The 104323-nt window shown below is 44.9% G+C and overlaps 4 protein-coding genes across 5 annotated transcripts in view; 3 read left to right on the forward strand and 1 right to left on the reverse strand.

The window, feature by feature from the left end:
* Window positions 1-9800, forward strand: part of LOC119374287 (uncharacterized) — a 59993-nt gene extending 50193 nt beyond the window's left edge. For both annotated transcript variants that reach the window (XM_049420206.1, XM_049420210.1), the window contains exon 5: window positions 8980-9800. In XM_049420206.1, the coding sequence (XP_049276163.1) occupies window positions 8980-9411 (432 nt within the window). In that variant the 3' untranslated portion in view covers window positions 9412-9800. The remainder of the gene's footprint in view (window positions 1-8979) is intronic.
* A 2854-nt stretch (window positions 9801-12654) lies between these two features.
* On the reverse strand, window positions 12655-88337 carry LOC119374298 (uncharacterized). The gene is made up of 16 exons (XM_049412561.1): window positions 88319-88337; window positions 86481-86980; window positions 84994-85445; window positions 79442-79715; window positions 75415-75787; window positions 71843-71960; window positions 69016-69184; window positions 62238-62357; window positions 53366-53521; window positions 50108-50263; window positions 46841-46996; window positions 43570-43725; window positions 40306-40461; window positions 31021-31173; window positions 27359-27431; window positions 12655-12769 (listed from the first exon to the last, which is right to left on the reverse strand). The coding sequence occupies exons 1-16, from the start codon at window positions 88335-88337 to the stop codon at window positions 12684-12686; spliced, it is 3117 nt and encodes a 1038-aa protein (XP_049268518.1). The 3' UTR covers window positions 12655-12683.
* Window positions 14584-18744, forward strand: LOC125760320 (uncharacterized). Its single transcript, XM_049420215.1, is given in 5 exon segments — window positions 14584-15053; window positions 15055-16833; window positions 16895-17041; window positions 17116-17556; window positions 17641-18744. Coding segments are annotated over 5 exon segments (3192 nt in total). The 5' UTR covers window positions 14584-14990; the 3' UTR covers window positions 18403-18744.
* Window positions 88338-91889: 3552 nt separating the features above from the next.
* On the forward strand, window positions 91890-93527 carry LOC119374317 (mannose-1-phosphate guanyltransferase alpha-A). Its single transcript, XM_037644398.2, has one exon. The coding sequence runs from the start codon at window positions 92237-92239 to the stop codon at window positions 93524-93526; it is 1290 nt and encodes a 429-aa protein (XP_037500326.1). The 5' UTR covers window positions 91890-92236; the 3' UTR covers window position 93527.
* Window positions 93528-104323: the final 10796 nt, after the last annotated feature.

A 104323-nucleotide genomic window follows, 5' to 3' on the forward strand; every position in this document is an offset into this window, starting at 1 on the left:
CAGTTGGGAAATAATTTGCTCAGCATGAAATTTTCCTGTTTGAGCGAGGAAGTGGTATAGTTGACAAAAGGAATTCCAGCTGCCCAAAGATTGATCTTCATACAAGTGACAGCAGATTAAATGTATAATGCAGACCGTGCATTTAGACATGACTTAGAACAGTGGTTCTCAAATAGGGGTCCTCGAGGTCATTATGGGGGTCTGCAAAACCCAAGTTTGCAAAAAAACATGGTTGATCCCTCCGTCATAGGAATCGGAATAACACGAAAGTAAAACGTGCCCTTATAGAAGTAACTGAATGTTTACTGTACATTGATATAAGAGAGTTTGCACAATGTATATTGGTGTCTGGCAGCTATAGCACAGTTTAACGTGGATGCACCCACTTTGATGCTTGGTGGTACATCTCCATACCTACGACTAACGTCCATGTTTAATGATTAAACAAACCCTTGTGGTAGCTGTAGTAGTTAGCGGTGAAAGCGTAATCAGAGAACGAGTTGTGATAGCCAGAAGAGCGTCGCATATTGGACGCAGAACTTGGTCGCCATCCTGCGGCATGTTAAAATGTGATTGAACACCACGGCCGCACTAGAGGGAAACGCAAAGCGCGTCGTGCCGCCCCGGTAGCCCGGCCTCGATTTTTCTCGGGGCGAGCGCATAGGCGGGGAACGCGATGTTACAGCCGGGTGCAGCAGGCGCACGTCGCAGAGCTATTTTTGGTTTGATTAGCGTGATGCTATGATCGAAGCCGACGCTTTTACGACGCTTGCGTTAAGGTCGCCACTTCGCGGTATGTTAAGGCGTTGACAAAATTGCACTTCTATTGAAAACGCGCCAAATGAGACGAACGTGTAACGCCTTGCAGGTACTAATCGCGGAAGCCACCGTAATGATGAATTACTTTGCTTTGCCGCTCCCAGAGGGCAACACCACCCCGCCGACCGGGATAGTGGTAGATATAAAAGGCGCGCTTGTAAAGACTCTAGAGTCTGTGACCGCGGCGCAGTGGATAGCGCGCCCGGCATCTGTTGTTGCGGACCCAGTGGTCGTGAGTTCGATGCCCGTTGTAGAAACTTTTTTCTTTGCCGCCTGATAGTGTACATTTTTCGACGTCATTTCCGTGACGGAAATACGTCACTGAAGTCTTCGTGGACCCCGGCATAAAACACTTTCGTGTTAAAAAAAAAAAAAAGTTTTTTGAGGGCACACCATGTCCCGTGGCAGCAGCCCCTTCTGGTTTTTGGTATGTTTCACCGCATAACACGTTTGCATTGCGACGTAGCTGACTTATGTTTCTTCCTCGTAAGGTGGCTGTAAAGTTTCTGTTGCAGTTTTCTGCGACATATGCGAGCATGATTTTTCCAGGCTTGCATGTTTGAAAAGCAAACATCGCGATGAAGAGGTTGAATGTGGCTGCAGGCTAAACAACTTAATGAAACATTCTTTGCCACGTAGAAATAAAAGGCACCTATTTCACACGCTGCATATTGCGTATAACCCCCCCCCCTCTCCCACTGACTCATTTTGCAACCGTGATCTTCTGCGCCCCGTACGGCTGGGTTGCAAAATAATTAAAAAATAAACTTTTATTTGACCTTTCCATTAGTCGTGCGCCCAGTCGACACTGCATTACAACCAGGTGCTCGTTCAGTTGCTCATTGAGCCGTTGCGCCAATAGCTAGTGTTTGAACAATACTAGTTACTTCCTTGTGAAAAGGAGTCTTATATTCAACATTCGCCATGGACTGTGACGATCGAATAGCAGTGAACTTTGCTAACTTGCTCTGTCCGACGCCGCGGCCATGAAAAACGCCGCACTGCCGCGATGTTTGTTGGCATCTCAGTAGCTCTATTCTCGTATCATTTCTCAGTGACTTATGACGTTAATGCTAAATAATAACCTACTCTGTATTATAAATACGGCATACAAAAATTGTGTTCCTTTTTTAAGGTTAATACCATTAAAGACAGCGGTCCAATAGACCGCATAAATTATTATGTCCCCGCAGTCAGCCACAGTTTCGAACAGCACATGGCGGCCAGTCGTGGTGATATCTGTACATGTGTGTGCTCGGTGTTCGCTAGTCTAGGGTGTTTCCTTGATGAATATCTGTGTGACAGTTACATGGAATAGTTATTTTTGGTCAGGTTTATCTCTGGAAAGTGTTACGAGTGATGACCAGCATGTTCGAGCGGTTTTTATTGCCGTACTGTGTGCGATGTCTTGCGGATACACCAGCGTTGATCAAGGGACAGCGATTTTCTCAGCTCTGATTGTTCCATTTGGAGGTAAGTTGCACTTATATATTTCAAGTGTAAGCGAACATTTGTCCCGAATGTTTATGGGCTTCGTTATCACGGTGTCATGTTACCTGGATGTGTGTAATGTTTAAAAATGCGCGAAGTACACTACAGGCCGGTTTGCGTAAGCAGCCTTTGTCTCCAATAGCCCTGTGCCGTGCAATGCTTGTACCTAATAGGCCTGACTGGCTGCCCAGGCGGCGCTGCGAAAACGGTGCTAAAAAGCGCCCCCTACGACAAGTTCTTTGGTTTCGAGTAGTCAGACAGGCGGCCGCATGCAGCACTAAGCTCAGATGCGCAATGGAGCCGCCGCTGTTGGTTGTGCTGCGCTTTGGATCTCGGCCAGTTTCTGGCGTGGCTGAGTTCTTCAGGCCAAGCAATCTGCGTAAACGCAAGAAGCTCGTCAACGTCAAGTATGTTTACGACGTGCAGGAGATTGAAGGAACCATTTCGGCGCGCTGCAACTCGCAAGTGCAGCGAATCTCATACGACGTTGAACTCGAGTTAAGTTTTACGAGGCATGCTCGCGCGATTAACGACAGTGCATAAACGAAAAGATTGCTGTTAAGAAAGCCGACATGATTTGCATTACACGACGACATTACACAGGTCCAGTGACGAAGGCTAGCCGTCGGCGGCCCGAATGAGCGCATTCGCGTCGTGTGCCGTTTTCTGCCGCATTCAGTCGCAAACACACTTTTTCCCCATGCACGGTCGTAATTTTCAACATTTGCTTCTAGGGAATTCGTCAAATTCTGTCAGCGTGCGGTCGCGGTCGAGAAGCGACGGCGCGCAATGTTTACAGCCGGCCGCTGGAAGCAGCCGGCTGTAAGCTGCCGGAAAAATCGTAGGCACATACGCAGGGTGACTCATGTCATCGTTTTTCTCGTTTCGCACGAAATGCCGGCTGCATATCCTCGTGATCGCCGTCGGCAGCCACGGCGTGCCGTCTGGACTGCACACAGGGAATTATATACATATATATAAACGCGTGCACGCGCGTACGAAAAGTAATCAGCACGTTACGTTGCAAACCACGTTTTGCTCGCGTACTCGCTTCACGCGTCGGACGGCACGTATCCAGCGGTTCCGTCGCTCCACTTCGTACGGCTTTCAGGGGAACCAGTAAAACCGCACATTAGGATCCTTACCCCCATGTTCGAGGCAATTAACCACGCAACAATAACGGCGGCGACCGCGCTTGGGGCCGCGCGCTGCTCAGAGCCGTCGCCCAGACCACTTGCTTTCGGCACGGTTTGTTGAAGCAGGGATCGCTCGTCAAACATGTCAGACTCTGCAGGCATAGCGGACAAGTTCTTGCGTACGTTTTAAGCACTTTTTGAGCCTGAAAACTAGGCGCAAAATTAAGTAAAACGCTTAAAGCAACTGAGAACTGCGTAACTCGCCGGTCGGCGTCCATTTTTGACTACCCAAGCAACTCCGGCGCACGCCACCAGGCTCCGCCACAGTACTCAAAACTCCAGCGCGTCAGCCCTATGGTGCGCATGCGTCTATGCAACAAACGCCAATAATTACATATGTTCGAATGAATTCATTGGACGTCTATTCGGAGTAGTTGAAGGTCGATATAAATAATCGTTACGTAGCACCTACAGTACAAACCGCAGTGCTCATTAGATCTTGTTCACCTTTGCTTTTTACACTGCATTGATTGTGTGTTGTAGTACTGTTTTTGAAAGCGGTATTGATGCTGTTCATGTGATTTGGTAAAACTATACTTTTGCTAGGATTGCGTTTTATGGGTCATTGTGGTTTTGATGTTCCTTCACTATGTATAAATATTCTTTTCAGGTGGTGTACAAGGACTCATTCCACATCTCGAGATATGTTCCAACACTTGCTACAAGCGTTTAAATAAATGCTGTTAAATTTCACCACCATGTTCTTTGACTGTGTGCAGTTCACTGGACGAACAGGTCCTGTAGGAACCATGCTAAGACGCATGCGATATAGCAGCGAGGTGAAATCTAGAAATTCTTCCATTTCCAGCTGGGAATGAAGAATTGCAACAGAAAATTTTGCCATTTCCTGCTGGGAAATATTTGCTGGAAATATTTACATTACCAACTGGAAATATTTCCATTCCCAGCTGGGTTATGGAACCTGGAAATTTTTCCAGCTAGATTATTTTCCAGCTGCAGCCTTTCCGCTTTCCAGCTAGATTATGGAACTGGAAATGTAATCCAGCTGGATTTTTTACCAGCTCCTTTCCCAGCTAGAAAAAGGTCCAGCTGGGCAAAATTTCCGGTTCCATAATCCAGCTGGAAGTAAAAACTTTTTCACGTGGGGAGTGTGTCATCCAGCCTTCCCTGAGCCTACACCCCTGTGTCTCTTCTCTAGTCTGAGCACGCGTATCGTATTCGCTCGCGTTCAGTTCTTAGCTTATCTTGATTGCGTTGCCTTTTGCGTGTATCATTTTTGCTGTAAGAGCCGATCAAGATGTTGTGGCGTCATGCTATTCATTGTGGGATAAGATGTACATACTTGGGTGACGATGTGGTGTTTTGATCTTTGCTGGTTGATAAATAGGCGTGGGTTCTGAGAATAAATTTTAGTTTGAAGTTAGCGCTCGCCTCGCGTTTATGTTCCTGGCTTGTGTCTACATATTTTTTGCGTTACCTGCTCTATGATCCACGAGAGTAGTCTGGTAATACTGGTCTCCTCCTCCGTTCGCCTCGTCCGTGTGAATGGGGGAAACTTGAGCTGACGTCACTCCGCCTAGTGACGTCAGTAGGCGGACTGACGTCACTAGGCGGAGTTAGTAGTGACATAACTACTAAGCTAGGCTCCCTTCGGCGGCCGCGTTTCCTAACGTGAGCTGCTAGCCTTTCTTCGTATAACATTCCAATTTGTTGCTGTCGCATTCATTGCTTCGCCCTCGCAGCAAAACTTTTGACTTTTTTCCCATCTATGAAGAAAGACAAGTGGAAAACAGCGTTCGGTGCAACCGAAAGCTAGGTCGGTGCACCGTCCGCGTTCGAGTAGATGCGATCTTCGACGATGTTTCATCTGTTGACCAATGAGCCAACTCATCATGAGTATGGTGTGTGCCGGTTAAAGCGGCACCAAAAGGCATATACCATGCAATGTTTGCTTTTCCGCAGCCACTATTACGTATTCGTGAGTCATACTATGCTGGCTTTTCTTGCAGTTTTGTTTTTACAGCGAAAGCTGTAATGAGATCACAACAGCCGAATTTGTGGCGTAGTTGTCCACTGTCGTCGCTTCCGCAGGTGCTTGAAGCTCCTTCGCAAAAAGACACTATACAGGCGTGATTCTTCCCAATCTAGGGCCCTGAAAACCTCCTGTAAACACGCGGTGAATAGCATTGGAGAGATCGTGTCTCCCTGTCGTACGCCCTTCTTTATTGGGATTCTGTCGCTTTCTTTATGAAGGACTATAGTGGCTGTGGATGCGCTGTAGATTTCTTCCATTATGTTTATATAGGCTTCGTCGATGCCCTGATTCCGCAGTGCTTGCATGACTGCTGATGTCTCCACCGAATCAAATGCCTTCTCGTAATCTATGAAGGCTATGTATAGGGGTTGGTTGTATTCCGCGCATTTCTCTATCACCTGATTGATAGTATGAATATGGTCTATTGTTGAGAAGCCTGTACGAAATCCTGCCTGGTCCCTTGGTTGATTAAACTCTATATGTCGTATTAATTCTGTTAGCAATTACTTTTGTGAATAGCTTGTAGACAACGGACAGTAAGCTGATGGGCCTGTAATTTTTCAGGTCCTTGACGTCCCCTTTCTTATGGATCAAGATGATGTTGGCATTCTTCCAAGATTCTGGTATCCTCCCTGTCGAGAGGCACTTCGTATACAGGGTGGCCAGTTTCTCTACCATAATCTCTCCACCGTATTTCAACAGGTCTGATGTTACCTGATCCTCACCAGGAGTACGTCTACTTAGGACAGGTAGTAACCGCGGAGCCGAACCATGAGAGTGAAATAACTAGAAGAATAAGGATGGGATGGGGCTCATTCGGCAAGCATTATCAAATCATGAATGGTAGTCTACCACTATCTCTCAAGAGGAAGGTATATAACAGCTGCATCTTACCGGTACTTACCTACGGAGCAGAAACCTGGAGACTTACAAAGAGGGTTCAACTTAAATTGAGGACGACGCAGCGAGCGATGGAAAGGAAAATGATAGGTGTAACCTTAAGAGACAGGAAGAGAGCAGAGTGGGTCAGGGAACAAACGGGGGTTAAGGATATCATAGTTGAAATCAAGAAGAAGAAATGGATATGGGCCGGGCACGTAGCACGTCGGCAGGATAACCGGTGGTCATTAAGGGTAACTGACTGGATTCCAAGAGAGGGCAAACGCGTAAGGGGAAGACAGAAAATTAGGTGGGTAGATGAGATTAAGAAGTTTGTAGGTATAACGTGGCAACAGAAAGCACAGGACCGGGTTGATTGGCGGAACATGGGAGAGGCCTTTGCCCTGCAGTGGGCGTAGACAGGCTGATGATGATGATGATGATGATGACAGGCGTGATGTCGGGGAAGGAAATCACGTTAACAGATGCAATATAGCGTGGTAGAAAAGTAAAATAGCACGAGTCACACAGTGCGAATTGCGTGACAGGTGGGACGTGGTTTAAAGCTTCCAATCCATTGCTAAGAGTTCAGCAATAAAACTTCATCGTCATCAGGAAAGTGCACATAATGCCTTACAGATGTGTAGTGGGTACCTCGATCGCTTCTCCGCAGAATGGTGAATAATGACATAGTAGGCACTTATACCCTACTTCGCAAAATTACGATGATTTATGGCGTAGTGGTGCAACTGTACTTGTAGTAGTCGCCCCAAGAGAGTTCACAGCGGGGTCTAAAATGGCCGCTCCACGAGCTTTCGCCGACTGTGCTGTATGTTCTGTGCAGGCCTGGCGTTTTTGTTTGTTTGTTTGTTTTCCTTTAGATTGACGGCCGGTTAATGGTTACTAAAATAGTGATATAGACTCAAGGTGTCTGGTGCACCGACCGTCTTCCATTTCACAACTATTGTTCCGATTGTGATCGGACATTAATTTATGACGCTGTCGTACAGGCAACAATGTTCATATTCATATGCCATATCTGCCACGGGCATGGCCACGGGCAATACTATTCTGACACCTTTTTGTTTTAGAGCACAGCTCTTAGGTGCCCGTTCCTGCGTTGAGCGGCGTCGTCATTGGCGTTATTGGCGTCGGCGTAACCGATAGAGCGAACGAGTATAAAAGAGAGCGAACGCGGAGTCTCGTCGTGTCGATATCACGAGCCACATGGCCTCTAACCTCGCTTTCTTCCTCCGTCACGCGCGCTGGCTCCTTAATCGGAGCTTGCGCGCATGCAGAGCTGGCACGTGAACTGCGGCTGGCTTCACTTGTCGTAAGGGGCTGTCGGCTTTTCGCTTGGTTCGCGACTCCTGCAATGCAGAGTGATGTGCGTAGCACTCGAGCGCTGGCAGTTTCTGTGGCAATATGCAACGAATGTTACATTGTTACAACTGCAGATAGCAAAAATTTCGCATTAGGGAGTATATCGTAATGGTCGGTTAATTTTTTGTGCAGCAAATTAAATAAATAAAAAGAAAAAAAATCGCATGTTACATATGTTGCACTTGCACCGACGAGAACAAATGTAAAATGTCTTAGCTTGTCATTTGCACGAGACTCAACGATCAACCTAATAGCTGAGGTGAACATTATAGTATCTCCATGATCCATCGTCGACCATGTTCACCGCAGCTTCACGGCACACCGCCCCCTTTTGTTGGACAAAATCGGTGATTAATCAACACGTCGTCATAATGTTCGAAGCGTTGCTCGACTATGTCAAATGTCGCCAAATGGACGCCGCAATAACCAGTATGACTTGAGTTCCTTTCTTCTTTTTCTACTTCAGCGTGCCTTCATGGCTCCTTCACAAATTGTACGCATACAGCCACAGCCCGCAAGACTTCGATGTCCTACAGGAAAGCTAATTTGGTACACCACACTGTGCAGTGCACGTTTCGCTTGAAATTGTAGGAAGAAAAAACTTTTGCACTTGCCGATGCCATGTTCTTGCTGTGAAAAATCACATTTTATTGTCCGGGTCGTTTAATGTAAAACTTGCAAGAAGAAAAACAAAATAAAACAGAATAACGTTTTTTTTTATGGGAAAAGTAACTGCCGCCAAGACGGCACGGCTCAGGTAGTATAAACTCGTGTCACCGCCTTTTCGGGAGGGCTGCCGCGTGTTCTAGTGGAGCGGCAACCCCCTCTGGAATACTTGCTTTCTGCAGCTGTCGGCAGAAAGCGACACAGTTTTTCCTTCCAGCGCACACACAGAGCGATTTTTCGGCATCTTCATAAGAAAACGAGGGGAGAAGATGGACTACAATTTTAAAAAGCAGTTCTAAGGTCAAAAGGAAGCGCATAAATTAAGAGCTGTTCTTTGGGTTGGCAGTAGTGTAATTGCTAAAATTACAGCGTCGTTCGAGATAAGCACGGTACAGTAGCGTTTCTTGCATTCCTGTCCCTAAATCTGAACTTGTGTCCTCGTGCTCAGCAGCAGAAATTTCCCATGTAGAGAGCTGGCGGCTGTGCAGCGTTTCCAATGCGGCGGTGCCGTCCTAGTAGAAACTAAATGATGAACGGTCTATGCCGCAGGTGGAGGTGTACCTAGAGTGCAACATCGAGATGTGTCGCCGCAAGTGCGCGGAGCCATGCACAAAGTCCAAGCGCAGCAGACGACAGCTGTCCAACGAGTCGTCATCGACTGTGCAGCACGTGGTGGAGCCGGCGCGCGTGGCTCGCGGCATTCGCGTCGTGGCGCCAGAAGACCTGGACCCACTGCAGCCGTCTTCCACTGCGCCCGGCTGGCCATCCCGGGCGCCCTCCACTGGGGACGTCTGCCTCTCGCTACCTGGATTCGTGACTGCCCTGTCGGCCGTGCTCGCCATCTTGCTTAGCGCGTGCGTCCTGTCAGCACTCCTCTACCTGCGCGTGCGCCAACTCACCTCGGACCACGCGCCAGGTGGTGGCAAATCCAAGAGCGTTCCGCCGCCGGAGTTTGTGCGCAAGGTGCGCCGTGTTCCTTAGTGAGCGACTTGCAGACCGAGATACCAGACAGCGCAGCATGCGCTCCACCAGCAAGCACGAGCCGCCATGTGCTGCCCGATTTGGTCCGCCAAGTCGCCGCAGGAACGTTCCTGATGCAGGCACAAGCTGATGTCACTTTTTTTTTTTTTCCTTCTCCGAGATGGGCATTTCCGAAGGACTCTGATGGAGGACCACCGAGCCGCCGACTCTGGACGACCGGTTCAGAATTAAGCTGAGCAGAGATCGCACTTCTTCCATGCGAAGACCGGTTTTTCGCAACGGTGGTGTTTGTGACACGCTGGTTCGTCCACACGACCGTTGTAATAAAAGCCAAAAAGTGAACAAAGCGTGCATACGGAATGAGTTTATCAATGCGAGTACATATAGTAATGTCACGTCATACTGTAACGGAAACCTGTAACTAGCAGTACAACAGAACGTCGGGCTGCAGTCCAATCACTGCCAATATGACCTCGTCTTTTTCGCAAGCTCATCCTCATCATCTTCTCAACAGCGGCACGTACAAGCCTGCCAGCAACAATACTAGCCGATCTTATACTTGTGGCGATATATAACCTGGTTGTTATCCTTTTTTTCCTAGAGAAAAACATTCCTGTTGGAAAGTACTTACATACGACCATGATGTAAGAACATTCAAAGATGCTTGCTATTTGCTACCTCGGGAAAGATCTTTAGACTTTAGATTAGCAGACTTTTTCTAGGTGCCTGCTAAGTGTTTAAATAGCTTTGCCAGAGTTAGAGACAGGCAATATATGCTGATGTGTTTTTGTTGAATGGCCACATAAGACGTAAAAATGATTTCTCTCGCTTAACTGTCTGGGTTGATGATAGGGGTATGCGAATAGTAAATTTTAGAACCGAATCGATAACAATAGTAATTGATGAGGTTTAACGTCCCAAAACCACAATATGATGAGAGACACCATAGTGGAGGGCTCCGGAAATTTGGACCACCTGGGGTTCTTTAACGTGCACCTAAATCTAAGTACACGAGCCTCAAGTATTTTTGCCTCCATCAGAAATGCGGCCGCCACAACCGGGATTCGATCCTGGAACCTTCGGGTCAGCAGTTGAGCAGAATCGAATAGTGGTGACAAAAAATCGAATATGAATACATATTGAATACTGTTCGAATAGTTTTCAAATAGCAAGGCAACCATTTTCGAAACAGCTCTAGAATTCAACAATATTTTATTTGAACAACAAATAGTCACATACATTAACAAAGGACCATAACAATTAACTTTAACTGACAAAAAAAATGCCACAGTTGTCTAAACTGAGATAAGCTTGTAAAGCAGCGACAGCCTATGGGATATTTTGTAACTGTACCTTGAAATACAGCGGTTACTTCAGAATTCAAGGTGGTACTCGGTCACCACCTTTTAAATAAAACTGAGGCATAAAAATTAAGCAATGTTTGTTGAATCGACATCATGAATATCATGATGATAATGAGAGGCCGCATTTCTAGGCATTAAAAAAGCGTTGTAGGTGCCATAAATAGGCAGGCGAAGCAACATTTTAGGCCTGCATTGTTGTAAATATAGGCACAATAAATGTTTACATAAATGCAAATAACTTCAAAGGAAGATGTGCGCGACCTCTATTTATGACAGGTAAACAAAAAATGTTATTGTTTAGGGTCGTATACAGGCACCAACACGTTGAACGTAGCCGTGCAATTGTACTTTGTCACGCACGCTTTGCAGAACATGGTCTCTCCGCTTACTCTGTAGCATGGCGAGTCGTGTCCACTGCCAGATCAACACACACCTCTGTGCATTTCTTTTCGGCACGACTGAGAAGGCTAGAGCAGGAGCAGACATGCACATCGCTAAAGGACTAGAAGGAAGAGATGCCTCCTATTGGCCGGGTCGAATCGTGTAGGACCAGTTTCTCACCTGGCGGTGAACACCTTAAAAAGTAAATGACAAACTAAACAAAAGCCACGTGCACATCAAATTTTTCTTTCTTCTTTTGCTCTTCACTCTCCCCTGACGGCTCTCCGCAATTTCACATCCGCGAACAGCTCGTGCCATGAAGAATCGCGTGAATAAAGAGATTTTAGTCTCAGTAAAGTTTAGCACGACGAGATTCTCCACTAATAGTGCTCAAATTTGCTTTAGATTTGAGTAATGCTTTGCCAGCCACACAAGATTGCTCCACTTCCAAGAGACACTCTCGGTCAGCCGCGCAAAAGGCTTAAAGGCCAACTCCGGCGATTTTTCGAGGTCGATGGATCTCAATGAAATTCGCTGGGTACGTTCCTTTGCACGTTTCCTTCATTTATGCCAAATTACAGGCTTGAGACATGCGCAGATTGTTTGCAAATTAATTTTAAAGATTGTCTGCAAACGCCCTCCTGGCTTCCCACAATTATTGGCAACATTGCGTCTGTGACGTCAGTATTGGTAAGGCGGCGGAAGTGACGCAGCCGAGGGCACCGCTAACTTCGGCCGCTACAGCGAGCGTCTGCTGTGCATAAGGCGACAGACAGCGTTGGTTTGGCCGGCGCTTCGCTGGTCGTCCCGACTGTCACAGTTTTCATACTCCGCGCCGGCGTGACCGGCATGCCTTGCACGACTTCCGGTTCGTTCGTAACAACGTCTACGTCATACGTAGACAGTACACTTGGTTGGGTTTCGGTTTCGGTGTTGCGCTTTTTTGCTTATTTAAAATTATTCTCCAATTTGCCGAGTATTTCTGCTATCGGGCCCGTAACAGGAGCGTCTCAGGAACATAAAAGCACCATTACTTTGACATGGCCAAAAAATCGCCGGAGCTGGCCTTTAATGAGAGTCCGCTCATGTTTGCTGCAGCCACATTGAGATAGTGCCACTACACATTCATTTCCACACTTAAAGGATATCGCAACGGCTAGCAATGGGTGAGCCAAGATGCGTCACACTTTTTGAGGCAAGACAAAAGTGAAATGAGGCTGTATGAACTCGATTTGTTAGTACTTGTGTGTTTTTACATCTAAAGGGTACCTTATGTAGTCTTTGCATTAGTGTTTCACTCTCTTCCACTGTACTAAAGGACTAGACTGTGCCACGCAGAAAAGTGCAAATTACACGAGCTGAGAGAGAGAGACATAATATCAGAGAAAGGCAGGGAATTACATGAGTAAATATAGTACACTGTTAGGTGCACAATAAATTTTCAGAATGTAAAAGTGTTTTTATTCAAACAAAAGATACACACTACAACTTCATCGTGTGCAGGCATTGATGCAGTTTATCGACTATCTAACGACGTCGTGGCCTGCTCACGTGCCCAGATGGCCCAGGCGCTGCCTTTTCCACTGAGCTTCTGTCAATGCTTTTGGCCCTGCCTTGAGAAAACGAGAAAAGATTTAAAAAGGATTAGTTACTTCTTTGTGAGTGTACAGCTTCACACTTTAATACCAACTACAATGTTCATAAAAAGAAAAATCAAACCAGGTTGATGCATACTGCAGTCTTTTTTTGCTATCTTTCCCTTTGAAATTGAGGTCATCGACAGCTACATACAAGCTTACTAAAGAAAGCCAGAAACAAATTTAGTCGCATAGACAGAAGAGCATCAAACCTTGCGTGGTAAAAAAATTTGGCAGATCCCACGCCTCGTGGGAATCGGTTTCATGCGAAGCAGTCAGCAAGTACTTTTATGCTGTATTTCATGGCTTTGAGCCAAGCGTTACGAGGTAGATCGGCGTGTTTTTGTAAGTGTAGTAGTTGTGTGCACATCGTGGGTTTACCAGGCACGTCGACAGCACTGGCATTTAAAGGGTAACTTATGGTATGATGTAACGACAGCACTCATGTTAGAGCACATACATCAAAACAAGTGCACTTTATGGTGCAATGATGTGAATATCGCACGTAACTTTCGTTAATGTATTTCTCCAGGGTCGAGCAACGCTTAAATATAGCTTGCTGAATCATAGGAATACAAATGTAATGTTTAATGATGATATCCGGTGTTTTATGGTGCAAGGGCCACCTGATGGCCAAAGAGCGCCAGGTCATAGGACAAGAGATGTGAACAATGATTGTGGTAAGTGGTTGTACATGGGCCTTAAAATTCCGTGTGCTGAAGGCGGGAAGTATCAAAATCATGAGGGTGACATGAAATGTGTGCAGTGAGAATCAATGGCAAAAGGTCGTGAAAGGTCGTCAGACCGAGCTGGACCTGCCGCTCACAGATTGCAAGATTATAAGACTTGAAACCTATCTGCGCATCATCAACATATGTAGAGTAGAACATGTTTCGCGGGGTGCACAGGTGCAAGGAATTTATTTTTACAATAAAAAAGAGTACAACTCAGCACACCACCCTATGGTACATCAGTTTCCTGAACAAATCGTCGAGACAAAACATTGCCCACTCGAACAGGGAATGTCCGATTGGACAAGTAACTTTCGATTATTGTTAACATCGCACATCGTATCGATAGTACTTACTATCGATAGCGCTATCGATAGTATTTTTTACCATCGATAGTTCGATAGTGACTCCGCTATCGATAGTACCATCGATAGTTCTGCATCACTACACGCTAGGCATGGTCCGGGCAACAGCCAGGGGCCATAGTGGTGCCACCCCTCATTGCACCACTTCAGCGAAAGATGTTTTCAGTGGGGAATGACGAAGAAATCAGTTGTCTAGCTTTATCTTTACAGTGAATATTTCTTTTTCTTTTATCCAGGCCGGGCAAGCTCTGGAGCATAGAGTTTCCTACAGTACTTACTAGAGGGAACTCTGGCACTAGTGTCTATGGGAGCTGCAACGCATGGCGCTTCAGCCAGCATGGGAATGATGGGTAGTACACGGATTTGTCTAAACTTCGTTCTTTCAGCTCCGTTTGGCTCCGCGTCGCCTGCATCCGATTTGTCGCAAAACGAAGTTCAGCAAAAGCTCAGCAGTTCCACTTCACCACTTTTTAGGCTCACCAATTTAAATCTAATCACGAAGTTCGCAACAATCCATTCTTTTATCCGAAAGAAAACCAAAACACAGCAATAAACAAAGCCACAAGTGCGTTTCAAGCCCGCGAGTACGAAGACTAGGCAAATCCGTGTACTACCCATCATTCCCATGGCTGCTGAACGATCGCAGCGCCAGAGTCCCCTCTAGTTGATTTTAGGAAACTTATGCTCTGGAGCAACGTTACTAGATACCTTTTTCAGTTTGCAAACTGGGGTGCCGCGGGTGTCACCCTTCCCTGTACCGCCGAGAGGCGGCGCACTCGTCGCTTTTTGACTGGTCTGACGGCCGGCGAAGCGTGCCTCTGGCCATTTGTTCCCGACGCTGCTGCTACAGCAGGTGTGAGTTGGGTGCTTCTTTGTTGCGTGCAAGTGTGTTCCGTAGCCATCGCTGTCCCTGTGAGTCCCAGCGAGATCCAAATCGACGCAGCTCGCTCAGTGTGTGCTCCCGTTGCAACTTACTACGGTTACCGTGCCCCACGTGGTGACCGGCTTGGCGCCGGCGCGTCAGCGCTGATGTGATCTTGTGCCGGGTGCGAGCTACATCTCCCATATGTGTCATGTGACGGTTGTTAAATGTGATAAAACATGCCTCGCTGCTTTGTGACTGGCTGCCGAAGCGGCTATGATTCAACGAGATCCGCGGACGAAAAAAAGACATTTTTTCAAGCCGCCCACTGACGACGTGCGCCTTCAAGAGTGGCAACGCGCAATACCCAGATTAGACAAGGAGCTGTCACGCTCTTGTGCTGTTTGTGACCTGCACTTTCAGGAGGACGATATTGTGAAGGACTACGTGCACAAAGTTCATGGTGACGTTGTTGTCATACCACGTGGTAAGTGGGCTCTTAAGGAAGATGCTGTGCCGCGCATTTTTCCCAATTGCCCCAAGTACTTGTCGAAGCCAGCGCGAAAACGCAAGGCCCCAACAGTGCGTACACCTACTCGGCCTAAGCGCAAAAAAGATAAAACGGACACTGACCAAGAAGCTGCGACACCGGACTTCGGCGTCCCTAACGATAGCAGTGCTGGCAGTGAAAACAGTGTTACGCTAGAGAACAACACACAGCTCTTCAGCGAGTTGTCTGACATAGCAGCAGCAGGCCAACGGATCCAGGGTTGGTCGCTCGAGGTTGTTGGCACTACAATCGTGTTGTACAAGCTGGCAATGCGAGAAGAAATTCCAGAGATCGACAGGGCTGTGGTAGTGTCGAAACGCCTGACCTTGTCTGTCAGTGCCAAGGGGCAACTTGTTACATCAGCTGTGTATAGTACTGGTGCGGGAATTGAATTGAAATCGTGCGATGATTTAAAGTGCCTACTTTCACGCATTGAAAGGCTGAACATTTGTGAAGGTTGCCCTGCTTATAATTACCCGCACGTCTTGTCATCATCTGTGGCCGTTAAAAATGGGGAAACATGGCATCGCAAATCGTGCACAGTTCTATGTCTGACAGCAGTATGTCAGGAATGCAGCAGTCTGTCCAAGTTGTTTTCACGGCGGCGCAAGACAAGCAACAGCTTGCAATCTAAGAGTACCAAAGTGAAGTCTCTGCGTCGAAGGGCAATACGAGCGACGATTCAGAGAGAAAAGTTGAAGAAAGAGATAGCCACCGTGAAAAAACAACTCAAGAATGTTACAGAGGAGAGGATGGAACGTGCACTTGACATTCTTCCAGCCAAACAGCAGCTGGCTTTCAAGAATGCTTTTCAGGTAGCAAAGGCAAAGGCAAAAAATGGGAAGCGATACACAGAAGAATGGCTGATGACATGCCTTCTGCTGCAGATTTCCAGTCCTAAAGCTTACAAGCTGTTATCTGATATGCAGGTTTTGCCTCTTCCTACAAGAGCACGCCTTCGTCAGATTATTAGTGGCATTCCCTGCAGATATGGCTTTAATGAGGTATCGCTGAAGAGCATCCAAGAGCATTTTCAGAAGAAGAGCCATCTTCAAAGGTGCGGTGTTCTGTTGCTTGATGAGGTAAAGCTCAAGCAATCTGTTGCTTTCAACAAAACATCATATAAGATGGATGGCTTCGTTGACTATGGCGATGTGACAAATGTCACCACTGACCAACTCGCTGACCACGCACTCGTGTTCATGTTTGTTCCACTATTTGAGAGCTGGGTTCAACCCATAGCGTCTTTTGCCACAAAAGGTGCTGCACCTGGACGGATCCTTGCACAGCTCCTTTTGAGTGCCGTGTTGCAGCTTCACAAACATAATGCTTCAGTGCTTGTGGTTGTAAGCGATGGAGCTGGTAATAACCGCTCAATGTGGACAAACCTGGGTATATCAGGAGACATGATGTCACCATGCAACAGCATCGAGCATCCTTGGGAACCCTCACAGAAGATCTTCTTTATCTGTGACGTCCCGCACATAGTCAAGTGCATCAGAAATCACCTGAAAAAGCACACCTATGGAATGGTAAGAGTAAATCTGTGCATTTAGTTGCAACCAAATACTAAAGACGTTCTGTTTTTTTCAGGCTGGGGATCATCAGATAAATTTCGCACATTATGTTGCCCTGTACGAAGCTGAGAAGAGCAAACATACAAGAGTCGTGCCAAAACTGACAAAAGCACATGTTGCCCCAGACAACCTTCAGAAGATGAGTGTCCGACTTGCTACACAGGTGGTACCTTTAAAGACAGCGTAGGCTTGTTTGAGTTATTTTTCAACTAACTTATCAATCCACTTTTTTTACAGCTGTTCAGCCGCGGAACGGCTATTGGCATCCGAATATACAGAGAAGCCGGTACTGAAGGCCTGAGGGGCTCTGAGGGAACCGAAGTATTCACCAGACTCCTGAATGACCTGTTCGATGCTTTGAACATAAAGCTACCCGAACGAGGCATCAAACGCCACTCAAAGGAAATACAGGCAAGTTCTGGTTCATCTTCATACGTGTTGATGCTTATAGTGTGCGGATATTTTACCTCATTCATTCAGGTCATCAAGGACTTCTTGGAAATGCTGAATTCCACAGAAAAGAACTCCGTGGAGCAAGGTCTCAAGCTCTTTGCATCGCAACAAACCACTCAATCTCTGCGTGTTACCTTGATGTCAACGCTTGAAGTCATCGAGTTCTTGCTGGATGAGGGCGCACACTATGTTTTGACAGCAAAATTGAACCAGGATCCCTTGGAGGTGAGCATGTGATTGGTGGTGCTTTGAGTGTTGTGCTATAAGTAATGAAGTTGGTTGTAGTTTAACAAACTTCCTGTTTTCCAGCGCCACTTCGGACTTGTTCGGTCATTCGGAGGAGATGAATCTCACCCTACCGTGGTCAACTTTACTCAGATCTTCCGCCTTCTCAGTTTGTACACACCTATAAAGACCGCAATGCGCGGCAGTGTGCAAGGTGTACCAGGGAATGTGCTTGCCAGCGTACAGGACACATTGCGGACAACAAGAGAAGTTCAGCGCACCAAACATGCTTGCTTGCGGGAATTTATAGAGAAAAAACTGCTAAGAATTGTATGTGAAACATCCGGAGAGTCTGGAGAGCAGATTGACGACCACTCGTACTTCAAAGGAGAAGTGGACGACGCTATTGTGTACTACATGAGTGGATATGTAGTGTACAAATTTCAAAAGCATACAGCATGCCTTCTGTGCTTAGAAGATATAAGCAGTGCAGAGCCCGTAGTTGGCTCTGATGCATATCTGACGACTTATAGAAGTTTCAAGGAAGGCTGCATGAAGCATCCAACAGCTAAAATGTTAAGTGTAATGAGAGTTGTGAATGATGTTGTTTCTTCAACATTAGATGAGGCTGGTGCTTGTGAAACCATCTTCTGGAAAGTGCTGGAAGAGCTTGAAAAGTGCAGCATTGCTCGTTTGGGCTGTTCAGAGCATGTAACAACATTCACTTGCCAAATATTGAACTTTGTCATTGTGACGAGAATGCATTTCTTCTCCAGGGATTTCAACCACAAGTTAGAAAGCAAGGAAAAGGTGGCTGTAGCGAACAAAAAAGCACGTCTCCTGTAACTCTGGCTCTTGCCCTTGAAAAAAAAAAAGTGGCTTTCAGTTTGTCGCAGCGTTCAATAAATTGTGTTTAATTTCACTTTTTCTGTTCTCGATATCTTTCGCATTTTATAGCCTTAAAAAAGGCAAGCTTTTATTCAAGTAGTTCGGTATCTATCTTTGGAAAAAATATTCGAATCGTAGGAATGAGTGATCTGGAAAGAACGAGTGGTTCTGGGCTTTACACTTCATCACCGGCGGCATCAGATCGCTGCGTTGTGTGGCTCATCGTATCAGAATATCTAAGGTTCTACGGGCCAAAACCACGATATGATTGTGAGGCACGTCGTAGTGAAAGGCTTCGGAAATTTCGTTCAACTGGGGTTGCCCTAACCTGCACCTGAATCGAAGTGCATAGCCCTCTAGCATTTAGCCTTAATGCTATGGCCCACTGTCAACAATTTTTTAACATATATAATAGAATTTAAAGAACAGGAACGCAATAGAGCTGAATGAACAGAAGTCCCGCAAGATTCAGGCACCGCACTCGCGTCTCTGCCGTGTGGCACCGGCTCAATTGCTGCTTTATTTGAGCTCTTGTAACTACCTTCGCTCACTATCTAGGAAAATAACTCCCCTTACAAAATATTAACTGCGTAAATACCGTTTAACACTGTGCGCAGGCTCTGTTACGATGCGGCGACCGGTCCAAAGGCGTCGGAAGCGCCATCTAGGGAGCGGGAAACGAAAGGGGCCGCGTTTCGCCGCCGCATTCCGGTGGAGTTTGCAAACTGAAAAAGGTATCTAGTAACGTTGCTCTGGAGTATGCGGGGTGACTGCCATCGCAGTTTGCACAATGGACCTCATCATTCCTGCAATCGTCAGTACTGTAGTCGGTGGTGCCACACTTAGTGAAAATAAGCTGCCCTCGGCAGCTCTGCGATCCATGACCAAATCTCTGGCACTTGAAGCAACGCCTCGGGTTCAGGATATACGGTCAGACTTGAAGTTTCACATAGCCAGATTCAAGAGTCTCGGGTAGTGTGGCTGAACTGAAAGTGATTATAAGATGCTTTGTTGCAATTTTGTTGTTCCGTCCGATTTTGATGCGCTGCACAAGAATTACACCTTGGTCCCTCCATCCGTCGAGGAGTTCATCTTCGTTCAATGTCATCAAGTCTTCGTCCGATACTACGCCTTTGACTGTGTTCATGGTTTGGTGTGGACTTACAGATACAGGGATGTTACCAAAAGCTACTAGGTGTGCGAGTTTGCTGAACTGTTCTTTGTCTTTTAGTTCGAGGAGCAGATCCCCACTTGCCATCTCTGTGGCCATTTAACCAGCTCCAATCATCCCTTTTAGGCACTTGGCCACTAGGAATGGTGAAATAGCTCTTGCTTTTGTTGGCGGTTGCTCGCAGTGAAGCACATAAAATTTCGGAAAAGTTTCTTTGGATTTAGGCCAGAAGAGTGAGGTTGCGTCGGTGCATACCCTTTTCGGGGCACGATCGGTTGAAGAAGGGTTGAAGGTTCCCATAAAAAAGTAATTTGTTCGGAAACGGCGCCTAACAAGGGGACGTGGCAGAACATGTGAACAAGTCTGTGCAACGGCAGTAGTGCGCCGTTACTATAACCGAATATGGTTTACCCTATGTAGGATAGCCACACAAGGTTAGCCCTTGCCTCCAGGAAAATTGGAAGTAAATGGAAGGGAGGAGAAGGAGAGTGAAAGACGAAGATGTAGGCAGAGAGAGACAGGAAAAGGTGACTGCCAATTTCCCCTGGGTGGGCCAGCCCAGGGGTGCCGTCTACGTGAAGCCGCGGCCAAAGGGGTGTGTTTCGTCTGCCGGGGAGCCTTAAAGGTCCAATCACCCGGTGTCGGCTCAACCCCCAGGGTCCCCTTTTCCCCAGATAAGGCGAAGCCACGCACGGCAAGGCGTGGGAGGGGTCGAAACCCCCCGTTAGCTCGGGTCCGTGGTGTCGCTACACACCAAACACCTGCTTGCGCAGACGCCCCTGTGGGGGTGATTGTAATGTTCATTAGACTGCTATAAAAGCGGAGCCAACACTGGAACCAGACGTTAACCTGATATGATGCCTGCATCGTAGGAGTACGTATGTAGTGTTCATTGTTTTCTTATAAAATCAGATAGCCAGCACCACAGCCACAACTGACGTTGTACCAACATTACGCCTACATAGGGTGCTTTTCCAAAGCAGTTTCTAGACCTGGCGTGGCGCTGTGGTAGTATAGCTGACTGCCACGCAGAATGTTTCGGTTCGATTACCGCTGAGATCCCAATTTTTATTCTTTGCATTTGTCGGGTCAACGCTGTCGATGTCCATTTTTCTTAACGTTCTCGCATCCATTTCGCCAATGTCTGTTGTCGCCGTTCCTAGGTAGATACTATAAACTGTCAATCACCTGTGGCACATACCCGTACACCGCGGCCCGTGGTAAATGGGTATGTGCCACACGTGCCTGGAGGAAAGGGTTTAACGACGTACGCGACAGAATTTTCACATTAATTATGTCATGACCTGACAGTCATATTTGTCAATCCTATTACCTTCCCATGCCAATTTTGGTCTACACCAAGTTAGGGAAACAATCACAAGAACACCCAGACGTAGGCGGGCGGGCGGGCGGGCGGGCGGGCGGGCGGATGGATGGATGGATGGATGGATGGATGGATGGATAGATAGATAGATAGATAGATAGATAGATAGATAGATAGATAGATAGATAGATAGATAGATAGATAGATAGATAGATAGATAGAAATGATCAAAGTGCCTAAGGTTCGCTAAGAAATGCTTCGTATTTAAAAACAGAAAGCTCTATAACATGCATTGACACAGGTCCAAGATTAGCGCTGCAGGTCTTCTGTCGAATTCCAATGGTGGATTTGGAGCAGTCGACCGACTCCGCAAGCAAGCGGTCAACTCTGACATAAAGCAACGCCTTCTATTCCACGAATGCAACCCACTGGAGCAAAGTTCCATCTTCCAGAATTAGAGTTACCCAGGATACCTTGCGTAACACCCTCAGGTAACACTCCCAAGTATACATAAATACCCTACAAAAAAGTCACAGTTTCGCCACAAGGGCGAAGCAATGAATGCGATAGCAAGAAAAGCGGCCCGTGATGGATGCGCTGCTACGCTGCATAAACATCTGCCCCCTGACAGCAACTATACTCGTGGACAACGTTTCTTGGCAATGAAGCGAAGGCTACAGAGCCACAATGCACTTATCCTACCGCTAATGAATGTAATCCCACAATTGCGTCCGTATTTTCTGCGTGAGATATATAAAATACTCCTTCATTTTCTACATGTAGCTTTTTGAGACGGAACACAGCGCACACAAGCGAGATATTTGTATTTCTTTTACTTAATACATTGTCACTTTACGTTTTAGCGTGCGTGAAAAAGTGGCGCCTTATACCCATACCTTAGACGCTAAGCAGCGTTTACGTCGAAATGCAACGCTAGCCATCACTTTCCACGGCGTTACGAGACGCGCGCCAAACCGGACTACTTTGCATAGCAGTACATGTGCAGACGCTCCACCCCCGTAGCTTTCCGTTCATTGCCAAGAAAAGTTGTCCACGAGTATACCGTGCGAGCAGACAGCGGAAAGGCAAGGTTCTCTCTGCGCAAATATTAGAAGTGAGCAAACTGGCCGACGACTTTTAAATGCGCCCGTTGCGCTCCTTGTGCCATCTCGCTGGTAATGAAGAAACACTTATAAGCGCCTGCCATCTCCGAGTCCTGCCAGCAGTAAAGGGTGTGTATATAACGCTCGCCATTAGCTACCTGAAGGATCTGCTCTTTGTGGCGTAATGGTTAGCGCCACGCGCTGCGGAGCGAGAGGTTGCTGGTTCGATTCCACGCTTCAGAAACATTTTTCTGAATTATTTTTCTTTGGGGCTTTTATATATATATACATACTTATACATATACGGTGCATGACGGCGGCGATGGGGATGGCAAAAACCAGCAGAGACTGTCCATATAATTGCTACCGCAATAAAAAGTCAACAGGGCATCACCCTCCGTTGTAGCTCGAATGGTAGAGCATTGAATGCGTAATTTGAAGGTTGTGGGTTCGGATCCCACATATGGAAAGGGTGATTTTTCGTCCACTTGAATTTCTTACAATTTAAGTGAGAATCATTACAATACAGTTAAGAAACCACAAATAATGTCCCGTATGCTTTCCTTGACTTAATTGCCTGTCCTGTCGGTTTCATTACCTTGTTGCATATGGGCATATAAAATGAAACTGATTTTAAACTCACTGATATAGCTATGATTTTTTTTTTTTGCACATTTAATGCTACTCCGAGACATTTTTTGTTAATATTCACCCTAGAGCAATGAAACTGGCTATTTATTGAGCTCTTTATGCTAATTTCAAGTATGTAATTACTTTTACACGCAGTTGCTTAAGTTTTGTTCTGTATCATGAGAATGTGTGGTATGTAGGCCTTTCTGGCCCCACTTTTTCTATAGCTAAACTTCCATATACAGGGTGTCCCAGCTAACTCTAGCCAGAGTTTTAGAATATGCCGATGCACTCTATGACAATAAGACCAAATGCATGTTACTGACTGTTGCATGAAGTAAGTCGGACTACTTCTTGTGTTCTGCTTAACTGTTCGATTAGGCAAGGTCAATTAACTTCTGAAGCAACCAAACTAGGCAAAAGATTCCAATGAGAAAGTTGTGGGCCAGTTTGCAAAACATTTGATTAGACAGTTTATAAGTTCATATCTATTAGGTATTAGCGTTTTTCTGCTTACCAAAGATGACCGTGAAATCCAAAAAAAGTACCATGTGACAAGCCCGTTCGCGCACCTATGCGCGCCGTGACTGCAGTGCTCCCTAATACTGCGCGTTTCATAGCATTTGGCCAGTTGTGCTGCCACTTAAAAGGTGACAGGGCTGCGACAATGGTGGTGGCTGTGCGATGACGCCCCTGTTGTTTGCAGCCGCACAAGCGATAACCACTGTGTCTGCTTATCGCTCTCATGAACCGCCGTGAGGAAGCATATCGTTTGTATGCAGAACGTTAGGGAGCACTGAAATCATGGCGCGCAAGCGGGCATGTAACGTGGTATATTTTTGTATTTCGCGGGCATTTTTAGTAAGCAGAAAAACACTAATACTTAATAGACAGGAACTTGGAAACTGTCTAATCGGATGTTTTACGAATTTATCTACAGCTTTCTCATTGGGATGCATCGTCCAGCTTCATTGCTTCAAAAGTTAGTTAATTCATATTGTCTAATTAAGCAGAACACAAAAAATAGTGTGACTTACTCCATGCAATAATGAGCAATGCGCACTTGGTTGAAGCGTCATACAGTGTGTCGGCATATTTTTAAACTCTGGCTAGAGATAGCAGGGGCACCCTGTACTATATAGGCCATTAATGGCTCATATTCTTCCCCATCAACTGTAGAATGCCAAAGGTTTACTAGAGGGTGCATATAAAATTTGTTAAGTGCAGAAATTTAGAACCTGGGAAGTCTTAAAATGTTCTGACCCCAGTAATCAGTTAAATGAAATTCATAACTATATAAGCTATATGAAAGTTAAAGAAGATAATGGAACTTATGGTAAAGAAAACTTGGGAAAAATTTCATGCAGGTCTGTGCATTAGAAGTACCAAAAAAAGAGGGGGGGGGGGGGCAAACTCAAGAAGGTGCTAAAAATTGCATCTTGAGGAAAGCACACTTCAAAGGTAAAATTGAAAGCTTGTCATGAGGGAAAAATATGCTTTTTATTATTGATTCCTTCATGGAAGCTTGGAAATAATGGATATTTTGAAAATGTAACTTAGGTCAACTCCTTTGTGAACAGCAATGGCAAGCAGCTGTTTGGTGTTAGCCAGGGGAAAATATGCAGTTTCAAGTTTTTAACAGCCAGCTTGTGCTCTTTAAGTGCGATTTTAATACATTTCCTGTTTAAATACGACCTTTATTTTTACTGTCACAAAAGTAGAGGAACTAAACTTCACAAAGCAAGCAAAAAACAGAAAATCTGTAATACTATTAAAAAAAAAAAATCTTGTGTTTTTCGAGTAGCATCTCCCCTTTAAACTTCTCAATCCATTTCAGAAGAAAGAATAAATTACAGCTTTTGGCAAAGTTCATGAAGACTCTATATATGTGTTTTATGTGGCGCCTAAAATGAAATTTAGGACTTTTCTTGGAGGGGGGGGGGTGAGGCTTCATGCACTCTTCAGAATCTAAATATACTGCCCCACATCATCAGAAACAGTAATGCATAACAGCGGTATGAAAACGGCTGCTAGAAGCAGAACATTTCCAATACATGCGCGCAACTGCAAAACTGCGCTTCAGAGGTTCTGCACCTCACCAGCCAAGACCAAATGGAAATAACCACGGTAGATTCACGAAACTTGCAATGGCAGTAAAAAGCTAGCAGGCAGATTCATGTTTTATTGGTTATGGCCAATGCTCCTGCCACTAGAAACAAACACCACTGATCGTTGCCACACTAATAATTTGCAGCTTTTGGTTGGTTTTGTCTATTTTATTTTATTTCATTTGCCAGAACTTCCAACAGCCATTTATGTAGCATTCTTGATAAGCTAGCCACACAATAGCCAGTTGTTCTGAGAAAACTTGTATGCAACCAGGAATAAAAAATATTGTGAGGCGATTCAAACAGTGTTTTAAATGCCGATTAGTGATCTTGTTTTTAAAAGTGATCTTTTTGTCCCTGGTATTTAGCTATCTTTTTTGCACTGACCAGTATATGCATGGTGCATAAATATACCAAATATATTCCTGCTCTAAATATATGAGTTTGCATCTGACCATTCAATACCCTATTCTATACCTTTCTATACTTATTTATTTGTATTGAACCTGAATTGGAAAATATTTGCCAACCTCTACATGAAAAAGAAAGGCAATTACGAACAGTCACCACAAGTTCTGCTTAGTGACTCACTGATTCTGTGAACTAAATTTTATTTGGAGCAACTTGGATACTGCCTGGGTAGTAAACTTTTAACAAGCTAAGAACTCCAACGAATATTTTTTACCAGCTCAGTAACATCAAACTAAGCAGCCAATCATATTACAGTGAACAGTTATCTTTCCCGCACTTGGCTCTTGCATTGCTCACTTTCTTTCAGTGCTTTAAAGGGGCCCTGCAACACTTTTTCAGCATGTTCAGAATACGCTGCCAATCGGTAGTCAAGGCTCCTGAGAACATGTGAGCCAAATATTATAACGCAGCATGCAGCCTGAAATTTACAATTAATAGCTCGCGATCACAGTGAAAGTAAGCCACGCATTTGAAGAAAAAAAAAAAGAAAAAGAAGAGAAAGCGTTCAAGGTCGTGGCGCGTGCTGACAAACGGACATAGCTTCTTGCCCCCTTGTCATCCCCCCCCCCTCCCCACACACACAAGAGAGCAGGAAAGTTGGAACCTTATGCGTTGTGTTTTATGTTTACTCTTGCGGGGGGAGGCAAGGGGGGGGGGTGCAGCTGCGACCCCTGCTGGCAGCCCCCCCCCCCCCCGCATAGCTTTCAGCGTGGTTGCTGGTATGAAAGGGGAGACAACGCACTTAAAGGGACACTAAAGGCAAATAACAATTTATGTCAGAGTGAAAGTCCAATGTATGACAACTTCTAAAGCGGAAATATTATCAACAGCAGTGCCCTACTTACCGAGAAATTAAGCTAAATGTATCACATGGTGAGCGCCACGAGTGGGACATTTTCGAAGTGATCCCGATGACGTATGGAAGTCGGCCTACAATAAATCACTAGTAATCAAACTAGCAGCAGTAAAAAAAGAACCTTCCGAGCATCAAAAGACGTAATAAAATGCTGTTTGTTCGTTTCCGCTTGATTCATGAAAAAAAAAAAAAAAACATCCGTGGCGTTGCCATGGGGAACGGCGCGCGTGGTTCAAAGGTTTCGTTTTCGCCGAACTGCGCCTCGCCCGTCTCAGTGGTAGTTTCGGGATCGCGTACTGCCCGCGTGTGTTTTGCGCGCTCGTGAAAGTCGCTTTGACAGAAAGTTCGACAAAATGCCGCATGAGCTTCGTCGCCCGACACCGCACTGCTGGTTTCCTCGCTGCTTTCGGGCTCGGGCTCGGGAGAGTCGCTGCCGAGGCTGCTATCGTAGTACGCAACGACGCCGGCACTACAAGCCCTCAGCCGCATACCGCGTTCATCGGGGCTCAAGTCGCTGAATTGGAGCCCAGCGTCGCGAGCCAATGTCTCGTCGTCAAGTTCTCCGTCCACATCCATTGCGGCGATTGCGGCAAGCTTCGATGGCCGTTGTTGCTGCTGTGGGTCCCGCAACTTCCGCTCTGCTGCTACTAGTGTCGGCGGCCGCGCAGTAAAAGCGGGCAACGTTGGGCACGGCAGCAGTGACGTATGAGAGTCGTATTTTCAGGCGGGAGATTTGAAGCGCGCTAACGCGATGCGGACCCCTAAAAACGTGATTTTATTTCAAAATAAGCACTTCCTTGGCACAAAAGCAGCACTACGAGGTTTCTGGACCGCTATTTCAACAATCAACGTCGACTTAATATTTGCCTTTAGTGTCCCTTTAAAGCGTGCGACAAATCTCTCTAACTCCGCTCGTACTTGACGGATTCTAAAATTTTGCGACAGTCAATTCCCAAGGCAATGAAGTCATTCAATGATTACTTGGATAAGTATTGCAGGGCCCTTTCAATACCCCACCTCACTTGCACATTGTGCAATGCCCTAACTTTTTTTTTGACGTCACTTACTCCAGGGACTGCAGGTAACTGCAGTATAGCCTTCACTCCTCGCTTAACTGCACCTCAGTGCATGTAGCAATCAAACCGTAAACAAAATGAACGTTAAGTGGTAGTGGCAGCTGTTGACTGTATGCAATGTGTAGCTGTCAAAAGTTGCACACATCTCCACAAAAGCTTTTGCCTATGTACTTACCTTGAATTGACCGTGGAGCGGGCCGAGCAATAAATTTTGTTTTGCGAAGCCTTTCCGCTTCTAGCCATTGCTTCTGTAAAATGGTAAAGAACAATTGAAGTTAGCACATAGTGAGGAAACGTTTCACAGAGCCAGTATTAGCACATCAGTCATTTAAAGAAATTAGTTTATATGAGACCTAATTGCTTCACACATAAACAGCATAGTTTCTAATGCCACTTGCGTCACATATTGAAACCCTGCTAAATGGTTCAGAAAACAGATCTTGGCAACACCTTTGGCAGGTTCACTGTATACTGAAGGCACCATGAAGTTTTAGAAACTTCCCTAAGTCTGATTTTAATCTCTTCACCATTTGTGTCCACGTTTGTGGACAAGGCTTCTTAAAGGGGTCATGAAGCACCCCTTGGGCTTGTTGAAAAAAAAAAAAAACATTCTGCGGAAAGCTGACACGACTATGAACTGCTCAGCCAAATATTGCAGTCGTGCGCGCCACGTAAAGGCTACAAGCGGAACGCGAAGTTGCTGTTTTCTCAGGCGCCCTCTTTTCAAACAGAGGCCGGTTCTCACTCTCGTCGGTGGGCGGGGCGTCTGCCGGTTGACGTCGCGATCTGCATCGCCGCGTCGCAAAAGACATAGCATCCTCATTGGCCGATATCCGACATAAATCGAGAGCGGAGTTCGAATCAGATGCGCTTCTTGCCACGGGGTGCCGCCACTTGCCGGCGCCGCGCACTCCTCAGTACACGGTAGCCGCACTCGCGCACGCGAATCACAGCGGGAGAGCGATTGCGTTTCAGGACGTGCGCTGACGTAACTTCTTTCTTCCGTGCCATCCCTCCCTGTGTAGCTTCCAGTGCGCTCATCGGCACGAGAAAAGAGAGAAAGTGCTGAGAGCGTGCGCCAAACCCCGTAACTCCGCTCATTCTTGACGGATTCGAGAAATTTTTGCGGCAATCGATTCGGGAGGCAGTAAACTCCGATACTGAGGTCATTAGATCATTACTTGAAAAAGTGGTTCATGACCCCTTTAAGCAAATTATACAACAGCAGACTGCTCAGTGTCATTGAAAACTCGTGCCTTCGTCACAAATAGTGGCCTTTACCCATACTCCAAGAGTGAGCAGCAGAAGTCAACTGTAGCAGCTGGTGTGCAAACAAAAGAAAACGGCAGCGAGCAGCGAGCACATCACGTGGCTGCTTAGGCCTAACTATGTAAAGTTTTGCAATTAATATTTTTTTTGCATACGATGTAATGCGAATAAAAGTTATGCTATTGGTCTTTGGAAATCAGTTTAGTAATATTTAGAGCCCTGAAAGCCAGAATTCGCATTAATCAGAGGTGTTTTTGCCATGTTTTCAACTAAGGTGCCAGTTCGTGGACACCCATTTTTACCCTCTGAAAATTAAATTTTTGTGGCAATGTTTTTCTTTGCACTTGTGGAATCATGTGAACTAAGGTTTTGCAAACAAGATTCCAGTAGCTCCTGCAACACCCCTTACAATATAAGTAGTGCTCAAAGGGAGCCTGTTGTTTCTGAAAGTCGGAGCATACCCTTCGGCACAAGGTGGGCGCAGATTTACCATATTTTGGATAAGTGTAGCAGGATGTAGCAGGGTTCGTGTTTTGGCGCGAATGGCGCAGCGGTAGCATCACTGAAAGCAAGATAACTTTTAGCTCGGCATTTAGCTGGTTTAACTTGTACCATGGAGAGCTTGTTTAACTTGTACTCACGGATCGAGAAACAAAAATTTAGGGCTAAGTAATGCACATACTTTCGTTTCGAGTGTCTACAGTTCGTGTCATATCAGCATAATTTTGACTTGCAGACTTGCATCACAGCCAACATTACCTTTAGTTGCCATATTTGCAGCGACATGACAGGGTTATCATGAGCAATTGCTCACAGCAGTCGTTATACTGAAAAAACGATGTTGCGTTTTGATCTGAGAGTACTTTACCCGTACAATGGATACCGCAGATGACCATCAACATGTTCAGCTAAGTGCGCATGTCTAACATCATGCATGCCCTCGAACAATAATTTCACTGTGTTTGTTCCTTGAGCTGTTAGAATAAACCTGAACGATATTACTACAAATGCATACTAAGTGACATGCAAGCACACACTTGGAGATTGATTGACATACTATTTAGGTTAAGCTTACACCTACACCACCGAGCTCACAAATGTACATCCACACAGTACATTCTGCAAAACATGCATAGCAGTTTTCTAGTAGCAACTGAAACATGTGCAATAAAGCTTGACACACACAATAACATAGGACAAAGCGCATTGTCGCCTGCTCTGGGGCAACAGGAATGTGACAAGCGGTGCCGACTTCAGTCGGGGCACCATGCCATGGCAAAGTTTCAGTGAAAACACCCTAATACTAGTCAGTCAAGAAAATTTGTCCGCTGGAAATGCTTTCGCAATATCGCCCAGCACACAAGCTTACCAGAATGTGTAGATGTACAGTGCTGTCTATGTTTACACAAGTTCAGGCTCAAAATTTCTTTTACAAGTATATTCCACCAACCGAAGAGAGTGATCCTTTTCTTGTGTTGCATGCACACCACTGTTTCAGATTATCATTATTTTTTGGCTCAGAATACAGCGGTAACTTCTTCCTTGCAAGACTTGTATGCTGTATTACAACAGTAGACAAAACAGTTTTTTGGTCAGTATTAGATTGGGCAAAATCATTTGCCATGATGGCTAAATGCTTTCATTTTTCCCACTTGTGCAATATACTAGAGGGGGAGCCCCAAATAAATGGTGCAAGCACAAAAATTTATAACTATTTGCAACAGCACTGTTTTTGGAGTAGCTGCGTGAAGTTTATACGTATTTCATATTCTTCCGCAATTGTATGTATAAGAGAAAAAGTGAACTTGTGCAGCGTAAGCAAACTGATTGATATTAATACTCAAGGAAATATGAAACATACGCCCTTTGGATCATCATCATAAAACATAACACACAATTACCATGACATGTTAAAGTGAATATTATGCATTCAAAAGAACTAAATTCAGGTTTTTTATGTGCTGATACGAAGATATGATTGTGAGGTACGCCATAGTGGGAAATTACAGATTAATTTGGCCTCCAGGCATTCATTAATATGGATCTAAACCTAAGTACCCTGCCAATTTTGCATTTTGCCCTAATTTAAAACATGGTCACTGAGGCCAGGAATTAAATCTTTCTCATGCTTAGCAGTGTAATGCCATAGCCACTAAGCTATCAAAGTGGGTATAATATGTATTATGATGAAATGCAGAGACAGGACAAGTCTTTGAACAAGTTATCTGTGTTGCTTACATGGTAAAAAGATCGAAATGACATATTTTACCCAAGTTCTTTCTTTCCTAAAAGCCCAATTATATTGACATTTGTATCGTCCACTTTGTGCCTGAAAAATTTGTATGACTGAATGTGTAAAGAAAGTGTAGTGCTGCAAAAGATGCGACAAAACTGTGCAGTTTTGATGAATACTGGATGTAGTGATGTTATTGTATTTAAATGTTTGAAAGCTATTTAAAAGGACTCCTCGGTTGCTCAGCCAAAGTGCCAGGGAACTTTGTCTGAAATTCCACCATTCGAACGCTATTTGAAGAGACCACTTGTTTGCTTAGCCAAAGTGCCACGTACCAGTTTATCAAACTGAAATACGAACTCCTGATGCCTTTCCACCGAGGCAAGCCTAAATGGCTTTGGCTTTGTCGGGGGCGCTGACGTGCTTCGCAGTCTGAACATACGGCTGCTGTCTGGTGCTGGCCGTGCTTTGAATCGAACAGGTGTACACTGTAAGAACAGATAAAAATGGATATGAACCGGGTAGTGGAAACAAAAGTTGACCATTGGTAAAACATGCCCAGTGTCAAATACGGCATAATATTCAGTGAAAAAAAAAAAAAAAATGGTTGATCCCTCTGTCATAGGAATCGGTATACAGTTGTACCCCTTTATAAGAGACATGCACCGGGCAGCAATTCTTGTCTTTTATACGAGGTGTCTCTTATAAACAGGGTACAATGTTTGCATGTTCTTACCAACCTCTATTTCAATCTAGACACACTGGTGTCTCTTATATCCAATTGTCTGTTACATCAGTCTCTCTTATAAAGGGGTTCAACTGTAACACGAAAGTGAAACGTGTCGTCACAGAAGTAGTTGATTGCTTTAGTGCATTGGTATATTAGAGCATGTATCATGTCTGTTGTTGTTTGGCAGATGTAGCACCACCTGATGTGGACGCACTCACGTTGACGCCTAGTGGCACATCTCCGTACCGACGACTAACGCCCATGATCATGATTTAACCCTTGCGATAGCTGAAGTTCTTAACATATATGTGGACACCACATATGGTGAATCCCGCGCAAATATGGCATCAACAAGCACATAATAAACACTGATACTTGATATGCACTCCTCCAAAGCGCCGTGAAATGCAAAGAGAAACGCTACGCGCGCTGTGTCTTCCCTCTAGCCTGGCAGTTAATTCTCACAGGGCGAGCGAGGAACGCAGTGCGACAGCCAGGCGAGCGTCGGAGAGCTATTTTTCGATATGGATGGATGCTATGAGCGAGGCTTGGGCTAAAGCCACCACCTTGCAGTGTGTTAAACGAAATTATACTTCTATTGGAAACGTGCCGGCAGCAACGGCACGTTTTTTTTTTTTTTTTTTTTCGAGCCTGGTGGCACACGTCACCACACCGTTATAAACGGCACACTCATAGCATCCATCCATCCATCCATGCAACAGCACTGTGAGAGGAAAGTGTGAAAGATGAAAGGCGCATTCATGTATCCTCCGTTAAGTGTTTGGCGGTAGCTCAGTGGGTTAAACACCCGCCAGCCATTGTCGCGGACCGAGAGGTCATGGGTTCGACTCCTGTCAATGGAACTTTTTCTTATAGTTTTTTTCTTTGCCATTTGATGGCGTTCATTTTGCTGACGTATTTCCGTGACAGAAATAAGTCATGAAAATCTTGGTGGACCCCGGCATAAAACACTTTCTTGTTAAAACATGATCAGCGCCCCTCAACAGCCTGACTATGCCCACTGCAGGGCAAAGGCCTCTCTCATGTTCCGCCAATCAACCCGGCCCTGTGCTTTCTGCTGCCACATTATAACTTCTCAATCTCGTCTGCCCACCTAAGTTTCTGTCTCTCCCTCACGCGTTTGCCTTCTCTTGGAATCCAGTCAGTTACTCTTATTGACTCCACCTCGGCGTAGAATTCGGTTGCGAAGACGACAGGGGTCCGCCTGTCACAGCACTTTTATAAAAAATATGTATTGTCTAAAAAACATTCTGTATATCGTACCAGTACTTGTGGAATTGTCAATATGCTAGTAAGCAGCAAGTATACAAGCTGCACACTAGCACACTAGGATGATAGTATACAGCTTGTTTTTGGTTTCGTTTAGGCTCGCTGGATGGTCACATGGTTGAAGTTTTCAGTTTCCAAGCACTATTTTGGAGCAGGTTCGGAGCAGTTACTGACAAAAATTAGTTTAGAGCAGCATGAAGCAGCATTTTTCTTTTGGAGCAGTTTGGAGCAGCACTTCCATCACTGATGTTGTCACTTAAATTATACACTTTTCATATTATAAAACAGATCAAAATTGGTGCTTTCCTGGTTTTATACCAGGATTGGATTGTGCCGCATGCTAAGTTCAAACACTAAAATACGAGCAACACAGGAGCAAATGAAAATAATAATAATTGTTGGGGTTTAACATCCCGAAACCACGATACGATTATGAGAGATGCAGTATTGAAGGGCTCCGTAAATTTCGACCACCTGTGGTTCTTTAACATGCACCGAAATCTAAGCACACGGGCCTCAAGCATTTTTGCTTCCATCGAAATGCGGATTCGATCCCGCGACCTGCGGGTCAGCAGTCAAGCACTATAACCACTAGACCACCGTGGCAAGTACGAATGAAAATGCTTATTTCAGGTTTGTACTAGCTCCTGCCTGCCAATTCACCAACCCATGACATAACAAAATGACTTCCATTTCTCTTTTCACTCTCTTCAGGCACAAGAGTATACAAAATACCACACAGTGGCATAAAAATGTAGCTGGAAAACTAACTACTGCATAGGCATTAAAAGGAAAAAAAATCACATGAAAAAAAAATAATAAAATAAATGTTTATCTCAATGAAACAAAGAGACAAGCCCATACAGTTTTTTTCTCACTTCCAGGTGAGGTCTGCTCACAATCCTTGTTTAGCAATGCCAGTGATGCTGCTGGCTTAGGCCACTTTGGAGCAGCTTTTGGAGCAGGCAAAATTGCGTTTTGGAGCAGCAAAACTAGCTTTTGGAGCAGGTGCTCTGCCTTCAACAATTCATTCTGAGCCGAAGAATTCTTAAAAAAGTAATCAACATCGACCACAGCAGCGTCGACATCCGAGCCAACAGCACTCAAGCCGCGGGCAAATGAGTTGTGCACTTTGTGCAAGCAGCACTCTCCTACATCTATGATGCCAGGGTATGCTTCCTACATCTTTTTTCTGAAGCTTTTCATTGCATTAGGGCCATCCGTAGAAAAGCAAATGACATTTTTCTGCGGCAGGTCCATCATTGCTCTCCGCACTTCACTAGCCAAAATTTCTGGGGGGGGGGGGAGTGATTAGTATAAAATTGGGATATGAAGATAAAAATGCACCCCGTCGCAGAGCCCAGCCGGAAAGACTGTAGGTGTTCCACTGCTCGCTGCATTTTGTTGGAGAAATTCCTAACTACAACATCAAGTTGTTGGCACCTCTGTTCAGGAAGAGGGGTCTCGTCAATGCTGACAGATAAAACCACACCCGGCTTGTTCACCTCGTCAAGCACAAGTTTCTTGAAATACGGCCCGAGGCCATCACTAACTATGTAGGATGCCTTGAACCTTTTACAACTAAACTGCGCTGTTTCGGAATCTCGAATAACTTGGTAAACAAGGCAGTTGCTGTGTCGGCCCACGAGTATGGGATGCCCTTGAGAGTCATGCCAAGCACAAACAGAGTTTCTGTGTTTGTCACGCGGTCACGCTGCAAAACGTTCCATGGACTGCCGAATTCCAAAGTCGGCTGGATCGTTTTCGGCCGCTGCAGCCCACCTGAAGCGTCTCAATGACGACTGGTAGCATCAATGTGCCGTTTCATGGCTGCATGTCGCTTGACTGCTGCTACGCCATGTTGCCTACAGTTGATGCTTTGATTACAAAAAAAAAAAAAAAACACAAAACGCAGTTCCTTCGTTCGCTTGACAACACCATATTGATACTATTTTGTCTCCATTTTCATCACTCTCATGGAGAACGTCCGCGTACGTCCGCGTACAGCGCGATGTCGCTCTCAGTGGGGGAACCTCATGTAGTTAGTTTCATTTCTGAAAGTCGGAGTACACCCCTTTGGCGCAGGCTTGGCGCAGAATCGCCAAATTTTGAGGAAATGTAGCAGGTTGTAGCAGCCAGGGCACTTTGGCGCAGTCTGGCGCAATTGGCGCAGCGGTAGCATCACTGCCAGTGAATGCATTGCTTCTTGGTCTACCATGCGATCGTCCTTTAGGGTGATACGGCGTGACGTTAAAAATGTTTTCTGAACGCTAAAAAAAAGAGATGCAAACAAATGTCCATTAAATAGTCCAACTGAAGCAGTTTACATGATTGCCACAAATAAAAGCAAACATATCAAACATCAGACGATATTGCCGAAGTTCTAACAGCTGAACTTTATCGTAATGAAACTGCATAAGACGAGAACATAGTACGTCACACCAGAGAGTACCATAAACGCACACACTGATGTTGGCTAAAAAAGTTAAAACAAAAATCATATGAAACGTAACTGTTAACGCAGTGCCTACAGGAGCCAGAAAACAGGAGGAGCCAAGAGCCGCCACATTGGTGAACCAATATCGCATATCAGGCGTGGCGATTCCGCTGCATATTCTGGCATGCACGCCAGCAGCGTTTAAATTGTGTCTCAGAGACATTAAAGTGCGCGGTAGTTCTGCTGTAAGTTCTTGCACACACACCAGCAGCATTCCCTGGCACTGAATATGATGCACCGACATCGTGCTAAAGCCACTAGGTTGGAACCCCAGTACAGTGGGATGCTGTGTGTCTGACGTCCCATGCAAGGCATATATAGAAGCAATTGCAAAACTATTACATAATGCAAACTGCAAATGAAGTGCTCACAATAGACAAATGATAAAGCATGATAAGGGGCATGGTGGTGACTGGCCTGGCCATTGGAGGGATGAGTTTCAGGGGCAGGATGCAGTGGTGTTCAAACACCCTTGAAATAAAATCCTGCGTATGCCTCAGATAGTGTTTAAGGATAACCTAAATGTAGATATTTACAATGCAGTGCTTTTTATTTGTTTGCTTACGGTACCCCTAAAGTCCCTTGTGCGAGGGTAGATGAAGGGGGCGGTGACATACACACACAAAAAAGAAATACACTAGCAATTGAAATACAACTACTAATAAATGTGCTTGAGCAAATCGGTGAAGAGTGCATTAACTAGTAGTCAAGCCTTCACTGTGAATTGATTGATGTCAGGGGAATCAGGTAGTTCGTAGTCGACATATGGCCATCAATGAAACCAGTGGCGTAAACAGGTGATAAATCTGAAAAATTTTCAGATTTATTGTGACTGTATTGATGAAGATGCAGGCTTGTGCCAAATATGGCACACCATGCAGATGGGCGAGCAATATTGCTGTCATGGCTGAAAAAATATCACTAATCGAGGTTTTTTTAAGGTGATGTGTGGAATGAAGCAAAGCATTTGCTGCCTGTGTTGAGGCATAGTTGAACATTTCACTTAGCGCATCTGACCGCCGATATCTCTGTACAAGATGGTTGCTTACACATTTGTCTGTTCACATGTTGCCGCCTTGCTCTACTTTCCTGCTCCAATTACCAACCACTGATTTGCGGTTGGGAGCGTCAGTTGCCGAGGAAATAGAAAAAACTAAATATCGACTTGAACTGGTCGGAGCTCACATAATTTGTTCATGTAACCATGCCAATATTGTAACAAAAAATTGCCAGGTACTGTTGCTGGCACCTTATACTTTCGTGAGGAGCTAAAACATACCACCACAACCTAAATCCTGCACAACAGAGCTGTGTTGCATGATCTCAGAGCTTGTGCTTATTTGTATTGTGCAGGACAACATAGATGGCAATATATTGCGCATTTCGTCACTAATATGCATACTGTGCCAAATATGGCACATACCGATTTCCGGCTGTATACCGTAGTGGCAAGCGAAATTGAGAGTAATAAAGAGCATGAATTTTTAAGGTCACGAGATGTCCCAGAATAATTTTTTCATGCTTCTGGAGCAAAAAAAAGGTTGCGATAAAAAAATCGCAATTGCTGTTGTTCGCATGCCGAACTTGCATGTGCACTGCGAAATCTATTTCACGTCTGTTTTTCTTACTGCTCCATGGATGGCAGCACTTTTATGTTAAGTGTGCATAACTATGAGAATTACTCTGGCAGTGTCACATTCTCAACTGGGTCTCTTGCGCCCTCAATAAAAAAATGTTAATCGGTATGTACCAAATATGGGATGCCATGCATTAGAGGGTTAGAAGAGCTTATTGCCACAAAAATTTTTAGAATCCGTCAAGTACGAGAGGAGTTACAGAGATTTGTCACACAGTTCAAGTACTTTCTCTCTCCTTTCGCACCAGCGAGCGCACTGAAATTTATGCAGGGAGGGGGATAACAAGGGGGCAAGGAGATGCGTCCGTTCATCAGCACGTGCCATGACCTTGAGCACTTTTTTTTTTTTTCTTCGAACACTCAACTTACTTTGAATGCGATCGCAAGCGCGCACGCAGGCACCTGGCGGCATTCCGCGGTGGTCCCGGTAACTATGCAGCCCACGATGCTCAAATCAGCCAACGATTGTGGACTTTAGGTTTATGACTATCATTTGGGTTTATGGCACAATTTACTGAGAGAAGAGGGAACAATTTCTAGCTGACTGAGAATTAATTGTAAATCCCAGGCCACGTGCTGCGCTATAATGCTTGGCTCATGTGTTCTCAGGAGCCTCGAATACTGATCGGCAGCATTTTCTGACCATGCTGAAAAAGTATTGCAGGGCCCTGTAAGCGCTTATGACAACCTGAGCTCGTCATGAGCAAACGTCACTTTTTTTCTTATGACGACCTGTGTTCGTCAAGGCTCTTCAGCAATGTTTCAAGGGGCTTTTGACGAGCTAGGTGTTTTCCTATTTAAAACATAGATAGCAGCATGGGTTCTGCAATTTACGCTTTTATTGAACGAAAGTCTGCTGACTAAACGGCAAAATGTGTGCCTTGCGTTTCCCGCGCATTATAAACGAACATGGCGCAGGGCGTGCTTTGAACGCTACCACAAGGATGGTAGCCTCATGTAGTATGTATTGAACTATCGAGGAATAGTAGTACATTTCGTCCACGGGATGTCAAATGGAACTCTTACTTTCTGGAGTCGCCGAAATTACTTTCGGAATACACATCAAATGTCCCAGGTATGGGGTATTACCAGGCCCGCACCGCGGGGGCGGGGTCTAGGGCACCCCCTTTCAGAAATTCTGATGAAGGGGGGTGTTTACCGAAAATAAATAACGGAAATGTGTTATTCAAGGCCTTCAGCAAGTGCCCCCCACCCCCTCCCCCGAAAGAAATCCTGGGTATTACATGACGGTGTGAAATATGACGAATAAAGCATTTTCATCTGTTGTAAAATGTTTTCGAAAGTACCTTTCTGTTTTGAACATGTTACTGAAGCATTTCGCGTCATAAGAAAATTTGGCAATTTTCGAACAATTTTTCGTAGTCTAATTGACACTTAAGGTTTGAGGGTGCCTCTTCATCCTACAACAATATTCGTCATTTGGCTTGCTTGCTAGTGTTACCTTTCTTAGAAACTCTGCGCTCACTTGTTTCCTATCAAGAAGGCTATGTCACACTGACATCGTGCCCGTCGTCGATGACCTCGAGGTAGCGGGCACGCAGTGGTAATCCAAGAAAAAGCACGCAAGATATAGGATGATTATTGTTGTGGGGAAGACATACACTCCATGTACACCTTTCATTTTTAATAGTGTACAGTTTCTTTTTGACTCAATATAATGCATGTGCACTGTCCAAACACCTGCAGAACCTGTAGCAAACTAACATATCCAACCGTGTCAGCTCCCACTGAACCCGCAGCCTACATAGCTATATATGGATGCAAGATCTGTAGCTGACTAGGTCGATGGCAGAAAAATAAGCGGCAATGAAAAGTATGTTTCAAATTACAGCATGAGCTTAGAGTCGTGGCTGCACTGCAGAGGAAGTCTCAAGGCCTCTGCCACTGTGAGTGTTAATGAGTCGCCAAACGACGAGAATTGCCGCTTCTACATCTTCTGTAGAGCTTCTGCATAAAGTAAAACCAGCAGCAGCGCTATCTACAGTTTGGCATGGCTCAGATTACTCTGATTTCGGTAGCCTCTGCGATGCCCCTTCCAATATAAGCAGCGCTTAAAGAGTCTGTTTTGTTTCTGAAAGTCGGAGGATACCCTTCGGTGCAGGTTGGGTGCAGATTTGCCATATCTTGGATAAATGTAACAGGCTGCAGCAGGGCTCTCATTTTGGTGCAGTTTGGTGCAAATGGCATAGCACTAGCATCACTGGAATAATTTCGCACAATTCCTTCACATTCCTATGGACGGTTGCTTGCCGCCACACCCTCTCGCCACACTATGCCACCAGGGGAAAGCGCAGCACTGCATGTTTGTGGAAAGGTCCATTAAGGCCATCAAAGTGAATAATCTGATCCACAACTCAATGCTTAGTGGCGGAGTACCACAACCAGCAAGCCATTGTGGCTGCTGCCTGGAGAAGCATTAGATAATACGGCAGAAAGTCTTCAAAAATGCTTTTTTTTTCCTGGTGAAATGTCAAAACAGATCGTTCATGAAGTCAATTTATACAGACATTACAAAATAAGTAGAAATATAATTGGTGCTCTCCTAATGTTCTGCAGGTATTTGGTTGTGTTACATGCTTTGCTCAAGCACGAGCATACCAGAAAGACTGCAGTGTATGAAAACACCATTGTTTCAGGTTCATACTATGCTGGGAAACAACATTCTGTGGCTATGCAGGCATAGCCACAAAGCCAAAATGCGTGTGTGATAAAACCACTCGATACAGCTCCAAATTTAAACCAAAGCTTTATCACAATATGATTGCAACGATGCACTCTGATTTTTTGGAATGAATAGTAGTGAGACACGCTTTTTATTATTAAACTGTTTTATGCCAAGCTCAAGTGAGAATTTACTGCATCACAAAATCAACATAAAATCAACATGTGCACATTCAGGAACCGCCGAGCGACGGAACAACATTACCGCATTCTACAGGTGAGAGACACGCCAGTGGGAAATTCAACATCAGAGATGGCGAAATAAATACATAGAAAATATATACATCTGATCTGTAGATCACAGTTAGTTTGACAATTTTTGTTGCAGCTCTGATGCGAATCTTTAGAAGAAGACCAGTACTGGCAGGACCGAAACCAAAAAAGCGATGTACAGCCTGTCCAGACTACTTCCCCAGATGCACACGTGGGGTAGCTCCGCCGCTGTAGCTCTCACAGCATAGCCACGGAATGCTGTCCTTAAGTACAGTCCCGTCATGCCAGTTCACCAACTCTTCATATCACAGAATGCATTATTTCTCTTTCCACTCACTCCTGTTGCAAAAGTATGCACAAGAAGCTTGCAGGCATATAAAAATTTAAGCTGAAACACGTACTATTGCAGACATGTTAAAATAAGGGGGCAAAAAAAAAAAACAAAAAACTGCAACTTATGACTGAAAATGGCAGATCTTTTCACTCTGGCAAGTCTTGGTAGGGTTTCGTACCTCTTTGCTCTTCTGTCGCAACGACATTACACCAGTGCTGATACTACGCGATGACGATGCCCTACGAAGCTTGACTGAAGCAGGTTTCAATGCAGCTTTGTTTCCCCCTGTGGCTCCAGAACTCCTCTGCTCGTCCATGGCAGACAGAGTCGACTTCTAAACAAGATAGATACAAACCGATGTCAATTACATGGTTGCCTAATCAAAGCAGTTTCCTTACTGCAATAGATAAAAGTGTATTCAGGGGTCACATTAGCCCCTTCCTGCCAACTCACAAACCCATAAGATAACAAAATGACTTCCATTACTCCACATTTTGTGCAAGACTATACACAAGAACCATGCAAATATGTAAAAAAATGCAGCTGGAAGACTCCTCAATAGCATGCTACAGTCGAACCTGCATACAGTTGAAACTTGATTTAACGAAGTGATGACTGCGCTCAAATTAGTTACTTAAATCGAGAAGTTCGTATAATTGAGAAGGGACTTTTCAGTTCCTCAAAATCTAAAATTGTAACGTAGCGACACTGAGAAGCTACCGCGACATTGTATTTGCCACGGGCCCATGCCTGCACGAGCTATACTGGCCACATAGGCGGTCACATGAAGCTATGACAGGCTTTTATTGAATGAAAGTCTGCACACTAAACGGCAAAATGTGTGCCTTGCGTTTCCCACGCGTTATAAACGAACATGGCGCAGGGCGTGCTTTGAACGCTACCACAAGGATGGTAGCCTTATGTAGTTTGTATTGAACTATCAAGGAATAGTAGTACATTTCGTCCACGGGATGTCAAATGGAACCCTTACTTTCTGGAGTCGCCGAAATTAGTTTCGGAATACACATCAAATGTCCCAGGTATGGGGTATTACCAGGCCCGCACCAAGGCGGGGGGGGGGGGGGGGGTCTAGGGCACCCCCTTCCAGAAATTCTGATGAAGGGGGGTGTTTACTGAAACCAAATAACGGAAATATGTTCTTCAAGGCCTTCAGCAAGTGCCCCCCACCCCCTCCCCCGAAAGAAATCCTGGGTATTACATGACGGTGTGAAATATGACGAATAAAGCATTTTCATCTGTTGTAAAATGTTTTCGAAAGTACCTTTCTGTTTTGAACATGTTACTGAAGCATTTCGCGTCATAAGAAAATTTGGCAATTTTCGAACAATTTTTCGTAGTCTAATTGGCACTTAAGGTTTGAGGGTGCCTCTTCATCCTACAACAATATTCGTCATTTGGCTTGCTTGCTAGTGTGACCTTTCTTAGAAACTCTGCGCTCACTTGTTTCCTATCAAGAAGGCTATGTCACACTGACATCGTGCACGTCGTCGATGACCTCGAGGTAGCGGGCACGCAGTGGTAATCCAAGAAAAAGCACGCAAGATATAGGATGATTATTGCTGTGGGGAAGACATACATTCCATGTACACCTTTCGTTTTTAATAGTGTACAGTTTCGTTTTGACTCAGTATAATGCATGTGCACTGTCCAAACACCTGCAGAACCTGTAGCAAACTAACATATCCAACCGTGTCAGCTCCCACTGAACCCGCAGCCTACATAGCTATATATGGATGCAAGATCTGTAGCTGACTAGGTCGATGGCAGAAAAATAAGCGGCAATGAAAAGTATGTTTCAAATTACAGCATGAGCTTAGAGTCGTGGCTGCACTGCAGAGGAAGTCTCAAGGCCTCTGCCACTGTGAGTGTTAATGAGTCGCCAAACGACGAGAATTGCCGCTTCTACATCTTCTGTAGAGCTTCTGCATAAAGTAAAACCAGCAGCAGCGCTATCTACAGTTTGGCATGGCTCAGATTACTCTGATTTCGGTAGCCTCTGCGATGCCCCTTCCAATATAAGCAGCGCTTAAAGAGTCTGTTTTGTTTCTGAAAGTCGGAGGATACCCTTCGGTGCAGGTTGGGTGCAGATTTGCCATATCTTGGATAAATGTAACAGGCTGCAGCAGGGCTCTCATTTTGGTGCAGTTTGGTGCAAATGGCATAGCACTAGCATCACTGGAATAATTTCGCACAATTCCTTCACATTCCTATGGACGGTTGCTTGCCGCCACACCCTCTCGCCACACTATGCCACCAGGGGAAAGCGCAGCACTGCATGTTTGTGGAAAGGTCCATTAAGGCCATCAAAGTGAATAATCTGATCCACAACTCAATGCTTAGTGGCGGAGTACCACAACCAGCAAGCCATTGTGGCTGCTGCCTGGAGAAGCATTAGATAATACGGCAGAAAGTCTTCAAAAATGCTTTTTTTTTCCTGGTGAAATGTCAAAACAGATCGTTCATGAAGTCAATTTATACAGACATTACAAAATAAGTAGAAATATAATTGGTGCTCTCCTAATGTTCTGCAGGTATTTGGTTGTGTTACATGCTTTGCTCAAGCACGAGCATACCAGAAAGACTGCAGTGTATGAAAACACCATTGTTTCAGGTTCATACTATGCTGGGAAACAACATTCTGTGGCTATGCAGGCATAGCCACAAAGCCAAAATGCGTGTGTGATAAAACCACTCGATACAGCTCCAAATTTAAACCAAAGCTTTATCACAATATGATTGCAACGATGCACTCTGATTTTTTGGAATGAATAGTAGTGAGACACGCTTTTTATTATTAAACTGTTTTATGCCAAGCTCAAGTGAGAATTTACTGCATCACAAAATCAACATAAAATCAACATGTGCACATTCAGGAACCGCCGAGCGACGGAACAACATTACCGCATTCTACAGGTGAGAGACACGCCAGTGGGAAATTCAACATCAGAGATGGCGAAATAAATACATAGAAAATATATACATCTGATCTGTAGATCACAGTTAGTTTGACAATTTTTGTTGCAGCTCTGATGCGAATCTTTAGAAGAAGACCAGTACTGGCAGGACCGAAACCAAAAAAGCGATGTACAGCCTGTCCAGACTACTTCCCCAGATGCACACGTGGGGTAGCTCCGCCGCTGTAGCTCTCACAGCATAGCCACGGAATGCTGTCCTTAAGTACAGTCCCGTCATGCCAGTTCACCAACTCTTCATATCACAGAATGCATTATTTCTCTTTCCACTCACTCCTGTTGCAAAAGTATGCACAAGAAGCTTGCAGGCATATAAAAATTTAAGCTGAAACACGTACTATTGCAGACATGTTAAAATAAGGGGGCAAAAAAAAAAAACAAAAAACTGCAACTTATGACTGAAAATGGCAGATCTTTTCACTCTGGCAAGTCTTGGTAGGGTTTCGTACCTCTTTGCTCTTCTGTCGCAACGACATTACACCAGTGCTGATACTACGCGATGACGATGCCCTACGAAGCTTGACTGAAGCAGGTTTCAATGCAGCTTTGTTTCCCCCTGTGGCTCCAGAACTCCTCTGCTCGTCCATGGCAGACAGAGTCGACTTCTAAACAAGATAGATACAAACCGATGTCAATTACATGGTTGCCTAATCAAAGCAGTTTCCTTACTGCAATAGATAAAAGTGTATTCAGGGGTCACATTAGCCCCTTCCTGCCAACTCACAAACCCATAAGATAACAAAATGACTTCCATTACTCCACATTTTGTGCAAGACTATACACAAGAACCATGCAAATATGTAAAAAAATGCAGCTGGAAGACTCCTCAATAGCATGCTACAGTCGAACCTGCATACAGTTGAAACTTGATTTAACGAAGTGATGACTGCGCTCAAATTAGTTACTTAAATCGAGAAGTTCGTATAATTGAGAAGGGACTTTTCAGTTCCTCAAAATCTAAAATTGTAACGTAGCGACACTGAGAAGCTACCGCGACATTGTATTTGCCACGGGCCCATGCCTGCACGAGCTATACTGGCCAGATAGGCGGTCACATGAAGCTATGACAGGCTTTTATTGAATGAAAGTCTGCACACTAAACGGCAAAATGTGTGCCTTGCGTTTCCCACGCGTTATAAACGAACATGGCGCAGGGCGTGCTTTGAACGCTACCACAAGGATGGTAGCCTTATGTAGTTTGTATTGAACTATCAAGGAATAGTAGTACATTTCGTCCACGGGATGTCAAATGGAACCCTTACTTTCTGGAGTCGCCGAAATTAGTTTCGGAATACACATCAAATGTCCCAAATATGGGGTATTACCAGGCCCGCACCAAGGCGGGGGGGGGGGGGGGGGGGGGGGGTCTAGGGCACCCCCTTCCAGAAATTCTGATGAAGGGGGGTGTTTACTGAAACCAAATAACGGAAATATGTTCTTCAAGGCCTTCAGCAAGTGCCCCCCACCCCCTCCCCCGAAAAAAATCCTGGGTATTACATGACGGTGTGAAATATGACGAATAAAGCATTTTCATCTGTTGTAAAATGTTTTCGAAAGTACCTTTCTGTTTTGAACATGTTACTGAAGCATTTCGCGTCATAAGAAAATTTGGCAATTTTCGAACAATTTTTCGTAGTCTAATTGGCACTTAAGGTTTGAGGGTGCCTCTTCATCCTACAACAATATTCGTCATTTGGCTTGCTTGCTAGTGTGACCTTTCTTAGAAACTCTGCGCTCACTTGTTTCCTATCAAGAAGGCTATGTCACACTGACATCGTGCACGTCGTCGATGACCTCGAGGTAGCGGGCACGCAGTGGTAATCCAAGAAAAAGCACGCAAGATATAGGATGATTATTGCTGTGGGGAAGACATACACTCCATGTACACCTTTCGTTTTTAATAGTGTACAGTTTCGTTTTGACTCAGTATAATGCATGTGCACTGTCCAAACACCTGCAGAACCTGTAGCAAACTAACATATCCAACCGTGTCAGCTCCCACTGAACCCGCAGCCTACATAGCTATATATGGATGCAAGATCTGTAGCTGACTAGGTCGATGGCAGAAAAATAAGCGGCAATGAAAAGTATGTTTCAAATTACAGCATGAGCTTAGAGTCGTGGCTGCACTGCAGAGGAAGTCTCAAGGCCTCTGCCACTGTGAGTGTTAATGAGTCGCCAAACGACGAGAATTGCCGCTTCTACATCTTCTGTAGAGCTTCTGCATAAAGTAAAACCAGCAGCAGCGCTATCTACAGTTTGGCATGGCTCAGATTACTCTGATTTCGGTAGCCTCTGCGATGCCCCTTCCAATATAAGCAGCGCTTAAAGAGTCTGTTTTGTTTCTGAAAGTCGGAGGATACCCTTCGGTGCAGGTTGGGTGCAGATTTGCCATATCTTGGATAAATGTAACAGGCTGCAGCAGGGCTCTCATTTTGGTGCAGTTTGGTGCAAATGGCATAGCACTAGCATCACTGGAATAATTTCGCACAATTCCTTCACATTCCTATGGACGGTTGCTTGCCGCCACACCCTCTCGCCACACTATGCCACCAGGGGAAAGCGCAGCACTGCATGTTTGTGGAAAGGTCCATTAAGGCCATCAAAGTGAATAATCTGATCCACAACTCAATGCTTAGTGGCGGAGTACCACAACCAGCAAGCCATTGTGGCTGCTGCCTGGAGAAGCATTAGATAATACGGCAGAAAGTCTTCAAAAATGCTTTTTTTTTCCTGGTGAAATGTCAAAACAGATCGTTCATGAAGTCAATTTATACAGACATTACAAAATAAGTAGAAATATAATTGGTGCTCTCCTAATGTTCTGCAGGTATTTGGTTGTGTTACATGCTTTGCTCAAGCACGAGCATACCAGAAAGACTGCAGTGTATGAAAACACCATTGTTTCAGGTTCATACTATGCTGGGAAACAACATTCTGTGGCTATGCAGGCATAGCCACAAAGCCAAAATGCGTGTGTGATAAAACCACTCGATACAGCTCCAAATTTAAACCAAAGCTTTATCACAATATGATTGCAACGATGCACTCTGATTTTTTGGAATGAATAGTAGTGAGACACGCTTTTTATTATTAAACTGTTTTATGCCAAGCTCAAGTGAGAATTTACTGCATCACAAAATCAACATAAAATCAACATGTGCACATTCAGGAACCGCCGAGCGACGGAACAACATTACCGCATTCTACAGGTGAGAGACACGCCAGTGGGAAATTCAACATCAGAGATGGCGAAATAAATACATAGAAAATATATACATCTGATCTGTAGATCACAGTTAGTTTGACAATTTTTGTTGCAGCTCTGATGCGAATCTTTAGAAGAAGACCAGTACTGGCAGGACCGAAACCAAAAAAGCGATGTACAGCCTGTCCAGACTACTTCCCCAGATGCACACGTGGGGTAGCTCCGCCGCTGTAGCTCTCACAGCATAGCCACGGAATGCTGTCCTTAAGTACAGTCCCGTCATGCCAGTTCACCAACTCTTCATATCACAGAATGCATTATTTCTCTTTCCACTCACTCCTGTTGCAAAAGTATGCACAAGAAGCTTGCAGGCATATAAAAATTTAAGCTGAAACACGTACTATTGCAGACATGTTAAAATAAGGGGGCAAAAAAAAAAAACAAAAAACTGCAACTTATGACTGAAAATGGCAGATCTTTTCACTCTGGCAAGTCTTGGTAGGGTTTCGTACCTCTTTGCTCTTCTGTCGCAACGACATTACACCAGTGCTGATACTACGCGATGACGATGCCCTACGAAGCTTGACTGAAGCAGGTTTCAATGCAGCTTTGTTTCCCCCTGTGGCTCCAGAACTCCTCTGCTCGTCCATGGCAGACAGAGTCGACTTCTAAACAAGATAGATACAAACCGATGTCAATTACATGGTTGCCTAATCAAAGCAGTTTCCTTACTGCAATAGATAAAAGTGTATTCAGGGGTCACATTAGCCCCTTCCTGCCAACTCACAAACCCATAAGATAACAAAATGACTTCCATTACTCCACATTTTGTGCAAGACTATACACAAGAACCATGCAAATATGTAAAAAAATGCAGCTGGAAGACTCCTCAATAGCATGCTACAGTCGAACCTGCATACAGTTGAAACTTGATTTAACGAAGTGATGACTGCGCTCAAATTAGTTACTTAAATCGAGAAGTTCGTATAATTGAGAAGGGACTTTTCAGTTCCTCAAAATCTAAAATTGTAACGTAGCGACACTGAGAAGCTACCGCGACATTGTATTTGCCACGGGCCCATGCCTGCACGAGCTATACTGGCCAGATAGGCGGTCACATGAAGCTATGACAGGCTTTTATTGAATGAAAGTCTGCACACTAAACGGCAAAATGTGTGCCTTGCGTTTCCCACGCGTTATAAACGAACATGGCGCAGGGCGTGCTTTGAACGCTACCACAAGGATGGTAGCCTTATGTAGTTTGTATTGAACTATCAAGGAATAGTAGTACATTTCGTCCACGGGATGTCAAATGGAACCCTTACTTTCTGGAGTCGCCGAAATTAGTTTCGGAATACACATCAAATGTCCCAGGTATGGGGTATTACCAGGCCCGCACCAAGGCGGGGGGGGGGGGGGGGGGGGGGTCTAGGGCACCCCCTTCCAGAAATTCTGATGAAGGGGGGTGTTTACTGAAACCAAATAACGGAAATATGTTCTTCAAGGCCTTCAGCAAGTGCCCCCCACCCCCTCCCCCGAAAAAAATCCTGGGTATTACATGACGGTGTGAAATATGACGAATAAAGCATTTTCATCTGTTGTAAAATGTTTTCGAAAGTACCTTTCTGTTTTGAACATGTTACTGAAGCATTTCGCGTCATAAGAAAATTTGGCAATTTTCGAACAATTTTTCGTAGTCTAATTGGCACTTAAGGTTTGAGGGTGCCTCTTCATCCTACAACAATATTCGTCATTTGGCTTGCTTGCTAGTGTGACCTTTCTTAGAAACTCTGCGCTCACTTGTTTCCTATCAAGAAGGCTATGTCACACTGACATCGTGCACGTCGTCGATGACCTCGAGGTAGCGGGCACGCAGTGGTAATCCAAGAAAAAGCACGCAAGATATAGGATGATTATTGCTGTGGGAAGACATACATTCCATGTACACCTTTCGTTTTTAATAGTGTACAGTTTCGTTTTGACTCAGTATAATGCATGTGCACTGTCCAAACACCTGCAGAACCTGTAGCAAACTAACATATCCAACCGTGTCAGCTCCCACTGAACCCGCAGCCTACATAGCTATATATGGATGCAAGATCTGTAGCTGACTAGGTCGATGGCAGAAAAATAAGCGGCAATGAAAAGTATGTTTCAAATTACAGCATGAGCTTAGAGTCGTGGCTGCACTGCAGAGGAAGTCTCAAGGCCTCTGCCACTGTGAGTGTTAATGAGTCGCCAAACGACGAGAATTGCCGCTTCTACATCTTCTGTAGAGCTTCTGCATAAAGTAAAACCAGCAGCAGCGCTATCTACAGTTTGGCATGGCTCAGATTACTCTGATTTCGGTAGCCTCTGCGATGCCCCTTCCAATATAAGCAGCGCTTAAAGAGTCTGTTTTGTTTCTGAAAGTCGGAGGATACCCTTCGGTGCAGGTTGGGTGCAGATTTGCCATATCTTGGATAAATGTAACAGGCTGCAGCAGGGCTCTCATTTTGGTGCAGTTTGGTGCAAATGGCATAGCACTAGCATCACTGGAATAATTTCGCACAATTCCTTCACATTCCTATGGACGGTTGCTTGCCGCCACACCCTCTCGCCACACTATGCCACCAGGGGAAAGCGCAGCACTGCATGTTTGTGGAAAGGTCCATTAAGGCCATCAAAGTGAATAATCTGATCCACAACTCAATGCTTAGTGGCGGAGTACCACAACCAGCAAGCCATTGTGGCTGCTGCCTGGAGAAGCATTAGATAATACGGCAGAAAGTCTTCAAAAATGCTTTTTTTTTCCTGGTGAAATGTCAAAACAGATCGTTCATGAAGTCAATTTATACAGACATTACAAAATAAGTAGAAATATAATTGGTGCTCTCCTAATGTTCTGCAGGTATTTGGTTGTGTTACATGCTTTGCTCAAGCACGAGCATACCAGAAAGACTGCAGTGTATGAAAACACCATTGTTTCAGGTTCATACTATGCTGGGAAACAACATTCTGTGGCTATGCAGGCATAGCCACAAAGCCAAAATGCGTGTGTGATAAAACCACTCGATACAGCTCCAAATTTAAACCAAAGCTTTATCACAATATGATTGCAACGATGCACTCTGATTTTTTGGAATGAATAGTAGTGAGACACGCTTTTTATTATTAAACTGTTTTATGCCAAGCTCAAGTGAGAATTTACTGCATCACAAAATCAACATAAAATCAACATGTGCACATTCAGGAACCGCCGAGCGACGGAACAACATTACCGCATTCTACAGGTGAGAGACACGCCAGTGGGAAATTCAACATCAGAGATGGCGAAATAAATACATAGAAAATATATACATCTGATCTGTAGATCACAGTTAGTTTGACAATTTTTGTTGCAGCTCTGATGCGAATCTTTAGAAGAAGACCAGTACTGGCAGGACCGAAACCAAAAAAGCGATGTACAGCCTGTCCAGACTACTTCCCCAGATGCACACGTGGGGTAGCTCCGCCGCTGTAGCTCTCACAGCATAGCCACGGAATGCTGTCCTTAAGTACAGTCCCGTCATGCCAGTTCACCAACTCTTCATATCACAGAATGCATTATTTCTCTTTCCACTCACTCCTGTTGCAAAAGTATGCACAAGAAGCTTGCAGGCATATAAAAATTTAAGCTGAAACACGTACTATTGCAGACATGTTAAAATAAGGGGGCAAAAAAAAAAAACAAAAACTGCAACTTATGACTGAAAATGGCAGATCTTTTCACTCTGGCAAGTCTTGGTAGGGTTTCGTACCTCTTTGCTCTTCTGTCGCAACGACATTACACCAGTGCTGATACTACGCGATGACGATGCCCTACGAAGCTTGACTGAAGCAGGTTTCAATGCAGCTTTGTTTCCCCCTGTGGCTCCAGAACTCCTCTGCTCGTCCATGGCAGACAGAGTCGACTTCTAAACAAGATAGATACAAACCGATGTCAATTACATGGTTGCCTAATCAAAGCAGTTTCCTTACTGCAATAGATAAAAGTGTATTCAGGGGTCACATTAGCCCCTTCCTGCCAACTCACAAACCCATAAGATAACAAAATGACTTCCATTACTCCACATTTTGTGCAAGACTATACACAAGAACCATGCAAATATGTAAAAAATGCAGCTGGAAGACTCCTCAATAGCATGCTACAGTCGAACCTGCATACAGTTGAAACTTGATTTAACGAAGTGATGACTGCGCTCAAATTAGTTACTTAAATCGAGAAGTTCGTATAATTGAGAAGGGACTTTTCAGTTCCTCAAAATCTAAAATTGTAACGTAGCGACACTGAGAAGCTACCGCGACATTGTATTTGCCACGGGCCCATGCCTGCACGAGCTATACTGGCCAGATAGGCGGTCACATGAAGCTATGACAGGCTTTTATTGAATGAAAGTCTGCACACTAAACGGCAAAATGTGTGCCTTGCGTTTCCCACGCGTTATAAACGAACATGGCGCAGGGCGTGCTTTGAACGCTACCACAAGGATGGTAGCCTTATGTAGTTTGTATTGAACTATCAAGGAATAGTAGTACATTTCGTCCACGGGATGTCAAATGGAACCCTTACTTTCTGGAGTCGCCGAAATTAGTTTCGGAATACACATCAAATGTCCCAGGTATGGGGTATTACCAGGCCCGCACCAAGGCGGGGGGGGGGGGGGTCTAGGGCACCCCCTTCCAGAAATTCTGATGAAGGGGGGGGTTTACTGAAACCAAATAACGGAAATATGTTCTTCAAGGCCTTCAGCAAGTGCCCCCCACCCCCTCCCCCGAAAAAATCCTGGGTATTACATGACGGTGTGAAATATGACGAATAAAGCATTTTCATCTGTTGTAAAATGTTTTCGAAAGTACCTTTCTGTTTTGAACATGTTACTGAAGCATTTCGCGTCATAAGAAAATTTGGCAATTTTCGAACAATTTTTCGTAGTCTAATTGGCACTTAAGGTTTGAGGGTGCCTCTTCATCCTACAACAATATTCGTCATTTGGCTTGCTTGCTAGTGTGACCTTTCTTAGAAACTCTGCGCTCACTTGTTTCCTATCAAGAAGGCTATGTCACACTGACATCGTGCACGTCGTCGATGACCTCGAGGTAGCGGGCACGCAGTGGTAATCCAAGAAAAAGCACGCAAGATATAGGATGATTATTGCTGTGGGGAAGACATACACTCCATGTACACCTTTCGTTTTTAATAGTGTACAGTTTCGTTTTGACTCAGTATAATGCATGTGCACTGTCCAAACACCTGCAGAACCTGTAGCAAACTAACATATCCAACCGTGTCAGCTCCCACTGAACCCGCAGCCTACATAGCTATATATGGATGCAAGATCTGTAGCTGACTAGGTCGATGGCAGAAAAATAAGCGGCAATGAAAAGTATGTTTCAAATTACAGCATGAGCTTAGAGTCGTGGCTGCACTGCAGAGGAAGTCTCAAGGCCTCTGCCACTGTGAGTGTTAATGAGTCGCCAAACGACGAGAATTGCCGCTTCTACATCTTCTGTAGAGCTTCTGCATAAAGTAAAACCAGCAGCAGCGCTATCTACAGTTTGGCATGGCTCAGATTACTCTGATTTCGGTAGCCTCTGCGATGCCCCTTCCAATATAAGCAGCGCTTAAAGAGTCTGTTTTGTTTCTGAAAGTCGGAGGATACCCTTCGGTGCAGGTTGGGTGCAGATTTGCCATATCTTGGATAAATGTAACAGGCTGCAGCAGGGCTCTCATTTTGGTGCAGTTTGGTGCAAATGGCATAGCACTAGCATCACTGGAATAATTTCGCACAATTCCTTCACATTCCTATGGACGGTTGCTTGCCGCCACACCCTCTCGCCACACTATGCCACCAGGGGAAAGCGCAGCACTGCATGTTTGTGGAAAGGTCCATTAAGGCCATCAAAGTGAATAATCTGATCCACAACTCAATGCTTAGTGGCGGAGTACCACAACCAGCAAGCCATTGTGGCTGCTGCCTGGAGAAGCATTAGATAATACGGCAGAAAGTCTTCAAAAATGCTTTTTTTTTCCTGGTGAAATGTCAAAACAGATCGTTCATGAAGTCAATTTATACAGACATTACAAAATAAGTAGAAATATAATTGGTGCTCTCCTAATGTTCTGCAGGTATTTGGTTGTGTTACATGCTTTGCTCAAGCACGAGCATACCAGAAAGACTGCAGTGTATGAAAACACCATTGTTTCAGGTTCATACTATGCTGGGAAACAACATTCTGTGGCTATGCAGGCATAGCCACAAAGCCAAAATGCGTGTGTGATAAAACCACTCGATACAGCTCCAAATTTAAACCAAAGCTTTATCACAATATGATTGCAACGATGCACTCTGATTTTTTGGAATGAATAGTAGTGAGACACGCTTTTTATTATTAAACTGTTTTATGCCAAGCTCAAGTGAGAATTTACTGCATCACAAAATCAACATAAAATCAACATGTGCACATTCAGGAACCGCCGAGCGACGGAACAACATTACCGCATTCTACAGGTGAGAGACACGCCAGTGGGAAATTCAACATCAGAGATGGCGAAATAAATACATAGAAAATATATACATCTGATCTGTAGATCACAGTTAGTTTGACAATTTTTGTTGCAGCTCTGATGCGAATCTTTAGAAGAAGACCAGTACTGGCAGGACCGAAACCAAAAAAGCGATGTACAGCCTGTCCAGACTACTTCCCCAGATGCACACGTGGGGTAGCTCCGCCGCTGTAGCTCTCACAGCATAGCCACGGAATGCTGTCCTTAAGTACAGTCCCGTCATGCCAGTTCACCAACTCTTCATATCACAGAATGCATTATTTCTCTTTCCACTCACTCCTGTTGCAAAAGTATGCACAAGAAGCTTGCAGGCATATAAAAATTTAAGCTGAAACACGTACTATTGCAGACATGTTAAAATAAGGGGGCAAAAAAAAAAACAAAAAACTGCAACTTATGACTGAAAATGGCAGATCTTTTCACTCTGGCAAGTCTTGGTAGGGTTTCGTACCTCTTTGCTCTTCTGTCGCAACGACATTACACCAGTGCTGATACTACGCGATGACGATGCCCTACGAAGCTTGACTGAAGCAGGTTTCAATGCAGCTTTGTTTCCCCCTGTGGCTCCAGAACTCCTCTGCTCGTCCATGGCAGACAGAGTCGACTTCTAAACAAGATAGATACAAACCGATGTCAATTACATGGTTGCCTAATCAAAGCAGTTTCCTTACTGCAATAGATAAAAGTGTATTCAGGGGTCACATTAGCCCCTTCCTGCCAACTCACAAACCCATAAGATAACAAAATGACTTCCATTACTCCACATTTTGTGCAAGACTATACACAAGAACCATGCAAATATGTAAAAAAATGCAGCTGGAAGACTCCTCAATAGCATGCTACAGTCGAACCTGCATACAGTTGAAACTTGATTTAACGAAGTGATGACTGCGCTCAAATTAGTTACTTAAATCGAGAAGTTCGTATAATTGAGAAGGGACTTTTCAGTTCCTCAAAATCTAAAATTGTAACGTAGCGACACTGAGAAGCTACCGCGACATTGTATTTGCCACGGGCCCATGCCTGCACGAGCTATACTGGCCAGATAGGCGGTCACATGAAGCTATGACAGGCTTTTATTGAATGAAAGTCTGCACACTAAACGGCAAAATGTGTGCCTTGCGTTTCCCACGCGTTATAAACGAACATGGCGCAGGGCGTGCTTTGAACGCTACCACAAGGATGGTAGCCTTATGTAGTTTGTATTGAACTATCAAGGAATAGTAGTACATTTCGTCCACGGGATGTCAAATGGAACCCTTACTTTCTGGAGTCGCCGAAATTAGTTTCGGAATACACATCAAATGTCCCAGGTATGGGGTATTACCAGGCCCGCACCAAGGCGGGGGGGGGGGGGGGGGTCTAGGGCACCCCCTTCCAGAAATTCTGATGAAGGGGGGTGTTTACTGAAACCAAATAACGGAAATATGTTCTTCAAGGCCTTCAGCAAGTGCCCCCCACCCCCTCCCCCGAAAAAAATCCTGGGTATTACATGACGGTGTGAAATATGACGAATAAAGCATTTTCATCTGTTGTAAAATGTTTTCGAAAGTACCTTTCTGTTTTGAACATGTTACTGAAGCATTTCGCGTCATAAGAAAATTTGGCAATTTTCGAACAATTTTTCGTAGTCTAATTGGCACTTAAGGTTTGAGGGTGCCTCTTCATCCTACAACAATATTCGTCATTTGGCTTGCTTGCTAGTGTGACCTTTCTTAGAAACTCTGCGCTCACTTGTTTCCTATCAAGAAGGCTATGTCACACTGACATCGTGCACGTCGTCGATGACCTCGAGGTAGCGGGCACGCAGTGGTAATCCAAGAAAAAGCACGCAAGATATAGGATGATTATTGCTGTGGGGAAGACATACATTCCATGTACACCTTTCGTTTTTAATAGTGTACAGTTTCGTTTTGACTCAGTATAATGCATGTGCACTGTCCAAACACCTGCAGAACCTGTAGCAAACTAACATATCCAACCGTGTCAGCTCCCACTGAACCCGCAGCCTACATAGCTATATATGGATGCAAGATCTGTAGCTGACTAGGTCGATGGCAGAAAAATAAGCGGCAATGAAAAGTATGTTTCAAATTACAGCATGAGCTTAGAGTCGTGGCTGCACTGCAGAGGAAGTCTCAAGGCCTCTGCCACTGTGAGTGTTAATGAGTCGCCAAACGACGAGAATTGCCGCTTCTACATCTTCTGTAGAGCTTCTGCATAAAGTAAAACCAGCAGCAGCGCTATCTACAGTTTGGCATGGCTCAGATTACTCTGATTTCGGTAGCCTCTGCGATGCCCCTTCCAATATAAGCAGCGCTTAAAGAGTCTGTTTTGTTTCTGAAAGTCGGAGGATACCCTTCGGTGCAGGTTGGGTGCAGATTTGCCATATCTTGGATAAATGTAACAGGCTGCAGCAGGGCTCTCATTTTGGTGCAGTTTGGTGCAAATGGCATAGCACTAGCATCACTGGAATAATTTCGCACAATTCCTTCACATTCCTATGGACGGTTGCTTGCCGCCACACCCTCTCGCCACACTATGCCACCAGGGGAAAGCGCAGCACTGCATGTTTGTGGAAAGGTCCATTAAGGCCATCAAAGTGAATAATCTGATCCACAACTCAATGCTTAGTGGCGGAGTACCACAACCAGCAAGCCAATGTGGCTGCTGCCTGGAGAAGCATTAGATAATACGGCAGAAAGTCTTCAAAAATGCTTTTTTTTTCCTGGTGAAATGTCAAAACAGATCGTTCATGAAGTCAATTTATACAGACATTACAAAATAAGTAGAAATATAATTGGTGCTCTCCTAATGTTCTGCAGGTATTTGGTTGTGTTACATGCTTCGCTCAAGCACGAGCATACCAGAAAGACTGCAGTGTATGAAAACACCATTGTTTCAGGTTCATACTATGCTGGGAAACAACATTCTGTGGCTATGCAGGCATAGCCACAAAGCCAAAATGCGTGTGTGATAAAACCACTCGATACAGCTCCAAATTTAAACCAAAGCTTTATCACAATATGATTGCAACGATGCACTCTGATTTTTTGGAATGAATAGTAGTGAGACACGCTTTTTATTATTAAACTGTTTTATGCCAAGCTCAAGTGAGAATTTACTGCATCACAAAATCAACATAAAATCAACATGTGCACATTCAGGAAACGCCGAGCGACGGAACAACATTACCGCATTCTACAGGTGAGAGACACGCCAGTGGGAAATTCAACATCAGAGATGGCGAAATAAATACATAGAAAATATATACATCTGATCTGTAGATCACAGTTAGTTTGACAATTTTTGTTGCAGCTCTGATGCGAATCTTTAGAAGAAGACCAGTACTGGCAGGACCGAAACCAAAAAAGCGATGTACAGCCTGTCCAGACTACTTCCCCAGATGCACACGTGGGGTAGCTCCGCCGCTGTAGCTCTCACAGCATAGCCACGGAATGCTGTCCTTAAGTACAGTCCCGTCATGCCAGTTCACCAACTCTTCATATCACAGAATGCATTATTTCTCTTTCCACTCACTCCTGTTGCAAAAGTATGCACAAGAAGCTTGCAGGCATATAAAAATTTAAGCTGAAACACGTACTATTGCAGACATGTTAAAATAAGGGGGCAAAAAAAAAAAAACAAAAAACTGCAACTTATGACTGAAAATGGCAGATCTTTTCACTCTGGCAAGTCTTGGTAGGGTTTCGTACCTCTTTGCTCTTCTGTCGCAACGACATTACACCAGTGCTGATACTACGCGATGACGATGCCCTACGAAGCTTGACTGAAGCAGGTTTCAATGCAGCTTTGTTCCCCCTGTGGCTCCAGAACTCCTCTGCTCGTCCATGGCAGACAGAGTCGACTTCTAAACAAGATAGATACAAACCGATGTCAATTACATGGTTGCCTAATCAAAGCAGTTTCCTTACTGCAATAGATAAAAGTGTATTCAGGGGTCACATTAGCCCCTTCCTGCCAACTCACAAACCCATAAGATAACAAAATGACTTCCATTACTCCACATTTTGTGCAAGACTATACACAAGAACCATGCAAATATGTAAAAAAATGCAGCTGGAAGACTCCTCAATAGCATGCTACAGTCGAACCTGCATACAGTTGAAACTTGATTTAACGAAGTGATGACTGCGCTCAAATTAGTTACTTAAATCGTGAAGTTCGTATAATTGAGAAGGGATTTTTCAGTTCCTCAAAATCTAAAATTGTAACGTAGCGACACTGAGAAGCTACCGCGACATTGTATTTGCCACGGGCCCATGCCTGCACGAGCTATACTGGCCAGATAGGCGGTCACATGAAGCTATGACAGGCTTTCGATTTGCAAGTACGTGGAGAATGAATGCAGTGAGTGTGCTAGTAGGGCAAGCAAGAAAGTTGCAAGGAGTCTATCAGTGCCATCTGTCGCATGAACCATGAAAAAACAAAAGCCACCACCATGTTCCTGTGACAGCATTTACAGGAACAATAAACCATGCTGCCCCGAGCACCATGAGGTACGAAAGAGCGCTACCGACTGTTGGGTCTGTTGTTCTGTGCGCAGGTGCAGCGTGCAACCTCATCAAAATAAAGGTAATGTGGTGACTAGGGCGGCTAGATGTTTTAAAGGGACACTAAAGGCAAATAACAATTTATGTCAGAGTGAAAGGCCAATGTGTGAGAACGTCTAAAACGTCAATAGTATCAACAGCAGTGCCCTAGTAATCGAGAAATTAAGGTAAATGTAGGACACAATGTGCGCCACGAGTGGGACATTTTAGAAATGATCCTGATGACGTCAAAGAGTCCAGAGTACAATTAACCACTACTAATCAAACTAGTTGCATTAAAAAAGAACCTTTCGTTTATCGGAAGATGTAATAAAATGCTGCTTGTTCGTTTCTGTTTGCTTCATGAAAAAAAGAACCTCTTGACGCTACCATGGGGAACGGCGCGAGTGGTTCAAAAGTTCCATTTTCGCCGAGCTGCGCGTCTCAGTGGTAGTTTCGGTATCGCGTACTGCTGCGTGTGCTTGGCTCGCTATTTTTGCCCTGGCGATACTCTACTTCTGCTGCTACTGGCCAAGCTAAGCTCCGTTACAGTGAACTATACAGTTTCCGAGTGGCCCGTGCCTGAGTCTTGGCAATGCCTTGGAGATGGCTGCTGTTGCGCAAGAAACCGTAGCTTCGGCAGCCGGGCAGTAAAGGCGGGCGACGTTGGGCACGGCAACTGCTACGTCAGAAGGTCCGTTCAGGCGGGTGATTGGAAGTACACTAACGCCATGCAGACCACTAAAACGTGATTTTCTTTCAAAATAAGCATTTCCTTGGCACGAAACAAGCACTACGAGGTTTCTGCAACGCTACTGCAACAATCAACGTCAACTTAATATTTGCCTTTAGTGTCCCTTTAACATGATAGCGGCAACGCATATACTCAAAGAAAAACCCGTCTTGTCAAAATTAGAAAGAAATCACTGCTTTTTTTACGCTTTTATTTCTTGAAAAACTTGGTCAAATAGGGCTTGGTACCTCGTCAGTTTCGCTAGTTCGGGTTGATGACAACATTGAACCCTATGGGTAGCTGCCGGGGAATAAAAGTTTCTTTGTTAGATTGGGAACTTCGTAAACTCTGGTTTTGTTAGATCGAGTTTTAACTGTATAACAAACCCACATATGACACCTTGCCGTGTATATCAAACGACTGTAAAATCCCCTTGAATATGCTCTTGATATATACAATATTTTATATATTGAATTACCTATATATCAAACTTTTTGGTGATCCCCTTCAGATTCAATATATCAGGGTTTGACTGTATATTACAGTTTACTTCACTGTGACCGAGATCTTGGATTGTCCATCCACTAGTTTCTACTGCAATAGAATACACAGTAAAGTAATACCCCTGTCACACGTACACAAGTGAACTGCTTTTAACTCCAACACCGCAGGCGATATGTTCTACTTCACACAGTCTCCCTTATATGAAGGAAGTTAAATGGAGCTTTTAGCAAAGGGAGTTCGGTGATCTCCATTTGTGGCGGAATGGAGTACTCTCATCCACAGTGCGCTGTAGTTATGGAAAAAAAAAAGGACGCGAAATAGAAAATCCCCACAATCAACACAATAATAAATTTTAGTATTATTATAAGGTGTTTAACTGCATAAACAATTCATAATGTGCATATAGAAAAATGGCTACATGCATGAGTGTACCTACTCTCCACACCATGCCTCATTGAAAACTGCAGTACCACCATTCTGAACGAGGATCTCCGTGCATCTTGTTTTGTTCTTATTGCAGAGTACTTTATTCTAATTTTCCTTATCAGAAGTCATAGCATTGAGTGATGCTGCTGCTTTGTTGTCCATGCCAGTCGCGCTGGCAGCAGATGTGAACACAAGTGGGGTACATTTGCAGCAAGGACTACATGGACTTAATGAGAGTCCTGGGCACATCTCATTTTGGAAGGACAATGTGATTGAGGTGGTAGCGCAATTTCAAAGAAATTTATGACAACCCGCAGTTCGTCTTACAGCCACCACTAATAGTATGGCAAACACGTTCCAAAACAAAAGTCCAGTGTTGCCAGCATCCCTGTAAACATTGCTGTCAATGTGCTACCCGTACATATTTCTGCGAAAAGAGCCAAAAAAAGTTTTTGCATTTTTCTATTTTAATGAATTATAGGTTCTATACTAAATACATATTATGTATAGCGTTTCCAGATTGCTTAGATTCAAAATTTTGCATGTAAACGTACGTGCAGCAGCGTCTAATGGGCTGCCCCCTTACGGTTTGTGTCCAAACCTCGTAAAAGGCCGTTTCGGCTACAACTCTATCGCCACGAAACTCCTCTATAAAGTTTTACATTTATGCAGTTCAAAGTGTTTGTTTGTGCCCGTGTGACAGGGGCATACAGCACGGCCAATCCCATTTTAGCTTAATTTGTTATAACTCTGATTGTTGCATTAATAAGGTTCAAAGGCGAATGAAATGAAGAAAACATTCAGCACACCACCAAGGAACAGTGAATGATCCCATCCCACCACATCTTAGTCACTGTGTTGACTGCTTTTGCTAGTTCAGCTGTCAATGCTAATTTATCTTTACTGTCAACGTAAAGATAAATATTTAACTGCCTAACAGATGTTATCAGGGCACAAAATTGAAGATTTCAGCAGTCTACCATTGCATTAAAACAATGCACATGAGCCAACTGATTGCTGAGAACGCAAGATGAGGTGCTATATTTTTAATGACCCATTGCATCACTCATTTTTATCAGTAATCAGTATGCATGGTTGACCCGAATTATAACTGCAGCATGGATTCATATGAGCCAATGATGAAAAACAAAACAAAAAAATACAAAAGGAAAACAATCATTACAACATATTACATGGACTAAAAAAAAAACTTTGCTTCGCTTTGCATGTAGAGCAGTTCATTGTGGCCACTGTTAGATGGCCCATAATCTAGTAAAAGCACTGCAAGCCATGCACTCCATGGTTTCATTTCACTTTAGGAAATATTCCACAATCGCAACACATGAGAATCTTATGACATGTGTACAAACAGGGCACACAAGTGCTGTAGTGTAGGTGGCCGGTGGCATCGCATGTCACCTCTGGTTCCCAGGTACACCGATATATGGCATAACTGCCTCGGTCGCGGACGAAGCGGTAGCCGCACAGTGAAACGGGGAAGGGCGGCACAAGCTTAAATAGGGCCTAAAGTCACTATAGCAGGGGCGGGTGTGGCAGGGGCTGCCACATGTCCTTTCCCGTTCATCTCTACTCTACAGATAACGTAATCACAGACACCCACACAAAATCACAAAACATCACAGAAAATCACAAGGGAAACACAGGAGAACCACAGCTCTGCTGCTTCTGCAAATTTCACACTATGTAAAACTAGAGTAAGTTTTTTTTTTTGTTTTTTTTTTAATATGTTATACAGCTGAAACTCAATTTAACGAAGTGATGGCTACACTCAAATTATTTTGGTAAATAAGGAAGTCCATAAAGTCAATAAAAGATTTTTTCTGTCCTTTGAAGTCTAAATTATAGCGTAGCGACACCCAAAAGCTACCGCAGCATTGCATTTGCCGCAAACCCACGCCTGCACATGTTCAAAGTCCAGGGGGGGTGGGGTCACGTGAAGCTATGACAAGCTGCTGATATGCAAGGATGAAGAGAATAAACAGACACTGTGCAAGCAGCTTGAGCAAACGATCAGTGACATCTGCAGCATAAACCGCGAAATGACGATAGCAACCACCATCATATTCCAATGGGAGTATTTACAAGGACAAAAACCACCGCCAACCCTAGCACCATCTGGTACGTCGTTGTGCTACCAACTGCTGAGCCCTTGTTCCGTGCATATGCGCGTCATGCAGCCTCGTCAAAATAAAGCTAGGGTCGTAACTAGGGTCGCCAGATGTTTTAACGCAACAGCGTTAGTGCACACACTTGAAGAAACATGCGCCTGTGTTCCAATTAAAAAGAAATCACTTTTTTATTCATTAATTTTGGGAAAACATTAGTTAAATCAGGTTTGGTGCCAAGTTAATGTCGTTAACTTGGACCTTATTGAACCTTGAGCCTTATGGGTACCTGCTAGGGAACGAAGAAATGAAGATTTTTTCATCAGATCCATAAAATCGGGTTTCGTTATATGGAGTTTCCACCGTATCCGATTTTTTTTTTTATATTGCAGAGGCTTCTTATTGCAAAAACAAAATGCAGACATGCTTTTCCTGTGCTTCTTGCTTATAATAAAGCTCTTAATGTTTAGGCATTGAAAAAGATGCACACAAATGCAAAGCTTTCATTCTCTTTAAGAAAGAAAGAGTTTATTCACACATGGGGTTACATCAGTGACATGCAGAAGAAAGTTGTGCAGTATAATACTGTACTGGGATTGTTATATAATTCCTTCATGCATAATTATTTTTTAAATGATTGGCGAAACACAGATGGCAGGAAAAATGAGAACAAAAAACAAGAAGCAGACAGCCTTGAAAGTGCAAAGGCCAGCGACAGAATACAGGGATGGCAATAAAGCTTGGAGAAGAAAGGAGCAAAGGAACCAAGAAGCCTACATGCACCCATCTGTGAAGGAAAAAAAGCAATGACATTTAGTTAATGTATAGTGTCACAACGCCAAGCATGCTCGCAGAAAACATTACTTCAGTATGCCGATAAAGCAATCATGGCAAGCACTTTTCTTCTGCATATGAAAGTTTCATTTTGCACATGTACAACAAGACAAGCTGTTACACAGACATCTTGGTGGTAGAGCTTACCACGCCCAAAGTCTTCTGCTCCACTTGCTTTCTATGCTTCCATTTTTCGCTTCGCAACTTCAGTGCAAATGCTGGAGACTTGGACACTGTTACCCTTTTTGACACTTCTCTTGATGTTGCCTAAAGAAGTAGGATTAGGAAGCATGTCAAAAGAAAGTGAGCACAAAGACTGATGATGTCAAGAATGCAGCATCATCACAAAAGCTCGTTTCCACCAGTTGGCAGCAGTATGACTGAGTGCTTCCATATTACTAGCGAACACACACAAAGGACGACATAGAGACAGGACAACCGCTAGACTTCAACTGATTTTTTAATCGACATGAAGGACACAATACATTTCTTTGCGCACGCGCAGGTGCCACGTCACAGACAAAGTTTATCCACCAAAAGAAAAAGAAAAGAAATTCTCCGCCGCCCATCGATACCGCCAGTTCGCTATAGTGGTTTCTTCTTACACAGATAGTCCAGTTCTCTTTTTGACAACGCGATGGACGGAGTGCTGACACATGTGTCACCCGCCTTGTGAATTTCGACAGCCTCTACTATTTCCCTCTTTCTCTGTTCCCCGCCAACGTACATCACAGAAGTGGCGTCATATGCTGGGGTACAACCCTCGCACTTCTTGCAGGGCATCGCCAATAAACCACCGCCTGCAAGCGATCGAACAGCCGTGCGATGCTCCCTGAGCCTTTCATTGACGCATCTGCCCGTCTGGCCAATGTACACCTTGCCACAAGCAAGTGGAAGTGTGTAGACGACTCCCGTCTTACAAGCTGTGAACTTTAATTGGTGTTTCTTAGCACACCGCGGCTTCTCAGGTTCCGTCACAGCAGAACAGAGCCCAGCCAGCTTGTGAGGAGCCGTGAACAAGACACCAAGACCGCAATTTCGCGCCACTTTTTTGAGCCGGTGGGAAACTCCGTGAATGTACGGGATTGAAACCCGTAGCATGCGTTTGTCAGAGTCCACCTTGGCAGCATTCCCTCTAAAGCTAGCTTTTAGCTCCCTCGAGAGCGCTTCAGCAACCGAGATCACGGTTTGACGAGGGTAGTCCGCCTTATTATGAAGACGTGCAAGTTGTCCACTCAAACTTGCCTGAACATTGTGCGGACAGGACATCTGCAGGGCTGCACGCAGGCTATTCGTCACTATTCCCTGCTTCACCAGCTTCGAATGGGCTGATGCGTAATTAAGGATCTCTTTTTTGGAACGTGGCTTGTACATCCAGCATATGCGCACGCCCGTGAAGCAGATAGATCATTCTAAAAACTGAATGGTGCCATTGACAGGCATTTCATGAGTGAAACGCAGCCCCCCCGCACACGCCTTAAAAATATCTAAAATGCTAAAAACAGAGCTTTCACTACTCCGTAAGTTGTCAAGATTAAGAATTAAAAGAAAGTCATCTACGTATCTAAAACACTGGACCACACTTTTATCAAGTCGCTCAGCAATACGCTTATCACACTGTGCTAAATAAATTTCACTAAGAACGGGGGCTAAACAAGACCCTATGCAGATTCCATTACTTTGGATAAAGCATTCTTCTCGGAAGCGCACAACGGTTGCCGTAAGATAAAAGAAAGTAGTTCTAAAAAGTTATCGATTGACATGCCACAGGCATTTTGAAAATCAACAGCACCCCCGTTTTCAACGTGATCACGAACTGCCTCTAAAAGGCGATCCTGCGGAATACTATAAAATAAATCTTCTACATCAATGGAAAATGCAAAGTTTCCGTGTGGTTCTTCATGTTGCTCAGTTAAAAAGTCTACAATATCCTTGGAATTCCTCACACCAAACGGATCCGTCACTCTGAGTAGCTTCAGTTGTTTCTGCAGGAACCTAGAAAGAACACCTTGCCATGACCCCTGCTCAGACACTATAGCACGAAAAGGTATATTTTCCTTGTGTGTTTTTGCCGAAAAAAATATTCTCAAGCTGTCTTCATCTGCAGCATTAATCTGTTTCCTCAAAGACGGTTTGTTTAAATTTTCACACATCGACAGGCGATCTTTCCTCACCTTAGCTAAGCGTCCTTTAAAAGGAACAAAATTCTTACTTATAGCTTCTTTCGCTTTTTCCAGGTACATGTCGTTCGGTACAACCACAAAGCCCCCTTCTTTGTCAGCTGTTAACAAAGCATAATTTTTCTTCTTTAGATACTCGATGGTGCTACGCACCGACAGTTCAGAAAAGTGGCCACTCACCGCCCTTGCCAGTACGCAGTCCAGGCCCTCAGAGATACACCTCTGTTTCTCGTCAGGCTCAGCTCTATCAGCTATTTTTCTAACCATAGACACAAGACTTGCAGGCTCTTTCTTTGGCTCTACACAGAACTTAGGACCGCATCTCAATACATATTCAACAAAATCTGGCAGTGGCTCTTTCACCAAAGAAGTCACCGCCCCTTTAGTGTCATCACCCCCCCTTTAGTGTACCGTCACCCCCCCTTTAGTGTACCGCGTTCCTTTGGAAGCAGTGTCTCCCTGTTCTACTGTCCTGGAAGAAACAAAAGGTGCGCTGTGATGACACTAAAGGGGCGGTGACTTCTTTGGTGAAAGAGCCACTGCCAGATTTTGTTGAATATGTATTGAGATGCGGTCCTAAGTTCTGTGTAGAGCCAAAGAAAGAGCCTGCAAGTCTTGTGTCTATGGTTAGAAAAATAGCTGATAGAGCTGAGCCTGACGAGAAACAGAGGTGTATCTCTGAGGGCCTGGACTGCGTACTGGCAAGGGCGGTGAGTGGCCACTTTTCTGAACTGTCGGTGCGTAGCACCATCGAGTATCTAAAGAAGAAAAATTATGCTTTGTTAACAGCTGACAAAGAAGGGGGCTTTGTGGTTGTACCGAACGACATGTACCTGGAAAAAGCGAAAGAAGCTATAAGTAAGAATTTTGTTCCTTTTAAAGGACGCTTAGCTAAGGTGAGGAAAGATCGCCTGTCGATGTGTGAAAATTTAAACAAACCGTCTTTGAGGAAACAGATTAATGCTGCAGATGAAGACAGCTTGAGAATATTTTTTTCGGCAAAAACACACAAGGAAAATATACCTTTTCGTGCTATAGTGTCTGAGCAGGGGTCATGGCAAGGTGTTCTTTCTAGGTTCCTGCAGAAACAACTGAAGCTACTCAGAGTGACGGATCCGTTTGGTGTGAGGAATTCCAAGGATATTGTAGACTTTTTAACTGAGCAACATGAAGAACCACACGGAAACTTTGCATTTTCCATTGATGTAGAAGATTTATTTTATAGTATTCCGCAGGATCGCCTTTTAGAGGCAGTTCGTGATCACGTTGAAAACGGGGGTGCTGTTGATTTTCAAAATGCCTGTGGCATGTCAATCGATAACTTTTTAGAACTACTTTCTTTTTATCTTACGGCAACCGTTGTGCGCTTCCGAGAAGAATGCTTTATCCAAAGTAATGGAATCTGCATAGGGTCTTGTTTAGCCCCCGTTCTTAGTGAAATTTATTTAGCACAGTGTGATAAGCGTATTGCTGAGCGACTTGATAAAAGTGTGGTCCAGTGTTTTAGATACGTAGATGACTTTCTTTTAATTCTTAATCTTGACAACTTACGGAGTAGTGAAAGCTCTGTTTTTAGCATTTTAGATATTTTTAAGGCGTGTGCGGGGGGGCTGCGTTTCACTCATGAAATGCCTGTCAATGGCACCATTCAGTTTTTAGAATGATCTATCTGCTTCACGGGCGTGCGCATATGCTGGATGTACAAGCCACGTTCCAAAAAAGAGATCCTTAATTACGCATCAGCCCATTCGAAGCTGGTGAAGCAGGGAATAGTGACGAATAGCCTGCGTGCAGCCCTGCAGATGTCCTGTCCGCACAATGTTCAGGCAAGTTTGAGTGGACAACTTGCACGTCTTCATAATAAGGCGGACTACCCTCGTCAAACCGTGATCTCGGTTGCTGAAGCGCTCTCGAGGGAGCTAAAAGCTAGCTTTAGAGGGAATGCTGCCAAGGTGGACTCTGACAAACGCATGCTACGGGTTTCAATCCCGTACATTCACGGAGTTTCCCACCGGCTCAAAAAAGTGGCGCGAAATTGCGGTCTTGGTGTCTTGTTCACGGCTCCTCACAAGCTGGCTGGGCTCTGTTCTGCTGTGACGGAACCTGAGAAGCCGCGGTGTGCTAAGAAACACCAATTAAAGTTCACAGCTTGTAAGACGGGAGTCGTCTACACACTTCCACTTGCTTGTGGCAAGGTGTACATTGGCCAGACGGGCAGATGCGTCAATGAAAGGCTCAGGGAGCATCGCACGGCTGTTCGATCGCTTGCAGGGGGTGGTTTATTGGCGATGCACTGCAAGAAGTGCGAGGGTTGTACCCCAGCATATGACGCCACTTCTGTGATGTACGTTGGCGGGGAACAGAGAAAGAGGGAAATAGTAGAGGCTGTCGAAATTCACAATGCGGGCGACACATGTGTCAGCACTCCGTCCATCGCGTTGTCAAAAAGAGAACTGGACTATCTGTGTAGGAAGAAACCACGTGCGAACTGGCGGTATCGATAGGCGGCGGAGAATTTCTTTTCCTTTTCTTTGGTGGATAAACTTTGTCTGTGACGTGGCACCTGCGCGTGCGCAAAGAAATGTATTGTGTCCTTCATGTCGATTAAAAAATCAGTTGAAGTCTAGCGGTTGTCCTGTCTCTATGTCGTCCTTTGTGTGTGTTCGCTAGCAATATGGAAGCATACAGTCAATACCAACTAGCCCAGATTAATGCATTAACGAGTTGTATGACTGAGGTTTTACTGTATGCTCTGTGAATTGAAGTGGTGATACAAGTGCAAAATAACAAAAAAATTCTGTCATATATACTCTATCACGCAAGATAGTTGCAGCAGGGTGGAAGCTGCGAGGTGTAAGCAAGCCACATGCTTGTGCATCAAAACATAGTTCTGCTTGTAAATGCATTATAATTGGCAAGGTTAAGACAACTGCTTTTGTTTGGCATGTGCTACGTCACAGCGAGACATGATATTCTAATTACGATTCGCATGTAAGTCATACGCCTTTAATTATTGCATTGGTAATCACCGGCGATTGTCGTGGCGAACCAATATGGCAGCGCCCATTCAGATGCAACCACCCACTTTGATCCGAACTCGCGCTTGCTGCTTGCCCACTGTCTTGACAGCAATAACTAAATAGTGGAATCGACTATCGCTTTGTGTCATCACATCGACTATCGCTTTGTGTCAAAGTATCACGTATCTTTTGTCTTTATTAACACGAAATTGTTTTATGCCGGGATCCACCACGGCTCCACTGACGCATTTCTGTCACGGATATGACGTTCTAAAATATAAAGACTAACATATGGCAAAGAAAAAACTAGAAAAAAAAGTTCCGTCACTGGGAGTCGAACTTACGACCCCTCGATCCCCAGCGCGCAGCGCGAAACGACTCTGCCACAGACGGCATGTTCTTCGACATGCTAACGGCGTGCTATTTATATACACCATTTGCCGGTGGCTGTACTCAGAGATTGCGGTACATCAGCGTGTTTTCATTATCACCAGCGAGATGGCACGAAGGGCTCGAACTGCGCGCGTCGCCCCACGCGTTGAGATGACCGTGCGCCTCTACAGGGCGTGGTCGCTCCTGCGCGCGTGCTTATCTTGTACGTCTTGCGCTCTCACCGCAAGTTTGCGTTGAAGTTACAGAGAGCACGACGGTCACTTCGCTCACTCTAGTGGCCGCTCTTGCGAAAGGAGCGCGCTGCTCACAAACAAATAAGTTACAACTGTGACAGTTTGCGCTCATCCTGTGTATACTTGTGCGTTCATTTCGTGCGTCCTCCGTTGTATTTGACCAGCGCGCTTTAACTGTCAAGCTGTGACAGTTGTTAGTTCGTGCTCATCCTGTGTATGTTCGTTCCGTGCATCCTTTCTGCTTGAGCAGCGCGTTGCAAGTTTCGAGCTGCTTGCCATTCTTCACGTGACATTACAACTTGTTGCTGTGGCATTCATTCCTTCGCCCTCGGGGCGAAACAATCCACAACAAACGCTCAACTACGTCTGTGAAGACACGTTTTACTTTCGTGTTATACCGATTCCTATGACAGAGGGATCAACCATGTTTTTTTATTGATATCAGCTGTTTGCTCAGCCATGCCCACTCAGCATTGTCCACGAGAATTTGAGAAATAATCTTTGAAACAGTGCAAAACAGTCACTAATACACTGCTGTCACAGCATCAGGATGCAAATATAACGCGAACAGAAGCCTCGCTTTAGACCTCATGGGCCACACAGCGCATGACGACTTATAGATTCAAGACTGAAGGAACCAGCTTCGACAGGTGCCGCCATGTTCCTTTTTTTCTTTTTTTCAGCTCTGTTGTTGCTGTCCAACGCTTTGAGCATTGGTTGTTGCCATATGCTCGCCTTACTCACCCAGACGGTGAGTGCAAATGCTAAAAAGATGCCAAACAGACGATGCGGCGCGGATGAATACATCGCGAGCGATTTTCGCTCTTCCTAATGGCTAAGCAGCCTTGTAGCCTCCACAGTGTTGCAACCAGCTTGTGAGATGGACAACGGCACAATGTAAAAACGTTATCACCAGCACTTGAAGCCAGAAACATCAAAGTTCCAAATTGCAAATTCGAAGAAAAAAATGCACAGCTACAGGACAGCACAGTGAAAGAATTGCAGGTGAAATTGCCAAGGTGAAAGAATTGCAGGAGTATGGCCACACTGAGGAAAGAACTGCAAACCAAGCAAAAGAATACAAAAAGAAATTATTCACAGTATTGGCAAGCTTCTTTTGGGGTGGCTTTGTTGAGAGCTTTGAAGCCAAGAGATCCTGTTGGGCCTTCTTGGCATGCAATGCTGGTTTTGACACTGGTTCTACCCTAACGTTGACTCTCGCAGCTTCTACCTTTGGCTTCTTTGGGTTGCTGACACCAACGTTGACCCTGCGTAAGCCAAGCAAAAATTATTCTCGGCTCTCTACCAAATACCCCATCAAAAAGAGGCATGTGAAAGCTGCTGTATGCAAAGGAGTGAGAGAAAAAAAAAAAGGAAACTGCTGTAGTCCACAATAACCCTTCAAAGAGACCAAGACGCCACATAATAAAAATCATTAGCTGTGTTCTCAAGAGGAAGCTTTACATATGAGAGCTGCAACTTTTACTGGTTGGTGCAGAATTTTTTAAGCAGATGAGAAAGAAAACATAGCAAACATAAGGGTCACACACACAATGTGTCGTGTCCTCCTGAATTCTCGAACTGTTAATTTCCAAAAGTTAACTATGAGGCTTCCATCTAAACAGAGTACTTCATGTTTGAATGCAGGAGAGAGTGAGTGCTACAAGAAAGGCAGCAGAAAATAGTGGCCATGAATAAAAATTGTGCACACAACAGAAGGAAGAGTCTAGCTGTTTCTTCTATGTGGCAAATTTTTTTCAATTCAGTTTAATGCTTGCTCAAGGAGATTGCTATGTGTGTTTTCCTTTTTGCCTGTCTATTGAGCAGTTTTTCCAGCTCAAGAAGAGCATGACCACTCACGAAGAATGGTGACACAAAAACTTTTGTACGGAAAGGCCTTCCAAAAAGACACAACATTAATTAAAACCAATAGACAATCAACCCAAGAAAAATATAGGGGACGTTGCTTGTAGTAATTATCTTATAAATAAGAAGGAATTAAAGTGGACGAAAAAACAACTAGCCACCTGCAGGGACCGAACCTTCAACCTTTGAATAATGCATCCGATGCTCTACCAATTGAGCTATGGCGGCGGTCGTTCTCACATCTACTTCATTGGGTAAATCTATGGATTTGAACCTGGGAGCGTTAGTCAGCGCCGCTCGTAGCCATGACGTTGAGAGTGGAACACTTTTATTTAACCAACAGGTATTTGCCACTCAGTGTGCGCCCATTCTGGCCTAATCCATCAGAGCTGGTGTGTGTCACTGTGACACAAGAGATAAAGAATCCAAAGTGCAGTCGGATGCATGCAGTACTGCCCTTTGCACACACCTGCCATCACCGCTCTTCCTTTTGCAAGCACCACATAAATTGATCTCATCCTTGTGACACCACTTGTGAAACATCGCACGATATTCATGTGCCCAAATTGATATTTTCATAATGGCATAACTTATAAGCAGTGAAGTGCATAAACGTAAGCACTATGAGATTGTGCACTGCATAGGATAAAAGTAAACACAACTTCAAGGATTTGTATTAGTTGCACAGCATTTAACTAACCACTTCACTAGAGCTTCACAAGAAGCAATATTCAACATGTGCATTGGGTATGTATAATTTTTAGTTAATCCTCAGCACATACATTTTGAGGAGACACACACAGTTACGCATGGTTTATCTTTGCATGCAGCACACACGCAGAAATGAACTTGGAACAATAGAGACTGACAAGCAACACATCGCTTCTAGATCAGTGATTTTTCCGGATACCTTGTCTTTGCCTTTTTTGCCTCCTCTAAAGCTTGCCTGAACAAACTTGCACAAAGAAAGTACCACTTTTTCACAATCAGAGGGCATTCAATGGTTCAGTAGGATACTGACAAGCAAAAGTTTATTTGGCATTTTTTGCCTAATATTGGATATCCATCCTTTTGCACTGATTGCCGTGACAACTTATGTGATCCCCAGCATTACCACTATGATCCTGAGGAACCTTGGCAGTTCACCTATAACTTTAAGTGTTTCTTCCTTGTGTCCATTATACACCTGATCTTGGTTTGTTAAATATATCTAAACAATCTTCCACTGCTTGATCTATCAATTGATTTATTGAAAACATTTATAAAACTGTGGCATTGGCCCAAACTGACAAACTTTATATAACACTTGGAATAGTTGGCAGGTATGAGTTCACATAATTTACAGAAAGTTCATGAAACATTTATAAGTTTCATAAACACATGATTAAGTATAAAGTCCGTGACTTACCAGCAGTACCTAGAATTAATAGAATCTTCAGAAGGACTGCTGGGATCCTCTGAATTGTTGCAGACAAATTTCAGAGGTATTCTAAATCAAAGTAGAAGATGTACTTTACCTACTGAACAGCCAGCTTCATTTCACAGCATTGAGAAGGAAGAAGCCAAAAGCTGACGGGAACTTCAAGTAGCATAGACATCCCACCTGGCTAGGATTATCATTCTTTACAATAGCAACAGCTGCCACAGCTTAGAGGCCCTTTCAGGGGCCAGTGCAACCTCAAGAAAGGTTGAGGTCATGGGACTGAAAAAGATTTCTTGGCTCCTGCTACAGTACAAGAAGCACAGATCAGTGCTCAGATTTGGAATTAAGCAAATAAGAAGAATTATCTGAAATAGCCTCCCATTTGTCCATCTGAACAAGAGCAGCCTTCAGAGAATGCTACAGTGTGCTTGGAAACAACCATCCTAAGATGTGATAAACTAAAAAAAATTTTTTTTTGGTTTCCGCTGCTAATGACAATAGCCACCTTGCAATAAAGCATCTGTTGCTTGCCAGTGCTCTTAAAAGCTAGCTTAACCTTTTGTTTGTTTGTTTCCGGCATGGAAAAGACAGGAGAGAGAGAGAGATAATGAAATTTAAAAAACAAAAAAGAACTTACTCTTCTGCTTTACGCTTTTGATCTCTCAAGGAAACAGTGCGTGATCGCAGCTGTGTAGCCAATTTTGGGGTCACAGGAATTGTGGGCTTTTTAAATACCACATCACGACGTTCTCCACCTGACAAAAGCAGAACCGACAATGAAGAAATGTGACGCAAAATTACTAATCGAGATGCAGTGCAGATATTACAGGTATGTTGCACAATATAAGCACAAAAAAAAATTCTCAGGTATTCAATGCTGACTTATTCTGGCATTTTGAATGAATAAATAAACATTACCTAGCTGAAATTTATAGCAAAAAACCTTCATAACAAATTCCTTCAGAAATTCTGGGCCTTTTGTGGCACAAAATTTTTCAGAAGTCTATCATGACCATGTGGATCTTTAATTTCCAATATACATATGGCAAGAGTGCTACTTAAAGGGGCCCTGCAACACTTTTACAGCAGAGCTGCTATGCTCGAGGTTTGCCGTGCTTTGTACATAGAACATTATCATCATCATGCACCGGCACATGCTCCCTTAATCCTCTTCTTCCATCTTCATCCTCTTCTGCTTCGTGCCCAAAACATGTGTGCCGATTTGTCCAGCGTGGGATGCAATAACTCTAATGGGCGAGAGAACGAGCACAGAGAGAGAAAGAGAAAAAAATTCTTGGTGAAAAAGATTTCTTGGCGAGGCGAGATTTGAACCTGTGTACCCATGATCCGAAGGAGAGCGTCATAACCACTCGACTATACAGGCACGCTAGCAGAGCATAGCATAGCCTTGTACAGTATAGTATAGCAAGGAAGTGGGAAAAGGGAGTGAGGGTGACGAGGAGGGAAAGGAGCAGAGGAGAACCAGTACAGCAAGAGAGAAGGCAAGAAAACAACCACTGAGAGAGAAAGAATGACATATAAAGAAAGAGAAGAATATAGAGAAAGAAAGGGAAGAAAGAGTGAAGAGACAGAAATAGGCAAAGAGAGGAAGAGATAGAAAGATAGAAAAAAAAGAGAGCAAGCATAGCCATGTATAGTATAGTATAGCAAGGGGTGGCAAAGAGAGAGGTGAGAGGGCAAAATCTTAGCCAAGCCAGGACCAGCTAGGTGCCCACCAGCTCTGCCGTGACCCAGCTTTGCGCAACTTAGTGCAAGCTGCGCTCATTTTTGTATATGTTTCAGCAAGGTCAGAAAACGCTGTCGACAGGTAGTCGAGGCTCCTGAGAACATGTGGGCCCAATAAGCTCCTTTAATGAAGCCATTCGATGATAACTTGGAAAAGTGTTGCAGGGCCCCTTTAACTTGACAATGTCATTCATGCAATCCACAATAAGAGGGCAGTAAGTTTTCAGGAACAATTAATCAGATTTGTTGAACTAACTGCTGAAATGCGGTTTTCAAAAGCTGCTGTTTTAGAGATAAACATTACGTTAGAATGAAGTGCCCTTAAAATGACACAACAACCTTAATACACAGCCACCACCCAAAACATACCACGCTTACAAACATAGGCTGAAAAAAAAAATTTATTTCAGGTAAGGAAGTTCAACAAATGGCAGTTACCAGCAAAGTTGAAGGTGTACTGAAAACCATTTAAAACAGTGGCAGAAAAATATCACTAAATCTTGGCATTATACACTTGTCACAAGGCAGCATCACAGGATTTATAACACTGTCCTTGCTCAACCCAACAAACTGAACAGTTTGTTGGGTTGAGCTGCCAGGGAAGAATCGCAAACTTGAACATAGGCTTAACTTGAAACCACTAGTATAAATATAACAAACAAATTAAAGGTTCAACACACTTGTTTTCAGATGCGCTTATTCTTTGACACTACCAACCTTCACAGTAGGTACAACTCTGAGGTATGAATGACGGAAGCTTTTAAAACAGAGGCAGCTTCTTGCCAGTATCCAATCAACAAGCAGTCCCATGCATCTAACTACAACATTAAATGCCAGTCCATTTACTCAAGCTTCCCGACACCTACATTTAAAAGGACACTGAACCAATGAATCAGTATAGACTGTTAAATTATTCTTTGAAAACTTTACTGTAATCAATTTCACCACCACAGGCTTATAAATAAAAAAGGAAAGGAAAGCAAAAGTCTCATTTTTAAATTTTGTGCCAAAATCTCTGTACATGAATGTCAGCAATACATCACGAATTTTGAAGTGTTCTTTGATATTTTAGCCACATTGGCTGCACAAAATTTTCTGAAACCCATTATGTTAAATCTCTGGCCCACTTACAGGACAATTACCTCATTTTTACCGATTAGTAGTATCTAGACCACAGCAGACACTGATAAAGTCTATGATGTCACGGCGAATTGGTGCAGAAACTTCATGGTTCAAACCGATTCATTGTTTCTCTTTAGTGTCCCTTTAATGTGCCCTGCACCACTTTTTTGCTCTAGATCTATTCTGAATAAGTAAAAACAGCAACAACAAGAGGTGTTATGGTAGTTAATGCAAACAAACCTAAGTTATTGGCTGTAGAAACTTCTGATTACAAGAAAATAAGCACTGCCCTCGACGTGAATTCTAGTGGTTTTGGATGCCACTTCCGCATAAAACAGTATTGCCAGGAGCTGGACAGTGAAGTTACCAAGCGAAAGCTACGATACATATTTGCCAAGCTTGATGCTATGCTTATTGATGGCATTGTTTATATGGTTACAATGGCCTTCTGCAAGGAAAGATGTCGTATGGCATGTGCTTGGCATGCTGATGGCACTGTTTCCATAGTTGCAACACCTCATGATAACCAGGCGATATCTAAACTATCTCACAGTACTTGCAATAGCATGCAAATTGAAATCACTCATACATATATTTAGCCAATGATCACAGCACCACAGATCAACATCACACCTATTCCAAACTGTTCACAAGGTCGCTGTACTTCGATGTTGCTATCCATACTATAGTAAGTTTTCTCAGCACACTGCAGGATCCATTAAAGTGATGCCAGTTTTCTCATAAAGGAAATGGAAATAGAAAATGAGGAAAAGAATCAGGATTTCAAGTGGGGCTAGTTAGATATGGTTTATGGTAAAGAGCAAACACAGCACAAAGATGGGGACAATTGTGCTGTCCATTTCTGCTTTTGTCCCTGTGCTGTGTTATACTTTTTCCCATGAAAAAAAAAATGGAGGCAGAAAAGCTTCTTTTAGAGAAGTTACTAACTAAAGCACTGAATGCTTGAACGTAACAGTCTGCTTTGCCAATTCATCCCTCACTGCAGCCAATCACCCTTCCCCGGCCCAGTGTCATTGACTAAAGCCATTTCGGTGCGGCTTCCGGAGCAGCTAAATACTGGCTTTGAAGCACCAAATTAGCTGCTCCAAAGTCCTTGCACTCAGCCCACGCACTCAGCAAAGAACACCATAAGTTGTTCTTTCCCAAACACTATTGTTACGAGTGCAAAATGTATGATGGAACTGCAAAGCAAGAAGGATTTTAGGAGTAAGACAGAAAAATGGACTATTTCTCACAATCAGTGCTTTCATTGTAATATATGTAAAAAAAAGGGACCTTTCTTCTATGGATGGCGGGCAACATTAAAACTCAACCACTAACCTGGGTCCTTTGGAACTCGTCGAAACCTTGTTGGTGTCTTGCTGTGGAATTTGCCCACAAGTTCTGCCAAACTTTGGAGCGGTGCTGCTGGAAGTGCTGCAGGCTTTTTCAGTGCCGGAGTGACAACTTTTCTCACTGGTAAAGCAGCAGCACTCTTACAAATTGCTGAGAGAGGTGCATGTTGTCTCACTGATAGAGGAACTATATGTTTCTTCACATCTAAAGCAGCTCCAGACTTCTTGACTGCTGAACGCACAATGGGCTTGCTTACTTTTGCGTTGGCTCCATCCATACTAGCTGGAGCAGCACTCCTGTCTGTCGTCAACAAACGTGGTGGGTGGGCCTGAAGCATTTTCTCCGTGTGACTGTCTGCCTTGAATGCATCAACAGCAGTTGAGGTCAAGGCAGACATAGGTTGAGGCTGTCTATATATAGGCCCTTTGGCCTATATATAGACAGAACATGGTGACAAACACTCAGGAAATTAACAAACCAAAACAAAAATGAGCACTACACTTGGTCGTTAAGGAACATTAGTGAAGCTTTAAAAGAACATATTTCACGGCAAATGTCCAGCGTAAGGACCAACATTCATATCTAAGTCATAGCATCTCGTCATGGCACCACGAAAATCCCATCAAACAATGGCTTTGCTACATATGACTGCTGGCACGAGAGTTGCGAGATGCAACAATGAGGAAAAATTGCCATTGCATTGAGACAACTAATTTTATGAGTCAACACAACCTTATTTGAGATTAACTGAGCGCTCTATTTTCACCTTAATTATTTCAGGATCTACAGCTGTATACTAGTGATGCAGAACTATCGATGGTACTATTGATACTATCGATAGTCGAGTCACTATCGAACTATCGATGGTAAAAAATACTATCGATAGCACTATCGATAGTAACTTTGATGGTACTATCGATAGTATAAAATCAATAGCGCAAACTCATTGCAGAATAGACTTGCTTCCCCGCGTGCGTGGTACAAAGTGGAGCCAGAGGAGCAGGCTGAAGGGCAAGATTGAAATGCTTGTGTTCTTCACCAGAGTGGTTTGCTGACACATGATCATAAAATCAAACTATAGCTGTAGTGGAAAGTAAGCCGTTACATGTGGTGGAACTGCGCGGCCTCAACTTTATATTGCATTTTATGATTTCAAGATAAAAAAATATATCAAGAGCTAAGTTTGTTCATCTTAAGGTGTAACTTTTTGGATATGATTTTTTTTATGGACATGTTCCGCCATTTTCACTACAGATATAATTTATTTCTCTCGCCAGAAATTGCTCATAAATTAAGCAAAGCTGATAGTAGGTTATCACAAATATTTTGGCAATATGGCCGGCCAGCAACAGCATCGTTATCCACACCACTATCGATGGTATTGTTACGTGGTTGTAACGGTGAAGAATGCTGCTGAAAGACTGGGAAATACAGAGCTCTTTATTTGGGTGAACTGGTGCCCAAAAAATCATAACTCAAAATACAAGCGATACACGCTGTGCACTGATAGCGGCGAGAACAGTCGACGGCCGTCGAGTAATCTGATCATCGGTGGAACGTGTCGTTTTTTACACATCAGCCATCGAACCTTCCAGCGTTATCGCTGGTGCTCGTGTAAGCTCTCGAATAAACTTGACTATTCGCGTCCAGCGCGTAATCTTAGTAGAAATGATCTCAAACAATCGTGAAGCTTTTCAAACATTACGGCGCGGTCTGCGTCAAACGTTGCTTTGCGCGTGAAACCCGAATATATTGAAACAAAGCCATAAACACGCGTGGCAGTAATATCGTTAGTAATATTAACGATGATACTAAAGATTGCACTAGCAATAGTTTGCCGCTAGTAGTAATATCGATACTTTGTTTACACTATCGATAGTTTAAAAAAAAAACTATGCTATCGATAGTCAAGTTACCGATAGTTCTGCATCACAACAAACATTTTGTCAATTCTCTTATGAATAAAACCTCCCTCTAAAAAATTATGATAATTATAATCCAGTAATCTAGTACAAGAAGCAGAATAGTGCATCATGTCACAGGTAGTCCAAAATTTGGTTAATAATAAGAGAAAAAAATGTATATCCATGTTAAAATATGTTCGGAATATGCAAAGTGCTGATCATGGGAGCATGTGCTAATATTAAATTTAAAATAAAGCCATTTTTTAAATTACAAAATAAGAACAATTTTGCCCATTTCAATGGGATATAAAAACTAAAAAAAAAAAACAGTTAACCATTCAATGCAATCTTAGATGCAAGAACTGTCCTAATTCTCCTGAGGAAAATTCTTACTTTTTTTTTAATGACGTAAAAGTTTCTGGCTATCCTTTATAAAGCATACCTTCATGTCTTTCGAAAATTTCTGGTGGTGTTTGGGCCAGCAAAAGCATTCTTTAAAAAAAAAATAAGCCACATGATAAGTTCAGTGTTAATAATATTATATAGGGTTTAACGTCCCAAAATCACGATATGATTATGAGAGATGCCGTAGTGGAGGGCTCCGGTAATTTCGACCACCTGGGGTTCTTTAACGTGCACCTAGATCTAAGTACATGGGCCTCAAACATTTCTGCCTCCATCGAAAATTCAGCCGCAGCGGCCGGGATTCGATCCCGCGACCTTCGGGTCAGCAGTCGAGCGCCATAACCACTAGGCCACCGTGGCAGCGCGATAAGTTCAGTGCTCTACAGGCAAAATTGTTAAAAAGAAATCCTTGATGGTCAACAACCAAGGGTGAGACAATTGGCATCAAATCATTTTTGTTTAATTTATTAAACTGCTGATACATACTGCACACATGTGTGCATAGACTTGTAACTTTTTTTGTAAAATGTTTTCAGAAGCTGAAAATGTTTAATGAAAAAAATGTTTATAAAGAAAAGTTTATACAGTGATTAATCATTTAACACTTTAAAAAGAGGATAACTTAAAAAATAATGAGGTTAAAAAAATTCAATATATACAATTCGTAGCTTCTTATGTTGCAAAAAGGTTGCACAAGTTTCAAAAATTATTGCTAAAAACTGTTCTTCCCGCGAGAAAGAAAGTTAGTGAGGGTGTGTCTCGTGCCATTCTCATAAGCAGTCCCTCGTCGGGATGAAACAAAGATAGACGCCGCGTGGCTGACACAAAACTACTGTTTTCATCTGTCTTTCGTTTGTCATAGCAGAGCTTGCAATTTCGACATTTTTCTTGCACCTGGGGCTTGTGTTTGGACTTTTTTGGAGGTGGAGGAGGGGGGAACATGTCTTTCGTCCATGCCAAGAATCTTGACTTCATGCATCCTCATCATCGGTGCTGAAATCTGATGAGTCAACATCTTCTCCAGACTCACTGCTGCTGATTACATCCTCAAAATCAACTGTTGATGCGCTGGATTCGCGAGAAACGCGCCGTCTTTTGGGAACGCCTACATGCTATGACGACGTTGATGCGCGTGCGCAGCAACCCGAAACTTTTTGCGGCGAGAGAAAACTTTCCTGTAGCAAAAAACAAGCAAAACACCGCAGATTCCTTCGTGCGTTTCCCACTTTCTTACCTAGATGGCGCTAGGCGCCCGTAAGCTACGCGACAGCGTGTGAATTCAAACTTGAAATGCATCGTTCAAATTGAACGATTTGAATAGGCGCGGTAGCGGAAGAGTTAATGAATTGTTCCCAAACTTTCCATGTGTTTGGCACATATGGCACAGTGTAATAATACAGGTGTACCAGGAGGCTCAGTGCTTGAACTAGTACTGCTTTTTCTATCATATATAAGTGATCTGCCACTAGATTTAACTTATTTTTGTACTTTCACTTGCTTTCCTTATGTACTTCAAACTACTACTTAATATGCTTGCATACTTCTGTTGTATGCCCTTCACATGAGCGCATGGCTTTCAAGCAAATGCCTGCCCCTACACAATGTGACTGAAGTCAATTGAATTCAGTTCAAATTAAATATGAATCTCCACAGCATACATTATTAGCTATGCAAAAGTGTGTAGTACAGACACCATGCCTTACCTTTGAGCCCAAATTCTGGTTTTCTTTTCCTTTCAGCTCACGGATGGGCAGGGATGCCTCCACAGCTGGTTCAGAATGTAGCCCAGTGGCAGCATCCCTCGGAGAGTGTTTTTCCCGGTAAATGTCAATCCGCTCCTGCTCCTTCTGGCGTGCAAGCTGCCGGGCTGCTTTCGCTGCTAGCGTGGTAGGCTGCTTCCGTGTACGTTGATGAGCTTCCGGAGCTGAGGCGCCACCCAAGGCGGCAAGTGCCGCAGTAGCGCTCCTCGTCATTCTCCTACAAAAGAAGTATCAGATAAATTAGACTCTCGTAAACTGTTTTATAGCCCACATACCAGGCTCACAAAGAGAAATCATGCAGGCCTCACATGGCCAGCCCTCTGACAATGTATAGCCCATTGAGTAAATCAGATTGCGCTCAAATCTGTCAGGCTAGTCCACATGAATAACCCAAACACATATAACCCCATGGAACCACACGTTACACGGCAGGATGTAGGTTGCATCAGCATACCTCTCGTGAATCGCTCTTTCCTGGAGGCTACCGGGGTCCACAACGGAAGCAGCCACAAGGACTCTATAGAAAGCCAAGCAGCCAGTAACATTGAATTTCTTTGTTCTCATTCTGATCACAACAAATTTCAGCTGGGTCTGTAGTTATTCTATGCACCATTTTTGTACAGCCATGCTCAATCCCTCTACATTCCACAATATTATCCTGCTTCTTTTACTGCCATTTCTCCAATTCTTATTTCCATAAGAGTGTGTTTGAACAAAATATGTTTTGTTGTTGCTTTTTCTATTACCTGTGTTAAGTTCCATGACAGTTGCTAACAATAGCAGGAATAAAGACCCTACAACATATTCGGGAGAATCATTTATCCAAGTGACTGGTTTAGCCTTTAATTTTCCAGTGGTGCTACCAAGGAAAATAAATCGATCATCCTTTGCCAAACACAGATGCACCAGGCAACAATATAAATACTGATATCAATTGAAAGTAAAGCATCAATGGGCTAGTTCTATTTTGATAAAAAGTGCTGTCACAATGGAGGTGTCACAAACAATAAAATTTATTTTCAACAGTTTCGAGAGTGGAACATTCTTCACGGGGGTTGCAAGGAGTTGAGCTGGCATGTTTCCTTCGCAGTGATGTCTCCCTCTGCCCTCCAACACACTTGAAGGAGAGGGTGACCCATTTGACATGTTGCTTTGAGCCCACAATATATACAGGAGTGAGATGGCTGAAACTCAATTGGGAGCAGTTTTTGGAGCAGCAAAATTTCGATTTCGGAGCAGAAGAACCTTGATTTGAAGCAGTTAGCGGCATTTAATATGTCGTTATAGGAGCTTCAAAAAACAAACTTGTAGCAACTTGGGGGGACAAGTACATATTTTAATTGCCTTAGCATACACATAACACTGAAACAGCCTTTGGAGAAACCTTTTTTTAACAAATTATCACCAGGTACGAACTACACTACCTTTTTACATACCACGTGAGCTTATCTAGCCTGTGTAACAAACATATGAAATAATTAAAAAAAAAAAGGTCTGGAAACTAGGTTCACCTCAAAGATTTGGAAAAAACCGAAAAAGCATCATATTTATCAAAAATTTTTAAAATTGTGATTGCAAAAGAATTGTAGTTACATGGCAGCAGGCATTTCCTTAAGATCAGTTACCGCTTTCACTTTCAGTACGTCTGCTTATTTAGCTTTTCAAGCTTCCCAAAAGATTCCTGTAGGCCAGTGTTACTCTTTGTCAGGAGAACATTGCAATAAGCACCTTCAGCTATAGCTCAGCTACGCGGTTGGCATAGCGTCAAGTGCACTGCACGCTTTTAACAGACGACAACAAAAGCGCGCTGCACCGCTGTTCGCTGCCGCCTTCTTGTGCAAAACCGCTAAAGCAGGGGTTCTCAAACTTTCTGGAATTGGGGAACTCTAATGGCTTTTCCGGAGTGCCCTGGAACCCCAAACTTTTTCTTGCGCACGAAGACAATCGAAAGCGGGGGGAGGGGGGTGATAACGCCTCTCGACGCGAGCAACCACAGTATTAACACTGTCCGCGTTGGCCTGTTCTCTTTGCTTTAATATCGAAGGCCATGGTCGCTGATGTAGAACTCCCGGTAATACATAGACTTGCGATCCCCCCCCCCCCCCCCCCCCCCCCGCCTACTATCCACTGCATACATGCTTCAGGCACCACGCAGCGTAAGCAATGTGTTCACGCAAACGAAGCGCCGGACGTAAAGAGGCCTGTTTTATTTTCTGCAAAACAAGAAAGGAGGCGGCATGCCAGTCGCACAGCGAAATGGCCGTAGACCGATACTCCGGTCGTAAAGCTAAGCCTAAATGCTCATGTAGCATTTAGGCTTAGCGTAAAAAGCAACGCCTCTTACGCGTATAAAAGCGCTCGTTACGCGTTTTGATTACAAAACCGACATATAGCAGTGGCAAATTGCCGTGTATAAAAACTGTGCCACGTGATCGCCGATGCGCCATGAGCCACGAATAAAGCGCCGTGGTGCGCGTCTTTCTTCGGCGTAAAGTAAGGGGGTGGGGGGAGGGCTTCGTTAAAAGCAAACTTGCTTGCCTAAATAAATAAATTAGTTGCTAATGGGGTTAAAACGGGAGCCGGTTGCATTCGTTCTGGCAGCTCGCGGAACACTAAGATGTCCTTCACGGAATCCCTGGGTTCCGCGGAACCCAGTATAAGATACCATGCGCTAGGCTAGAGCATCGCTGAGACGCACCACATGCTGGAAGCCAGTTGACGCGGCATTGACACAACGCTCGCCCACGGAAAACGCGCGCATAGGTGACCACACGAGGCAGCGTCGACACGAAAACTGCAACGACCGAAGGAACACGCTACACGCAAGAACCTGAGAGTCAACCCCGCTACGCACGCCACTCGGTGGTTTTCGCGAAGCGACAGTATTGCCAAATTCGCACTGTCAGTGCACAGTCATACCTATAGTCACAGCCCGCCCTTCCATAAAACAGAGAAATCCAGATGAGATATTTTGATAGAAACTGTAGTCTTAACATGCAATTCAATCGCACTGTCCCAGGGTCCCCTACAATTGAAGGCGTTGTGGCCCCAGTAAGCAAGAGGCCTGGTGTCGCTGTAACGAGGTCGTGACAGCACTGCCACGGTAATGACGTGACAGGCCAACATGACCTCCTACACTAGCAATCTGCTGCTGGTCGAAAGCGCCATCCTACTGCCACGGCTGTGCCATGCCTGCACCTTCAAGGGACACTACAGGCAAATATTAAGCCGACGTTGATTGTTGAAATAGCAGTCCAGAAACCTCGTAGTGCTACTTTTATGCCAAGGATGTGCTTATTTTGAAATGGAATCACGTTTTAGTGGTCCGCATCCAATAGCGCACTTCAAATCACCCGCCTGAAATCAGACTGTCATACGTCACTGCTGCCGTGCCCAACGTTGCCCGCCTTTACTGCGCGGCCGCCGACACTAGTAGCAGCAGAGCGAAAGTAGCGGGACCCACAGTAGCAACAACGGCCATCGAAGCCATCAAAGCTTGCCGCAATCGCCGCAATGGATGTGTGTTTTTGACTGTTTAGCACACTGGCGCAATGGCATGACACTAAGCCACTTCAAGCGTAAGGGTTCATTCCGCAGCACCCCGTGAAAAGACACATCGGTTTCCTTGCTGCAGCACTGGCATTGTGCACCATTCGGGCATCCGGCAATATCACATGGATGCGGCATTTTGTCGAACTTTCTGTCAGAGCGACTTTCACGAGCGCGCAAAACACACGCGGCAGTACGCCAGGCGAAGCGCCGTTCGGCGAAAACGGAACCTTTGAACCACACGCGCCGTTCCCCATTGCAACACCACAGAGGTTCTTTTTTCCATGAATCAAACGGAAATGAACAAACAGCATTTTATTGCGTCTTTTGATGCACGGAAGGCTCTTTTTTTATTGCTGCTAGTTAGATTACTAGTGATTTATTGTAGGCAGACTCTCATACGTCATCGGGATCACTTCGAAAATGTCCCACTAGTGGCGCTCATCATGTGATACATTTAGCTTAACTTCTTGGTAAGTAGGGCACTGCTGTTGATAATATTGCCATTTTAGAAGTTGTCATACATTGAGCTTTCACTCTGACAAATTGTTATTTGCCTTTAGTGTCCCTTTCAGTAACGATGTCGAACTCAAATGGGCGCCACTACAAATCCAGTGAATAAGCCCAACGCCAACAAACAAGCAATCTATTTCCCAGTTGCTCTTCTAAAGTTTATCATTCAAGCCCCAATAACCTGACGAGATCACATGTGCTGGTTCGGAACTATACGAGGCAGGTGATGCACCATCACTAATGTAATGCACAGGGGTCAGCACCACCACCTCTGCCAAAACGACAGCAACACAAAGCCCCTTAAATTCCGAACAATGTCAGCACTAAACTCGAATACGCACAGTGGAATGCACTGCTATTGCAACACAACTATGGCCCCAGTAACGACCATCTGCAATTGCTGGGCGGTGAAATTTATCAACCAGAAGCCTTTCATGATCACCATTACTGTATCTCATGCCTACGACAGGACGAAAGCCTCTCCAACCAACGCTGTGCTGTGGTAGTTGATTCCATTCGATGGCATGAAATGTCCAAGTTTTGTCACTCCATACAACCCTTTCACATCCTCATTGATGCTCTCATTCAGTAAATCCGACCTTGCAATCCTTGCTCAAAGATCAACCATTCTACACTTCACAGGATCGAGGCACTTTCAGGAACGCAAGCAAAAGCACCCCAGGTTCAAAAGCATGCACACATCTAAGAAAAGATAAAATACAGTCGACTTTCGATAAGTCAAGCTTGAAGGGACCTCAGGATTTCATTTGAATTATCAGAGGTTCTCATAAATATGACCCAGGGGCAACACACCAACTAACACTGCGATGTTTATTGTTTCTCAATGCCACAGCAACATCATAGACTGCTCTGCATGAGTGCCAGTAAAATATTTAGACATCAGCGATAATACTGGTACTTGTTATTATACAAGGCACGCACGGGTGTGTAATTAAGGAACGAAATGTGTTGCGTCCCACGACAGTTGCTAGCCCCTTCTAATTCTTAAACGCTTTCTCGTATGGCATACTGCAGAGAAAGTGATTTTAAGAAACGTTTGGCATGTGATAGATCAAGGCCAGACCGTACAGCTTTTTTTTTGCCTCGGTCAGCACGAGATCATTGGTGCGCAAGGTTTGGCTAGTTTGGCCGCTTTGTAAGCAGGAAATCAGCTTTATTTGTGCCTGTTAGTAACAGAAAAACGTGAATGTTCAGCTAGAAGCAACAAAGGCAGCAGATATTTCCAGACATGGACAAGAAAAAAGTTTGAATTAACCGAATTTGTGCAGTGAGGCAGTTTGAATTAAGCAGCTTTAAAATACACTGAAAACATAGTGGGCCAACCAAAAATTTAAGATTTGTTTGAATTAGCCGAAAGTTTGATTTATCATAGTGAATTATCGAGAGCCACTGTACAAGAGGCAGGCACTCACTTGCCCTCCTTTTCGGTCAAAATGCTGTGGTTGGCGCACAGCTGAAGTGCCCCAATGTTGATCTGGATGTAGTCCTTGAGGAAGTCCTCGGCCAGGGTACGGACCTCCTTGGGCCAGGTAGAACTCCACATCAGGGTCTGACAGTCCGGACGGATCTGTTCTACAATCTTGCGGATCTGAGGCTCAAAGCCCATGTCCAGCATGCGGTCGGCCTCGTCCAGCACCAGGTACGTGCAGCGACGAAGGTTCACCTTGCCTGCCTCCAGGAAGTCAATTAGGCGGCCGGGCGTGGCAATGCAGATCTCGGAACCACTTTCGATGTCCCTGAGCTGGGGTCCCTTCGGCGCACCGCCAAACACACACGTGCTGCGAACTCGGGTGTACTTGCCAAAATCCAAGGCGACTTGCTGGATCTGTTGGGCGAGCCCACGCGTCGGTACAAGAACCAGAGCCTAGGCACAAGCAAAGGAAATCCATTAGGTATCGCGTATTGCAGTGTCAGCGATGTTTCATGGGTCAACGAATTGTTCCATAGGCACACTGCAGAGCAGAAAGAACGTGACTGGCTCACAAAGGTTATCAACCCTAAGCCCGCACCCTACAGTGCACAAGGGCTGTAAATTGGTTCATCCGCTACCTCTTAATTAAACTTCCAGGGCTAGTAAAACCCACAGCACTCCAACACAGTGGTACTACGTACTAAGTCTGCAAACTCTCGGTGTCAAGGACAGTATACCCCACACAGACACAAGGTACCAGTACCAATATCCTAAGGCTACTATTTTGAGCTGTTGAAGCCAGCGTACCATGCTGGCAAGCCGATTCTAGGAACAGATAAAACTGCCTTATCCCCATTGAAAAAATCCGTAAACAGGGGGTGGGTGCTCGAGCCAACGTACCATGTTGGCAAGCCGATTCTAGGAACAGATAAAACTGCCTTATCCCCATTGAAAAAATCCGTAAACAGGGGGTGGGTGCTCGAGCCAACGTTTCGACAAGTGGACTTGTCTTCTTCAAGGCTGGAACTGATTTCCTTAGCTATCGTGTGTATATGCTTCGTGCCCTCTCCACCAGAAGGAAGAGGGGGTGGGGGAGAAGGGAGAAGCCACCGTGATGACTGGGTGAGTCATAAGGAACGCGGAAAAAAGTTACATACTTTATACCAAAAGTAGGTCTATAAAAAGTACCTCAAGCGGTGAAAAATCATTGTAACATTGGGTGTCACTGCAGCCAACATTTAGACAAATGGTCTTTTGAAGGCTGTAACTGCCTACATTACTTGGTAGGCAGTTCACCACCTAGGTTAGGCAGTGGTAGCCTTGAAGAGAAGACCACTCGTCGAATCCAAAGATTTTTCACCCCGCTTCAAGATTTCATCTTCCCCGGAACTTCTAATATAATCTTCAGTTGCACACACTAAAGGCTTATGCTCAGCTCTACAGCAACACTAAAAAATAAGGGCACATAACCAAGGGGAGCACACTCACAATGGGGCCGTCACCGCGCTGCAGGTATGGCTGGTGGTTGATGTGCACAATGGCGGGGAGAATGTAGCCGAGAGTCTTGCCCGACCCGGTCTGGGCGATGCCCACGAAATCTTTGCCGCTGAGAGCGATGGGCCACCCCTGGGCTTGGATGCAGGTCGGCGTGGTGTAGTTCTGCGCTTGAATGGCCTTGAGGATGTAGTCGGGGAAGTTGCCCTCCTCGAAGTGCAGGATGGGCTTGTGCACCTCGCGCCCCTTGACTGTGATCTCGTTGGCCTGCCGATAAGCGTCCACTTCCTGAGGCGACCGGTTGGCCGTGTTCGGGTGTTCGTGGTAGAAGTTCTTCTGGAAGGGTTGCAGCTGGATGCGGTCCCAGTCCGGCTTGCGCAGGTTGCCGCCGGGCTGGCTGTTGCGGTAACTGCCCGAGCCGCCACCGCCCCGCCTGTCGCCGCCTCCCCAGCTGCTGCCAAAGTCCCTACTGCAAAAGCCACGAAAAAAGAGAACTGGCAAATTAGTTAAATTGGGCTTTTAACCCCTTCAGACATGCATCAAGACTGTCTATAATTGCATGAAACTTACACAACTTGGACTAATGTTCTGGAGACAATCTAAAGCACGTTGGAGTGTTTGATATGTATTATGGCAATTAGATGCAATTATGTAATTATTGTAGTCAGTGATGCTATAAATCTCATTACATGCCACAATTCTCTGTTGGTGGCATGCCTTGCTAAACAGTAATGCCGTGCAAAGAGCAGAATTTTGGGTGTGAAGCGAATTCGAATATTTTTCTAATATATTTTAAAGTGTACTCCCAGAAAAGTAAATTTATTCCACAACTAGTCTACTCCCACATTAATTGTTCCAAGAAGAAAGAACAGCCCAACACAGCTGTTCCATAGAATTGTTGGCTACAAGTTATATCACTGAATGCTGTCCTGGAGCTGCCCAACATGTCCCAGAAGTAGACATACTCTCCTGCTAGTCCGTACTAACTATGCCTGGGGGGCAGCGCACTGCCGCGTGAAAATGAAACTCTGCTGTGTAGTGACACGGGCGACGCAACGCACCATATATTACCTAACTGTCAATGATAATGTTAGTTACTGATAATGTTAAAGGGACGGACAACTGGGCAGGACGTGTGATTAGATCCTGGTAGAAATGAAGAGACCATGAAATATAGTGACAGATTCCAGCATCCTTTTCGCGTTGCGAGTAGGATTTATATTTTTAAATCGTGCTTAAAAGTAACAAAAACCGGTATGTCGCGCTGCCTAGCGGAAGAGCCTTGAAGCTGGATTATGAAGTCGGTCACTTTGATGTACGTAGTCACGTAGTCTGATGCTGTCATGCGCGCCATAATTGGTCCTCAAAGTTAGAGTATGTATATTATCATCTATCACAGCTGTGCTGCCTATGAGGTAAAAGGAGTTGCACGGTGAGAAGCGGCGGTGCCTTCGCGGTGGCCAATGGCCCATGTCCAGCCACGGCGCATGCGCGCTGAGTGCATGCATGCGCAGTAAACCGCCGCGCTTGAACACGAACCACTCTCGCGCTCACTGTTTGCAGCATGTGTTGTCAAGTGTGTATAAGACTTCATATTCACCGCAGATAGAAAAATTCTCGTTTAAAATGTTTGACGGTGTTTTCCACGTTACCATTCCGTGGCTAGACACTCTGGCCAGTTAGCTTTCCGTTGCGCTAAAGAAAATAGGTGCCCTAAAAATTGGATGTCAGTCCCTTTAAATATATTGTAATGATGGAATGGATTTATTTACAAGGTGAGCGATGCTTAGTACAGTGCAAGGGAGAGGACAGTCGGACAAGTAGCGGCTTACTTCTCACGTGCTCTTCCATCTTGTTGCCTCTTTGGCTCCACTGTCACAATATATATATATATATATATATATATATATATATATATATATATATATATATATATATATATATATATATATATATAAATGGTGCAGCGCTTTTATTTGCTTGCTTTTGGCTACATCTTCATGGGCATGCTAATTTTGGAGCCCGATAAAACCTCCTATTGTACAAGCACATTCAATGACAGTTGCACAGAGGCATCAGTTAGGAGCCATCAACTCCCTGGGCCGCATGCCTTATCAACCCTAATTAGGGGGTGCATTTTGTTTGAGACATGCAGTATACTGCTGGAATGAACCTCATGTAAACAAACTTCCAAATTTGGAACACAAAAACGACAAGTTTATTTTGTGTACCTCAAGGCAGAGCTAGTCGGGCCGGACTACATACCCCCCACCCCCAACCTCGGTTAACACCAGCTGCGCTGCCACCCACGAGCAAATGGGAAAGCTACAACTCTGCAGTTGCTTGTAACAGTAACGCAGATACCTCTGTTAATTAGTGCAGCATAGTTTTTTTTTATGACTAATCAATGATAACCCTATTTAACCAGCCCAGTCCTGATGGCATGCCCCCTCTATTTTGATTTGCAACATACCGGCTTTTTGATTCCTCTTCATGGTCGACTTCTGTAAAACAAAACATTGAGACAAGTCATAAACAGAGGAGTCACTGTGAGTAAGGAGAGCTGGATAATTCCCATTACCATGCATGTGAATTTTGTAAAAGTCCCATGATACTGTGGCATGTAAAACAGACAACACTATGGAGAAGAAGTAATGGACACTTTTCACAATCAGTGACTTTTACGGGGGGTTTTAAGCAGCTCAGCAATCATGACTTTCCCAGAGTCTTTTAATTCGCACGCACGATTCTATGTTTACAGAATGATGGGGCAGAAAGAAAAAAAAATGCCTTAAAGATAATGTCAGTGGAGCACAGCTCACATTTGAAGCGCAGATAAATGAAAGCTACAATGACCCTGCCGACTTTAGAATGTAATAACTACTAACGTCAACACCATAATGCACAAAGCTCTTGCAAAAAAAAAATACTGAATTGTTTTGCTACTTTGGACATTGACAGCTCATTAATCAAAAGCAGTAAGTTTCCACACTTTGTAAGGACACTGTGAAAGAAAACCGAGAGGGTAATGCTGCCCTCTCCCTGCCCACTTTCGACAGTGGGGGAGGAGGGTCCTTTCTCGCCTCAGTAAATACACACCGTCGTACAATATAACTTGACCAGCGAGATCTGCTCAGCGGTAGGCGCGAAAGCGTCGCGCAGGCGGCTTGAACTACCTACAACGTCATTTAGGGGCAGTACATACAATGTTCACCGCAAGAACAGAAGATATGCCATAAAAAATCCGGCTAGCTTCTGCCTCGTCTAAACACTCATTAATTCCGCGACTGTCTTCCGCCCAGTTGTTCAATTTGCCAGCCAATGAGCTCTGCGTACTTGGCGGCGGGAGACTTCCGTGGCGGGTGAGCAAGGCGGCGGACAATCTGTTGTCAGAAGCGCTAAACACCGAGACAAGAACGTACAGTGCGGTCCACTGTTAGAGGGAACACGCGATCGCGTGGCCGGCGGCCCGCGTGGCGCAAACTGGCGGCGAGATTTGTAAACGCGGCGCACGCGCATAAAGGCGTAAGGGCCGCGTTTGCCGCTGTTCGTCTGCTACAATTGCCGGCCCTGTGCTTGGCGAGCGCTGGACAGAGCTTCCTTTTTTCAGCAGTGCGATTCATGTAGCCACCACTCTTTCTGTGCCTCGTCGGGTAATCAGCAGGCAGAAAAAAACCTGTTTGTTTGTTGCACTGCTTTCTCGCCAGTTTTGACGCGATGCGATTCGAGGCCTCAGCGGCCAAATTTCGAATGGGGCCCCCAGCTGTGGAATTCCGTGAAAGTGATAGCGAAGCCCGCCACTTGCGCAACCTAGTGTAAGTGCTCATTATGAGTTAAACTGCGCAAAAAAACGACAAAGGGAGAACAGCACAAGGACATGCGCTTGTGCTGTTCTATTCTCTCTTTGTCGACGTTGTTTTTTTTTTTTTTTTTGCACAGTTTCCCTCATAATGAAATAGCAACTAGCCCAAGTGCTCACCGATAAGTTAGTCGTAAGCTTCCGGCATGCTGCTCGCACCAGCCGGCGGCATTTTATAACTGACAAGGTAATTTATGCACGATGCAGAGATAAAAGAAAGCTTGTCCTTCCACCCGTAGAAATATAGAATTTCGCTAGCGCGCGCCGAGCGCTGGGGCGAACAAGTAGCAGACGACGCGGGACACGAACCGCCCTTGTGATTGCGCATGCTCCGCGCTTCCAAATCTCGCCAGCAGTTAGCGCTCCGCGGACCGCCGGCCGTGCGCTCGCGTGTTCCCTCTAAGAGTGGACCGTACTGTACAATCGTGCAGCGCTTCTCTGAACTAACGTACCAACAGGTTCATTCGTCAGCGCTTCTGCAATCATTTGGCATTGCGATCACCTTCGTTGTCGAAAGAGCCCTAGTAAAATGAGCAGACGCAAACCAAAGCGCCCGCGCTTCGAACAGCGAACGCAGACGGTACAGAGAAGACCGCACTGCAAGAAGCAAGACTATTAGAAACGATATACGCGTGAACTCTGATTGCGTGTGGCAAGTCGTTATATTTGTAGTTTGCCACCCGCAAACACACAATTTTCTTAGAACCGTGATAATGCTAGAATATGCATAAACTTTACTCACCAAAATACTTTTCAAGTTCAGTGATGCTCTCATCCGAGCTGGACGCCAAGTTGGTAAACTTGGGACAGTCATACTCCCAGGACGCCATTACACGGTTGTCGCTTAAGCAGCGCTTTTTTTCATACGCATGAGTGTTACATTCAGAGCAAACCTGGGAGACAATGGACGCACGGTTAATACATCAGGAACAATAGAATGCGAGAACGCCTCGAGCCCGGCCTAGTTCAAACACGCTCTCTTTCTTTTCTTTTTTTTAGATGATGACGATGACGATCAATAATCCCATATGCCCCCAATTTAGGCATATAAACGTGTAGAAGTTTCTCGGAGAAACAAACACCAATCTTCAAACATCTTTTTTTATCTCTACACTCGTCTAAAACTGCGTAAATACAAGAACGACAAAAGCTTGTTAGCGATATTATGGCCTCCGTGACTTCCACGCACGAAATGCACTGGCAATGATGTTGTTCTTTCTTTGAACTGCTATTTTGGCGCATTTACTCGCCAATTTTCTTATTATCTGCAAGCCGAAAGGCTGCCCATTAGAGCGGCCGCCGATTATGGTCTCAAAGATTTTTCTACTGTTGGCCCTCTATGGCAGATGTTATGTGGAGGATCCTACATTATGTTCATTCAGAATTATATCGCTTGCAGTTTAATAACGAAAACGTCACTCATAACATATTTGGCTACAAATGTTGCGCTAAGATTACACGCATGGCTTTTCTGGCTCTTTGTCACCTTATGTCACCTGCTCTTTGCGCGCCACCTGGCGCCACTTCCGTTGCTTCGCGCAATCGAGATCGCAAGCACACAGGCAAGCATTCGTAATGTTTTGGAGTTTTGGTCAGTTTTGGTAGTTTTGGTGTCCTGTGGCCATTGTGGCTCTACCGAGCTTCTAGGCCAGCGCGCTTATATTCGCACTTCCGCGGGAGCTGCCGAAAAATGTGCCAACCGTGAACGAGATATTAAAAACGCCACCACGACCTTTCATGAAGCGGCCACATCTAAGTCAACAAGTCTGCGCTTGCCACGCGACACGTCTCGCGATTTTTCACGAGAGCCTGATTAGCACCTACTGCTGCGTGTCATCTCGTTGACAGAGCTATCACAGCGATAAAAACTGTACGTATCGAAACTGCCAGCATGCAGACGTCGCCGATGCCGAAGAAGAATGCCGGGATGCTGAAGGCCGTAATTCTAATCGGAGGACCCCAAAAGGGCACCCGGTTTCGACCGCTGTCGTTCGACATCCCGAAACCGCTATTCCCGGTCGCTGGTCGCCCGATGATGCAACATTTGGTCGAGGCATGCTGTGGCCTGCCAGGCGTGCGCGAGGTTTTGCTCATCGGCTTCTACCCGGCCGACGATGCGGACCTGACGGGGTTTGTGAAAAGTGCCAGCCGCGAGTACGGCTTGCCAGTGCGCTACCTCCAGGAATACGCGGCACTGGGCACGGCTGGCGGTATCCACCACTTCCGCGACCAGATTCGCCGGGGCGATCCAGAGGCCTTTCTGTTAATTCATGGTGACGTGTGCGGTCATTTCCCGTTGTCAGAAATGTTGGAATTCCACCGGTCGCTGCCCAAAAGCAACCTGGTCACCGTGCTGGCCACCGAGGCAACGCGCCAACAATCTCTGAGCTACGGCTGTATAGTCGAGGACAAGGCGACGCATCAGGTACTGCACTACGTCGAGAAGCCTTCCACGTTCGTCAGCGCCGTCATAAACTGCGGTGTCTACCTGTGCAGTCCGGACGTGTTTCAGAGGACTGGGGCAGCGCTGCGCGACCGACACGCTCGAGAGGGCGACAGTCTTGACGCGCTCAGCTTAGAGCACGACGTGCTCGCGCCGCTGGCCGCTGCCGGCCGACAGCTGCACGTCTTTCAGACCAATCGTTGGTGGAGTCAGCTCAAAACGGCCGGCTCGGCCATCTACGCCAACAGGCACTACCTCGAGCTCTACCGCCTGGAGCACCCGGAGCGTCTAGCGCAAGCGCGGCCCGACGGGCCCACGATATTGGGTGACGTGTTCGTGCACCCGTCAGCGTGCGTGGACCCCACCGCCACTCTTGGGCCTAATGTGTCCGTCGGACCCGGGGCGCGCATTGGGGCCGGTGTGCGCATTCGCGAGTCGTTGGTGCTCGCCAACGCCACTGTCTGCGACCACGCGCTCGTTCTTCATTCCATTGTGGGCCTCGACAGTTCGGTGGGCGCCTGGAGCCGCGTAGAAGGAACACCCTGCGACCCCAACCCGGACCGACCCTTTGCCAAAATGGAGAACGTGCCTCTGTTCAATGCCGACGGTCGCCTAAATCCTTCGATCACAGTGCTCGGCTGCCATGTCAGTGTGCCTGCTGAAGTCATTGTGCTCAATTCCATTGTACTGCCTCACAAGGATCTGGCACAAAGCTACAAAAATGAGATAATCCTTTAAGAGCGAGCCTGTCACTTGGAGGCACTTGACAAAAGTGGGCTTGGGAAAAGGAGGGAGGAAACATTTTTATGCTTTTCAGTTTTACAATAAAATGTGTTTGTGGCAGATGGGAAAAACGCATAAATGTCTTGTCCCCTTTACTCTTTAATATTGCTCTGCACAGGCTGTCGGAACTGCTGGCGGGGTGCCTGGCATTGGGCATGTTATTTATGCTGACGATATTATTACCGTGTGGTGTAAGGGTGGCTCTCTCGCCCGCTCTCGCCACGCTTGAGTCCCTGCAGGAGGCGCTAGACGTCACGGAGGAGGAGGAGGTAAAACTTTATTTAACCAAGAGATTTGGGCACGTACGTCCCAGGGTCCTCCCCCCCCCCCCCCCCCCCCCCCCGCACGACCCCACTGCGCTATGCGTTCACGAGTTCATGCAGTTCCATGACGTGGGCGGCCCGGTCAGTGGCGATCTGCTTGGCCGGGTCCGTCGAGCGCAGCAGGGTCTCCCATTCCTCCCATGTGGTCAGTGGCTCCGGGCCCCGCGGGGGGGGGGGGGGGGGTCCGCCGGGCATTCCATGAGAATGTGGGTAAGGGTAGCGTGGGGATGAGTGCATTGAGCACAGGACGGGGCGTACGCTACCGCATTTACGTCACGGAGCGTTTTCCTGAGGGTACGGGCCTCGTGCTCTCTCCGAAGAAGTCGGAGCTCTTACTCTTTCGGAAGGCGCGACAGGGCATGCGGAACCTTGAGCCTTTGGATTCCCTACCGGTGAGGCTGTGGTCTCGGGAGGGGACGGTTGTTCCGAGAGTCGATTCTGCGAGAATCCTGGGTCTGTGGATTGACATGTACGCGAGGCTGTAACGGAGGAGCCATTGAGCGATTAGGGGGTCAGGCGAGCAACATCTTGCGCTTGATCTCCCGGATTGCGTGGTAGAGCTGTGCACGGGCCGTATTTCCGAGCCCGAGCCCGGGCCCGCTGACTTTGTCGAAGGCCCGCCCGAGCCCGACGGCAAAGGGCTGCGAGCCCGCCCGGCCCGGCCCGACGTACAAAAACACAATCCCGGGCCCGGCCCGGCCCGGCTTTTTGAACGTTCGCTGCGAAAACAAAACATCGTTTTCCGGTAATTTGGCATTTTATTGAGCATATCGAATATGATCAAACGACACACGACGAACAGTCTCTAATAGAGACTGTTCATAGAGAACGGCAGTTTTGCTATACAAGTAGATGGCCTCATGCCAGCAACAATGGAGTTCGCTCGCCAAAGCCGTCACGTGTAACGTGTATGTGGCATGCCAATGCAAGCGTCAGCTTGCACGAAGGCGATCTACATCGGGTCGCTCGTCCCTATCACGTGCATTTTCACTCATATGGGATTTGGCCTTAATTCTAACGCGAACAATCGCGTGGCACCGTCACTAGCTCAGGTGGTGTTACTTCTCTGTTTGTCGGAGTGCAACAGAGGCAGTGCTTTACCTGCTCCCCTTTTGTTTAAAGTGGCGAATGGAAAGGAAAAGGCGCTGTATGCGTGCTGGAAAACAATTCCCGCTCATTCTCTATATTTCGGGCTTGAGTCGGGCTTTACGCCGGGCCCGAGCCCGGCCCGATAAAGCTCCAAGTAGCCCGAGCCCGGCCCGGGCCCGAGGTGAAAGTACGTCGGCCCGCCCGAGCCCGGCCCGCGGGCCGGGTCGGGCTCGGGCTTTCGGGCTACCCGGAACCCGTGCACACCTCTATCAATGCGTGGTGGCTTGACTACTAAGGGTTTTACAGCGAAAGCTGTTATGAGATCATTTCAACGGCCGTTTTTGGCGCCGTAGTTGTCCGCCGCCGCCGGTGTCCGTAACCGCTATCGCACGAAATAAGAAAAAAAGGAAATAAGAAAAAATTTCCAGGATGGAAGGAGGTTCGAACCTGGGCCCTCTGCGTGGGAGCCCAGTGTTCTACGTCAAGTAGTAGTAGTAGTAGTGTCCTCTACTACATGGCTCATACCCACTCAGGGGGATGGGCCAAGAAGTTGTCTTACAAAATTTTTTTTTTTTTTATATTTTGATTGGGCGACCCAGCAGGCCCGCGAGGTGGCGGAGAGGCAAGACCTCGACGTCCCCACGTGGGAGGCCTAGGCCCAGCCAAACAAATTGCTGGTCTCAATAAAAGTTTATTCCTCCTCCTCCTCCTTAATATTTTGAGTATTGAATGCTGATGCCAATAAAAAGAATAAATAAATAAATAATAGCAATGAATGTACAAAAAAAAAACACGTACGCATCAATGAAAGAGTGCAATAATAGTTTTTTAAACATACAGATCAGACACTTTAATCATTGTTCCGAATAGGAATTAGAATAAAAATAATAAGAAGAAGAAGCACAATAATAATGAAAATAATATCAAAACTTTTTTTTTGTTATAATAATACTTATACAAGCGGAAATTTAAAGCCGTATTCGTTTTGTTTCTTGAAGGTAGCTACACACGGCATCAAACGCATTTCTGTGGCTGAAGCCCAGAGTTGAAGCACCGAAGGTAAGCACATTGTCAATTGCGAATTGCAGCCCCAGGTTAGCGAATGGGATATCAAGAAGTCTTTTTCTGAGTAATCTGTATCTGCGACATGATAAAAAGTAGTGCTCTAAGGCCATGCCGGTTTTTTTTTTTTTTTTTTCTTGGTCAAGACCATGCCGGTGCTTGGAACTTCGTTGCAAAAAGACCCTATACAGGCTTCATGTAGGGAAGGAACCACATTAACATATGTAATGTAGTGTGGTAGAAGAGTAAAATACAACCAGGCGTCACACAATGCGAATTGCGCAATGAGTGGGTTGTTGAATGCTTCCAACCCATTACAAAGACCTATGCGACAATTCTTCATCGTCATCAGCCACAGCATCAACAAAGTGCACATATTGCCCTACAGGTGGTTAGCGAGTACCACGGTTCTCCGCAGAATGACGAAAAATTGCATATTGGCATGTTTCCCCACTTCACAAAAAACTATGATAATTTATAGTGTAGTGGGGTCCTTGTAAGTCCACTTCTATTGGTTGCCAAGGAAGCCACTCTCATGATCCATTTCCTCAGGTTCTCAATAAAGTTAATTCCCTCTCTCTCTCTCTCTCTTTCCGTTTCTCCGGTTAACGTATGTTATAAAGCGTGGTGGGACAGTTAAATAACGACCGGACGTCACACAATATGAATTGCGTAACTATAGTGGGTCGTTTAAAGCTTCCAACCCATTATAAAGGGCTCAGCCATAATTCTTCATCGCCATCAACATCAACAAAATGCACATAATGCCTTACAGGTGGTACTACCTAACTTCTCCGCAGAATAACGAATAATGTCGTGGTGGGTGCTTACCAACTTCCCAAAAATTATGATTTGTGCCGTAGTGGGTGCGTTGCTAATGTACTTGTATTAGCAGCCACAAGAGAGTTTATAACGGGCTCTAGAAATGCCGCTCTTCCAGCATTCGCTGTGACTGTGCTGCGCTTTCCGCGCAGGCCTGGCGTTTTTTTGATGCTTTCTTTATTAGTCATGTGAATTATACGGTTCTATATTTGCAATGGACTGGGACAGAGAAGACGAAGATTGATACGCTCGTCAGGGTCGGGCTCAAGAGGATTCTGGGAATTCCGCAGACGACTAGCACTGAACGGCTTCTGGAGCTGGGTTTGCACAACACGGTTGATGAGCTGATTGAGGCGCACTTTGCGGCGCAGGTGGCTCGTCTGTCCATCACTAAGGCTGCCTTGAGGATCTTGGATGAGGCTGGCATTGCGGCTCCTAAGATGGAGGTGTCTGACGGAGTTCAGCTCACACGTGACGAGCGGGAGGATATCAAGGTGGATCCTATCCCGTGCAACATTCATCCGGTGCACCATGCAGGCCGTCGTGAGGCTCGAGCTCGGGCTATTCTACGAAGTGTAGGTAGCGATGCTAAAGCGGTGCTTTTTGTGGACGCTGCGGAGTACAGTACGCGGCGGGCCTTTGGGGTGTCGGTTGTCGATGGTAAAGGGCAGCTGGTGGCCCGGGCCTCAGTCTGTACAGATCAGGTCACAGTTGCGGAGGAGGTACGCCATTGCGTTAGCTCTTCAGACAGCAGAGGTGCCTTGTGTGGTTTACTCGGATTCAAGATCAGCCGTTCGGGCCTTCTCTGGAGGTTTGATTTCGCAGCAGGCGACACGGCTCATTCGGAGTGGTCGCAGACAGGCGAGATGGGTTGGTCAGCATATCTCTTGGTTTCCAGCGCACGTTGAAGGCATTGATGGGGTTAATCCTAATGCCAGCGCTCACCTTGCATGTGAATGCACGAACCGTGTGGGGGGTGGTCCATTGACCTAGCTCAGAAAGGATCCTTTGACAACGTTCCATGAGATTACGTCTAGCTACAAGCTGCAGGGGCGTAGCCAAGGGGGGGGGTTGAAACCCCCCTCGAAAATTTTTAACTTTGCTTGCGTATACACGCACCCATACAAACGCACGCACAAACATACATAAAGTATGGTTGGAACCCCCCCCCCCTCCCCCCCCCAAAAAAAATTCTGGCTACGCCCCTGACAAGCTGGGTAGGAGGCGTTTTACCCTTTCTAATGCTAGGCCCAACAGAGCCCAGGGAATCACTTTTAGACTCCTACAAACTGGTACATATCTCTGCCCGCGCACGTATCGTAGGATAGAGCCAGACTTTCAAGACGAGTGTCTTCGTTGTGGCCGCGAGAGTTGCTCGCTACCTCACATGCTCTGGCAGTGGCCCGCGAATGTGGGGGCCGATTTATGTGACGAGGACTCGTGGCGGCGGAGTTTAGCCCGGACCTGGGTCTGGGTACTGGCTGTCCGGAGGGCCCGGGCCATCGCGGAGGGTCATCTTCCGGTGCCGACCTGGGTGGAGCCGCCGACTGGCTGAGGGGGTCTTAGGACTTCCTTTCACCAGTCCCTCTGGTCCTTCAATAAAGTTTTTTGTATGTATGTGGCTCAGGGTAAATGGAACAGTGTGGTTCACTGTCAGAGGGAACATGGGAGTGCATGGACACTAATGCAAGGTGGCGAGAATATGCCCCACCACTACAGTGCCTAGAATAAGCTAGGCACTATACCATCCTGTATGTGCACTGTAGGCATGGCAGAATGTGCCAGCAGCGTGTCTTATTTGTTTGGTGAACCCGCTGCTCGAAGCATTCATTATTTTCACTATAGTATAGAGCATGGAGTGACATTTATGCATCACTGATGTTTTTGACACCTGATTTAGAGATAAAGCACAAACATGTTTATTTAGAGCATAAGACCCATGTACCTTTGGACACGGTGTTATTTAGAAGGCAGCTTAGGAGAGGTGCCCATAGTCCAGGTTGTCCTGAGCTCGGTCAAGTCTTATGAGGTGTTGCAGAGCAAAAAACCCAAAATGTTTTATTCGGCGACTTTGTCTGCACGTCTTTGTGGAAATTGTTATACCACTAGCAGCTGACCTATTTCTTGTCTAATAGCATGTAATGTTGCCGTCACATTCAAAGACTGCTCTCTCAAGAGGGGCAGCGAGTCATATGCCTTTGTCAACATTTGGCTTCGCTTATGCTTCAGGCCTAAATACTTTGGCGTAAATGTCAACGTTTGCCCCATGTTAACAAAAAATGGCTTGTAAATGATGTTTCGTGCAAGGGTTTCAAGCAAGTGCACTCAATAAGCAGCAAAAGAAACACCATCACATGCTTGCAGCTGGACATATGCGCAGTATATTCTCGCCACTTTGTGTCGGCATGGTTGCTGGGAGTGCGGCCAATTTCCCCTTAAAGGGACACTAAAGGCAAATAATTTATGTCAGAGTGAAAGCTCAATGTATGACAACGTCTAAAACGGCAGTATTATCAACAGCGGTGCCCTACTTACCGAGAAATTAAGCTAAACGTATCACACGATGAGCGCCACGAGTGGGACATTTTGGAAGTGATCCCGATGACGTGGGAGAGTCTGAATACAATTAATCACTAGTAGTAATCAAACTAGCTGCAATAAAAAAAGAACCTTCCGTGCATCAAGAGACATAATAAAATGCTGCTTGTTCGTTTTTGTTTGATTCATGGAAAAGAGAACCTCTTTGGCGTTGCCATGGGGAAAGGCGCGCGTGGTTCAAAAGTTCCGTTTTCGCCAAACTGCGCTTCGCCCGGCACCCTGCTTCGCTCACGCGGTCGCGTCTAAGTGGTAGTTTCGGTATCGCGTACTGCCGCGTGTGTTTTGCACGCTCGTAAAAGTCTCTCTGACAGAAAGTTTGACAAAATACCGCATGCATGTAATGTTGCCAGATGCCCGAATGGTGCACGCCGCCAGTGCACGCCACCGCGCAGAAAAGGCGGGCAACATTGGGCACGGCAACAGTGACGTGCGAAATGCCGCTTTCAGGCGGGTGATTTGAAGTGCGCTAACGCAATGCGGACCATTAAAACGTGATTTTATTTCAAAATAAGCACTTCTTCGGCATAAAAGCAGCACTACGCGGTTTCTCGACCGCTATTTCAACAATCAACGTTGACTTAATATTTGCCTTTAGTGTCCCTTTAAAGGGGTACTGACACGAATATTTTCAGTTCTTTTCTTGCGTCAAATGAAAGGTGAAGCCCTCTAGAGCCTAAAAAAGGTAGAGCTAAGCGCGAGTGCACCCTGAAAAAGTAATTACAGTATGTTTTTAAAAGCTAGTTTCGGTTTCTACTGTACCCTGACGTCGCAACACGGTATGAGCTTCTCGTCACGTGCTCGCACAATATATTGTGACGTTTCCACGGCCGCTCCGCACCGTGGCTCCGTTGGTGACGCACAAGCGGCCATTTTGGAAGTTTTGGTGCCTAACGTCATCACAACTAGCCAGACTGCTGCGTGAAGTCACCATGCAGAATTTGTACTGTAGACTGACGTCAAGCTAGTGTGTCAGTAGGTGCGCCATGGAAAAATTGACTTTAATATCAAATTAAAATATCTTATCAGCATTTGCTGAGCTTCACACTTGCCCAGAGCCGTCTCTGCATACAGGAGACTTGTATGGCACAGTAAACTCTCCTTCGAAGAAAGGTGTCAGTACTCCTTTAACAGCGGACCACACCCTACATGAAAATGGTGTTTGCTTGTTGAAAATACTGAAATGCCGATGATGCCAGCGTCGCGTAGCTTTGGGTTCTGTTGCCAAGATTTTACCAATGCGTGCCGACATACTATCTAAGCATACCGAGGTATTATCTCGGCAACAGCACCTAGCGCTTCGCAACTGGCATCAGTCAAACCAGTCCAGGCCACAGTGCGGAGCATTCAAGTTAAGCTTGCTGACGACTGTACTCTGTGCAAAGCTCTTGTGTTTCAGCACTCCAAGGAAGTTTTGTCTTTCATCTACCTTGAGAAGTCTCAACTTGCACCCAACTATTTCTTCTCATGGGTGCAACACCATGTGTATGACCCCTTCTCAGGTGATAATTTCAGTCTGAATAACTGAATAGTGATGCCTCATGACAGAACTGGTGAGAATGGCATAATAAGCAATTCCAGAGCAAACGAATTTTGTAACCAGGTGCTGTCAGTGTTCACTCAACTGAACAAACTTGCGTGGAAATGTGCTTTCAAGCAACTCCTCCACATAGTAATCATCAAGGAGCTTTAGAGAGTCTTCATTTGTCTGCAAACTCATGAGCCTTTGCATATCACCGGTTTACTGGAGCCATAATTTTGTGCAGACAGTTAGGTGGCACCTTCTGGCGGTGCAGTGATTAAAGAGGCTCGATGACTGCATTGACCAAGTGTACTTTACTTCAGTGCTGGTATAGTAAATTGCTGGCAGTACTATAATTGCAAATGCATTACCTTTAAAGAATTTTTTACAAAGCGAACACTCGCAAAATACAAAAGCTTGTCTAATAAAGCAATGTGGATGAACAAAGCGTGTCCAGATGCAGCTACCATAGTCTGGTAGTCCTGCGCACTTAAAGGTCATTCCAACAAAACAATGCCACAAAACCTAAAATTCTCTACTGCTGAAAGCACTGCTGCCTTCATTTGAGGGGTGGAGCAGCAGGCCAAGGCACATTGATAAATAAGGGGAGTTAGTGGATGTAGACAATAGGTGCAGTGAAGTTATAGGGCTGTTTGATTCATCTTCAACACACTGAACCAGTTCATGGTGGTGCACAAGGAGTTCAGAAATTGTGCAGCTTGAGTACACAAATGCGATGTTAGAAATGAACATGGCAATGTGCCAACACTGCGTAGGTTGTCTGCTTAATCATGTGAATTTCATAGGTTGCCAACTTCACATATGGTTAGTATATGAGGTCTAACACACCCCATGTGGCATGAACACAGCAGATACATGTGGGATTCAAACGGTGCTTACGCCCTTGTGCTGTGTCGTCTGCTCTGCTGCTGTTTCATGCCCATGTGTTTGCACCAAGCTAGCACCATCATCCGGGCAGGTGCAGGAAAATTATGAACCAGCGCTTCAACTCTCCAGCATATTTTCAAAGGAATGGCGAGGTTCAGAGGATCCGATCCCATTGCTGCATAGTTGAAATGAACGGCAGGGTGCAGCACCTTGTGAATCCATTCAGGTGGTGCAGGCAAATCAAATGGACACAATATCTGGCAATGGTCACTAGCTTCTCCTCTATGATAGCACTTCACGTTTTGTTTCAGTTTTACTAGTGACGCAGCACTTGATTCTTCGCCAAAGACTTGGCGCAATTTGCTGCTATAATGCTGTTTCGGAGCAGGACGGAGCAAAGAACTGCTAGCGGCCTAATTGGTGCAGTCGTGCCACCACTGTATGGTTCAACAAACGATTTACAAATGGTCGCCTATAATTTTGCAACAGATCAGAGCGGAAGCTCACGTGACAAGCTTTGAAAAAAAGGTCCTTCGCAGCAGAATATGGTCAGGAAAGTCGTCCCAAATACCCAAACAGACCACTTATTCCTTGCGTTTGATGTGTAGCACTTATGTTTCTTCTGGACTGTACCCAAGAAAACTGCAGTTTCCACTTTTTCTTTCACTGTACAGCCTAAAACTAGGTGGCAGCCACTGCAGCGCTACTTCTCGCGGATAAGCAAATGGGTTCTTCGCACTTTTCTTTCGAGTTTAACAAAGAAATGGATAAGCACTACACACCAAACGCAAAGAATAAGCAGTCCAATTGGGTATTTGAAACGGCTTGCCGTTTTTACTGACCAGATTCTGCTGTGACGCACCTTTGTTTATTTTTTCAAAGTTCGTCAGGTGAGCTTCCAGTCTGATGTAACTCAGCTGCCGCATTTCCTGTGCGCCCAGTGAGCTCAGTTTCGGTATCTCCTAGACTGGCACCTTGAATTTCTATGATTACTATCTCAAATTACACGTGTTTCTTGTGACTTTTCAAAAATAGAAAAAGTACCGTTCATTCAGATCAAGAAAAATGCTACAAATCTTGGAGTTCAAAGCATTGCCAAAGCATTTCATAATATTAGTATTTATTACAAAAGATATTTCACAGACAACAATCAATGTATATTGCAAGAAACGAACAATTAAAATGATGGTTGGTTATCAAATGTGTCGTGAAATGAGCGATATATTTAAAATACCAGTACTTGTAACAGAAATGAGATCAAACTGGTAAAGCTTAGCCAGTAAAACTGTTGCCAAAGCAGCAGTCGATAATCACTGTGAGATCAAAGCCATCTCGGCCATTTTCACTTTTCACCAAAACAACCTGCATGTAATTGTGAACAAGGCACCTATAGCGGCGACCGAAACGTCTGTGTTTTTAACGACTGGTGAGCACTCGATTTTTCCGCCATGGACTTTCCCAACCAAACGGATTTCCGTTGAACCCTGGATTTCATATTTCATGTTAAAAAAAAAAGCTAAACAAGCTATATGCTCGGTATGTCAATTCAAGTTGCATAAATGAGATCAGAGCCCATAAAGCTGCATACTAGCAGCATACAAGAATGAATGTATACAGATTGTTTTTGGTTTCTCTAGGGCTTGCCAGTTGGCCACACGGTTAAGTCCCTCGTCTTCATTTCCTCAGTACCGTTTTGGAGCAGGTTTGGAGCAGTTACTAACAAAAAGCAGTTTGGAGCAGCAAGTAGAAGCACTTCTCTATCGGAGCAGCACTTCCATTAGTGCACCAGAGACAATGTCACAAATCTTACCTCATATAAAGATTTAAACTGTCTTATTGCTACAAATTAGCAAATGAGAGATTAATAATAATAATAATAATAATAATAATAATAATAATAATAATAATAATAATTATTATTATTATGATTATTATTATTATTATTGTTATTATTATTATTATACTATTATTATTTATGGGGTTACGTGATGCAAAAGCAGCAGGATGGCCAAAGTGCACCAAAGGCATATAACTTCAGGTGCTGTAAATGCCAATGCTTCTGAGCATGTGCCTATGTGTCAGTCTCATATGACAAATGGCACAATCATTCCCCAATGAAACTCTAAATACTAACCACAGATTATTATCAATTCATAACATCTTTGCCACATTGTCATGCAGCTAAAGCTCAGCAAAATTGTGCAACAGCCAACTGCAGTTGAGGTATGACTTTATTGTAATATACCTCAGTGACTATGCTTCACAATACAAGTGTACACATCAAGCATCCATGGTTGGAAAAGTTAAGTAGCATGAAAAAAAGAAAAAAGGTACGAGGGGCACAGAAATAGACAACGTAACTGTTGAATTGTGTCAAATGATGCTGACAATTGAGCAAGTTGATATGCACAAGGTTACAAGTGACAGCGCTGATATTTTGTGTTGGTGCGT

Source organism: Rhipicephalus sanguineus, chromosome 1, assembly GCF_013339695.2.
Source record: "Rhipicephalus sanguineus isolate Rsan-2018 chromosome 1, BIME_Rsan_1.4, whole genome shotgun sequence".
NCBI lineage: Eukaryota > Metazoa > Arthropoda > Arachnida > Ixodida > Ixodidae > Rhipicephalus > Rhipicephalus sanguineus.

Coding starts and splice junctions, on each gene's coding strand:
- LOC119374298 (XM_049412561.1), bottom strand. Junction 79,716..84,993: donor TTGACCGAAAAGGAGGGCAA/GTGAGTGCCTGC, acceptor CTTCTTTTGTAG/GAGAATGACGAGGAGCGCTA. Junction 12,770..27,358: donor CGCTCCACGGTCAATTCAAG/GTAAGTACATAG, acceptor CGTTTTCTCAAG/GCAGGGCCAAAAGCATTGAC.
- LOC119374317 (XM_037644398.2), top strand. CDS start 92,237: ATGCAGACGTCGCCGATGCCGAAGAAGAATGCCGGGATGCTGAAGGCC.